The following is a 137,500-nucleotide window of genomic DNA, read 5'->3' as shown; positions in this document are numbered from 1 at the left end:
TGGTGATTTGAGATATCACCCCACTATGGCCATGTAAACAACTTGATCTACATAGGAAAAAACCCTGACTAAAAAAGTATTATGTATGTATGTATGTATGTATGTATGTATGTATGTATGTATGTAAGTTTTCACGGTTATATATGTGTGTACAGTTAATATCTCGGGTTTCTTCCCGTGTAATTGTAAACATATCCTTAAAAGGGTAGTAGCGACGTTTCGACGAAATCGCATTCGTCATCTTCTGGCTGAAGTTCTCAGTTTGGTGCTTATGGGCAAAAAAAACAAAACAAAAAAAAAAAGTTTGCCCATAAGCACCAAACCGAGAACTTCAGCCAGAAGAGGACGAATGCGATTTCGTCGAAACGTCGCTACTACCCTTTTAAGGATATGTTTACAATTACACGGGAAGAAACCCGAGATATTAACTGTACACACACACACACACACACACACACATATATATGAAGAAGATTCCCTTTAGGAAGGTATGGTTTAAAACAAATGAATTTTGCAGTGCGGCATCTTACTGTTTCATAAACAGGTTGAATCAGCTTCTCTTTCCTGCACCATTCCAGAAGATACATTTTGGGGGTAATTTGTGGGGGATACTCTCGTCTGAAGAGGAAAAAAGAAAAGAAAACAATAAATACTCACTCTAGGCCAGGGGCTGCAATCATCTTCAACAGTCCAATCTGTTACACCAACGTTTTTAAAATTGGGCAATTTTAAGAGGTGTGGACTTCAACTCCCAGAATTCTCAAGTCAGCAGCCTGGCTGGGGAACTCTGGGAGTTGAAGTCCACACATTTTGAAGTTGCCAAGTTCAGAAAACACTGTACTAGAGGACGGGAAGAAGCTTCTGCTAGTCCTGCTCTTCTGAGAGGTGAAAAAAAGTTGAAATGCGGAGATCAATGGTGGATTGCTCCCGGTTCGGTCCAGTTCTTGCGAACCAGTAGCAACGGTGGCAGGAGGTTCCGCCCACCCACCCAGATGTCATCATGAACGATCTGTGCATGCGCGCACTCCTGTTGCGAACCAGTAGCGGAGGTAAGTAGAACCCACCCCTGGAGAAGATGCTGATTTTCAGGAACAAAATCAGTGCTTTAGAATAAGGTACGTTTACTGGGCCTAAGCAGGAGGAGAGGGACGCGGTGGCTCAGTGGCTAATATGCTGAGCTTGTTGATCGAAAGGTCGGCAGTTCAGTGGTTCGAATCCTTAGTGGCGCGTAATGGGGTGAGCTCCCGTTCCTTGTCCCAGCTTCTGCCAACCTAGCAGTTCGAAAGCACGTAAAAAAAATGAAAGTAGAAAAATAGGGACCACCTTTAGTGGGAAGGTTACAGCGTTCCATGCACCTTTGGCATTTAGTCATGCTGGCCACATGATCACGGAGACGTCTTCGGACAGCGCTGGCTCTTCGGCTTTGAAACGGAGATGAGCACTGCCCTTTACAGCCGGAAATGGCTAACACACATGTGCGGAGGAACCTTTACCTTTTTAAGCAGAAGGAGAGCTTACATTCAGATTTGCAAGAGACTGTTATTACAGTCTATTAAGAAAATATAGTGCTAGTGTTCCTGTGAAATCTGTTTTTTGATTTGGTCCAACCCCGAAGGGCGGATTGAAAAAAATTAACCCAAGAAACGAATGATCAGAATGGATTATCCTAATCATAGGGAAGGGCAGTGGAATTACGGAGGTTAACCCAAAAGGTGCTTTTTCGAAACCAAGCAGGAAGTGATTGGCTTGTCCCAAAGGTGCTTTTTCAAAAGGCAACTGGACTTTGTTTTTCCTTGAGGAGGTTTCGCTTCTCATCCAAGAAGAAGAATTGAAGAAGCTTCTTGAATGAGAAGCAAAACCTCTTCAAGGAAAAAAAAAAAACCCAAGAAAATCCAGTTGCCTTTTGAAAAAGCACCTTTGGGATAAGCCAGGAGTCAACAACCCATGGCTCTGGAGTCGCATGTGGCTCTTTCATCCCTCTGCTGCGGCTCCCTGTCGCCGGTCGGCTCCATAATTGATAGAGCTTTAGGTTAGGACAGGTAGAAGAAAAAGGATGCCGTGCTAGGAGGAGACTCTATGGTGGGGGAACCGGATTTCCGGTTGATAGAGGAAAAAGGATGCCACTCTAGGAGGAGACTCTATGGTGGGGGAACCGGATTTCCGGTCGGCTTCAGAATTGAATGGGGGGGGGCTTCAGGTTAGGACCTGCAGAAGTTGTGAATGCTCCAACACTGGAAATTTTTAAGAAGATGTTGGATAACCATTTGTCTGAAGTGGTGTAGGGTTTCCTGCCTGGGCAGGGGGTTGGACTAGAAGACCTCCGAGGTCCCTTCCATCCTATCCTATCCCTTTGTGGCTCTTTGAGTGTTTAAGGTTGCCAACCCCTGGGACAAGCCAATCACTTCCTACTTGGTCCTTTAAACTGGAGATACTAAAGAACGCACCCAGGACTTTTCACGTAGTTTGGCTTGCAATTTTTGCAAGGATAAAAAGTGAATGCCAAGCATCTTTGCCCAGGATGGACTGAATGTGGCCCTAATGATCCTCAGTAGTCCATCTCAGTGTTTCTCAAGCTCACCAACTTTAAGAGGTGTAGAAGCATGCTACAGTAGTGCCTGTAGTTTGATGGCTAATAACACCACTTTTTTTTGGAGTTTCAAGATAATCCTATTCCACTGCTGGAATGGCCTGGGAATAGCCCAGACCTTAAAACCCAATTGGAAATCTATGGAGCCGACTAAAGAAATTTGTTAGTCAGAAGTGACCCAGCAATAAACCCCAGTTAATAGAAGCCGTCATTCAATCTTGGTTTCACATTAGAACAGCTGCAGAACTCAAAGACTTGGTTCACTCCATGGGAGATGTTGTAAGGCCGTCATTCATGCTAAAGGTTACCCAACTAAGTATTCACTAAAATGGTGATCATTTTTGTATATCTCGTTCCTTCTACGTGTTTCACTTTTCTTCTTTATACTGTAACTGCTATTCTAATAGCAAATCCTTCATAAAAGTTATTGCATGACATTCTTGATTAAAGTATCTTTCCATTGATACATAATTTTATGGTACTACTCCAAACAAAAGTGGTATTATTAGCTAGTTTTAAAAAAATACACTTTTCCCAAAAAAATTCCACAATTTTGGCCACTGTTGTAAGCTGGGGGTTTCTGGGAGTTGGAAGTCCACAGTTCTTAAAAGTTGCTGAACATGAGAAGCACTGATCTACATCAGAAAAGGTCATCTCAAATCTACTGACTTGCTAAAGTTCTTGGATCAACTGTTGATCCAGTCTTATGACTGCTTCTTAGGTTAATAATCAAACTATCAGAATAGAGCTGGAAGGACCGTCTTCAAAGGAAAAGCAAAGTCCAGTTGCCTTTTCAAAAAACATCTTTGGGACCTGGATGAATGAGAATCTCCCAACATATGGAAGGTAATGAAACATCACGGTGAAACTCAACCCTAGCTTTATGAGACTGTAAGGACCACTATTCAAGCAAGTCGGCAGTGTCAGCGTCTCAGAACTGACATAAAAAAAGGAGGAGAAGCCTGAACTTTTTGCCTGCTAAATCCCTTTGAAGATTCGGTCTCCTCGGAGATGGGGAGGGGGGAGACATTCCTGTGACCTGACGAAAAAGGAATCAGGAAAGTGACTTGGAAGATAGCCAATGAGAAGCAGAGAATTGGGGATTGGAAAGGGAGGGATTGGGGGGCAAAGGTCAGTACTGACCGCGAAAAGAGTCAGGATCAGATTGCTGTGCTCGAATAAAGGGAAAATTTCCTTAAAGATCGGCAGTTTGGAAGTTCATTTATTTTGAGATAGCATCGAAACCCGACAGGCAGTTTAGCAGAAATCTGGTTATTTTAGTATCCAGTATGTGCAGAGAAGAGCAACAAAGATGATTAGGGGTCTGAAACATATGAAGAACAGTTGCAGGAACTGGGTATGTCTAGTCTAGTGAAGAGAAGAACCAGGGGAGACATGATAGCAGTCTTCCAATATCTCAGGGGCTGCCACAAAGAAGAGGGAGTCAAGCTCTTCTCCAAAGCACCTGAGGGCAGGACAAGAAGCAATAGGTGCAAACTAATCAAGGAGAAAAGCAACTTAGAACTAAGGAGAAGAGATTGTAGAAAAAAATGCTTTTAAAAGGCTCTGACGATCCCAGCTGAGCAGGGCGATCATCAGAGGCATTTTTTTTTTTTACTTTAAAAGCAAAAGTACTTTAAAAGCATTTTTTCGGCTGAAGAGGTTGTAGAAAAAATGCTTTTAAAAGTTAAAAAAAAGCCTCTGATGATCACGCGGCTCAGCTGAGCATGGGGGCGCAGGGATTTTTGCTACTGGTTCTCCGAACCACCCGCTGCCATCGCTACCGGATCCGGTCCGAACCGGGAGCATTTCACCCCTGCCCAAGATCCTTTCCATGGTCATAATATATTCATATTATATTCAGTAACAGTATATTTCAACCTGACCTTTGCAATAGATTTTTATTATCAACATTTTACAAAGGCTGATTTTAAAATATCAGCGGTTTTCATTAGTTTTCCTTAATATGGGCAACTTTAGGATTCAACATTTCTCCATAAAATACGGGAGAAATGAACTTCGGAGCAAACTGTGCTGGCTTGAGCCTAATTTGACACTGCAAGACCACACTTGTGTTATTGTGTGAACGCAACTCAACGATATATTCCTCAGCAAAGTGCAATTAAAATCGTGGCTTAATGTGGTGCTTGAACACAGGCAATTGTGCCTTATCAAACCAAGATTAAACAGCCTATGGCTTAGTGTAACCCAGAAGCTCTCTCAATCTTTAGTATTTAAAAGAATCAGAGGATGCTAATTATCTCACTTACTTATCAAACCTAACTGCCATCTTGATGACATCTGTGTCTTCAGTGTGATCATCATTATTTGGGCTCTTGACTTGTAGCGAAACTTTTTTCTTCTCCAGTAAATCAGATGCTTCTTGGAAGAAACTACTCATATCGAAAACTTCACTAATGAAAAAAGAAAAAAAAAATCAATGAATGATGGCTTCTATTAACTGGGTTTTATTGCTGGGCCGCTTCTGACTCACAAGTTTCTTTAGTCAGCTCCATAGATTTTCAATTGGGTTAAGGTCTGGGCTATTCCCAGGCCATTCTAGCAGTGGAATAGGATTATCTGGAAACTCCCCCAAAAAAGTGGTGTTATTAGCCATCAAACCTCAAAAATTCACTTTTCCCAAAAGGTTTCCACAATTTTGGCCACTACTATACTTGGGAAGAGGTTTCCTTAAAGACTTACTTCTGAGCAGTGTTGAATAAAAATGTTGTTTTCACGTAGATTCAACGTCTTACAGTTAAGCTTTTCAGGTCTTTAGGGGTTTTCCGATAAAAAAAAAAACTAACATCAATTTTAATGTTAACATGTATGATTTTAATGTTTTAATGTTTGCCTTGTTGCTTTTACTTCGTTGTAAGCTGCCTCTTACAGCAAGATGGGCAGCATATACATTTAACAAATAAGCAAACAGAGCAAGTGGTATTCAAAAGAACTCTTGATAATTTTACGTTAGGTTTTGATATTACTTTGAATAGTATAAGATGAATAAAATAAGTAAGATTAAATTCCACCAGTGATATGAAGATTAGAATTATTTTAACAGAATAGTAGTAGATTTTCTTCCAGCAATGGCGGTTAGCGTGCTTTAAAACAAGATGTAAACAAAAGTGCCAAGTTTTTATATTAAAAACTTTTAATGAATATTTTAATACATTTGCATTTTTGCTGTACTTTACGTTTTTGGCTTTATCCAGGGACACTTTAATTAAAGTAAAAAGCCCTTACCAGATTTCCTGTAAAGACTGTGCAGCGTGAAGCTTCTTTCCTTGTGCGTTTTCTAATTGCTCCCTTAACATCTGGCACAAGCAATACTTTGTATTGGTATAATGATTATCGTATCTCACTGCCTAAGGGAAAACAAGATGAATAACAACGCTTTAACAATGGAGAAAGAAAAGTTTTAGAATAAGAAAGTTCAAATAGTTCAAATTTTGTCTCTAACTTTTTGTAAACGAAGAAGATATCCATATTCATTTTAGACCTCATTAACACAGCCTGGCCAGTCCTTCAAACCCAATTCTCATTCATTTCAAGAAAGGCGGATTTCCAACTCTTTTGAATTGCAGGAAATTTTAAAATACCGTATTTTTCAGAGTATAAGACGCTCTGGAGTATAAGACGCACCTTAGTTTTTGGGGAGGAAAATAAGAAGAAAAAATTCTGCCTCTGCCTACCAGCATCCATCGGTATTCATCTGGCTAGCATCCTGTCAGTGTGTGATAAAGTTGAGGACTGTTTGGAAACTGAAACAGTATTTGCTGGGTGAGCAACAAGGAGACAGCAAGGAGCCTGGGCGTGGCTTATCTCTGCAGCTCTGAGTCTGTGCTGAACTGTAAACTAGTCTGCTGCTCAAAACTGAAACTGAAACTCCTCTCCTCTGCTTGTGTTTTGCTTGAATTTACTACCACGTTGGAACACCTGCTCTTGATATTGTATATTTACTTCATGTGTTATATTATATATAAAGAGAAGTCATTGAATCCTGCTGAATCAGTTACTTGTGTGTGCTTTCTGGATGTGAGTCCTTGCAGCAAATAGAAAACAGCCAGATCAGCTTCAGCACATTATTGCAGCCTGATTCAGTACAAGCAGCTGATTGGAGGGTGGATCAGCTTCCCAGAATACCCCAATCAGCTGTTCCAGGCTGCAGGTATTGTCACAGACCATCGCTGCCTCTGTGCTTCACGTTTTTGGCTACATTCAGTGTATAAGACGCACCCAAATTTTCACCCTCTTGGGGGGGGGGGGGGAAGAGTACGTCTTATACTCCAAAAAATACAGTATGTGAGAAACCTGGCACTAAAGAAGTCATCTCTCCCTCGTATCAGAGATCGACACTGGATAAACTGTGTAGCTGACAGGTGGGGAACAATTACTCCATTAAGGACAGACTTCCCTTCAATACAATATCTATTTCTGATTAGATTTATATGCCACCTTTCCTTCAGGATCTCAAGGAGACTTACACAGAGCTTCTTCTCCTTTTTTCCCTACAACAGGGGATCTCCAAACCTGACAACTTTTAAGACTTGTGTCAGGCCTGGAAGCCATCTTTTTCGTTGGATCTTCAGACCTGCCACGTTTACTACTGTGGGAAACTGGGAGGGGGGATTGTATGGAGCAGGGGTGATATATATATCATAATAACATTCCTTTCTCAAGAGAGTCAAGGACATCTTGCTCTGCACCTGGAAGGCTGGAACTGGGAGGCATCCCCAGTTGAGATGGTGCTTGGATTGGACCATGTGATGGACATGTGGGTGTTGGGCAGGGACTTGAACTTTTCTTTGGGTGGGGAAAACTGGAAGCTTTCAGATTCGGGTTTTCCCAGATGTGCCAATATAACATCTCTAATAAAATGGAACTTTGAGGAACTTCAAGCCTTGGAGTCTTCTTTCGTTGGGGGTGTTACTTGGAACTCTGATGTTAACCCGAATCTGCATTAAACAATATACCAGCTCCCTGGATACCAGGGTGCTGTCCAGGGTCCTGAGCCCCGAACCCGGGCGGCGTGAAGATTCAGAGAAGATGGAGGAGGAAAAGATGACAACTTGTGGATTTAAAGACTTGAGGAACTCCTAGAATTCCTCAGCCCTACAGCAATAATCCTATAAAACAGGCTGGGCTGGCCCAAAGACATCAAAGGAGTTTCCATGGCTGAGGGCAGATGAGAACCTCCCAAGTGCCAGGCAAATACCTTAATGCCTAAACCACAATAGCTATCATATGGAAGTTTGACTTAACCACCGTGTTACTAATTTAACAGCTGCGGTGATTCCACATTCACAAATGTGGCAACAAAAGTCGTAAAATGGGCCAAAACTCACATAACAAATGTCTCGCTTAAAAACATACATTTTGGTCTCAGTTGTTGTCATTAAATACCGGTATAGGGCTGCAGGATCTGCAGTTATGAAACCCCCCAAAATGGGGGTCCATGGTTTCATGAGATTGCACACAAGACATAATTAAGGTTTTTGTTTTTCCTAAGAGACTGCTATCAAGGATGCATACGTATTTGATATATTCCTGCATGACGTCCTTCAGGGGCAAAAGTCCTTCCTTCCTGAAGACAGAGGGGTTCCACATGGCAGCCCGGGCCACCATTACGGAAGATGCCGAGGTTGCCTCCTGGAAGATCCGAAGGTCAGAATACGCTTTGACGAAATCATGAGATCCTCCACTGAAATAAGAAAAAGATGATATGCATTAGCAGCAGCACGAACATGGTGCAAATGGCAGGTTAGATGTTGTGTCTATGAAGAGTCTCAATTATCCAGATCACAGTTGTACCAAAAGAGGTTTTTATTTTGAAAAAGCAACCAGACTGGTTTTTATTTTTATTTTTTGAGGAAAAACAAGACTTTTCGCTTCCTATCCTGGAAGCTACATCAGGGATCGTATCGGGATGCTGTGGGAGATGGAAGGAGAGTTGAGATTAGTTGGTGAAGAGGTGGGATTCAGCCGGTTCGGATGAAACAGTAGTGGTGACTTGTGGGTGGGCTTGCCCACCCATCTGGACACAATCCCGTCCTATATCGCTGTTTTTTTGATGCCACAAGCATGTGCAGATGGCGCACGCGAGCGAACTGCCGTGTTGTTTGACACCGCAGGCTGTTGTGACCCAGGCCCAAGTAGTTCGTATTAAATACAAACAGTTAGAAAACAAACAGACTTTATTAGAACAGCTGAGAATTAACTCATTCTCAGCGTAGTCCAAAGTAAATTAAAGCAAATTCTTCAAAACACCATTCCACAGTTTATCACTGACCTTGGGATAATTAGGCAAACTGCCAAAGGCTTTTCTTGGCAAAAGTTCAGAAGCAGAAGATGCCAACAAGAAATGAATACAGTGAAACAAGAAGCAAATCTCTCAACGTCATTTTCAGAGGTCAGCGATAAACTAAAGACTGGTGTTTTGAGGACTTTACTTTCATTTAATTTAGAATACGCTGAGAATGAGTTAATTCTCAGCTGTTTTAATAAAATCTGTTTGTTTTTTGGAACTGTTTTGCATTTAATATCAACTACGCCGGCCTGGGTCACAACAAAATGTATATTATTAATAGAAATATATAAGTTGATTGAATGTAATATCTATGATTAATTCTACTAGTTTTATTCATATTAGAATGTGTGACACTCAGACGCCACACTGTTCATGCATTGATATGTTTGTAAAATAAAATAAAAAATAAAAAACTTGGGGGGGAAAAACAAGGGCTACCTATATAGCAGATGTCCGAAACTCTGCTTAACTGCAGAGGAAGCAACATTTATGTTCACAATGCGCTTTGTCGATCCGTGCAGCTTGTTTGCACCAAGATTGGATTTGCCTGCCTTAAGAGCGAATTTGTTCTACTTACTTGGCTATTACTGGGATAGAAACTGCCTCGGAGATGGCTTTGATCACGTCGCAGTGGACAGGGTGCTGAGGCCTCTCTTCTTTCTTCCTTCAAAAATGAAAAAGATCAGGGATTAGCAAGAAAGGGGAGTCAACTTTGAGCCGGTCGGAATCGAACTCCTGGCAGTGGGCAGAGTTAACCTGCAATACTGCATTCTAACCACTGCACCATCATGGATTTTTTTTTGCAGTACAGCCTGTTCTACCAATTCCAGCTCAAAGGGTTTTATGATGTAAGGACTCACAATATTTTTTTTTTCTTTTCAGATGTAGAATTATTTACCTTCCATGAACGGCAATTGCAGCAACTCCAGCCTGCTCTATCCTCTTTACCAATCTTAGCGTTTCTTCATCCTGAAAATGATTGGGAGGTGGGGGTGAAACATTCAACACTCACCCCAAGTTTGTTACTTAACTTTTCTGAAACTAAATGTGGATGAGGTTCCACACAATAAGTATGCACATTTTTTTTAGGGATAGGGTTGTTTTTTTTTTTAGACATGCGATATCTGAAATACTGTAATATATTCTTACCGATGACAAAATTCGGATTTTGCAGGTGACTGGCTTAGATACACCATTGATGAGCGTAGTCAGAATCTAAAGAACAGGAAACAACAGCAGTTTTTTAAGAACCAGAGATGCAGAATGATTGCTTGGAAAACGTAGGTGAATACTGCAAAAGATTATTTCTCCATTAGGAAGAGTCATCTCTCCACAAGTTCTCAACCAAGTAATAAACAAGCTAAATGACTCTTAAAATGATTTCCTATTGCGTTTTTCTCACAAACAAGGTCCACAATTCTACCTGCAAGCTGTATACAAATCTTTCTGGGCTCAGCCTGATCCTCCAGACAAACTCTGAATTAGGAACAGGGGAAGCTTGAATACGTTCCCATGTGCCATTAAGTGTTAAAGGTAAATATAAAGGTTCCCCTCGCATGTATGTGCTAGTCGTTCTTGACTCTAGGGGGCGGTGCTCATCTCCGTTTTAAAGCTGAAAAGCCAGCGCTGTCCGAAGACGTCTCCCTGGTCATGTGGCCAGCATGACTCAACGCCAAAGGCGCACAGAACACTGTCACCTTCCCACCAAAGGTGGTCCCTATTTTTGGCATTTTTTACGTGTTTTCCAACTGCTAGGTTGGGCAGAAGCTGGGACAAGTAACGGGAGCTCCCCCCCCTTATGCGGCACTAAAGATTTGAACCGCTGAACTGCCGACCTTTCGATCGACAAGCTCAGTATCTTAGCCACTGATAACAAAAAGCGAGCAAAAAAAAAATATCATTTAGTTGTGACACCTGTACACTTTTGACATAACTCCACTCAACATTCTCATGCCCTGCTACCTTTTGCAACCCCCTTCAGTTCCTCCAACCTCCACCTGCTTTTATTTTTTATAAATAACCACAGAAAATGATAAGCAGGGCACTCTGCATACTCACAGATTCTATTCTGTCCGGATCAGACAAGAGGGCTGCTCCCATTCCTCCCTGGGGAAAATACACACACAAAAAAGACCTTCGTTCATCATCTCGGCAGCTCAAAATATCTCAAGGAGGTTCTACAGGTAGTCCTCGACTTACAACCATTCATTAGGATTCAGCACAAAGTGTGAACTTAAGCTCCAACTGCTTCTTCACAGGAGTAAAATACAAACAGCCCAAAGTTGTCTTGCTTTAAAAAAATTATTGATACATTTTACATTAGTCTATTAGCTTTATTTTCTGTGTCTGGTGGAAAGTTTAGAATCATGCAGGGAGGCCTCCCACTGCTTTCCTACTTAGACACCGATCATATTACCAGATCATGCATTAACGTGAAAATACAAGGAAATGAATGGGAAGTAGTACAAGAGATGTCTACAAGAGATTCTCAGTCCTCCAGGTCATGGTTGTCCCAAAGGTGCTTTTTCAAGAGGCAACTGGACTTTGTTTTTTTTTTGAAGACACTTCGCTTCTCATCTCCCGTTTCCCTGAAAATAAGCTTTCCCCAAAAATATTTAAACGCATGCGCAGCCGATCCCCGCAGCCGGTCCCCCCCGAGGCAGAGCTGGAAATCAGGTAAGACAGCAAGAGGAGTCCCATCTTGCTCCACGCGCCCCAAAATAATAAGACCTCCCATAAATAAGGCCAAGCACTTATTTCAGGGTTCAAAAAAATATAAGACAGGGTCTTATTTTCGGGGAAATACGGTAAGAAGCTTCTTGGATGAGAAGCGAAACGTCTTCAAAGAAAAAACAAACAGTGTAAGATACGTTTCATAACTTCTCAATAACTCAGAAGTGAATCAGGAAGTCAACGGGACAGCAGGCACGTTTTTTTCTGGAGTAAGCTAGAATTTCACATCTTTTAGTGTGCAAAAAGGGATGCTTAGTTTGCATGTAACTGGTCAAAACAAGGAAGTGGTCAGCACTGTTAAACCAGCCAAATGTATCAGGATGGCTTCAACCAATCTTGGTCTAATGTTAGGTTCAAAAGCAAGAAATACTGAGGTCACTTCCTTAATATGACACAATCGAAACACAAAAACTCTGATTGAGATTCTGGCTTCCCGAGAGAAAAACAAGCAAGCAAACTTATTCATATGTCAGTCTAAAAGGAAAAAAAAAAACCAAATTGTTTTCCTGTTCTTGGACACAAGGTTTCTGTTAATGTACTTAGCTACTATGTCACAACACACAATTCTTTCAGTTAAGGACAAATGTATTTGTCGGCCGCCTTGAAAGAGGCGGTGGTGAGGCCTCTCCTCAAGAAGCCATCCCTGGACCCGGCTGTTTTGGCTAACTATCGTCCAGTCTCCAACCTTCGCTTTATTGCGAAGGTTGTTGAGAGTGTGGTGGCGCGACAGCTTCCCCAGTACCTGGATGAAGCTGTCTATCTGGATCCGCTCCAGTCCGGCTTCAGACCTGGGTACAGCACGGAAACGGCATTGGTCGCGTTGGTGGATGATCTCTGGAGAGCCCGGGATAGGGGTTCTTCCTCTATCCTGGTCCTATTAGACCTCTCAGCGGCTTTTGATACCATCGACCATGGTATCATGTTGCGCCGGCTGGAGGGACTGGGAGTGGGGGGCACCGTTTTGCGGTGGTTCTCCTCCTATCTCTCCGACCGGTTGCAATCCGTGTTGACAGGGGGGCAGCGGTCGACCCCAAGGCGCCTTGTTTGTGGGGTGCCACAAGGGTCGGTCCTCTCGCCCCTCCTGTTCAACATTTATGTGAAGCCGCTGGGTGAGATCATCCGTGGTTTTGGGGTGGAGTTCCATCAGTACGCTGATGATACTCAGCTGTACATTTCCACCCCAGACCATCCCAATGATGCCTTGGAAGTGATGTCCCAGTGCCTGGAGGCCGTGCGGGTCTGGATGGGGAGAAACAGGCTTCGACTCAACCCTTCCAAGACCGAGTGGCTGTGGCTGCCGGCGTCCCGGTATAGCCAGCTGACGCCATCGCTGGTTATTGGGGGCGAATCATTGGTCCCCACGGAGAGGGCCCGCAACTTGGGTGTCCTCCTGGATGCGCGGCTGTCTTTAGAAGGGCATATGACAGCCGTGGCCAGGGGGGCTTTTTGTCAGGTTCGCCTGATACGCCAGTTGCGCCCCTTTCTGGACCGGGACTCCCTACGCACGGTCACTCAAGCACTCGTCACTTCTCGTCTGGACTATTGTAACGCTCTCTACATGGGGCTCCCCTTGGGGTACACCCGGAGGCTCCAACTGGTGCAGAATGCGGCTGCGCGGGGGATTATGGGAGCGACGGGGCGCTCCCATGTGACTCCTCTCCTGCGCGAGCTGCATTGGCTTCCGGTGGACTTCCGGGTGCGCTTCAAGGTGTTGGTGATCACCTTTAAAGCGCTCCATGGCTTAGGGCCAGGGTACTTACGGGACCGCCTTCTGCCACCAATAGCCTCCCACCGGACGGTTCGCTCCCACAGAGGGCCTCCTCAGGGTGCCGTCGGCCAGACAATGCCGGCTGACGACCCCCAGGAGGAGAGCCTTCTCTGTGGTGGCACCTACCCTATGGAACAATCTACCCCCAGAGATACGAGTGATCTCCGACCTTCGGATTTTTCGTCGGGCCCTAAAACCTTATTTTTTCCAGTTAGCCGGTCTGTCTTGATTTTAGGGTTAGTTTTAAAATTTTAATATTGATTTTAAATTGACAAGTTTTAAATTATTGGCCAAATTTATAAATTATTTTAACTTTATTTTTTAACTGTGATGTTTTGTATAGATGTTTTTATCTTGGCTGTTCACCGCCCTGAGTCCGAAAGGAGAAGGGCGGTATAGAAATTTGAATAAAGTAAAGTAAAGTAAAGTATTTGCAGCCTGCAAATTCCTGTGTGGGGGTCATTTCAAAGGCTTGATGTTGTGGCCGGCCAGCGGAGCTGGCAGCAGAATCGGACAGTGAGGAGGTTGGGGAGGAACATGGGCCAGTCCTGGAGTCTGGGGAAGGCTCTGATGAGGGGTCTGCGTCAGAGGCAGAGAGAGGGCCAGGGCCATATGCCAGTTATCAGCTGCCTTCAGAGTCGGAATTCAGGAGGCAGAGGAACAGCTGGAGCCTGTTCCCAGTGTGCGCATGCGCAGAGTTGCGAGATGAAAGGAACAGCTAAAGAACAAGGGTCGACTTGGGAGTAAGGCTACAGGTGGACAATGAATGGCCCTCCCAGAGGGAATAAAAGAGGAGCGAAAGGTGATTGGATTTTGCAGGAGAGAATTTAGTTCACTTAATTGGTTCGTGACTCTCTGAGACATCTTGCCAAGTTTTGAAGATATCAGATTGGCAGCTCCCCAAGCCAGATAAGGTCTGTGACTGTAAATTCTCCCTTGAAAGACTTTGCTGGATGTGATTGAGAGGAATTCACAGTAACTTAATAAAAAGGGGTTTTTGTCGGGACACGGAATCTGTTTCATGCTCTTGAGAAGCCTAGGTCAGAACACTTGAAAGAAAAAGGTGTTTCATACTTTTAGGGCCTTCGATTAAATGAATAAGAAAGATGACAAAATTCAAATGATGATCCAAGTTATGCAGACATTCATAAAATCGGAGGCATCTATCAATATGATTCAAAAAGAACTGCCGATGGGCAAAAATCATACCTTTGTGGAATATTCTTTGGGGCATCCCATGTTGACATCAATGCCAGCAACATCATCCTCTCTGAAAACGACAAGGCAAAAAGACAATCACAAATGCATAAGGAGATTTTAACATTTAGACACACCCAAACACTATTAAGCAATTCATTTTCAAAGCAACTTACAAGTGGCTGAAACAATGGGATGCAAAGCAATTGTTTTAGTCCATCATCATTTATTCTTGAAAATTTGCTTCAGTTTGTTTATTTTCGCATTGTCTTAGTTTATGTGGTTGCTTATCTCAAGTTCATTGTCAGAAGGATCAAAATTTCTCTTTGTCCAAACCAGATACAGCTCATGTACTAGCAGTTTCCGAATCAGTTTCCAATTGCTGATTTTATAAGTCACAAGAAGCCATACATAAATTGCATCTTCACCATAGAGAACACAACTCTGTTTTAAATTACCGTTAGTTATCTCTTACTGTGCATTTTTTGATTCTGTGCATTTATCTTAAAACTTTAGGAAAATAATTTTCAGACTTACTGTAAGATTTAATTTGCTTTTATTGAAGAAACAGCAACAAGCAGTTTCTAAATGGTTCTGCTAATTAACTCAAGAAAGTAATACTTTGCATAAATAAACAGCAGCCTTAGGCTATCACCAGTCCTAGTTACCCATAATTTCCTTGCTAAAAGAATACATTTGTGGGTGTTACTCTGTTTCCCCGAAAATAAGACCCAACCGGAAAATAAGTCCTAGCATGATTTTTCAGGATGCTCGTAATATAAGCCCTACCCCTCAAAATAAGCCCGTTAAGATTGACAGCCAGATGGATGCATTTAGTACCGTATTTCCCCCAAAATAAGACCTTACCAGAAAATAAGCCCTAGTATATATTTTGGAGCAAAAATTAATATAAGACCTAGTCTTATTTTCGGGGAAACACGGTATTAGTTAAATCAATGTTATCTTTTCATCCAACAGGAACTCAAGGCAGACAATGTAAGTACGGTCCTTTCCCTTCTCATCTTAGCCACCAAACAATTTTATGAGGTTTGTACAGCATAATGGACCCAAAGATACCCCATGGCTGAGGGAAACCTTTAACCTGGGTCTCTCTAGCTCTAATCCAATGCTCTACACTAGAGTTGTCCAACCTTGGCAACTTTTAAGACTTGAGTCTGGCTGGGGAATTCTGGGAGTTGAAGTCCACAAGTCTTAAAGTTGCCAAGGCTGGACATCCCTGCTCTAAATACTATGCCAAACTAATACTGTCAAGTTTTAATCCTGAGATATGCAAAATGTAAAAGAAATAAACATTATACAAATGGAAATGTGGATTGGAACTGCAACCCGGGCAGATTTAACTGGTAAAGGTATATGCCAAATAAAATTAAGTCTATACTAGATCCCACTTTAACTTTCTTTGCGTCTTTGTTTATTGTCATTTTTGTGGTTTTAGAGCACGGGTGTCTAACTCGATTTCATTGAGGGCCGCATCAGGGTTGTGTTTGACCTCAGGTGGCCGGGGTGAGTGTGGCCAGTTTGACATCACTCCTGTCAGGGGGCGCCTGTGGAGGCCTGAGTGCTCTGCGAGCGAAAACGGGCTCCCGAGCTCCATTTTCAGCTGAGACAGCCTCCTGAAGCCCTCTGCCAATGAAAACAGAACTCGGTGGGGGAGCATGTGTGCCCCCAGCTCCTTTTTCACTGGCAGAAGGCTGCAGGAAGCTGTGGCAGCTGAAAACGCAGTCTGGGAGGGCCGCACATGGACCTCCCGAGCTCCAGTTTCGCTGGCAGAGGCACCGCGGGCCGGTCCTTCACTGTTTCCAGAGCAGCCCCACGGGCCAGATCTAAGAACCCCACAGGCCAGATCCAGACCCCGGGCCTTGAGTTTGACACTCCTGTTTTAGAGGAAGGAGCTGATGTAGTTTTGTTAGCATTGCTATAATTGGTTTTAACCTCCCTGGGGATGTTTTCACTTTTGTTTATATAACATATAAGCTGATGAGAATTGTTTGAACCAGCAGTGAAATCCTCTGAAGTCTGTTACCGGTTCTGTGAGACTGCTACCTAGCACGCGCTTTGCGCGAATATGCACACCTGGGCCATGCCCACGCAGAGCTAAAAAAGGAACATTTTGAAGCCTTCCAAGTTGCAAAGGTACCATATTTTTTGGAGTATAAAATACACTTTCCCTCTCCCCCTAAAAGAGGCTGAAAATTTGGGTGCGTCTTATACTCTGAATGTAGCTTTTTCGAAGCTTTTTTTCAGCCCTAATGAGGCGCTAGCGAGTGATCTTCCGTGTTTTGCCAGCTCCGACTCTCAGCTGTGAAGCTTTTTTTCAGCCCTAACGAGGCACTAGCGAGTGAAGCGATCTTCTGAGCTTTGCCTGCTTTTCTCATTGCTTCTCTCTCCAAAGATCAGCTGTGCTTTAGAAGCTGTTTTTGATCCCCAAGCAGGGGATAAAAATCAAGTGTGTGCTCGCTCAAAACCAACAAACTAATGTGCTGAAGCTGACCAGACTAAGGACACTAGCCAGATGAATACCTGGTAGGCAGATTCCCCCCCGCCCCATTTTCCTTCCCAAAAACTAAGATGCATCTTATACTCCAAAAAATACGGTAAGTAGAATAGCGAGGGGGGGGGGAAATCTGCTGTGTCATGCGATTTAGATTAGCTAGAAAGCAAGAAATCTGACAATTCTAGCTAATATAAATCGCGTGTCACAGCTGATCGTCACCCAGCTGATCATCAGAAATACCGGTTGGCCTGAACTGGTAGCACTTTTTACTACCGGTTCGGGAGAACCGGTCCGAATCTTTAGCATTTCACCCCTGGTTTGAACTTAACATCGAAGAAGTACAATACATAAGTAGCATGCATGTAAATATATTCTGACAGATACATACACAAGTTTGGCTACCGCCAAGGCTCTCTCAGCATCAGCTGTGCCCTGAACAACAGTGAGGGAAAAAAAACCACACAAGATTACTTTTCTAGAAAGATTATTCTAGCTCATTCTTCAGTTCAAGAGCTCCCCAAAATGCTTACATATACATTAAAAAAATATAGGTAGTCCTCATTTAAAAACCCTAAATAGGGACAGGCAACTCTGTCATTAAGCAAAGCAGTCATTAAATGGGAAATCACATGACCACAACTGCACTTTATGGCTGGAAAGAGAAAAGACTACTGTCATGCATAAGAATTTTAGTCAAATAAAATTCAATACTAAATCGGCACCAGATAAGGGTTAACAGAATTCAGGAGGGTTTGGACTTAGACCATTTGTGGGAACATAACGATTCTAGACTGATGACTCACTTAACTCCGCTCTCCAGCTCGGCCTGCTCTTCTCAAACCACTACTTAGGTACACACCTTCAGCTTTTGTTGGCCAACTTTCCCGCCCTTTGAAAGGCTCACGTGCCTGCTTCCTGTCTTGTACACACTGAAAGCAATGCAACTATGCTATAGTCCGTGGCTTGGAGCCACAGCCACGTTACACAAATAGCTTACTCTCTTGAAAACTCTTTCTCTCATTCCCTCTACTTTGTGAGAGGTGGGGGAAAGGTCAGGGAAACAAGAGATTACCTACAGAAATTTCTTTCTTTCTCTTTCTTTCTTTCTTTCTTTCTTTCTTTCTTTCTTTCTTTCTTTCTTTTTCTTTCTTTCTTTCTCTTCCTTCCTTCCTTCCTTTCCTCTCCCCACATGAGCAACCCGACTTTACGACATTTTAGTAGCAGTTGTTTTACTTTTAGCAGTTGGTTTTGCTTTTATAAATCATGCAGATTCATACCATTTGAAAGACAACACGGTCTTTTTCTCTTTCACACGTCCGGAACACCACTCTCTCATTGGGGGCAACAAAGTCCACAGTTCCGAGGATTTCTGTGAAGACACAGAAGAGAAAAAAAAAACTGTATTAAGGACTTAATTAACAGATTGTTAAATAATTAATAACACACCCATATTGCCATTCAAGATTTCACTTCCTAGATCATTACTACTGATTGCAGCCAGGCATTAAAACATGATATCCATGCTGTTTGCAATTTTATTAAATTTGCTGGCTAAGGCACTTTTACAGAAGCTCGGAATACTTCCAAAGCAAGGATCCTTTACATAAGTGTCAAAAACAATACATTTAATGATCTATAAATAAAGTTAAACATGCCAGCAATTTATAAGATGAGTCATAAGGAAGAACAACAGGTCAGTATTATTATATACATGTTTAGCTTAGTTTACAGCTGGAATGATTAATTATCTATACCATCATTTGATGAAAGGTTTATGGGTTACATATGCAAATATGTACCAACCAATTATTGCCATTTTTACTGGTGTTAATTTCAGTTTCACCAAAGACACTTTAATTTCTTTAACAAGCACGTTATCTAAAGAAAACAAACAGCATTAATCACTGTCTTAAACTACCAGTTAGGAAAAACAGAACTTTTTCATTTTATTTTTCACTCAGATATCAAATTAAATACTTGCCATTTACAACTCTTTTGCACTGAAGCATCTTTATGTCAATCAGCTCCTTAAAGAACAAGGCAGAGGTTACCAAAGAATTTTATCCCAACAGAAAAAAACAAAGCAAACAAAAACATTTTTTTAAAAAAGTAACCCCCTTTTTTCTTTAGTATAAAGAAAAAGGGAAAGACATCCAGGCTGTTTTCTTAGCAACAATGTCTAAGTGGCTTGTCACTGCCATCTTCTGAGATATTTCAAGACTAGTTTTCAGCTCTGGAAATTCCCTAGTAATCTCTCTTCCCAGTTAGTATTGGTCGACTCTGCCATTTGCCAAGACAGAACTAATTATGTAAATACTGAAGAAACTTTTACAATCAGAGTCCCAAACGCTTCAAATATGGCATCTAGCAACCTACTTGTGAACTCTGTTCAGAGTATTTCCCTCTATGAATTACTACATAGTGGTTAGTATACATTATGTATACTGCACGGCAGTGGTGAAATCCTCCCCGGATTGGCATCGTTTCGCTGCCCATGCATGCACAGTTCGCACCAAACACATGCTTTGTGCGGAAAAAGTTTGTGCAGAAAAACATCAGAAAAAACAATGGCTACCAACCTGCCTTCCATTGAGGACCTGTATACAGCACGAGTCAAAAAGAGGGCTGGGAAAATATCTACAGACCTCTCGCATCCTGGACATAAACTGTTTCAACTCCTACCCTCAAAAAGACGCTATAGAGCACTGCACACCAGAACAACTAGGCACAAGGACAGTTTTTTCCCAGATGCCATCACTCTGCTAAACAAATCACTCCCTCAACACTCTCAAACTATTCACTAAGTCTGCATTACTATTATTCTTCTCATCATTCCTATCACCCATCTCCTCCCTCTTATGACTGTATGACTGTAATTTTGTTGCTTGTATCCTTAAGATTTATATTGATATTGTTTCCTGATTGCTTATTTGTACTCTATGACTATCATTAAGTGTTGTACCTTATGATTCCTGACGAATGTATCTTTTCTTTTATGTACTCCGAGAGAGCAGATGCACCAAGACAAGTTCCTTGTGTGTCCAATCACACTTGGCCAATAAAAAAATTCTATTCTATTCTATTCTATTCTATTCTATTCTATTCTATTCTATTCTATTCTATTCTATTCTAAAAGGACGCTTAACAAGGTAAGTAGAACAGCGAGGGGAAGAACAGCTGTGCCACGCTATTTAGATTCACTAGAAAGCAGGATTTCCTGCTTTCTAGCGAATATAAATTGTGCAGCACAGCTGATCGTTGGAAATACTGGTTCGGACCAACCGGTAGCTTTTATCACAACCGGTTCGTGTGAACTGCTGTGAACCGGTAGGATTTCATTACTGCTGCACAAGTGAGAAAAAGGGCTGAGAAAATATATACAGAACTCTCACACCCTGGACATAAACTATTTCAACTTGTCCCCTCAAGATGCCGCTATAGGGCGTTGCATGCCAAAACAGCTAGACACAAATACAGGTTTTTCCTTCTGCTGAATACTCAGTTACCAGAGTACTGTCTTATATCTAAGTGTATATTTACCCATCTAGTATGGCTGTGTTACTATTATCCTTCTCATCTTTTCTACTACTTTCTCCTATTGGTATCCTATGATTATATTACTCTGTATGTATACCGAGAGTTTATACATCGGAGACAAATTTCTTGTTTTATCCAATCACACTTGGCCAATAAAGCCATCTAGTCTAGTCCTATTCTATTATCTCCTGAGAAAAATGTGAAAGAGATGAAAATGCCCGTGTCCCCTACCTCACAATATACAATATCGGCACCATAATCCAAAGCCAGTAGTCTCATCGGCAGGGTCCCAACCCGAACCATTGGCGCCAGTATTGTTTTATTTGTGAAACTGAGAGCTATGCGGTTCATTGGCATGATCTCTTTGGAATCAGCTGGAAGAAAGGAAACTGGGAGGAAAAATACATTCAAAAGTTAGAGTCCCACTGAATTGAAGTAGCATAAAAACCAGGGGTGAAATGTAAAATTTGTTACTGCCAGTTCTGTGGGCGTGGCTTGGTGGGGTGTGTGTGTAATGTGACTGGGTGGGTGGGGCCAACTTTTTTTTTTAACTTTTCAAAGCATTTTTTCTACAACGTCTTTGGCCAAAGAGGTTGCAGAAAAAAATGCTTTGAAAAGCTTCTGATGATCCCAGCAGAGCCGCGCGATCATCAGAGGCTTTTTCCCCCTACTTTTAAAAGCATTTTTTCGTCAGAAGAGGTTGTAGAAAAAATGCTTTTAAAAGTAAAAAAAAAAAAAAAAGCCTCTGATGATCGTGTGGCTCAGCTGGCCATGGTAGAGGGGCGCAGGGATTTTTGCTACCAGTTCTCCGAACCACCCGCCATTGCTACCGGATCGGGAGATCCAGTCCGAACCGGGAGCATTTCACCCCTGATAAAAACTGTCCAATCAGATTATTCTTTGCATAAATAAAACCCATCTGTTGCACTTATAACAACCATCAGAGTCAGATACAGCACCCAACCCTAGCTTAATTCATTTGTTCTATGTAGAACTTACGGTAACCAAGTTAAGATTTGATTCTGATAAAATGGCTGAATCCACACAAGTAGTTGATTTACAACCATTCGTTTAACAACTGTTCAAGGTTAACAATGGCGCAGAAAAAAGTGACTGATGACTTCTTTTTACACAACTGTGCAGCATCTGTGTGGTCACATGATCAAAATTCAGACACCAGGCAACCAGGGTGTATTCATGACAATTGCAGTGTCCCGTGGTCATGTGACTCCCCTTTTGCAACAAGTAAATGATGGAAGCCAGATTGACTGAACAGATTGACTGTGTTACTAACAACTGCAGTGATTCACTTAACAACCATGGCAAGAAAGGTCGTAAAATGGGGCAAAACTCAACTGTCTTCTTTAGCAACTGAAATTTTGGGCTGAATTGCAGTCACAAGTTGAGGATTACCTGTACATAGAAACCGAGTTGCAAATTTCAATTAATGGCTTGGTTTTACATACAAATCCACTATCCTAGGTAATACTACTGGATTCTGCCATGTCAATCCGGGTACTGAGATATAAGACAACCATTGTTGCTGTTGTTTTTAAAGACCTCCCATTCATTGCAATGAAACTGCAATGAAATTTATAAAACATGTTTCTAATTTTTTGTCATTGCCTAGATTGTTTCATCTGTCTTGATCACGTACCCTATTTTCTCCCCTAAAACGTTAGATGAAAGGGGGCATCATAGCCCCCTTTACTCAATATCCAAGCTCATTTAAGAATAACAGATTAAGAGAATTGGAAGGGCCTTGGAGGTCTTCTAGTCCAGCCCCCTGCTCAGACCCCATGCCATTCACTGAATTTACTATATTTTTATGCCACCTTTTTTATAAGTAACTCAAAATAATGAATCTATTGAACACCCCCACCTCCTCTTTTTCTCTGCTAAAATTTAAATAGAATAAAGCTGGAAGGTCCCTGGTCCCTTAGAGGTCATCTAGTCCAGCCCCCTGCTCAGACCCCATACATGCCATTCACTGAATTTACTATATTTTCATGCCACCTTTTTATATGTAACTCAAAATAAGGAACCTATTTAACACCCCCACCTCCTCTTTTTCCCTACTAGAATTAGAATTAGAATAAAGCTGGAAGGGGCCTTAGAGGTCTTCTAGTCCAGCCCCCTGCTGAGATCCTATACCATTCACTGAATTTACTATATTTTCATGCCACTTTTTTATATGTAACTCAAAATAACGAACCTATTTAAACACTCCCACCTCCTCTTTTTCCCTACTAGAATTAGAATAAAGCTGGAAGGGCCCCTTGGAGATCATCTAGTCCAGCCCCCTGCTCAAGCAGGAGAACCTATATACCTCAGACAACTGCCCTGGGTCGGAAGCGTTGCAGGGGCTTCTGCTGGGCCCAGCCTGTCCCGGGGGAGCTCCAGCCCTTCCCTCCGGCATGGGACGGCTCGGCTCGGAAGCGTCTCCCAGCTCAACTCACCAGGCGCCGGTTCCCATCGCTCGGGGACAGCCTTCATCCGCTGCCGCGCATGCGCCAGGCGACGAGATATGACGTCATTGCCCTGCGCTTTTTCCCCCCTCCTCCCCCCCCTCTCCAGATTCGAAACAGAGATAGGAAAGTGTAGAGATGCCCACGTGTAAACAAACGCCAAAGTTGAGGGTTTTTTTGTCGAATGAACATTGTACAGTTATGCTTACCTAAACGTTCAGTGTGTTATGGAATGAAAGACTGAAAAACATTCCTGGGTCAGCCAGATACAGTTTATTGCGCAGGTTCAGAGCCAGATTTGTACCTGAAATTCTGAACCCGGAAAGCTCTGATACAACTGCTTATATATGTTTCCAAGACAAAGGGTTTGGTGAGCACATGCATTTTTCCATATATGGTTAACATACACTTGTTATATGATAATTGACACTTCCTAATTACTAAACCATTATTGTCTAGTTTGTAAGATTATCTTTAGCTAGACAATCTTCCTCAGTTCTGTAATTACTAATACAGGAGATTTATTGCTGTCCTTAGGTAATAAGTAACTCTTTGTAACATACATGTCCTTGTGTCTTTGACAGTGAGGCCCCTTAGATGTTTTCCATATGGCTGTCCTTCCGTGACAGGTAGGCCTCATCAGAAGATATATTACCAATAATGGGATTTAGCTGTTTTTTTAATATAATCTCCAAACAAGCACATTTCTCCCTTATAATAATGTGAATAGAGAGGGTCCTTTAGTGTTCATGTAACTGACCTTGTATGATTCCTACTTTATTCACATTAAGTGGATCATTCTCACATCAATAAGATCGTGCCTCCGCGCTTGTCTCGCTGTTATAACGGTCACAGGGAATGTCCCACGTTTTAAATTTTTCAATTTTTTTAGGGTTACTAACCGAATTGATAAAATCCGGTTCGTGGAAAGAAATTTTTTGCTATTCCTATAAACCACCACCTCATATTTTGCCGGGCCAGTTCTGACAAGGCGCAGTTTTATTCCACCAAGCCGGCCTAGCCTAAATGGTTTTTAATTGGAATTTTAAATTTTATGGATTTGGGGGTTTTAAATTGGGAAGCCAATGATTTAATTCTTTTTTAATTATCTTAACTTTTGTATCTGTATGTTTTTTAATTTTGGCTGTTCACCGCCTTGAGTCCCCTCTGGGAGAAGGGCGGTATACAAATTAAATAAATAAATAAATAAATAAATAAATAAATAAATAAATAAATAAATAAATAAATAAATAAATAAATAAATAAATAAAATCGTATAAGTTAACTCATGCGTGGATAATAGCTCTCAGCTGATCTCTATGTTTACTGTAAATCTCAAGTCGTCCTCTTATGAACACCATCATAAAGCTTCTGAAAACCGTCATAAAAATTATGAAAACAATCCTAATAAATGCCCCAAAGTGAAACATTATCCTTTCATATAAAGAGAGGCTCCTCTACATTTTTATAGTCTATGGTTTTTAAGCGCCTCGCTTTAAAAAAAGCAACAGGAGGCGTGGGCGTCATTGACGTCATCGAAGGGCGCCCTCCACCGCCAGGCCATTAAAAACCGCGCCCGTTTTACACGTCATCCATTGGCGACCGTCGCGTGCTACCGCTCCATCATGGCGCTCTTGCTGTGGGGAATTCGTGGACCCGCGACGGCCGCCCGATTCCCCTCATGGCTGCCGCTGGCCGTGCGCGGCTGTCCGCAGCGCCAGGCCTCCGGAGCGTCCCCGCCCGACGACCGCGTGGTGCGGATCCCCCACGCTTGGAAGCTGAGGCTGGAGCGTCCGGCGTCCAAGCGGGAGCGAGGCGGGAGCCCCGAGACGGAGGGCAGAGCTTCCTTCGGGGAAAAGCTACTGCTGCGGACCCGGAGGCAGGAATTGAGCCAGGCGGCCCGGCACACGGTGGGCCGCCTGGATAGGCCGCGCTTGGTGTCGGACGGTTGGAAGCACCGCTTGTCCCAGGGGGATTATTTCCAGCTGGAGCGGACGCGGGAGGAGACTCCTCGGGAGCGGAGCGACGACGACGCCCCGTCCACCTTCCTCGAGCTGGGCGTGGAGCCTCGCGTGGCGGCCCCCTTGCAGGAGGTGCTGGGCATCTCGCGGCCCTCGCCGGTGCAACAGCGCGTCATCCCCGCCTTGCTGAAAGGGGGCCACGCTCTGTGCGGGGCTGAAACTGGCAGCGGCAAAACCTTGGCCTACCTGCTGCCTCTCTTCCAGCGGCTCTTGCAGGCTCCAAAGCTCCCTGAGGACGGCCTTTATGCGACCTCTCCGCGCTCTTTGGTGGTGGTGCCCTCTCGAGAACTGGCGGGGCAGGTGTGCAGGGTTGCTGCCCTCTTGGCTGATCCTTTGGACTTGCAGGTGAAGGAGATCGGCGGAGGCCGGGGCACGGCTGTGGTTCGGCGCAGGATCCGTGAGGGTTCCACTGACCTCCTGATCGCCACGCCAGGTGCTCTGAGCAAAGCCCTGAAGAGGAAGATGTTGTCTTTGGAGAAATTGCTCTTCTTGGTTTTGGATGAAGTGGATACTCTGCTGGATGCCTCGTTCATCGATCTGGTGAAAGATATAATTCAACATGCTTTTTTGAAGGATGTCGTCCAGCAAGCTTTTCTGGACCCAACTTTTAAAGACAGGGATGAGGTTTGGGATCCCAAAGCCCAGCTGGTGGCTATGGGCGCTACTCTTCCAAAGGGGCTAAGTCAGATGTTGAGTGAATCTGCCGATCTCTCCAACTTCACCGTATTGACTGGCTCGAGTTTGCACTGTCTTCAGCCTCACGTGAAGCAAAGATTCGTACGTTTGAAAGGTTGTAACAAAGCAGCAGAGCTGCTACAACTCCTCAAAGAGCGAGGTTCGTCTTCTGGAGCTGTTATTATTTTCTGCAACAGAGCCCGCACTGTTAACTGGCTGAGTTACATTTTAGAAGACCATGACATCAAACATTTACGCCTGCAGGGAGAAATAGCAGCAAATGAACGAGCGGGCATATTTAATGCCTTTCAGAGAGGCGAGGCTGACATTTTGTTGTGTACTGATATAGCTTCCCGTGGATTGGACACCATTCATGTAGAGCTCATCATTAACTACGACTTCCCTTTAACATTGCCAGATTACCTGCATCGGGTGGGGCGAATCGGTCGCATCGGCAGTAAATTCCTTGGGACTGCGGTCAGTTTTGTAACCCATAGGTGGGATGTAGATCTTGTTCGGAAAATAGAAACGGCAGCTCGCAAAAGAAGTCCACTCCCAGGACTAGATATAGTTGTTAAGGAGTCTTTGCGTAAAAAGAAGAAATTCTGAATTTGCCTGGAGGACCTAATTTAATGTTTGAAGCAGTTCCTAATATATTTCAGACATTTTGTGTATTTGATTTTGGACCACTCAATTCCTTAATAAAAGTGCGCTAATATATGGGTGCTGACATGGAACAGTCAGAAACTGCAGCTATCCTATAAAAACATGGAGCATGCTTTATTCACCAGATTTATTCAACATATTAACGTATGTTTTGTATTGTCCAAACTGACTTTTATATATTATTCTACAAATGGTAAAATCCAGCAGTTCAGGTACAAAATGGTCTGGTCCTCAGCCATGCCAAACCCCTTCCAGGTTCTGCCATTCCAGGTGCAATTTGATAGTTTCCTGGAAACCAGAAGCAGTTCAGTGCATACTAGTTATTCCATTCTGAATTCAGAAAATTGTATACAGCTAGTCCTCGACTTACAACAGTTTGTTTACTGATCATTAAAAGTTACAACGGCACTAAAAAAAGTTGACATGACCATTTTCCACACTTATGACCGTTGTGGCAATCCCATGGTTACGTGATTGAAATTCAGATGCTTGGCAATTGACTCATATTTATGACGGTTGCAGAATCCCGGGGTCATGTGATTGCTTTTTGAAACATTCTGACAAGCAAAGTCAATGGGGAAACCCCATTCACTTAATAACCATCTTACTAACTTAACTCCAGTGAGTCATTTAACTGGCAAGAAAGGTCATAAAGCGGGGTAAAACTCATTTAACAAATGTCTCACTTAGCAACAGAAACTATGGCCTCAATTGTCATAAGTCGGGGACTACTTGTATATCTTTAATTTTGTTTGGACTATTATAGTCCAATGGATCATATACTCATTGCTCATATGGGCAGGTTTCTGGTTTGAGGTTTCTACAGACCTTATCACATTATAGGTTGGTGATGCCAGTCAGTGGCTTAATGCTTGTGGAACAGCAAAGCTGCTGCAGTAAATGTAATGGAGTTGTATGTCCCACCATTTTATGGTATTCGAGTTCTTCCAAAACCAAACCTCTTCCCAAATTCCTACAATCATTGTTTGTGTCTTTATCATGCCTGCTATAAACCACTCTATTGACTCATATCAGGGTTTGGTTTTTTTTACTTTTTTACTATCGGGTGTTTTTTTTTAGCATCTACTTTTTTAGATCTATTTTTGCTGCTGAACCTCACCAGGAGGCTTGATCCATAGCAGTTTTGCTTTCAGTGCCAGAACACAAATGTTAACAAGGGAAAGAAGTGCCTCTGAGCTTGTCTAGAGAGCTTTGAGTAGGTGATGTGGACATTTGCAGCTATCCAGCTTACCTTGAAGAGTACAGAGGCAGACACGGCAGCACCATGAGCAGTAATATCCAAGGTCTCTTTAAGTGCAGAGGTCTTCAAACTTGGCAGCTTTAAGACTTGTTGACTTCATGTGATCTACATCAAAGCAGCTGCTATTTCCAATCAGAACAGACAACTTGCCACGGGACGATTTAATTATTCAAAATAACTAAAAAATTATTTTAATTTTTGTCCTTCACATTTCATTTCATTCCAATTAACTGGGAAAATGGTTCGGAAAGGATAAAAGAGCAATGCATATGTCTGATATCCAGGCATAGTGGTACTTTCTCACAGTGTAATTAGCAAGCATATTTACTCCACCCATAGCAATCAGAAATGGCCAAGTTCTTGCATCTTTTTTATTCAGATGCCACAACCTGTAGCAAATCTGAACTGCACCATCTGACTTAAAGGGATGAATGCAGTGGTGAAATCCACATTTTTTTACTACCGGTTCTATGGGCATGGCTTGGTGGGCGTGGCAGGGGAAGGATACTGCAAAATCCCCATCCCTCCCCACTCCTGTGGGAAGGATATTGCAAAATCTCCATTCCCACCCCACTCGGGCCAGCCAGAGGTGGTATTTGCCTGTTCTCCAAACTGCTCAAAATTTCTGCTACCGGTTCTCCAGAAGCTGTCAGAACCTGCTGGATTTCACCCCTGGATGAATGGTGTAACCTGAAATCTCAGTTGAAAGTCAGCTGGTTGCTGGGGTTGTATTTAAAACTCGGCTTGTGAGTATGCTTGCAAACTTAGTTTCTTGCAGAGCATACTGTGCAAATATAGACACTCTGCTTGGTTGCTATTAAAGATACAGAAATAAAACCAGAAAGAGCAATACTTGAGAAATTTCAAAGACGTATCCTGCAGGGTTTGGGGGATTTTTCACCACTATATTCTTCTGTTCCTTGGCTTTCTGGCTCCTGTCCAGTCACTATTGGTATCAAGGTGATGGCTACTTAACAAGTAATCTTAACGGAGTCTGTCCTGTATGGGGTTAAAAAGACTTTTTTTGAAGCAGCAACGAAAGTTTGGTTTTAAGAAAACCTCTACATTCATAAAATAAAATAAAATAAAACTAAAGAGCATTTTTAATACTGACTGGGATTAACCCTAACTCTCTACATTCTACCATTTTACCAATTAGACACAAGAACTCCATGTTGTTTCGGATCACAAAGGTAACAATACTACAAAAAAAATACACCCTTGATTCCTTTCTAATCTAGCACAAGGTCAAGTCTTTTTTAGGTCAAGCTGTACTCCTTGTGATTTACACAGATCATAAATCAAGGAAACAATATATCAGAGGTTCACTTCATTCTTGGTCAAGCATTGTAGGAGGAGAACTATGCTTGTTTGTTGTAGTCTGGTAACCCCTTTTCCTGCTACCAAAATTTATTAAAACAGGAGCCACAGTTCACTTCAAGCTAAGGCATCTGATTTTTTTTTTGTTGTTGTTGTTATTGAACCTTACTTTCCAACCAAGATTTATGTCGTGTTGACATTTGTGCTGCAATTTTAAGTTTCTAGGAACCGAAGGGTTGTTGTTACCTACAACCACTTGGGATTCAGCAAGACTGGTTGTAGATTTGGAGTATCACATGATACGTTGCAGTGGTGAAATCCAATTTTTTTTACTACCAGTTCTATGGGCGTGGCTTGATGGGCATGGCAGGGGAAGGATACTGCAAAATCTCCATTCCCACTCCACTCCTGGGGAAGGATATTGCAAAATTTCCATTCCCACCCCACTCCAGGGGGAAGGATATTGCACAGTCTCCATTCCCACCACACTTTGGGGCCAGCCAGAGATGGTATTTGCCGGTTCTCCGAACTGCTCAAAATTTCTGCTACCGGTTCTCCAGAACCTGCTGGATTTCACCCCTGATAGGTTGCTATGCAATCCATCAATCTTCATAGCTTAGCACAGTTCTCAACCTGTGGTCTGTGGACCCCGGGGAGTGGGGGGGGCTGCAATGTCATCACGGGGTCCACGAAGAAATGTTATGATTTAAATCTTGAATTAAGTCTTAAGAGCCTGTGGCCACAAAAGATATTTAAAGGGGGTTGTGTGATAAAAGATTGAGAACCACTGGCTTAGCATACAAATATATGTATACTATATTTCAACTTCCTTATTCTAAACGTTTCTAAATGCAGTTTATTTTACACCTGCCTGAGCAGGTTAGAAATTCTTTTTCCAGGTAGTCCTCGACTTTACAGCCATTTGTTTAGGAACCATTCAAAGTTACAGCAGTGCTGAAAAAGTACATCAGACACTTATGACTGTCGCAATATCTCTCTGGTCACGTAACTCATTTGCGATTTCTCAGCTGGCTTCTGACAAGCGCAGTCAATGGGGAAGCCAGCAGAAAAGGTCAGAAGTCACAGTCTCATGATGTCTCACTTAACAACATGGTGATTCACTTAATACTCATGGGGGGGGGGAAAGGGCATAAAATCGAGTGGGGTCATGCAATGCCTTGCTTAAGGATTTCATCCCTTAACGACGAATGTTATCATTCCTATTATGGTCTTACTTGAGGGGCTGTCACAGAGAAGACAGGATCTACCTATCCTCCAAAGCACTTGAGTGCAGGACAAGAAGTAATCGGTGGAAATTCATTAAAGAGAGATCCAGCCTGAAACTAAGGAGAAATTTCCTGATAATGAGGGCAATTAATGGAACAGCTTTCCTCCAGAAGTTGTGGGTTTTTAATCACTGGAGGCTTTTAAGAAGAGATTGGACAGCCATTTGTCTGAGAATGTACAGGATTTCTTGCCATGGACTAGAAGACTTTCAAGGCCCCTTCCAACCGTATTCTTAATTCTATGGTCATAAAATTAAGGACTGCCTGTACCTTGATTTTCACAATGCTGACCCAGTTACAGTTTGCCGAGGGAGGAGGCAACTCTGCCATTGACTGGACTTGTGTAACATAAAACACAATTTACAAGCCATCATGGCTGGATTCACTTAGCATGATAAGCCAACAATAAACAAGCCACATTATGACTTGGACTGCCATGTGAATCGAACCAATATCTCAGCTGGACCAGACCATAGTAAGCGTTGCCGACAAGCAGAATAGTAACTGTTTAGCAGCTGAGAAACGGGACGTTTTTAATGCAATGTGCTCCAATTTGCAAAGATAGACGAGATGCACACGGTTCTTTTCCCATCACAGTAAAAGTAATCAGTAATGCTTTACTTAACATCTTACATCAGTAGTGCGATACAAGAACAATGGATTCTCACTGGCTTCTAAACTAAGGGTTTCAACAATACACAATTAGTAACTTTGACAACCAAACAAAACCATATCCGGACACAAACATTAACCAACGCTGCAGTGTTCAGCTTTGAACAGAAAAATACATCTTGACTTCTTCAATGTTTCAAAGATAATACTATAATAACCGCAGTTCTAAATCTGGCCAAACTGAAGTGTCTGTGTTATGTATAAAAGCACACTCTCTCATCTGTCTTTATGCTGTTCTAGATGGAACTTGCAACCAAGTGTGGTAAACTGCATTTGAGGCTCAGTTTTAAACTTCAGTTTTCCCAGATGGAATTTCCTTTACACACAGATGGTGTTTGGCCACATGTGGACAACCCACAGTTTAAATGCTGGGGGTGGGGGGGAAAGAACATGTCTCCATTCCAAGCTGTTGGATCCAGTCTGAAGGCTTGTATGATCTAGTGGTGAAAAAAAGGAAATTCAGAGTTCATGATTCATCATGGATTGCTGTGGTCCATCTTGCTCGGCACCTGAGCAACTACAGCTCATCTACGTTCTTCCAGAGAAGGTCTTCTCGTAGACTTCCAGCGATGTGCCAAGCATTCTTCCCCAAAAGATGACAGACCAGTGGTGGGTTGCCCCCGGTATGGACCGGTTCGCAAGAACTGGTAGTAAAATCGGCGGGAGGCCCCGCCCACTGCCCTGGATGTCGTCATCAGTGATCTGCGCATGCGGAGAAGCAAGGTGCGCGAGCGATCCTGTTGCGAACCGGTGGTAAAGGTAAGTAGAACCCACCCCTGCGACAGACCCAGGATCTAAACCAGTCTTGGGATTCAAATTTTTTTACTACCGGTTCTGTGGGTGTGGCTTGATGGGCATTGCGTAGCTTGGTGGATGTGGCTTGGTGGGCATGGCAGGGGAAAGATACTGCAAAATCCCCATTCCCTTCCCACTCCTGGAGGAAGGATACTGCAAAATCCCCATTCCCTCCCCACTCCTGGGGGAAGGATACTGCAAAATCCCCATTCCCTCCCCACCCCACTAACCCGCTTTCCAGCTCCGTTTTCCTGTGCAGGGCAACAAAAGAATATCCAGCCAATTAGCTGGGACTCAGGAGGCAGTGAATAGATGGGGGTGGGGCCAGCCAGAGGTGGTATTTGCCGGTTCTCCAAACTACTCAAACTTTCTGCTACAGGTTCGTTAGAACCGGCTGAATACCACCTCTGATCTAAACCATGTTATTTCATTGACTATGACAGTTAATCAAAATGAAATAACCCAATTAGTACCATCGCTTCTCATCATGTCTTCCTTCCTATCCAAGTCGGGATGTTCCCGCAGATACGTGAATCTCAGCTCTATGATATCTCTACAAAGGCATTATTTGATGGAGGATTCTGGGAGTTATCCATGCATCCGGAAGCAGCTCAAGGTAGCAGCTGCCCCGATTTTGAAGGGCTACTAGGTAAACCACTTTCAGGGCATGGAGGGACTGCATTTGGTGTGGAAACCCTCAAATTGTGTCCTTTGTGCTGCATAGTTTGACAGTTCTCCAGCAGTTCCTAATTTCAGAGTATCCGGCAGTGCTTCGTTCATTAGGGGTGTTTCTCCATATTTTGTTTACATTCCAATGAACTTCGGGGAGGGATGGCTAGTTGCAAATTAGAAAGCAGTGGTCTTTCTTTCATACACAAAAAAACAACGCATTATAATATACTTTTTCTGTTTAAGACAGCTTGGAATTTGCACCGTTCCTGAACGTACAATGCTCTTTACATTTTTAGTTCTCTGGGTTGCAATGAAATTCTCGAAAATATTCAGACCAAGACAGGGTGGTGGCTGAAATAGATTTCAGACAGTCAGCAAAAAGCAAAGTGCCATGGTCCCTCTTGTTCTTTCCATGACTGCAGAATAAATTAACACATATCAATAATGAAAAGTGCAAAATCAATTTTTCCAAAGCAAGATAAAGCTTCGCAACCTTGCACGATTTGATGCACAGAGGGTTTTACTTCGGTGCAAACTTTCTGAAAAGTAGTGGCACACACAAAAGCACCAACCGTCACCCTAAAAAAAAAAAAAACCGAGATGCTTTCTGTGAGCTGAAGGGTTCTAGGGCTTGGTAGCAGCCACCTTAAGAGAGCTTGCTGTGCTGGGGGTCTCCTTTTCACTGCCTTTTTCAGTAGCAGGCAGCAGGTAGAAATTAGTACCTTCCAGAACATTGGAACTTTCCCTTCAGGCAATATGAGAAGCAGCTCGTTATCCTTTCTAAGCCACGAATGGACTAGGGCTGAAAAAGTCAGAGTGGTGACAACGAAGAATGGGTAGCATAACCATGGTGAACAAGACGGATGGGTAATATTGTCATGATGGCCATGACGGATGAGTACTATAACCATGGTGACCATAACAGATGGGTAATATCATCATGGTGGCCATGACAGGTAATATAACCATAGTGAGCATGATGGATGGGTAATATCACCATGGTGAATATCAGAGATGAGTAATATAACCGTGGTGTGCATGATGGATGGATAATATCACCATGGTGAATATCAGGAATGGGTAATATAACCATGGTGAGCATGAGAGATGGGTAATATAACCATGGTGAGCATGAGAGATGGGTAATATAACCATGGTGAGCATGAGAGATGGGTAATATAACCATGGTGAGCATGAGAGATGGGTAATATAACCGTGGTGAGCATGAGAGATGGGTAATATAACCGTGGTGAGCATGAGAGATGGGTAATATAACCGTGGTGAGCATGAGAGATGGGTAATATAACCGTGGTGAGCATGAGAGATGCGTAATATAACCGTGGTGAGCATGAGAGATGGGTAATATAACCGTGGTGAGCATGAGAGATGGGTAATATAACCATGGTGAGCATGAGAGATGGGTAATATAACCATGGTGAGCATGAGAAATGGGTAATATAACCATGGTGAGCATGAGAGATGGGTAATATAACCGTGGTGAGCATGAGAGATGGGTAATATAACCGTGGTGAGCATGAGAGATGGGTAATATAACCGTGGTGAGCATGAGAGATGCGTAATATAACCGTGGTGAGCATGAGGGATGGGTAATATAACCGTGGTGAGCATGAGGGATGGGTAATATAACCGTGGTGAGCATGAGAGATGGGTAATATAACCATGGTGAGCATGAGAGATGGGTAATATAACCATGGTGAGCATGAGAGATGGGTAATATAACCATGGTGAGCATGAGAAATGGGTAATATAACCATGGTGAGCATGAGAGATGGGTAATATAACCGTGGTGAGCATGAGAGATGGGTAATATAACCGTGGTGAGCATGAGAGATGGGTAATATAACCGTGGTGAGCATGAGAGATGCGTAATATAACCGTGGTGAGCATGAGGGATGGGTAATATAACCGTGGTGAGCATGAGGGATGGGTAATATAACCGTGGTGAGCATGAGAGATGGGTAATATAACCGTGGTGAGCATGAGAGATGGGTAATATAACTGTGGTGAGCATGAGAGATGGGTAATATAACCGTGGTGAGCATGAGAGATGCGTAATATAACCGTGGTGAGCATGAGGGATGGGTAATATAACCGTGGTGAGCATGAGGGATGGGTAATATAACCGTGGTGAGCATGAGAGATGGGTAATATAACCGTGGTGAGCATGAGAGATGGGTAATATAACTGTGGTGAGCATGAGAGATGGGTAATATAACCGTGGTGAGCATGAGAGATGGGTAATATAACCTTGGTGAGCATGAGAGATGGGTAATATAACCATGGTGAGCATGAGAGATGGGTAATATAACCTTGGTGAGCATGAGAGATGGGTAATATAACCATGGTGAGCATGAGAGATGGGTAATATAACCTTGGTGAGCATGAGAGATGGGTAATATAACCTTGGTGAGCATGAGAGATGGGTAATATAACCATGGTGAGCATGAGAGATGGGTAATATAACCTTGGTGAGCATGAGAGATGGGTAATATAACCATGGTGAGCATGAGAGATGGGTAATATAACCATGGTGAGCATGAGAGATGGGTAATATAACCTTGGTGAGCATGAGAGATGGGTAATATAACCATGGTGAGCATGAGAGATGGGTAATATAACCATGGTGAGCATGAGAGATGGGTAATATAACCTTGGTGAGCATGAGAGATGGGTAATATAACCATGGTGAGCATGAGAGATGGGTAATATAACCTTGGTGAGCATGAGAGATGGGTAATATAACCTTGGTGAGCATGAGAGATGGGTAATATAACCATGGTGAGCATGAGAGATGGGTAATATAACCTTGGTGAGCATGAGAGATGGGTAATATAACCATGGTGAGCATGAGAGATGGGTAATATAACCATGGTGAGCATGAGAGATGGGTAATATAACCTTGGTGAGCATGAGAGATGGGTAATATAACCTTGGTGAGCATGAGAGATGGGTAATATAACCATGGTGAGCATGAGCGATGGCTAATATAATCGTGGTGAGCATGAGAGATGGGTAATATAACCTTGGTGAGCATGAGAGATGGGTAATATAACCTTGGTGAGCATGAGAGATGGGTAATATAACCATGGTGAGCATGAGAGATGGGTAATATAACCTTGGTGAGCATGAGAGATGGGTAATATAACCATGGTGAGCATGAGAGATGGGTAATATAACCATGGTGAGCATGAGAGATGGGTAATATAACCTTGGTGAGCATGAGAGATGGGTAATATAACCATGGTGAGCATGAGAGATGGGTAATATAACCATGGTGAGCATGAGAGATGGGTAATATAACCTTGGTGAGCATGAGAGATGGGTAATATAACCATGGTGAGCATGAGAGATGGGTAATATAACCTTGGTGAGCATGAGAGATGGGTAATATAACCTTGGTGAGCATGAGAGATGGGTAATATAACCATGGTGAGCATGAGAGATGGGTAATATAACCTTGGTGAGCATGAGAGATGGGTAATATAACCATGGTGAGCATGAGAGATGGGTAATATAACCATGGTGAGCATGAGAGATGGGTAATATAACCTTGGTGAGCATGAGAGATGGGTAATATAACCTTGGTGAGCATGAGAGATGGGTAATATAACCATGGTGAGCATGAGCGATGGCTAATATAATCGTGGTGTGCATGGTGGATAGGTAATATCACCATGGTGAATATCAGGGATGGGTAATATAACCATGGTGAGCATGAGAGATGGGTAATTTAATAATTATGTACCTGACTCATGAATAATATCACCATGGTAAATATGATGGATGGGTAATATCACCCTGAGGAACATGATGAATGGCCTGCTCAGGCCAGCTTTCCCAAGATAAACCCATTTCTGATCACTTTTGCATGGCCACCCGTTTGCTTTTCTTCCCGTACTACTTTGAGCTTCGGCTTCCCTTTCACACGTTGGTTGTGGAGTGAGTGGTGGAAAAATTCTCCATGCGAACTCTCACCAGCTTGTCCGCAGGGGCCGGCTGAAGGAGGAACTTGCAAGTGAAGACTTGACGGCAGGCGTTGCGGAAATTCTCCGAGAGGAAAGCGTAGATGATGGGGTTGATGCAGGAGTTCCCGTAGGCCAAGCAATGGGAGATGATGCGGAAGGTGAAGGAGATATTGTTCAGGGGGAACTGCCCAAACTCGGCCCACATTGTGATGATGTGGTGTGGGAGCCAGGAGATCAGGAAGACGGCAACAACCAGCAGGACAGTTTGCGCCGTCTGCAAGGAAAGAAATTTTGGAGAGACAAACTGTGAAAACTGCAACTCGCACATCATCATTTTTTTTTTTTTACAAAGGTGGCATATGCCAGTGGTGGCAAACCTTTTTGGCACCGAGTGCCCAAACCGGAATATGCATGCATCTGCGCGCGCCAGAGTGCCAGAACCTTGAACCAGCTGGCCAGCACATACACACTGGTTTTTTGGCCATTTTTGGGGCCATTTTCAGGTTGTTTTCTGGGCCATTTTCAGGTCATTTTTCGGGCTGTTTTGAGGCCCTTTTTGGGCAGTTTCCAGGCTGTTTTTGGCCCCCCAAAAAACCTGGCCTGTTTTTTTTTTTTTGTCGTTTTTTGAGGTGTTTTCAGTCCATTTTGGGATCTTTTTGGGGACATTTTCCAGCCATTTTAGGGGACATTTTTAGGCTGTTTTGGGGCCTATTTTCTGGCCATTTTCTGAGCTGTTTTCTGCCCATTTTTCAGCCATTTTCAGGCCGTTTTTCAGAAACCAGAAGAGCAGCTGGTGATGGTGCATGTGCCCACAGAGAGGGCTCTGCGTGCCACCTCTGGCACGGGTGCCATAGGTTCGCCATCATGGGCATATGCCAAGCTTTGTTTAACTATATCTCAAGCGATGGGCAACAGTCGGATTGCCAACATTCAACTGTTTCCAACCTGACAGCCATCAAAAGGTTTTTTTTTTTAAAAAAAGTAATTCTTAAACTGGGCTCGTAACAGATTGACAGCAAACATAATTTTATTTTTGCTACAGAGAGTTGGGAGATTAATATCGCAAGTGATCTCATCCGTCAAATGAGCTTGAACATTTTCATTTTGGAAAAAAACCCACCACTGTTTTCTTGTTTCTTGTTTAATTGTTCTGCTGTTTTAATTGTATTCCTGGCAGTGCTTACAGTCCTGACGTGAAGCCATCAAGAAATCTCAGTCTGTCGTTCTCCCTCCCTCCCTTCTCTCACACACACATATACACAGAGAAAGATAAATTTAAGTGTTGTGCAGTAGTTATGGTGTTGGATTAGAATTGGGGAGAGTTCAGTTTTAATTCCCCCTCAACCAAACAATTTCACTGGGTGATTTTGGGCCAATCGCTCCCTAGCAAATCAACCTATTTTATTACATTGTAAGGAAAAATAGGACAGGACATTGAGTACCACTGGCTTGAAGCCCTGAATGAATGAGGGATAGGATAAAAATCTTTAAAAGTTACGGAACAGTCGCTTACTAAGATTGGATTCATAGAACATGCTTAAGCAGGTTGATTTCACATCTAGCAGACAGATTCTCACAGTGTGATAAACTCAATTAGTGATAACTTGAGTTAGGGTTTTTTTACACTTCTGTCTGTGAATCCAATCTGTTCATCTTACTGTTTAATGCAATATCTCTCACCTTCCCCAGCAACGTTCAGATGTGTGGACAGCATGCCGACTGGAAATTCTAGGAACTGAAATCCACATATCTTAAAGTTGCTGAGTATTTTTTATTTATTTTTATATGCCGCCCTTCTCCGGAGACTCAGGGAGGCTTACAATGTGTTAAGCAATAGCCTTCATCCTTTTGTATATTTTATACAAAGTCAGTTTATTGCCCCCACAAACTGGGTCCTCATTTTACCCATCTTAGAAAGGATGGAAGGCTGAGTTGACCTTGAGCCTGGTGAGAATTGAACTCGCAGTAATTGCAGGCAGCTGGATGTTAAATGCTGCCTCAGTAGGAGGCATTAGCCTCCTACGCCACTCAGGCTCCTGAGTATTGTAGGAAGTTAGCACCCACCCCTCTCCTAGAAGAATGAAATATTTTAGGAAATAATAAAAAGGCAGAATATTATATTTCCCTGGATGAGAAATGGAGAAACATGTTTTAAAGACAAAGCAGCTTCCTGCCTCCCCCCACCTTTGTCAATGAGCCATTAAGGCCTCAGCCAAGCTCACTCATTCCCTCCACCTTTGTCAATGGACCATCATCTGCAACACAATGAACCCATCTAGCAACAGAACTCACCTCATGGCACCTGGGAAGATTACATCAGCCAGCAAGGCTAGCTAAGACCTCCACCCCCTGGGAGTCTGACAACCAATCAGGATACTCTTTTGGGGCCCCAAGAAGTTCAAAGCTCAGAGAGGGCATAAAACAAAGGCACGCTCAGCATCTCGGCCCTTTTTCTGCTCAGGAACTCAAACCATGTGATCCTGTCCACCATTAAACCATCTTTCCAAGCCGTCTCCATGTTTCCAGTGTCTTTTTCCCCACTTGGAACTGAACCCAGATGGATATTTTCTTCCAACAGTTTCACAAACACTTGTTTAATGTATTCCATGATTCCCCCAAATGGGCCTGTTTATTAAACAGAACTCTAAAGTTTTAAGGACCTTGGAGAGTTCACATCCTCTTCCCTTCTATAGTTGATGACTTTCTGTTGACTTTTAAAGAGTGCTTGACCTTCTACAACAGGGGTCTCCAACCTTGGCAACTTTAAGCCTGGTGGAAGGATAGAAGGCTGTGTCAACCTTGAGCTGGTGAGATTTGAACTGCTGAACTGCAGCTAGCGGTCAGCTGAAGTAGCCTGCAGTACTGCACTCTAACCACTGCGCCACCTCGGCTCTTAATGCGAAGTTTGAAAATATGACACCTCTTTGGCACTGGTGGACATCTGCGGTTAGTAGGTTTTTTAGGATTTGGAGACTGTAGTAGACTCAAACCAAGGTGAAGCACCCGAAATATTTTATTGAATAAACATTAAGAGAGTTAACGAGAAAAAGATAGACCAACCCACATCTCTTCAACTTGCCAGGAGCTCCAAAGAAATGGTAGTGAATGAAACACCCTGAGTTGTCTGGCTGTTGTGCAGCACCTTTTCTTCCATGGCTCTTTAGAACAGCAGTCACCAACTGGTGGTCCACAAGAAAATGTTGGTGGTCCACAGAAACATTATTTGCATTTTTTATATTGCATGAAATCAGGGGTCCTCAACCTACGATCCCTGGATCAGATATGTGCAATGAACATTTGTGTTGCTGCTGAGAGTCTCCCCCTTCGGGGTCTTTTTGTGTGGGTCGGAGGGAGGCAGAAATTCTGATTTCGGGTCTGCTTCAGCCTCCTGGTGTGGGGCTTTGGGCGAAGGCTGGAGGGAAGTACCGCTGGTGGCAAAGAGCCAGAGGGCCTCGTTCCAGTGGGACTGCATCATGGCCTGGAACTGGCTGACCATCTCAGCCTGCTGAACCTCAAGGTACCTGGCCTTGCACTCCCGCAGGTCTTCCCTCTGCTTGGAAAGCCTACGCTTCTAGTCTTTAGTGAAATGCTTCTGCTGAGCCTCCTTCTAGGTCAGATCCAATTTGAACTGAGCCAGCTGTTTTGCCAACTCTTTCTCGTGGTGGCTGCTTAGCTCCAACAACTGCTTCCTTTTGGGGCCCTAAGGAGCTCAGGCAGGCAGGCGAGGAGTAGCGAGTAGAGGCTGGCAAGGCGCCCCTCAATGTGAGTGAGTTTAACCACGCCCACCCAGTCACATGACCACCTTACCACGCCCACCCAGCCGGTCATTAGGCAGATCATATTAGTGGTCTGCGGGATTTAAAATTATGAATTTAGTGGTCCCTGAGGTCCGAAAGATTGGTGACCCCTGCTTCAGAACACTCTAAAGAGCACTATCAATACATTCAGAAGGAACCGACTATGTTCACACAACACCGTGCAAAGTTAGTTGAACCCAATTGCGGTTTATTTAAGTAACCCTACTGTCTGGCTTGACTTGACACACTGAAGCAGGATCTCATCCCACCCAACCCCCGCCCCACCATTTGCGTCTGCGTCGTACGTTAGACGAAAATGTGGTGAGCTCATTTGCGGTTCACGCACGTGCTACACACATCTTAGCCCTTGACAAATTTGGAGAGGGGAAAAAATTGAACATCCCTGTTCAATAGAAAGCTATTATCTGCACTGTCCTTTTAACACTACTTACTTTCTGGGAGCTGACAATTATGGTCAGGTCTGGATTTGATTCATCACCCAAACTTTACCGCAGAGGTACCAGCCCTACATTAGCACTTCCAGGACTAAAGTGCTATTGAAAATACTCTAATTACACAGCTCTTGGTTACGTCCAGAAAGCAAAGTATTTTGTCCTGAATGCATTCAGTGGTTGGCTGGAGGGGGGGGGCGGGAGGAGAAGGGGGGGTGGAAGAAAACCCAGAACCTCTGAGTCATTTGTTGAATAGCTTTCAGTGGTTCTGCCTTGAGATTTGTTTTGGTAACTCTGACTAAATAATTGCCACGCAAATGGCAAAGAGGAAGGGTGGGAGGTGATGGAGGAAAGAGACCTTCTGGCAGAGAAATTCCAGAGAAAGCGATCAGAATCAGACACAGCCACATCTTGGGGCAGATTGCAGTGTAACCTTGGCCAACAGACAAACCAAACGAACTGATGTTCGTTGCGATTACTCCTCAAATTACAACCGTTCATCCAGGCCACTTGGCCGCTATTTCAACCAGGGGTGAAATGCTCCTGGTTCGGACCGGATCACCCGATCCGGTAGTGATGGCGGTGGGTGGTTTGAAGAACCGGTAGCAAAAATCCCTGCCCCCACCCCCATGTTCAGCTGAGTCGCATGATCATCAGAGGCTTTTTTTTTTTTAAACGTTTGAAAGCATTTTTTCTACAACCTCTTCCGAGGTTTTCGGAAGCATTTCTGAAAAAATGCTTTTAAAAGTAAAAAAAAAAAAAAAAGCCTCTGATGATCGTGCGGCTCAGATGGGATCTTCAGAGGCTTTTCAAAGCATTTTTTTCTGCAACCCCTTGGCCGAAAAGGATGTAAAAAAAAATGCTTTGAAAAGCTTCTGAAGATCCCAGCTGAGTCGCATGATCATCAGAGGCTTTTTTTTAAAAAAAAAACGTTTGAAAGCATTTTTTCTACAACCTCTTCCGAGGTTTTCGGAAGCATTTCCGAAAAAATGCTTTTAAAAGTAAAAAAAAAAGAAAAAAGCCTCTGATGATCGTGCGGCTCAGCTGGGATCTTCAGAGGCTTTTCAAAGCATTTTTTTCTGCAACCCCTTGGCCGAAAAGGATGTAAAAAAAATGCTTTGAAAAGTGTCTGACGATCCCAGCTGAGTTGCCTGATCGACAGAGAGGCTTTTCAAAGCATTTTTTAAAAAACCTCTCTGACAATCCCAGCTGAGTTGCCTGATCGGCAGAGGCTTTTCAAAGCATTAGAAAAAATGCTTTGAAAAGTTAAAAAAAAAAAAAGGTGGCCATGCTCACCCAGTCACATTACCCACCCTCCCACCAAGCCACGCCCACAGAACCGGTAGTAACACATTTTACATTTCACCCCTGATTTCAACCTTTTAGACCTGCCTGTAAAAGACCCTTCTGTTGCTAAAATCTTTAAATAAAACGGCCAGCCAGAATATGCAATACTAGACTAAACGGGCAAAAATGATCTGATGTTTTTTAAATCCCTTCCTTATTTGTAAATCCCTGGAGTCTGATCTGGAATTCGTATGTCACAATCCTGCCCCGGCAGATGATAGCATTGTCCAAGGAGGCCATCTGTTTATGATGAGTAAGCGCTCGGTAATAAAGCTAACAAGCCCAGGTTTCTGTCTTCAGCCTCTGCAAATGATGAATTTAGACCTTTGGAAAGAAAAGATGGATTCCTTCTCTGCAACTTGATATTTGGGAAGGCGAGAAGATGCAAAAGGGAAAAGAGCAGGGGTGGGCTTCAAAAATTTTAGCAAGGGGTTCTCTGTCCGGTTGCTGGGTGGGCATGGCCATGGTGGGTGTGGCCTAGTCTGCCTCCTGCACCATCGCTGGGGGGGGGGCGCTTTTCCCTCCCCGGGCTCCGGAGGCTTTCCTCAAGCCTCCGGGAGGGCGAAATCAGCCTCCCCAGGCTCCAGAGGCCCTCTGGAGCCCGGAAACATAAGGTGACCAATCGTCCCCCTTTAGGGAGGACAGTCCTTCTTTTGTAAGTTCTGTCCTCTCTTGAAAAGTGTCCTCCTACATGTCCTCCTTTTCGATATTTGAAGACTAATCTGTAAATCTCCGTATTCGATTGATGCCGATCCGATCCGTTGCGTGCGATATGACGTATTTGTATTTGACATGACGTTTCGTCAAGGCTCGGTACAGTGCGGGGAGACGCGATAATGAGACGCATGTGCTCCGCACAGGAGTATTGTTTTGAGAGAGAGCGCCGCGTGCAAGAGTGCGCCACACGCAAGTGGCTTTGTTTACTTCTTATGAAACACGACACGGCACACACGCACGCGTTAGATTCACTTCTTTCTCAGTGAATATTTTTTTTTCTTCAATTTATTTGTGTCCTCCTCCTCATTGTAGAAAAGTTGGTCACCTTAGAAACGGCCCCGTTTCCGGCCTTCCCAAACTTCCAGGTGGCCCATTTCTGGCCTTCCCTGAGCCTCCACGTGCGTCCTGCACTTATCTGCATCCAAAATGGGCCGCGTGGGGACTCCTGGGAGGGGCGGGGCAGGGTGGGAGGGGCCAGCCAGGAGTGGGATTTGGGGGTTCTCCGAATTGCACAGAATCTTAGCTAGAGGCCCTCTGTTCTGTCCTCAACCACACGCACACACACCAACAGACGTTCAAGAGTTAAAGACCAAACCAGCCGGCAAAATCCTTTTCCTTAAGATAACGGAACTTGGCAACAACCTAGTGGCTGCCTGCCAAGAGTTTATTATTTACGAAGAGGAGAGATAACTTCTCCCCACTTCTGATACAGCAAAAGAAACAGCTCAATAATTACGGAGTTAATCAAGTCCAGAGATATCTAGCTAAGTCTTATAGCAAAAGTCAGGCAATGCAGAATAGCGTGGAAGCTTTCAGCTTTGTTTGTCACAAGGTTTGACTGGCCACCACACTCCCTTTTATATCCTGTGGGGTGTGGTCCAGTGACTCAGCCTAATCTCGGGCACGCCTTTTCTTCTGTTGCACGCGCTTATCTCTGCGACGCTGGCGTGGATCCAGCCAAGACTCATTACCCTCATCACTGTCCATCTGTGGCTGTGTGGACGTGCTTGGCCCCGGCCCTATATCTTGCCCTTTGGCAGACACCGAAGGCATTGCCAGAGAGGAGGGTCCTGGAGAGGGAGGCCTTGCCAACTCCTCTTCTTCACTCTCAGAGTCCTCTCCTGCCGATGACACAGGCTCATGTAACGGAGCCACAACACCCTCATGAACTTCTGCAAACCCCCAGCAGCCCACCCCTGGAAAAGAGCTTTTGGGAAAAAAGATTCACCCCACCCCCTCTTTGCACTGTTGTCCCCAACCTGATCTACTCTCTGTATCAGCCCTTCCTGCCCGAGTGATCTCAACCAAAGAAGATGGAGAGCCTTTACTACTCAACAGACCCACTCCTGTTCCTGCATGAACCAATATTGTCATGTTGCTTTTCCCCCACAATACCTCTCGATCCTAGCCTGTGGGTAAAAACAACACTGGGAACGAGGCCGCTGGTGTAAAAACAACCTAGCCAGGTTTGAAAGCTGTCGGTTCAAATAGTAGCTCTGCACACCTCTGGCCTCGCGCTGCGGCAATTAGAATAAAACATTTCTTGCCAAATTCACCAGCCAATATTTTTTTCCCCCAGCCAATTAGCAGAGAGCACTGTTGTTTTTCTGTTTTACACGCAGGCACATAATTCTCACTGGCTTCTTAATTTTTAGGCGGCATGAGTGAGAAAAGAAGGAGACCGTAATGTGAAGGTCTCTGATGGTTTACTATAAGAGATGGCAACTGCTTCTCCCCACAGACGAGAGTGATTTCAACTGAATTCAGAACAGAAGGAAGATGTTGTGTATCTTGTCCCCTAAATCCATCTTCAGGGAAATTAAGTGACATGCTTGTGGGCTCCTTGGGACTCTCTGAGATTGGTTGCTTTCTTGCCGACATTTTATTACCCAACTAGGTAACATCATCAGTGCTAGAAGGGAGAGTGGTGTGCTGTCTGTTTATACACAAGTGGCTTGCCTTGTCAGTTTTGGTGGTATGTTTTTGTTGGTTCCTTGATTAGGCTGTTGTTTACTATTTGGCTGTTTGTCTACCAATGAACTAATAACTCAGGCTTCAAATCCCAGCATCCCTCAGCTAGCATAATTTTATGGGTAAGGGGTTTTAAACTGGGGAAAGCCATTAGGGATTTAATTTTGTTTTAAATGTATTTTAATGTTTATATTGTATGTTTTTTAATCTTGGCTCTTCACCGCCCCGAGTCCTTCGGGAGAGGGGGCGGTATAAAAATTTTAAAAATAAAATAAATAAATAATGAACCAATATTAACATTTCTTTTTTTAATCTACAAATCGTGGTTAGCTTATTAGTTTACATGTGACACTTTTTGATTCTGGTTGTTTCCAAGCATGCTGGATTTACAATATCCATCACTTACTACCAGTTCGCATCACTTACTACATTACTACCGGTTCGCAGTAGCAGCTGCGCCAGGAAGCTCTGCCCACCCGCCCGGACCAGAGGTGGGTTTCAGCAGGTTCTGACCAGTTCTGGAGAACCGGTAGTGAAAATTTTGAGTAGTTCGAAGAACTGGTAGTAAAAATTCTGACTGGCCCCGCCCCCATCTATTCTCTGCCTCCCGAGTCCCAGCTGATCGGGAGGAAATGGGGATTTTGCAATAACCTTCCCCTGGATTGGGGAAGGAATGGAGATTTTACAGTATCCTTCCCCTGCCACGCCCACCAAGCCACGCCCATAGAACCGGTAGTAAAAAATTTTGAAACACACCACTGGCCCGGGGGTCATCAAATATGATCGGTGCATGTGCAGAAGTGGTGTCCGTGCGAGCGAACCGTTAGCAAAGGTAAGTGAAACCCACCCCTGCTGTGAGGTGAGGAGAGATGGATACCATAGTCCAGGGGTGGGCAACTGTGGCCCTTTTACAACCTGTGGACTTCAACTCCCAGAATTCCTGAGCCAGCCAAGCTTGGCTGGCTGGCTCAGGAATTCTGGGAGTTGAAGTCCACAGGTTGTAAAAGGGCCACAGTTGCCCACCCCTGCCATAGTCCAATACAGGACAGGGCAGTTTGTCTACATGGCTAAGAAAAACTGTGAGGAACACTTCCACGTTTATCTGTGGGTATATTTATCGTTACCAGGTATACAGTTACAGGATTTTACCAGGCATCTCCAGACTTCAACCTAGACTAGAGGATATATTTGAAAATGTGAACATGTTGAAGTTCCTCCACAAAGTAATTTCTGCGTCCCACAGAAATTGCTTTTTCAAAAAGCAACGGGGGCTTCTTTTTCCTTGAAGATGTTTCTCTTTTCATCCAAGAAGCTTCTTCAGTTCTGATTGAAGGGTGAAGGATGGAAGGATTTATATACCTTGCAGTCTCTGGTCGTTAGCACTCTTTCTGAGAGACGTTGAGGCCGCTTGGAGGTTTTATCTGTGCCCTCAGGGTCACCTGAATAGTGCAAATGGGTGTGGAACTTTCTTGGGACTGCTGAAAGGATTCTGTTGTAAGAAGGTTCCACACCCATTTGCACTATTCAGGTGACCCTGAGGACACAGATAAACCGCCAAGTGGCCCAGTGGTGAAATGTAAAATTTAAAAGAAATTTAAAGGTTAAATTTGGTTAAATCTGGTTGTTAGCACTCTTTCTGAGAGACGTTGAGGCCACTTGGAGGTTTATTTGTGCCCTCAGGGTCACCTGAATAGTGCAAGTGGGTGTGGAACCTTCTTACAACACAATCCTTTCAGCAGTCCCAAGAAAGTTCCACACCCATTTGCACTATTCAGGTCACCGGTTCTGTGGGCGTGGCTTGGTGGGGGGGTAATGTGACTGGGTGGGCGTGGCCAAGTGTTTTTTAACTTTTAAAAGCATTTTTTCTACAAAAGGCTGAAGAGGTTGTAGAAAAAAAAATGCTTTTAAAAGGCTGTGACGATCCCAGCTGAGTTGCCTGATCGTCAGAGGCTTTTTTTTTCTTTTAAAAGCATATTTTCTGCCGAAGAGGTTGTTAAAAAAATGCTTTTAAAAGCCTCTGATGATCACGCAACTCAGCTGGGATCGCCAGAGGTTTTTTAAGACATGTTTTTTTTCCTCTTTGGCCGAAGAGGTTATAGAAAAAATGCTTTTAAAAGGCTCTGACGATCCCGCGTGATCATCAGAGGCTTTTTAAAAAAACTTTTAAAAGCATTTTTTGGGTCGAAGAGGTTGTAGAAAAAATGCTTTTAAAAGTTAAAAAAAAAACCCTCTGATGATCGCGTGGCTCAGCTGGGCATGGGGGAGGGGGTGCAGGGATTTGTGCTACTGGTTCTCCAAACCACCCGCTGCCGGATCGGGCGATCCGGTCTAAACTGGGAGCATTTCACCCCTGAAGTGGCCTCAACGACTCTCAGAAAGAGTGCTAACAACCAGATCAGTGATGGGTTCCTCCCGGTTCCACCGAGCCAGTAGCAGTGACGATATGACGTCACCGAACCGGTTCTGCACCCCCCATGTTATTCTTACCTTTTATTTGGCCCCACCCCCAATCTATTGCTGCCTCCTGAGTCCCAGCTGATGGCTAGAGGGAAAAAAACTGTTTAAACTCTTGCCGTGGGGTTTCAAAGGGCCACCCTATAGCTGATCAGTATTAAAAGAAAACAAATGAGTAGATCAGTGCCTGCAAAAATAAATGGGTAGACCGGTGCCTGCAAAAAATAAATGGGTAGACCGGTGCCTGCAAAAAATAAATGGGTAGATTGGTACAGCTCTGCAAGCAGTTAAAAGCCTGGTAGACCAGTACCGCTGCTAAATCCTAAATAATTGTCACCTGACCATCAAGCCACGCCCACAAAATAAGCCACGCCCACAAAACTGGTAATTAAAAAAATTAGAACCCACCCCTGGACCAGATGACTGCAAGGAATATAAATTCTTTCATTCTCCACCATTCAATCAGAACTGAAGAAGCTTCTTAGATGAGAAGTTCACATTGTTTTATTTTTGTTGTTAGCCGCCCAGAGTCCCCAGAGCAGAGTGGATTTGATTTAAATCGAGTTGATTTAAATCACAATTTAAATCATGATTTAAATCACTAGTAAAAAGGCTTGATTTAAATCAACTCGATTTAAATCATAATTTTTAAAGAGCACCTGTCATCTCTGCTACTCCTTTGGCCCACTGTTGACTCACCGATAGTCCCAGTGTTGCAGAATATACAGCCTCACGCTACATAACTAAGCTCCATTTCATGCTGAATAAACTAAATTATTTATGTATCTTAAATAGAAAACTATCTTACGATAGATTTTTACCCCAAAAGTTTTTTATTAGAATAAATTCGATAAAAATAAAAAAAAATCGATTTAAATAAAAAAAAACTGATTTTTTTGATTTTTTTAAAAAAATCATTGATTTTTATCCACCCTGCTGAGGAGTTGGGCGGCATAAAAATGCGACTAATAAATAAATAAATAAATAAGTGAAACATCTTCAAGGAAAAACAAAGTCCAGATGCCTTTTGAAAAATCACCTTTGGGACAACCATGACTTGGAGGACTAAGAATCTCCACAGACAAATAACTACTACAGTGAACCAGTCTAGTAGCAATTATATCTGTTATAGTTAAATGTACAAACCCTGCATTATGTCCCATTTATATCCATCAATATATAATTATCGTATTGCTGAGCATAATATTATAGGAGGAGGAACTCAACAGCTAATGGCCAGAATTTTTCCAGGGGGGGAAAAAATGCTTTTGATGGAAAACCGATTTGCTGTCTAATACATATACAAGAGCAAATTATTTTAAATGACATCAGTCATCAAATTGCAGGAGTGTCTGAGTTTCCTGTTTTTCTTTTTTAAAAGTAGGCCTGGAGGCCAAAGGAATCCAGACAGAGTGGAAGAATGAGGCCTCCTTGGAATTATCACCTGCCTCAGTCTTTTTGAGGGATGTTTTGGACTCTCAATAGTTTTGTTCTTGATGAGGAACAGACTCAATGATGCTGTTACTGTGCACTCAGATCATCCTTTTGCAGATGAGATACAAGTAGTCCTTAACTTTATAAAATAACAGAGTTGGAAGGGACCTTGTAGGTCATCTAGTCCAACCCCCCACCCAAGCAGGAGACCCTACACCATTTCTGACAGAGATGGCAGTCCATCTTGAAAGCCTCCAGTGATGGAGCTCCCACAACTTCTGAAGGCAACTTCTGTTCCATGGGTTGATTGCTCTCACTGTCAGAAAATTCCTCCTTATTTTCAGGTTGAATCTCTCCTTGATCAGGAGGCTGGACTAGAGGACCTCTGAGGTTCCTTCCGACTCTGTCATTCTATTCTATTTTTTTTCCTCATACTAAAAACTCTCCTTATTCAGTTTCCATCCATTATTCCTTGACTGGCCTTCAGGTACCTTGGAAAACAGCTTGACTCCCTCCTCTCTGTGGCAGCCCCTCAAATATTGGAAGACTGCTATCCTGGTCCTTCTCTTCACTAGACTAGCCAGGCCAGTTCCTGCAACTGTTCATTGTATGTTTTAGCCTCCAGTCCCCTAATCATCCTGGTTGCTCGTCTCTGCACTCTTTCTAGAGTCTCCACATCTTTTTTATAGTGTGGTGACCAAAACTGGACGCAGTATTCCTAAGTGTGGTCTTACTGAGGCTTTATAGAGTGGTATTAGTTACTTACAACCATTTGACTGTTACAACGGATGAGAAAAACGTGGCCTTTTTCATTCCTATGGCCATTGCCGCATCCCCACAGTTAGATGATCAAAATTCAGATGCTTGATAACTGGCTCATATTTATGAAGGTTGCAGGAGATGAAGAAATAGTCAAGAAGATTGTGCAGAAATGGATAGACTGACATTGAAAATGAAACAGAAAGAGGACGTGGAATATTATCAAGCATGGAATTTATTTTACCAATGGTTGGAAAAGAGGGGTGGAGTGAGTTTAAGAATGTAAATTTGTATTGTTAAGCAAATTAAATACCCAGACAACACAATGTTTATTAAGCACTAAAAATGTATTTAATAGAAAATCAATAAAAGAAAATAAAAAAGAAAATGGAGCAAAATTCACTTAGCAAAAAAAGACATTTTGGGCTCAATAGTGGTCGTAAGTCGAGGACTACATATATCATTGGGCCAAAGACACCAATGTCTTCTGATGCTGAGGGCTGAAAGTGTCCTCACTTGCACAGACCTTCCCTTTATGGAACAGAAGCTCAGTAGGCAAACTCATCGCGAATCTGAACATCTGGACCAGGGATGGGTTCTAAAATATTTTAGTACCGGTTCTGTGGGTGTGGCTTATTTTGTGGACGTGGCTTGGTCATGTGACGGTGGGAGTGGCTTGATGGTCATGTGACTGGGTAGGTGTGGCCAACTCAATGTCACTCACTTCAAGGGGTCCCTCACCTGGCCCCTCCCTTCCCAACCATTCCTTGTCACACACAGCCTCAACGTATCTACAGTTCTGTAAAAATGTTGTTCACCTTTTTTCAACTTTATTATCTACATACTATAGATGTACTTTCATGGACCACTGAAAGGAGGAAATGGCTCACATGCTTTGCCCAAGAGTGTGATAGGCAACAGGCTTTTAAGGGGCTGCCAGAAAGAATGTATAGGCAATGTATTTTCCAAAGCACCAGAAGGCAAAACAAGAAGCAATGGATGGAAACTGAATAAAGAGAGAAGTTAATTTTTCTCTTAAAACTAAGGAGAAACTTCCTGACAGTGAGAACCAATATAGGTGCAGAAATATTTCAGTCATAATTTCACATATAAAACAGCCATTCGTGCATATTGTTCAAAACAGTAATTAGTATTATGGCTGAAGTTTGACAGCAAGCCTAAAAGTCAAAGATTACAAGAGTGCTTCTTTCTCTGTATGTATACAAAACATCACATACCAGGAATAACATATTAAGATGGAATTATGCAACCTGATGTACAAAATAAACACACACATATTTATGCTCTGGACTATAGACATTGAATGCATGTAAATCCCTGAAAAATATGTGGTAGCCCTGGGCAAAAGAAAGGCAATAAAATAATTCTAGGTGTAGGGACAGTGTAAAATATTAACACATGATAAATAATGGAACAATTAAAAATAATAGCACAGAGGGGTTTTTTTTTCTCTCTCTCTCCTTTCCTTCCTCTTTCTTTCTCTCTCTTTCTCTCTCTTTCTCTGTCTTTTTGGGGGGAGGGTGTTTGTGGCTATGACAGCTACTTTCAAAATTGTTACTGGATATTTCCTGTTACATGAAACCGCTAAAAGGCTTTTGCAGTCATTTAATGCAACAAAATTACTATTTTTTTAATAGTAAAAGTAAACTGACATATGAAGCTACTTCTAAATAACTATGTAAGAGAGGAATAAATCTTTTTCTGAAAATTACTGACGCAAATACACAAAATTAGAGCTGTAATGTGTGGTAATATTATTTATAATAGAATTTTGGTGGAGGAAAGAGAGTAGCAAGGAGATGGACACATTGAGAACTACATGAAAGGAACACGAAAGTTACAAAGTCACGGTATATGACTTGGGTAGCTATATAAATTTGTTTAATAAATACAATGGGAAAGGTCTTTGGGGATTCCAGAATTTACATGGCACTAATTGGATTTTTGATCTCCCTTTTATTTTGAGACATAATAGACTAGTTTTACACTATAACTAAATTACACAAGAGAATGTAGTATATATATCAAAAATAATTCAGTAACAATTTAATCTGATACATTGGGTTAAGTGATGCAGGGCTTGATCTAATTTCAGGCAAGTTCAAGCCTCTGTTAAGAGATACCTGCATTCTCTCTCTCCCCCCCCCTTCCTTTTCTTTTTCTTTCTCTTTCTTTCTTTGTCTCTTTCTTCTCTCTCTCTCTCTCTCTCTCTCTCTCTCTCTCTCTCTCTCTTTCTTTCTTTCTTTCTTTCTTTCTTTCTTTCTTTCTTTCTTTCTCCCTTTCTTTGAAGAACCCCAGAAAGTCTTTGGTACGAGGAAGAAAAGCCAGATGTTTTGAAACTCAAAACATGCCCATTGATCATCTGGCATTCTTAGAGCTCCACTATTGATTAGTTTAGCCTGAGCAAGGATAGCTAGCAGCCAATTACAATAAGCTCTCAACTCAAGCTCAGTGCACCTGGGGATCCCCAAACAGTGAGGATGAAATGTGAGTAAAAGGGTTTACCCTTCCCTCCCTCCCACTCTCTCTCTCTCTCTCTCTCTCTCTCTTTTTTTTTCTTTCTCCCTCCCTTTCTCCTTTCTCCCTTCCTGTGAAGAATCCCAGAAGGTCTTTGGTAGGAGGAAGAAAAGCTTGTAGCTTAGCCTGAGCAAGGATAGCTAGTGCAGGCACTTACAATAAGCTCTCAACTCAAGGTTAGGGCACCTGGGGATCCCCAAACAGTGAGGAAAAACGTTTTGTAGCTTAGCCTGAGCAAGGATAGCTAGTACAGGACTTACAATAAGCTCTCAACTCAAGGTCAATGCACCTGGGCATCTCCCTAAACAGTGAGGATTTCTTTGTTTCTTTCTCCCTTGAAGCCCCTCCCCCCCTGCAGCCCATTTTTGCTTCCAGGGGGCTGCAGGGAGTCTTGCTAGGCACCCCCCTCATGCCCCATTTTGGCCTTAGCAAGCCTCCCTGCAGCCCCTGGGAGCCAAAATGGGGCCTGCGGGGGAGGGGGACTCCTGTAAGGGGCGGGGAAGGTAAGGTCGTGAGCCTGGTGGGGCTGGCGCAGCATGCTTCGGAGGGGCGGGGTAGCATGATTTACCTATAGGGGTGAAATGCTGCCGATTCAGACCGGATCTCCCAATCTGGTAGCGATGGCGGCCGGTGGTTCGGAGAACCAGTAGCAAAAATCCCTGTGCCCCCCCACCCCCCCCCCATGCCCAGCTGAGACGCAGGATCATCAGAAGCTTTTTTTTTTTTACTTTTAAAAGCATTTTCTCTACAACCTCTTCTGACAAAAAAAAATGCTTTTAAAAGTAAAAAAAAAAGCCTCTGATGATCACGCAGCTCAGCTGAGATCGTCAGAGGCTTTTCAAAGCATTTTTTTTCTGCAACCTCTTGGCCGAAGAGGTGGTAAAAAAAATGCTTTGAAAAGTCTCTGACGATCCCAGCTGAGTTGCCTGATCGGCGGAGGCTTTTCAAAGCATTAGAAAAAATGCTTTGAAAAGTTAAAAAAAAAAAGTCGGCCACACCCACCCAGTCACATTACACCCCCCCCACCAAGCCACGCCCACAGAACCGGTAGTAACAAATTTTACATTTCATCCCTGGTCCTCACCTTAGAACTACATTTGAGACCAGAATCTTCATTGCTAAGCAAGGCAGTTATTAAGTGGTTCACATCTGATTTTATGACTTTTTTTTGCCAAGGTTGGTAAGTGACTCATGTTTGTGACTGTGGGGATGGTGAGACAGTCATGAGTGAAGAACCAGCTCGTGATCCTGCTGCGAACTGGTAGTAAAGGTAAGTGGAACCCACCCCTGTGGGAAGGGTATGCATGTTTAAAAAGTTAAGATAGAGATCATAAACATTCAAGCAAAGCCCTGTATCTTTTTTTTTTTTATATTCTTACAAGCGTGATGCGTATTGAAGGATGCTCTCAGTCCTTAAAATGGTTAATCCGAAGCAGCCAACAAATAAGCCCTCCAGCCAACTCCTTGCAATTTTAAAAATAAAAAAATAATAATTTGGAACTTTACTATTATTTATAACTGTATGTTTATCTTCCTTGTGTCAGTATTTCAAATTAACGTTGGGTTTACTTGTAATATTTGGTGAATAAAGGATGATAAACTGATTAAAAACCTTGTTTGAAAACACACCTGGGCTAAGAACTTTGATTAAACAAAGTCATCTTGTTAATTGGCTGCAAAACAGCAAAACAACAGTTCACAGAAATTTTAAATATGCACAGCATGAAAACCCTTAGCCTTAAATGCCTGTGAGAAGACAAACCGTTGACTCGCTTACAGGGAAAAAAAAATATTGCTAGTTATCACCCTCCATGAGTTTCTTACATGAAAATTCAGTTGATTGCACAATAAAGGTTCTACCGGGATTATGTACCGTTTTTTTCGGAGTATAAAATGCACCTTAGTTTTTGGGAAGGAAAATAAGAAAAAAGCTGATTGGTGGGTGGATTGGCGTCCCGGAATACCCCCAATCAGTTGTTTCCAGAGGTGAATTTTAGCAACAGGTTCCTTGGTTGTGAGCTCTGTGCCTTGCTTTTTTTTCTGCCTCTGAAAGCCTCCGAAACAGAGCTTCAGAAAAAAAGGCTTTTTTTCTGAAGCTTCTTTCGGAGGCTTTTTTTCTGAAGCTTTGTTTCAGAGGCTTTTTTCCTGAAGGACTATCTGTACTCTGTTCAATCTCCTTTCTTTGGTATTGGTATGTAGATTAACCTCTTCCGATCTGTTGGTTATTGTGTCATTCTCCAGATTTGTTAACATAGATTGGTTAGAACCTTTACTGATTCTTCTTTCAGAAGCTTCTTTTAGCCTCCGAAGTCTCCATTTGCGAGGCTGGGCAGGACTACATTCAGAGTATAACACGCACCCAGATTTTCATCCCAGGGATGAAAGTAAGCAGGTTCTGAGAGGTTCTGGAGAACCAGTAGTGTAAATTTTGAGTAGGTCAGAGAACCAGCAAATACTACCTCTGAATGGGGATTTCGCAGTATCCTTCCCCTGGAGTGGGGTGGGAATGGGGATTTTGCAGTATCCTTCCCCTGGAGTGGGATGGGAATGGAGATTTTGCAGTATCCTTCCCCTGCCACACCCACCAAGCCACACCATGCCCACCAAGCAGGGGTGAAATGTAAAATTTGTTACTACCAGTTCTGTGGGCATGGCTTGGTGGTGGGGGGGTTGTAATGTGACTGGGTGGGAGTGGCCAACTTTTTTTTTTTTTAACTTTTCAAAGCATTTTTTCTAATGCTTTGAAAAGCCTCCGCCGATCAGGCAACTCAGCTGGGATCATCAGAGACTTTTCAAAGCATTTTTTTTACCATCTCTTCAGCCAAGAGGTTGCAGAAAAAAATGCTTTGAAAAGCCTCTGACGATCCCAGTTGAGCCGCGCGATCATCAGAGGCTTTTTTTTTTTTTTTACTTTTAAAAGCATTTTTTCGTCGGAAGAGGTTGTAGAAAAAATGCTTTTAAAAGTAGTAAAAAAAAAGCCTCTGATGATCGTGCGGCTCAGCTGGGCATGTGGGGGGGGGCAGGGATTTTTGCTACTGGTTCTCTGAACCACCCGCCGCCATTGCTACCAGATCGGGCGATCCGGTCCGAACCGGGAGCATTTCACCCCTGCCACCAAGCCATGCCCACAGAACCGGTAGTAAAAAAAATTGATTTCTACCAGTGACCCTTCCTCTTCCTACTTTCCCCACAACAACAATCCTGTGAGGTGGGTTGGGTTGAGAGAGAGGGGACTGGCCCTAAGTCACCCAGCTGGCTTTCATGGTTTAAGGCAGGACTTTTTTTTTTAATTTGATTTATATGCCGCCCTTCTCCGGAGACTCAGGGCGGCTTACAATGAGCTAAGCAATAGCCTTAATTCTTTTTGTATATTTATACAAAGTCAGCTTATTGCCCCCACAAACTGGGTCCTCAATTTACCTACCTTAGAAAGGATGGAAGGCTGAGTCAACCTTGAGCCTTGGCGAGATTCGAACCTGCAGTAATTGCAGGCAGCTGTTCTTAATAACAGGGTGCTTTAGACCACTGTACTACCAAGGCACTTATGGTCTCCTGCATTCTAGTCTGGTGCTTTAACCACTAAATCAAAAGGGTTCAACCAGGGTTCTGTTCTCTTATCTGCTTACATATAAGAGACAGAATCTTGCCAGACTAAACGCTTACTACTCTCACCTTAATGAATATATCCTAGGAAGTGGCTCTTTGAATCTTTCTGTCTCCTAATCATTTCTGGGCTGGTCTGTTTCTTGTCCTCCCGCCCCTCCCTTTCTAGAATATGCTCCCTCCTTTCTGGGAAACTGCCACCTCATTGTTGTCCTTCACACCAGGTCCCCCTCCCTCCCTCCCATAGGCATCATCTCTCATAGAAACAGACGTACCACATTTTGATTAGTTTTTGTGAAACACAAAGTATCTCCCCTGATCTACAATGCTTGGTAATTGCTGCTTGGGATTTACCTTTCTCTTTGATCTCTCTGACTTCCTGGAAATATTCTTCACTTTTTTATGAAGGTGATATAAAACCTACGAAAGAGAAAGAATGAAAGAAAATGTTGCCTTATTTCAGAAAGTAATTGTTTTTTCCCCCAGCCCATTCCTGGAGTTTGCAGGAGAATAATGAATAGAATAGAATTCTTTATTGGCCAAGTGTGATGGGACACACAAGGAATTTGTCTTTGGTGCAGATGCTCTCAGTGTACATAAAAAGAAAAGATACATTCGTCAGGAATCATAAGGTACAGCACTTAAGGATAGTCATAGGGTACAAATAAGCAATCGAATCATATTAGGAAACAGTCAATATAAATCGTAAGGATACCAGCGACAAGGTTACAGTCATGCAGTCATAAGTGGGAGGAGATGGACGATAGGAACGATGAGAAGATTAATAGTAATGCAGACTTAGTGAATAGTTTGACAGTGTTGAGGGAATTATTCGTTTAGCAGAGTGATGGCGTTCAGGAAAAAACTGTTCTTGTGTCTAGTTGTTCTGGTGTGCAGTGCTCTATAGCATCATTTTGAGGGTAGGAGTTGAAACAATTTACGTCCAAGATGTGAGGGGTCTGTAGATATTTTCGCAGCCCTCGTTTTGACTCGTGCAGTATACAGGTCCTCAGTGGAAGGCAGGTTGGTAGCAACTGTTTTTTCTGCAGTTCTAATTATCCTCTGAAGTCTGTGTCTGTCTTGTTGGGTTGCAGAACCAAACCAGACAGTTATAGAGGTGCAGATGACAGACTCAATAATCTTCCTCCTAATTTGATCAAGCTTCAGATGAGATCACTGTGTAACCCCTTTGCTTTTTTAAAATTTTTTATAGCCTCTCAGATATTTTTAAGAATCTGCACTACATATTAGCTATCTTATATACTACTAAAACTCTCCAGTCTGTTTGTCTGTCTGTAACCTTCAAGTGGGCAAAACGGAACATCGTAGGGCAACCATTTTTAAAATCAAGGTAGCTCAAATGGACTAATATAGGAGAGGAACAGTGGTGAGATTCAGCCGCTTCCCTCCGGATCGCGCGAACCGGTAGTGGCGACTGCAGGAGGCTCTGCCCACCTGCCCGGACATAATGCGCCACCTCTGCGCATGTGCTCAGATTTGCGAACCGGTAGGGAAGGTAAGTGAATCCCACCTCTGGAGAGGAAGTGGCAGAACCTGAGGATGGAGTTTAAAGAGGGATCAACCTAGAATCTCTACATAGCCACAAGTGAACTAACTCCAACCCCACCTTGAATTCTGTTGACCCTTCTCTAGTTCATAGCAGGTTGGTTAAGAATATTCATGTGCATAGGCATAGGTAGCAATAAATTAATTTAATTGGACCTTCACACGTGGAGCTGATCCTTCGTGCCTGATATTGGCTTAAAGAATGTGTCCAAAATCCAAGGCCCAGCGATGAAATCCAAATTTTTTTACTGCCGGTTCTGTGGGCGTGGCTTGGTGGGTGTGGTGTGGCTTGGTGGGCGTGGCAGGGGAAAGATATTGCAAAATGTCCATTTTCTTGGCAAGTTTTTTCGGAAGTGGTTGGCCATCATCCTAGGGCTGAGAGAAAGTGACTGGCCCATGGTCTCCTGATTTCTAGCCTGGTGCCTTATCCACTACAGCAAACTACATAGTATACCAAATGCTTAATTAACTGGAAAAGCTAGTTTTTCGGGGGAAGGGAAGGGAAGGGAAGGGAAGAGAAGAGGGGAGGGGAGGGAAGAGGGAAGGGAAGGGAAGGGAAGAGAGAAGAGAAGAAAAGAGAAGAAAAGAGAAGAAAAGAGAAGAAAAGAAGATGGAAGAAAAGAGGGAAGGGAAGGGAAGAGAGAAGAGAAGATGGAAGAGAAGGGAAGAGAAGCTGGAAGGGAAGAGAAGAGAGAAGAGGGGAGGGGAGGGAAGCGGGAAGGGAATAGAAGAGAAGAGAAGATGGAAGAAAAGAGGGAAGGGAAGAAGGAAAGGAGAAGAGAAGAGAAGAGAAGAGGAGAGGAGAGGAGAGGAGAGGAGAGGAGAGGAGAGGAGAGGAGAAGAGGAGAAGATGGAAGAGAAGAGAAGAGAAGAGAAGATGGAAGGGAAGGGAAGGGAAGAGAAGAGAAGAGAGAAGAGGGGAAGGAAGAGGGAAGAGAGAAGAGAAGAGAAGCTGGAAGGGAAGGGAAGAGAAGAGAGAAGAGGGGAGGGAAGTGGAAGGAGAAGAGAAGAGAAGAGAAGAGAAGAGAAGAGAAGAGAAGAGAAGAGAAGAGAAGAGAAGAGAAGAGAAGCTGGACAAATACAACCACTAAATCTTGGACCACGTTAGTTCAACATTTTGTGTAAATCCCTCTAACAAGCTGATGGCCCTCACCTTAGATCACTGTTCAGCTTCAGGATGATACATCTGTCAAGAGCCACTAATCTTAATGGAATCATTTTATCTCCTGTTTGAAAGGCATCCTATTTCTCTGACTCAGGGTTGACATAACATTGTGCTAATTAACCTGCATCTGTTTTGTTTATGCAAAGGGGATTCTTTTCCCTACCTCCATTTGCAAAAGAGGCCTCTGTAGTGAAGGCTGCCCTTGGAGGGAAAAAAAAACCCAAACCTCTCTATTACTTCAAACTGCTCTAGATCACCTTTCCAAATTGAGTTTGTCAGGGCTCGTTCAAAATCATGGAAGTTTTAAAAAGTACAGGTTTTGGTATGTAAGTGAGAAAAAGACAAGCTACCTTCTCCTCCTCTCCCCACTGCTCCTCAGGGCTGATCTGCTCAACCTTCAACCTGCTGTTTACATTTGAGGAAGCACAGGGAAAATAGATATTAACTGCCTTCGTGCCATTAATACCATTTAGGCCCAAATGATCCGTTGCTGAGAAGCCCGGGCAGCAAAGAGAGATCTTCCCTGGATTTGACTCTTGCAGGTCACAAGAGGGCTACTTAACTATTCTAGAAGATCATCCAAGAAGCAGCTTGGGGTAGTGCTGGATTAGAAGCAGGGGTGAAATGCTCCCGGTTCGGACCGAATCGCCTGATCCGGTAGCGATGGCAGCGAGTGGTTCGGAGAACCGGTAGCAAAAATCCCTGCCCCCCCCACATGCCCAGCTGAGCCGCGCGATCATCAAAGGCTTTTTTTTTTAACTTTTAAAAGGATTTTTTCTATAACCTCTTCGGCCGAAAAAATGCTTTTAAAAGTAAAAAAAAAAAAAAAAAGCCTCTGAAGATCGCGCAGCTCAGCTGGGATCGTCAGAGGCTTTTAAAAGCATTTTTTCTACAACCTCTTCAGCCGAAAATGTTGTAGGGGGAAAAAAATGCTTTTAAAAGCCTCTGACGATCCCAGCTGAGTTGCCTGATCATCAGAGGCTTTTAAAAGCATTTTTTTTCTGCAACCTCTTCAGCCGAAGAGGTTGTAGAAAAAAATGCTTTTAAAAGTTAAAAAAAAAAAAAAGTTGGCCACGCCCACCCAGTCACATTACCCACCCACCCACCAAGCCACGCCTACAGAACCGGTAGTAACAAATTTTACATTTCACCACTGATTAGAAGGTAGGAGGTGATTTTGGGTCAGTGAGTCCTTCTTTCTTGGCCCTAGGCAGAAGAAGACAATAGCCAAACCAGCTTGGTCTAAGGGTCTGTTGGAAGAAATGTCCAATTCCAAGTGGGGAGAAAGACACTGGAAATATGGAGGCCGCTTGGAAAGATGGTTTTTAATGGTGGACAGGACCACGTCAGAGATGGGTTTCAGCAGGTTCTGACCAGTTCTGGAGAACCGGTAGCGGAAATTTTGAGTAGTTCAGAGAACCGGTAAATACCACCTCTGATTGGCCCCGCCCCCATCTATTCTCTGCCTCCAGAGTCCCAGCTGATCGGGAGGAAATGGGGATTTTGCAGTAACCTTCCTCTGGAGTGGGGTGGGAATGGAGATTTTACAGTATCCTTCCCCTGCCACACCCCCCAAGCCATGCCCATCAAGCCACACCCACAGAACCGGTAATAAAATATTTTGAATCTCACCACTGGACCACGTGGTTTGAGGTCCGGGGGTGGGGGAAAGGGAAGAGATGCTGAGAGTGCCCCGGTTTTATGCCCTCCGTTGGGCTTTTGAATTTGAGCTTGTATCCTGATAGGTTGTCAGACTCCCATGGAGCAACTCTGTAGGATGTCCCGAGTCCTAGGCTTGGTTGAGCCTTGCTGGGTGATGATGTAATGAAAGGGCTTTGGGCAATTCCTACTATGGCTCGGCCGGAAGGAGGTAAATCTTTGTTATGTAGAATAGACTGGCCCAGGCCTTAATGGCCCATTGACAAAGGTGGTGGGGACTGAGTTTCTGCCTCCCTTTTAGGGGAAATATTCTGCCCTTTTAATATTTCCTAAAACTTCTCATTTTCCTAGGAGTGGGGTGGGTGCTAACTTCCTACAGGTCAAGGCCTTGGTCGTACAGTGGTCTAAGGCACCCTGTTATTAAGCCGGTTATTAAGACCAGCTACCTGCAATTACTGCAGGTTCGAATCTCGCCAAGGCTCAAGGTTGACTCAGCCTTCCATCCTTTCTAAGGTAGGTAAATTGAGGACCCAGTTTGTGGGGGCAATAAGCTGACTTTATAAATATACAAAAGTATGAAGCCTATTGCTGAGCACATTGTAAGCCGCCCTGAGTCTCCGGAGAAGGGCGGCATATAAATCAAATTAAAAAAAAAAAAAAAAGGCACCAAGCTAGGAACCAGGAGACTACAAATTTATAAATTCCAGTCCTGCCTTGACCATGAAAGCTGGTTAGTTGACTTGGGCCAATCACCAGGGGAAAGCCATAAAAACTTGGTGATTTTGGATCTCTCTCTCCCTCTCCCTCTCCCTCTCCCACCCCCCTCTCTCCAACGGATCTCACAGGGTTGTTGTGGGGGAAATAGGAGGACAAAGGAATATTAGATATGTTCATTGCCTTGAGTTCTTTATAAAAATAACGGTGGTAGGATATAAATTAAATAAACAAACAAACCAGTGAATAAAAATCATCTCCAAAATCTTGCCAAGAGAACTGCGGGGACTTATCAAAGACTCTGGGAGCCTATTTTTGTATTTAAATTAAGTGGTGGCTCAGTGGCTAAGACACTGAGCTTGTCACTCAAAAGGTCAGCAGTTCAGTGGTTTGAATCCCTAGTGCCGTGTAACGGGGTGAGCTCCCGTGACTTGTCCCAGCTTCTGCCAACCTAGCAGTTCGAAAGCACGTCAAAAATGCAAGTAGAAAAATAAAAATAGGGACCACCTTTGGTGGGAAGGTAACAGCGTTCCGTGCACCTTTGGCGTTGAGTCATGCTGGCCACATGACCACAGAGACGTCTTCAGACAGCGCTGGCTCTTCGGCTTTGAAACAGAGATGAGCACCGCCCCCTAGAGTCAGGAACAATTAGCACATATGTGCAAGGAGAACCTTTACCTTTTTAATTCTAAAAACCAGAAAGGCCAAACCTTTAAAAGATGTTCAAATTCTGAAAGGTTCCTGGCTCCAAGAATCCTAAAATCTTGCACGAGTGTCCTTTTTTACCCAACTACTGTACTTGGTGCGTGACATTTCTCAACACGTCACGCTAAATTCTTAAGAGGTTTGTGCTTTCATGGGCTGCCCGTAACAACAAAGGGTTGATCTGCAGGATGGACTTTCTCTCGGATAAATGAGGACCACGGATCATTTTCTGTGCGCTGTAATTCCAGACTGTCTCACCCACGCTCAATTTACGTGGAAGGCTATCTCCACCCAACTGTTATGTGTTTTTTTGTTTTTTTTTACACAAGGTCACTGGTGGAATGGAAAAAGGATGGAGTTTTTTTTTTTTTAAAGTGAAATGGTAGACTTGTGAAAGGATACTGCTGCTTTCTCCTTCCAGACATAACATCAGACCAAAGTGGAGGGGAAAAAATGGAAATCTGGAAGAGTTTTTTTAAAAAAAAAAAAGAAAAAGAAAAAAGCCAGCTTTATTTCCAACCAATTTACATATCAAAGACAAATGGTGTAAGGTTTTGGTGCAAGGATACTGTAAAAAAAAAAAAAAAAAAAGATGCTAGCCTTAGTAGATTTGGATTAACCTCTCAAGACCAGGCGTGGGCTTCAAAAATTTTAGGAAGGGTTCTCTGCCCGATTGCTGAGGGGGGGGCACGTGGCCATGGTGGGTGTGGCCTAGTTGGCCTCCTGCACTACAGTGGGGGGACGGACACTTTTGCCCTCCCCGGGCTCTGGAGGCTTTGCTCGAGCCCCCGAGAGGGCAAAAACAGCCTCCCCAGGCTCCGGAGGCCCTCTGGAGGCTGGAAACTTCCCGAACTTCCAGTAGGCCCTTTTTTCGCCTTCCCCGAGCCTCCGTGTGTGCCCTGCAATTACCTACATCCAGAACAGGCTGTGTGGGGACTCCTGGGAGGGAAGGGGTGGGGTGGGCGGGGCCAGTCAGGAGTGGGATTTGTGGGTTCTCTGAACGGCACAGAATCTTAGCTAGAGGTTCTCGCGAACCCCTGAGAACCCCCAGCAGCCCCACCCCTGCTCAAGACTCTACTTAAGAGTCCTAGCATTTTAGCTAAGCACGGTGTATGGAGCTGATTCATCTGGTTAGCTTATTTTTCAGTATGTTTTCGGAACCCCAACAAGGGGTTGGGTAATCAAGATTAAAACCATGATTGTGTTCTGAGAACTCGGCAAGATTCTTAGGGCTCCATGAATGGAGTGGAATCTAGGCAGAGATAGAAATGAGGGGTATCCTGAATTATTTCCTACTTGTTAGTTTTAAAGGACTTGGAACAATGTTTCTCAACCTTGGCTGAACGTCAGCACTTAGGATTCCACAGCTAGAATGCAAAGTCCTTCACTTTCCTACAATGCCATTCATTTTTTGTTTGCCTTCTTTTAATAACTACGTCAGGGGTCTGCAACCTTAAGCACTCAAAGAGCCATTTGGACCCATTTCCCACAGAAAAGAAAACACCGGGAGCCACAAAACCCTTCCCCTACCTGACTATTTCTTGAGCAGCCAAAAAACTAGTATATGTAGTTGAATTAAACGTTCTGTTTTCTTCTGAAACTTTTCTTTTCTTGGATTTATCCATGGTTGGCCTATCGGGGGTCGAAAAGCTCAATAAATTGCGTGCTGGTGGGTGTCACACATTGGCGGTTGTGACGTATATTTTGAGTGACAGGGAGCCGCAGCAGAGTGGTGAAAGAGCCACATGCGGCTCCAGAGCCACAGGTTGCTGACCCCTGAACTAGGCAAAAAAAAAAAACCAGAGAGAGGTTCCATTCTACAGAAATAGCAGCTTGTAGCTCCATTTTTAATAAAATGTTTTTAAAAATTGATAAATAGGTGCATTTATATACCTGTCAAATAAACTATATTTTTCAGCTTCATGAACCAAACTTTTTTTTTTTGATAAGCAACTTTATAAACATATTTATATCTGTGAAAGCTATTGCATAAATGACTGGTTTCCCCAAATTTTATTTTTTTTTTCCTAAATGTTGATTTATCATTGGTGGAAAAGATTTACGTCTTTACAACTGATTTTAAAATGCATATGTCATGGCTTAAATATCAGGTCTTGCTTTTCAGCCTTCTTATTTTTCAGTGCTCCCCTATTTTATTTATTTATTTATTTGATTTGATTTCTATACCGCCCTACTCCCGAAGGACTCAGGGCGGTGCACAGCCAAACAATAAAACACATACATACAAAATTTAAAAGTAGAATTAAAATCAAATTAAATAATTTTGGCCAAGACAAATTAAAACCCCAAACTATTTAAAACCAAATTTTAAAATTGAATACATAAAATACTAAAAGATATTTAAAAATTAAAAATCTTTTATAAAAGAGGGAGAAAGTTAGGCCACGCCCGCCTGGTGAAATAATAAGGTCTTCAGCTCGCGGCGGAAGGTGCGCAGATCCGGGATCCTCCGTATCTCTGGGGGGAGCTCGTTCCAGATAGTAGGTGCCCCCACAGAGAAGGCTCTGCCCCTAGGGGCCGCCAGTCAGCATTGTTTGGCCGACGGCACCCGGAGGAGCCCCTCTCTATGGGAGCGTACCGGCCGGTGGGAGGCTATTGGTGGTAGCAGGCGGTCCCATAAATAACCAGTTCCTGAGCCATGGAGCGCTTTTGCCCTATCTGGATAGGGCAAAAACCCAGGCAAATATTAGTAGAGAGGAAAGAGAAAACCTTTGTCTTTGTACCATATGGAATGTAATGGAATGAGGCTAGGGCTAGGGCTAGGGCAGGGGTTGGCAATCTTAAACACTCAAAGAGCCACAAAGGTCCTAACCGGAAGTCCCCCATTCAATTCTGGAGCCGACTGGAAGTCCAGTTCCCCCACCATAGAGTCTCCTCCTAGCACGGTGTCCTTTTCCCTCTACCTGTCCTAACCGAAAGTCGTATCAATTGTGGAGCCGACCTGCGACAGGGAGCCGCAGCAGAGGGGTGAAAGAGCCACATGCGGCTCCAGAGCCGCAGGTTGCGACCCCTGGGCTAGGACAAGGACAAGGACAAGGACAAGGACGACAAGGACAAGGACAAGGACAAGGACAGAATAGAATATTTGGCCAAGTGTGATTGGACACAAAGAATGGAATGGAATAGAATAGAATTCTTTATTGGTCAAGTGTGATTGGACACAAGGAATTTGTCTTTGGTGCATATGCTCTCAGTGTACATAAAAGAAAAGATACATTCGTCAAGAATCATAAGGTACAACACTTAATGATAGTCATAGGGTACAAATAAGCAATCAAATCATACTAGGAAACAATATAAATTGTAAGGATACAAGCAATAAAGTTACAGTCATGCAGTAGTAAGTGGGAGGAGATGGGTGATAGGAACGATGAGAAGTTTAATAGTAATAGTAATGCAGACTTAGTGAATAGTTTGACAGTGTTGAGGGAATTATTTGTTTAGCAGAGTGATGGCATTCGGGGAAAAACTGTCCTTGTGTCTGTGCAGTGTGCAGTGCTCTATAGCGTCGTTTTGAGGGTAGGAGTTGAAACAATTTATGTCCAGGATGCGAGGGGTCTGGAAATATTTTCCCAGCCCTCTTCTTGACTCGTGCAGTATACAGGTCCTCAATGGAAGGCAGGTTGGTAGCCATTATTTTTTCTGCAGTTCTAATTATCCTCTGAAGTCTCTGTCTGTCTTGTTGGGTTGCAGAACCAAACCAGACAGTTATAGAGGTGCAGATGACAGACTCAATAATTCAATATCTTTAAGTAATGCCCCATATGGAGAACTTGTTTTTATTTATTTCCCTTAAAAACCTCAATCCTTTCTTAAAAAGATATTCCCAAACTTCAGCATAGACAACACTGCCTCTTGAAATAGTGCCCATTGTTGTATTTAAAGGAATTAGAAAACCAGAAAGACAAAATATTTAAAAAATGTCCAGATCCTGAAAGATTCTTGAGAGCTTGTCCAAGAATCCTAAAAAAATTTGCATGAGTTCTCCATCCCTGTCCTTCTTTTTACCCAAGTACTGTGGTGTGAAATTTCTCAACATTTTATACTAAATTCTAAGCAGTTGGTGGCCCCCAAGTCAAGTGACTTGAAAAGCGATTTAGGTGACTACGTGAAATTAATTTAGATGTGTGCCTGAGTGAGTCGGGGTTTTGGCAAGATTTAAGAATCCAATTTAAGATGAATTAACCTCTTTTCGATGGTTCTCTTGCAAGAACCATCCTTTAGTCCTGTTAAGTATTCAGGTAGTCCTCGAACTTACAACAGTTCATTTAATGACCGATGAAAAAAGCGATTTATGAACATTTTTTCACACTTATGACCGTTGCAGCATATCCAGAGTCCAGGGGTGAAATGCTCCCGGTTCGGACCGGATCGCTGGATCCGGTAGCGATGGAGGCGGGTGGTTCGGAGAACCGGTAGCAAAAATCCCTGCCCCCTGCCCCTCCCCCCATTGCCCAGCTGAGCCGCGCAATCATCAATTTTTTTTATTTTTAAAAGCATTTTTTCTACAACCACTTTGCCCGAAAAAATGCTTTTAAAAGTTAAAAAAAAAGGGGCCTCTGATGATCCCACAGCTCAGCTGGGATCATCAGAGGCTTTTAAAAGCATTTTTTCTACAACCTCTTCGGCCGAAGAGGTTGTAGAAAAAATGTTTTTAAAAGGAAAAAAAGCCTCTGCTGATCAGGCAACTCAGCTGGGATCGTCAGAGGCTTTTAAAAGCATTTTTTCTACAACCTCTTCAGCCGAAGAGGTTGTAGAAAAAATGGTTTTAAAAGTAAAAAAAAAAGTTGGCCACGCCCACTCAGTCATATTACCTCCCCACCAAGCCACGCCCACAGAACCGGTAGTAACAAATTTGACATTTCACCACTGCCACAGTCATATGATCAGAATTTGGATGCGTGGTAACTGGTTCATATTTGTGACGATTGCAGTGTCTCGGGGTCATGTGATCCGCTTTTGCGACCCTCTGACAAGCAAAATCAATGGGGAAGCCAGATTCACTTAACAACCGTGTCACTGACTTAACAACTGCAGTGGTTCACTTAACAACGATGGCAAGAAAGGTTGTAAAACAGGGCAAAATCCACTTAACAAATGTCTCACTTAGCAACAGAAACGTTCGGCGCCATTGTGGTCGTAAGTTGAGGACTACCACTATTATAGGAATAAGGCCGACATTAGCAGCGTCAGTGGTCTTTGCAATATGCAACTTTTTTTTGCACTGTTATTGTAAACAGCAGTTGAGCCTTTATCTTCAGGAGCTCGTAATTATTTAAGAGTGCCTTTGTTTCATTCTGTCGGCAGTGTTTTATCTTTGCAAAAAAAAAAAAAAAATTAGTAAACTGTTAGGAGGAGAAAACGTGTATCCTGTCCTCTAACAAAATTTAGATTAACCTTTTGAAAAACAAGAGTTTTACCGCACTAACTGTAACCAAGCAATGAATGTACTTAACCATTAAATCTGGGAGACTAAAGTACTTATGTCAATTAATTAAAAGAAAATGCATCTATTAACGATAGCGTTTATTATCTCCCTCGCTGGCGGGCTCACTCAAAGCAGTGACGCAGAAGGAACCCATTTGAATTCCTAAGTTACTACTGCGGTTGGAAGGGAATTGGAAGTTTATCGTATTTAATTTATGGTAAACCCTCTGCTAAAGAAGTCCCAACACAGGATTCGTAGAGTCCATGTGACAACCCCCCCCCAATCCCTTTCCTTCAGGTACAGAGCTAACCCAGGTCTGGGAAGGTAAAGAGGGAGGGAAGTGATGTCATATATGCCACGATGTCATCAAGCTAATGACACAAAGGATGACCTTATGGAAACACATAATTTACACTATCGATGTAATGTTTTCACGAGGCATGTGGCATCACTGCCGCTGGTACCAAATCAGGAGTGTCGGTGTTACAGTCTTGAGCATTGGCGAATTAAGCTGATTTATTTCTGTCTCAGTGGCAACCTGCTTCAAACTTAATTTATTTTTTTCTTTTGGTTGGGGCGAGGGAGGTGGTGAGATTTTTCCGGCTTAGTTTCCCATTGGAGAGATCCTTCCCTTCCCTTCCCTTCCTTCCCTTCCCTTCCCTTCCCTTCCCTTCCTCCTCCTTCTACTTCTTCCTTCCTTCTCATTCTCATTTCCCTCCCTCCCTCCCTCCCTCCCTCCTTCCTTCCTTCCTTCCTTCCTTTCTCCCTCCTTCCCTCCCTCCCTTCCTTCTCCTTCTCCTTCTCATTCTTATCTCCCTCTGTCCAGTGATGGGATTCAGCCAGTTCGCACCACTTCGGGAGAACCGGTTGTTAACTTTCTGAGCAGTTTGGCAAACTGGCTGTTGGAAGAAATCATTAGGGCAGAGAACCGGTTGTTAATTACTTGAATCCCACTACTGCCTCCCTCTCTCCCTCCCTCCTTCCTTCCTTCCTTCCTTCCTTCCTTCCTTCCTTCCTTCCTTCCTTCCTTCCTTCCTCCCTCCCTCCCTCCCTCCCTCCCTCCCTCCCTTCCTTCTCATTCTCATCTCCCTCCCTCCCTCCCTCTTCCTTCCTTTCTGCCTCCCTCCCTCCTTCCCTTCCTTCTCATTCTCATCTCCCTCCCTCCTTCCCTCCCTTCTCATTCTCATTCTCATTCTCCCTCCCTCCCTCCCTCCTTCCTTCCTCCGTCCCTCCCTCCCTCCCTCCCTTGTTTCTTCCTCCCTCCCTTCCTTCCTCCCCTTTAGCTCATGAACAACAGGTTCCATAAATGGAATACTAGTTTGATGACTTTGCAGGTTTCCCTGCCCCTATAACCCAGATAAACCCAAACAGTTAAAATTGATAGGAATTTAAGACCTAAAAGGTAACCTAAAAGATAAAAGGGGATACCAGGCCCTTCCTGGAGAAAACGGGCAGGAGAGGAAACTTTTGCCCTCGTTAAAAGTGTGCTGTGTTATATTCAGAGATTTGACTCTTTGAATACACTTTGGAAATGGGCTTTACAGTTTGATGCTAGTGAAATTGATTTATAAGCTAATTAGGTACAGGCTTAAGGAGAAGATTGATAGAACAGGGTATTACTTACTAGATTTACATTCTACCTTTCATCAAGAGGAAAGGACAATGGCAAGAGCCACAGTGGTGCAGTGGTTAGAGTGGAATATTGCAGACTACGTCTGCTGACTGCCAGCTGCCTGCAATTTGGCAATTCGAATCTCACCAGGCTCAAGGTTGACTCAGCCTTCCGTCCTTCCGAGGTTGGTAAAATGAGGACCCAAATTGTTGGGGGCCATATGCTGACTCTGTGAACCGCTTAGAGGGGGCTGTAAAGCACTGTGAAGTGGCATATAAGTCTAAGTGCTACAGCTATATAGTCTACCCTGCAGATTTCCCCTAGTGTTAGGTAGGACTGAGGCAGGGAGAGAAGCTGGGGCCAAGCCATCAACTGCAAAAGGAATTAGAGACGACCTTGATAGGAAAGAACCATTAAGGAGAGAGTTGGAGAAACAATTCCGGAGGGTGAAGCAAAGGTAAGAAAGAAACTCAACAGAATCCCACCTCGATTCTGCTAGTTTCACTCGAAGAAGCTTTCAAGATTGATTCAGCTCTTCCACATTGGCCAGCTCAAAAAAATAGGCACGGTAGGGAGTCCAAGAATGCTAATTATTGTAATAGAACAGCGATTCTTGACCTCAACACCTTTAAATCCCAAAATCCCCCATGCCGGCTTGGGGGGATTCTGGGAGTTAAAAGTCCACCCATCTTAAGATTGCTGAGGTTGAGAAATAGTGCTCTATCTAAAAGTTGGGCTGGCTCCGTTAAGAATGGAGAATCATGACAAATGAGAAGTAGAGTAAATGTAGTATCTTCTCCTGGGAATTTTTCTTCTTCTAGCACAGGGGTCTCCAAACTTGGTAGCTTTAAGACTTGTGGACTTCAACTCCCAGAATTCTAAATAGCTGGCTGAGGAATTCTGAGAGTTGAAGTCCACAAGTCTTAGTGGACTTGGACACCCCTGTTCTAGCACTAACAAATTTCTTACGCTAGGAACTATCCCCTTTTCCTATGTTATCCATACCAGTAGACCATGGGTCCTCAAACTACGGCCCGCGGGCCACCGAAACCATTAATCCAGCCCGCATAGGACCACGAGGCTGCCCCATCCACATTGCCCCACCCACCCTTTGGCCGAGTGCAGGACTTACCCTCGCTAGGCCCACGGGCTGGAATTGAAAGGTAAGGCCAACAATTTTGGCCTGCAGAGATGTTCTGGGGGTGGGGGAGGTGAAAAATGGGGTGCACAGATGCCCAGGAGGCCAAAAAACGGGCAAAAACAGCCTGTTTTTCACCTCCCCTGCCTCCAGAAGATAGATAAAGAGAGATAGATGAACACAGAGAGAAAGAAAGAGAGGGAGAGGGAGAGGGAGAGAAAGAGAGAGAGAGAGAGAAACAGAGGGAGAGGGAGAGACAGAAAGAAAGAGAGGGAGAGTGAAAAAGAAAGAAGGAGATACAGAGAGTGAGAGAGAAAGAGAGGGAGAGACAGAAAGAGGGATAGACAGAGAGAGACAGAGACAGAGGGAGAGAGGGAGAGACAGAAAGAGAGAGAGAGAGAGACGGAGAGGGAGAGGGAAAGTTTGAGGACCCCTGCAAAAGACATTCGTGGTATCTCAGTCTGGGGAAGTACACCAGGGGAAACTCCCTCTCTCTTATCTTGCTTTTTTCTCTCAAGAACTAATTGGATCTGGGACAAGCAAACATCCGTATTAGCCTAAAACAATCCCTTTCCACAAATTAAATATTAACCTTGATCACTAGAAGAGGAAGAAAAAAATCAATTAGAGGGAAATAGAGTAAAATGAGAAGGATGGGTTTGCATTTCATCAAATGATAATCAGACAATCAAATAGCATTATCTCCATTATCTGCTTATCGTCTGATTGCAGATATGTTCAGATTTTCTTTCTCCGGTTTTCTAAATGTTTTTTAAAAATGTTCCTTGAACAAGACGATTCTGGATCTTAAAACTAAAAAAGGGTCTTTTTTAATCTTTTTTTTTTTTTTTTGCCTTACTCTGTTACTTCGGTGGATATACAGATGTGCCTAGAAGAAATCATAGTGGTGAAATTTGGCTTCTGGCAAGAAATTTAGGATAGGAAAGATGGTCCCTAGGTTGAATATAGATTTAAAAGCTGCCTAACTGTTCTACCCAGGTCAATGTAGACTTCTGAATTTGTCTAGTTTTTAGCACAAACTTAGCAGGATCATTGGAGTGGGTGGATGTGTCGCTCAGCAGTAGAAAACATTTTATATCATGTGGAAATTCCCAGATTCGGATGATTTGAAACCCCTAGACATTCACACAGTGCTGCATAGATGAATGGCTTGTGTTAATGGTTGGATTTGTAAAAAGTAAAGGTTCCCCTTGCACATATGTGCTAGTCGTTCCCGACTCTAGGGGGCGGTGCTCATCTCCGTTTCAAAGCCGAAGAGCCAGCGCTGTCCGAAGACGTCTCCGTGGTCATGTGGCCGGCATGACTCAACACCAAAGGCGCACGGAACGCTGTTACCTTCCCCCAGAAGTGGTCCCTATTTTTTCTACTTTCATTTTTTACGTGCTTTCGAACTGCTAGGTTGGCAGAAGCTGGGACAAGTAACGGGAGCTCACCCCATTACACGGCACTAGGGATTCGAACCGCTGAACTGCCGACCTTTCGATCGACAAGCTCAGCGTCTTAGCCGCTGATTTGTACTGGATTTGTACATCATACTATATACCCAAGTTTAATTTAAACAAAGTTTAAAATAAGCACTTTGGCTGGTTCACACACTACTAAGCTATAAGTTTACCATCTACAAGAGCTGAGGTGCACGAAATCGAAGCCTGATGTTATGAGTAAACTATCTGGTTTAGCTTCGAGTATGAGACCCACCTGAAAGAGATTGGAAGCTGGGATTGCTGTGTCAAATGACCAGAGGACTTAACTCATTCTTGCTTTCCTCTTAGTTCAAGTCATGTATAGACTCGTAGGGATAAATGAATGGCGAGAGAGTGTTTTATGGACATGCTTGGGAGAAGGATCATATATACCATCCATGCACTCAATCTTTGTCTAGCAAGCAAAGAAGTTCTGGGATTGAGCAGGGCTGCCTTAAACAGAGATCCTAGCTGTGCCAATTTGAAAATACCTATCTCCTACCTCCATCCCCCTCTTGCCCCATTGGTACCCACCTTGGTGTAACAGCACGTGATGAGCACCAGCGGTAGTAGATAACCCACCACGAAGATGGTCACCTTGTACATCTGCTTGGCTCCCGGATTGCCAGGCCAGTGTTCCCAGCAGAAAGAGCTGTTGGGTGCCTGCTGGTGCCCATTTAAAAGTTCCTGGTGCTCGGCCACGGGGATGGCAAAGAGGAGAGAGAGGAACCAGATGATGCCCACCCCAAGAGTGGCATTGCGCTTGCTTCGAATGCACAGGGAGCGCTTAGCATGGACCACAGCGATGTAGCGGTCCACCGACATGGCCACCAAGGTGAAGATGCTAACGAGCATGGTGGCCATGACGAGGTAGTGCACCCACTTACAGAAAAAGGCACCAAAGATCCACTCTGGCAAGGAGTAAATGGTGGCCTGGAATGGGACACAGAAGAGAAGGAAGGAGAAGTCCGCAATGCTCAAGTTGAGGATGAAGATGTTGGTGGCACTGCGGGATGGACGTCCACCTGGTGGGAGACGTCCAAGTACCACCAGCACCAGTGTGTTCCCCACCATGCCCAGTAGAAAGATCAGTCCAAACAGCACGGGGATAATTACTGTCTCTGGTCCACCTCCTGTCATGCTTGGCCAACAAGTAGAAGCATTGGCTTGCTTGAAAACCATATCAGTGGTGCAAAAGGTGACATTGGTTGCTACCTCCTCCATGGGGGCTCTTTTGAGGGGATGGCCCCACTTTGGGGGGATGTTTCCCGGGAAATAATGGATCTGTATGTTTTGCCTATAAGTTGTAGAAGTTCTTGATCAAAGCTTCTTCCCCTGCCTGGATGGAAATCTTGATGGGTTCTATATGCTTGGTCTGACTTCAAAGATCTTCTTCATGGTAATCAGTAAAAAGCATTTCATTCAAAAGTCCCAGCAGTTGATTGGGCATCTTGAAGACTTTGCTTTCCTTTGGTGGTTGCCAAGATCGTCAACTGGAGTCTCCGTTCATCAACCCTTGGAGATAAAGAGAGGGCTGCTGCTTCCAGCAATGCTGCCGAGAAAGCTAGTGAGTGAGCTGGACGGAGAGCAGCTGGCTCAGCTTTCCAGCTCCTCCTCTTTTCACTCTGTAGCTTGAGGGAGGGGAGAGGACTCTTACTAAGCAAACACAACACAAGGTATGAGTTTTCACACGAGATGCTTGAAAGTATTGTTTTCTCCCCGTGCTTCCCGGTCTCTGGTGCAAATCAAAACCAGAAGACACTGCTAAAACTTGGTTCTGCACTGCTATGTGCATCCTGCCCCAACCTGCTTGTTTAGTAGACTTCAAGGAAGGTGGGGTTGCCCAGATCCTGAAAGCCTTGTGATCCTGCAACTCAATTCACACATGAACCCAAATGTGGTTTAGATCGGGGGTCTCCAACCTTAACAACTTTAAGACCAGAATTGGGAGTTGAAGTCCACAAGTCTTAAAGTTGCCAAGGTTGGATGGAGACTCCTGGTTTAGATGACCTTGGCTTGGTGTGCAGTTACAATTCAACGGTCACTTTTTGGAAGGGGACAAGATGACCCTGAAGTCTGTGGGAGACTCAGCCCATCCTAGAGATGTGCTCCTCTAGGTTAAGACATATAAACTGAACATGCTCAAAAGCTCCTCTCGAGTCAGCTTGTTGTAAGGATTTGTTTGATGGCTTTATCAAACTGGTGGCCTCTAACGAGGAAGTTGATAGGGAGATGCTGTGGAAAAACAGTTCAACTAGCAGACGATAATTACTGCAGGGGACTAAAATCTGTCTTTTTCATTTAGTAGACAAGAAGTGTTTGCAAGCTGGCGATGGAATAATGACTGCTAGAGAAAGATGCCACCTTAAGGGAAAGCGTTATGTCTCAGCCTGCTTTGATCCTCAATAAAAGGTAAAGGTTCCCCTTGCACATATGTGCTAGTTGTTCCCAACTCTAGGGGGCAGTGCTCATCTCCGTTTCAAAGCCGAAGAGCCAGCACTGTCTGAAGACATCTCTATGGTCATGTGGCCGGCATGACTAAACGCCAAAGGTGCACGGAACGCTGTGACCTTCCCCCCAAAGGTGGTCTCTATTTTTCTACTTTCATTTTTTACGTGCTTTCGAACTGCTAGGTTGGCAGGAGCTGGGAGAAGTCACGGGAGCTCACCCTGTTACCCGGCACTGGGGATTCGAACCACTGAACTGCCGACACTTTTGATCAACAAGCTCAGTGTCTTAGCCACTGAGCCACCACGTCCCTGTTTGATCCTCAATATGTATCTGTTAATAAGCTGGCCTCGTACAAGCCTTCCATGTCACAAGAGTTCTACCTTTTCCTAAGGGAAACAGCTTTGGGAGAAAGTGACTTTTGAAAACCTCTCTTCAACCATGAAAGCAGAGAGTCTGAAATGATGTCAAGACTACTGGTAGCTTTTTCTCCTGACTGGGAACAACCACATGGGAACAACCAGTTAAGGCATCTAAGGCACTGAGGGAGAGTCAGACCTAACCCTCTTGTGCCTATGTAGCAAGTCCTACCTAATTCCACATTTGACCCCCTCCTGCCAACCAGGATGGTTACTCTCCAGCTGATTGGCTGCAGTCCCCAAGGCTCAGTGGCTAAGACACTGAGCTTGTCGATCAGAAAGGTCGGCAGTTCAAGGGTTCGAATCCCTAGTACAGGTCCCCTGTGTGAGCAGGGGGTTGGATTAGATGACCTCCAAGGTCCCTTCCAACTCTGTTACTGTTAAACACCCAAGGCTGTATACTAGATCAGTGGGAACAGAGCAGTGGTGAAATCTAAAATTTGTTACTGCCGGTTCTGTGGGTGTGGCTTGGTGGGGCGGGGTAATGTGACGGTGGGCGTGGCCAATTTTTTTTTTAACTTTTAAAAGCATTTTTTCTACAACCTCTTCGGCGAATGGGTTGTTAAAAAATGCTTTCAAAAGGCTCTCACGATCCCAGCTGAGTTGCCTGATCAGCAGAGGCTTTTTTTTTACTTTTAAATGCCTCTGATGATCAGGCAACTCAGCTTGGATCGTCAGAGGCATTTAAAAGAAAAAAAGGGTTTTTTTCTTTTAAAAGCCTTTGACGATCCCAGCTGAGCCGCACGATCATCAGAGGCTTTTTTTTTTTTTTACTTTTAAAAGCATTTTTTTGGCTGAAGAGGTTGTAGAAAAAATGCTTTTAAAAGTAAAAAAAAAGCCTCTGATGATTGTGTGGCTCAGCTGGGCATGGGGGGGCAGGCAGGGATTTTTGCTACCGGTTCTCCGAACCACCCACCTCCATCACTACCGGATCGGGCGATCTGGTCCGAACCGGGAGCATTTCACCCCTGGAACAGAGGCTGTTGAGATCAGGAAGTCTTGTAAATACTTCCTGGGATGGTTGGGAGAACAGGCCCAACAGAGACTCCACTTCCTCAGTTCCACGGTGTGATATGCCGGCCTGACAGCCGAGGATAGAAAAACATTACAGAGTGGGATGAGCCCAGCACAAAACATTGTGTGTTGTCCCCTGATACCACTAGATGAGATTCCTAGGGCTCGCTGCCTTAGAAGAGTGAGGAAAATCCTCAGGGAAAAACTCACACCCTGGTCATCTGAAAGGAGATATAGAAGCATAAGCAGCTGCACAAACAGGCTGAAGAACAGTTTTTATCCGTGAGCTGTCAGACTCCTGAATGGAAAATAACTTTACAACAACATAGTATGATGGACTTGCGGGGCCGGTGCAATGTGCAATAAGTTCATACGATGCAATAGGATTGTGTGTTTGTTAGTCGGATTCACTGGGTTACGGATTTTTCTTTTACTGTCTTTCACTGTGAGTTGTATTGGGTTGGGGAGAATTGCACGAAGGGTGCACAAATTTCTTGCCAGAAGCCAATCTCATTGTACACATGTTGTACTCTGACAATAAAGATTTGAATTTGAATGAATTTCTGGGACGATGGAAGATGTCAGCAATGAGCCCACTTCCTTAAAGGTGCCCCTTGACTTGATTAGCATAATAATGGTTTGCCAAATCCAATGGCCAAGTATGCAGGGAGTGATTAAAGTATTTTATGCGAATTCCGATGTCTGAAAGGATTATTTCTTGAGTTTCTTTTCCCTTATATGTGGCAAAACATAAGCTACCCTGGAGCAGATCAAGAGTTCGTTTTTAATTTCCATCACTCCGCAAAACTCAGAAGCGAATGTTTTCTTTTGATTCTCTCCCTGAACGATTCCTTCTGATACAAGAAACAACACTAAAACGATAGTCATTTTTTCTGCCAGCTCGTTGATAGCAGAAGCATTGCAGACTAATTTCATGGACGAGGTAGCATCTAACAGTTCAAACCTACACATGCATCTGCTTGGAAGCGAGATTTTTGGAGGATTAATCCCAAGTGGTTTGGCTCAAGGAGTCAGCCTTCCTTCTCCATCTTCAGTGTTTTTTGATTTGGAACCGGGGCAGAAGGCTAATAGACGAAGTTTGGAAGAAAGGCTTTTGAGACATGTTGCTTTGCATTATATTCGGTCCTGTCAAAAAGAAAAGAAATGGAAGAGTATTATAAGGAAAAACAAAACGGCGAATGGATTGTAAGGGGGTTGTTAGGTCATTGTCTTCCTATCTACTAGAGAAGGATGCTTCGGTACAGATTTTGAGCAGGCACCAAATCAAAGAAATCCAGAGATGGTGCAGGGATGTCCATGAGGAGAGGGTCAAAAAGTCAAGGTGGAAGTTCTGACTAGAAGATGAATGGAATGGAATGGAATAGGAATAGGAATAGAATAGTTGGAAGCAGTGGTGAAATCCACATTTTTTTACTACCGGTTCTGTGGGCGTGGCTTGGTGGGCGTGGCATGGTGTGACTTGGTGGGCGTGGCAGGGGACGGATACTGCAAAATTCCCATTCCCTCCCCATTCCTGGGGGAAGGATATTGCAAAATCTCCATTCCCACCCCACTCTGGGGCCAGCCCACTCTGGGGCCAGCATTTGCCGGTTCTTCGAACTACTCAAAATTTCCGCCACCGGTTCTCCGAACTACTCAAAATTTCTACTACTGGTTCTCCAGAACCTGCTGGATTTCACCCCTGGTTGGAAGGGACTTTGGAGGTCTTCTAGTCTAACCACCTGCTCAGGCAGGAAACCCTATACCATTTCAACAAATGGTTGTCCAATCTCTTCTTTAAAACTTCCAGTGTTTGGAGCATTCACAACTTCTGGAGGCAAGTTGTTCCACTGATTAAGTTGCTTCTCTCCTTGATTAGTTTCCACCCATTGCTTCTTGTCTTGCCTTCAGGTGCTTTGGAGAATAGCTTGACTCCCTCTTCTTTGGGGCAGCCCCTGAGATATTAGAACACTGTTATCATATCACCCCTAGTCCTTCTTTCCATTAAACTAGGCATACCCGAATCAAAGCTTCATCTCTCTCTCTCTCTCTCTCTCTTTTACTCAACATACACTAAAAATTAACAGTTCTTTGATCCTATAGTTCTGGCCACCATCTTGACTATTTGATGCACACACACAAATCCAGTAGACACCCTTGGCTCGTGTTACTATTGGACCTGCGATTATTACAACCTGCATGAGCCGTTCTTGGGCATCTAAATAAATATATTGGCAGTTATTTATTTATTATATTTATTTAGATACAAGTGAAGTCTGCAAGCCAGATTGTAGAGCTGGGTGATCAGGATACCAACCAGCTAGTAAGAAAAAAAACCCATACTCCATCATTCTTATTCTTCTTTTCATTTTCATTTTATTCTTTTTATTTGATTCCTTCTTTTGCAAACTTTGTCTTTCTCCATCTTTTTCAACACTTCCCACTTGTATACTTTTGGTTTGAATGTCAAAGAGAGGGAACGTTCTCTTCCACCTTCCACCTTCAGCCTTCAAGCTTGGAGTAAAAATAATTAAAGACTGTGCCACAAAAATCACAATGCATGAAATACAAATGAGGGCAAACTATCTGACAACCAAATCCAGAAGTCATTTGAATGTTTCACAGCAGCAAGAGAAAGATGCTTGTTCCAAGTCCGTAACATGGCAAACAATCTTTATTGAGGGAGCACCAGCGCTTTTATAAACCTGTTCAGGCTTCAAGCTCAGGATCAAAAGCATTATGTTTTAGAATCAGTTGGTGCAGTCTAAGGACATCACCATGACATTATCAGCAACCATAACAAAGCAACCAGATCTTAGTAGAAAAAATTGAGATATTCACTAGATGACAAAAAAAGGACATGAACTTTCTGTATTTCTTGGTGGCCTTCTAGTGGCTTTCTTTCTTTCTTTCTTTCTTTCTTTCTTTCTTTCTTTCTTTCTTTCTTTCTTTCTTTCTTTCTTCCTTCCTTCCTTCCTTCCTTTCTTTCTTTCTTTCTTTCTTCCTTCCTTCCTTCCTTCTTTCCTTCCTTCCTTCCTTCTTGCTTCGTTCCCTTCCCTTTCTTTTCCTTCCTTCCTTCTTCCTTCCTTCCTCCTTCCCTTCCTTCCTTCTTTCCATCTTCCTTCCTTCCTTCCTTTCTCTTCCTGTTCCTTTCTTTTCCTTCCTTCCTTCCTTCTTCCTTCCTCCTTTCCTTCCTTCTTTCCTTCTTCCTTCCTTCCTTCCTTTCTCTTCCTGTTCCTTTCTTTTCCTTCCTTCCTTCCTTCTTCCTTCCTCCTTTCCTTCCTTCCTTCCTTCCCTTCCCTTTCTTTTGCTTCCTTCCTTCCTCCTTTCCTTTCCTTCCTTCCTTCCTCCCTCCCTCCCTCCCTCCCTTCCCTTCCCTTTCTTTTCCTTCCTTCCTTCTTCCTTCCTTCCTCCTTTCCTTCCTTCTTTCCTTCTTCCTTCCTTCCTTCCTTTCTCTTCCTGTTCCTTTCTTTTCCTTCCTTCCTTCCTTCCTTCCTTCCTTCCCTTCCCTTTCTTTTGCTTCCTTCCTTCCTCCTTTCCTTTCCTTCCTTCCTTCCTCCCTCCCTCCCTCCCCTTCCCTTTCTTTTCCTTCCTTCCTTCTTCCTTCCTTCCTCCTTTCCTTCCTTCCTTCCTTCTTTCCTTCTTTCCATCACTTCCCTTCCCTTCCTGTTCCTGTTCCTTATGTCCTTCCTTCCTTCCCTTCTATTTATCTTAATGCTAGCACAGTATTCCCATGGCAGACATACACTCCTGTAGAGTTTTACAAGCAAACAATTTGTAATATTAGCTTCTGATGGGGAAACATGTATTGATGTTGATCTTTGACAGGAGCTGATCTATCCCTAAATTTGGACTGGATTCTAAGGTTGCATTCTCTCTCCCCCACCCTCTCTCTCTCATCTATCTATATCAATCGATCGATCGATCGATGATCTATCTATCACTATCTAGTTATTCTATCCAGAACAATTTATTACAAATCGTACTCTTAGCTCTCTTGTGGATCTTTAGCAGAAAAATTATCTCCATCTTCTCCTTAAAAAATCAATCAGGAAATCAGAGCAGGAGAAATCTGGAAAAAAGTACATACATGAACTCACATATGTGAATTCATATGTATATCAACAATACAACAGCAGAGACATTGAAATCTGTCATATAAAAAAAAGAGGAAAATGGTAGATTCCTATCTTGATAGTGCTTGATATTTTTCTTTGCATTTATTCATTGAGGTAGCGTATTGCATGGGAATAACTTTTGTATTTTGTACAGCAACTGGTAGCTTATAACCATGAAATAATATACATTTTATCTCCCTGGATGATTTTGTGGAGATGGCTAAAGAACAGCACAGAAAAATCTTTCCAGTATCTCTACCATTAGTCTTGATTATTGGGATATCTTTGCTTTGTTCCAATGATCATTTAATCATTTTATCTTGCATTTCATTCTAGTTGGCTTTCTACTCCTCCACCAGAAGATGGAGTTCTTGCAGTAGATCAACAGAATATAAACGGGAAGTAATTTTAAGCTGCAGGTGCTTGAGTCACCCAGCAATTGACACAATATTCAGGGCAGACAAAACAAATCTTCCTGCTGTTTTGCACTGAAGAGATTGTTATTTGTATGGTTCAGTCGTAATCCTGAACCATGTTAACTTTCGGAAGAGATCCTTGAAAAGGGATATAATTGTCCTCTTAATTCCACCTCACACATTTGTCTTTTTTTTCCTATACTATCTTTGAATAAAGCTTTCTGTGTAATTTATATATATATAAAAAACAAAGCTCCTTAACATTAACCACCTGAAGGTTAAGAGAATGAAGTCCAAATTTTGTCAAGGATCTCACACATCTCTTTGGCTTCTCGGACAGACTATCAAGACAGGTTTTTTTGGCTGGGTCAACCTACCGTTCCAAAACAGATGTCAATTAGGGAGTTACACCACTACTATAAGAGTCTTTTAGGTTATTATTTATATCCCTGAGTGCCAAGTGCTTGCGTTTCAACAAAGCTTTTCTTCTCCTCTCTGAATTTGATTATGGGCAAAGTAACATTGGGCTTTCTCAAAAACCTGTTAAAATCATGCATAAAACCACTTCACAGGGCCTGAGTGGAAAAACAACAGTATATATTTGTTGAGGCAATGAGGAAATGGTCAAGTGGATACTCCTGGAAGAAGATCAACTTTCAGAAGACTCAATAAAAAGATATAAACTGTGGAGAGGAGAGGAGAGGAGTGTTGTGGCCTTCCAGCTGCCAGCAGAGCTAGCAGCAGACTCGGACAAAATTAAGGAGGTTGGGGAGGAACTTGGGCCAGCTCTGGAGTCTGGGGAAGTCTCTGATGGATGCTCTGCATCGGACACAGAGATAGAGCCAGGGCCATCTGACATTTCCCAGCCACTAAGGCTACATAGTGCTATATGCTGCACTGGCTCCCGGTAGTCTTCCGGGTGCGCTTCAAGGTTTTGGTCACCACCTTTAGAGCGCTCCATGGTTTAGGACCGGGTTATTTACGGGACCGCTTACTACCACAAACAGCCTCCTACCGGCCGGTATGCTCTCATAGAGAGGGGCTCCTCCGGGTGCCGTCAGCCAAACAATGTCGACTGGCAGCCCCCAGGGGGAGGGCCTTCTCTGTGGGGGCACCCACTATCTGGAACGAGCTCCCCCCGGAGATACGGAGGATCCCGGATCTGCACACTTTCCGCCGTGTTCTTAAGACCCTCCTATTCCAGCAAGCCGGCCTGGCCTGATTTTCTCCCCTGTTTTAAAATTCTTTTAAATCGAAATTTTAATCTGTTTTAGATTAGTGGGATTTTTAATTGTCTCGGGCTAAATTATTTAATCTGGTTTTAATTATGTTTCTAACTTTTGTATCTCTGTATTTTATTTTGTGCCTCTTCACCACCCTGAGTCCTTCGGGAGTAGGGCAGTCTATAAATTTAATAAAATGAAAAAATGAAAAATGAAATGAAAAGTATCAACCATCAGCACCAGTCAATGATATTTGTGATACATTTTTAAATGTTCGGTTGACTGAGTTTCATATTTAATGAATAAAAGAAACAACAACAATAACAATATCCGATTATGGCTTTTTTAAGTAGCGAAGATCTTTGCCCAGCCTTCACCAGAGATTTTGCAAAAACCCCATAGATTTTTTTTCCCCCTCTCCAAGGTTCCTTTATTTCTTTGCAACCAATGGCAGATGACAAATGCGAGGAACACTTTAGCTTTAAAAATAACCCCGGCTTGCTGTCATCCACGTTGTTCTTGTGCAAAGGTTTATTTTGAAAGCATCCGTGAATCATGTGTGGGGGAAAAGGGCACAAATCTTTTTACTTCCCAAATAGGAGAGGAATTTGACACGTTAAGAACCCGGTTTGCCGGTGGCTCTTTTCCCAGTCTTATCAAACTTTTCTTAGCGAAACCTGACAAGCGAGGTTTGAAATCAAACAGCAGCCGCAAAGAGCAGCCTGGGATTTGCAGCCTGACTGCAAGTTCAGAGGACGTGGAAACAAAAGACTTGCCGCTGATTTTGAAACTGAATATTCAGTACTTCCCTCTCCTGCTGCTGCTGCTCTTCCATGTGGCATCTTTCTTTTGAGCTTGGCGGTTCAAACCTTTCTGCGCCAGCAGTGACTTGAGAAGGACATCTAACATCTGCTGCAATCTCATTAAGTTAAAATGTGCTTCCTTTTGTACCGCTGCTAACTAGTCTACTATGCCTTACGTTGTTATTAAGCTCGGAGCAGGGGTGTGCATAGGGAGATGTGTCTGAAAAGATCAAGATGGCAATCACAGACACGCAACCGTTCTTTTCTCATAGGTTTTTGCTTGTTGTTGTTGTTCAGTTGCTAAGTTGTGTCTGACTCTTTGCAACCTCCTGGACCATACCACACCAGCCGTCCCTGCCATCCTCCACTGTCTCCCAGAGTGTGTTCAAATTCATTGTGTCAATGACACTATCTAACCATCTCCTCTGCTGCCGTCCTCTTTCTCCTTTCGCCTTCCATCTTTCCCAGCATGAAGGTCCTCTCCAAGGAGCCCTCCTCTTCTCATGTGGTGGCCAAAGTGTTTGAGCTTCAGCTTCAGGATCTCTCCTTCCAAAGGACAGGCAGGGTTGATTTTCTTTAGAATCGACTGAATTGATCTCCTTGCAGTCCAAGGGACTTTCAAGAATCTTCTCCGGCAGCCAGGGGTGGGCTGCTGGGGGTTCGCAGGGGTTCAGGAAAACCTCTAGCTAAGATTCTGTGCAGTTCGGAGAACCCCCAAATCCCACTCCTGGCTGGCCCCGCCCACCCCGCCCTTCCTAGGAGTCCCCACGCGGCCCGTTACGGATTCAGGTAAGGGCAGGCTATGCGCGGAGCAGAGGTGGGTTTCAACAGGTTCTGACCAGTTCTGGAGAACTGGTACCGGAAATTTTGAGTAGTTCGGAGAACTGGTAAATACCACCTCTGACTGGCCCTGCCCCCATCTATTTTCTGCCTCCCGAGTCCCAGCTGATTGGGAGGAAATGGGGATTCTGCAGTAACCTTCCCCTGGAGTGGGGTGGGAATGGAGATTTTACAGTATCCTTTCCCTGCCATGCCCACCAAGCCATGAGACGCCCAACAAGCCACATCCATAGAACCGGTAGTAAAAATATTGAAACCCACCACTGGCACAGAGGCTCAGGAAGGGCAAAAAACAGGCCTACTGGAAGTTCGGGTAGGGCCTCCGGAACCTAGGGAGGGCGTTTTCGCCCTCCAGGAGGCTCGAGAAAAGCCTCTGGAGCCCGGGGAGGACAAAAATGCCCCCCCACCATGGTGCAGGAGGCCGACTAGGCCACGCCCACCATGGCCACGCCCACCCAGCAACTGGGCAGAGAATCCCTTGCTAAAATTTTTGAAGCTCACCCCTGCCAGCACCACAATTTGAAAGCATCAATTCTTCGGCGCTCAGCCTTCCTTATGGTCCAACTTTCACAGCCATACATGACTACTGGGAAACCCATAGCTATACAGACCTTTGTCAGCAAGGTGATGCTTTTAAATATTCTGTCTAGGTTTTAAATATTCTGTCTAGGTTTGCCATAGGTTTCCTTCAAAATAATTTTATTTGATTCAAAAGATTAAAATCCACAATCCAAAAGAGAAAAAAAAATTGAATCGAGACAAAACAGAACTAAACAAAAACATTGGAAAAAAATGTGAATCAGCACAAAAACGTATGTTATCTCCCCTAAGTCAACACTGACAAATCTATTTGTGACAATAATATCTTCTTTTGGAAAAAATAATGTTTTCGTATTGAAAAAATCTCCATAAAAATATTTTTTTTGTAAAAAAAAAAAAAGCATCTTTATTGGGTTTCCTGGGGTGAGGAAGAGGGTTAAAAAGTAAATATTATGGAACATAGAACATAGAATAATAGAGTTGGAAGGGACCTCAGAGGTCTTCTAGTCCAACTTCCTGTTTCAGCAGGAGATCCAGTGGTGGGTTGCTACCGGTTTGCCCCGAACCTGTAGTGGTGGTGGCAGGAGGCTCCGCCCACCTGCCTAGACGTCTCTGCGCATGCACAGAAGCATTGCGTGCCAGCACCCACATGCCCACGAGCGAACCGGTAGCGGCCAAAACTGAAACCCGCTGAGGAGATCCTGTACAAATGATTCCAACTGTGCAATGTTACTCAACCTTGGGCACTTGAAGATATGTGGACTTCAACTCCCAGAATTCCCCAGTCAGCCATTCACTAGATGACAGCAATGCTGGCTGAGGAGTTCTGGAAGTTGAAGTCTACACATCTTCAGCTAACATTCTACCCCAACATTTGCCCAAAGTTGCATCAATTCTCGATAGGAAATGAATGGAAAAAACAAAGAAAGGACAGTGTCGTGAGCCATACATCAATTAACAAAGGCTAAGGAACACTCCAATGTTTTTGCAAAGAAACCAAACATCCAGGCTGCATAAACAGAGGGATAGAATCAAGATCATGTGAAGTGTTAATACCACTTTATCATGCCTTGGTAAGGCCACACTTGGAATCCTGCATTCAGTTTTGGTCGCCACGATGTAAAAAAGATGTGGAGACTCTAGAAAGAGTGTAGAGAAGAGCAAAAAAGATGATGAGGGGACTGGAGGCTAAAACATATGAAGAACGGTTGCAGGAATTGCGTATGTCTAGTTTAATGAAGAGAAGGACTATGGGAGACATGATAGCAGTCTTCCAATATCTCAGGGGCTGCCACAAAGAAGAGGGAGTCAAGCTATTCTCCAAAGCACCTGAGGGCAGGACAAGAAGCAATGAATGGAAAGTAATCAAGGAGAGAAGCAATTTAGAACTAAGGAGAAATTTCCTGACAGTTAGAACAATCCATCAGTGGAACAACTTGCCTCCAGAAGTTGTGAATGTTCCAACACTGGAAGTTTTTAAGAAGAAATTGGATAACCATTTGTCTGAAGTGGTGTAGGGTTTCCTGCCTAAGCAGGGGGTTGGACTAGAAGACCTCCAAGGTCCCTTCCAACTCTATTATTCTATTCTATTCTATTCTATTCTATTCTATTCTATTCTATTCTATTCTATTCTATTCTATTCTATTCTAGGCCATAAAGACTTGCTTTTCTTTTGACAGCTTGTTTCTGCTTTGTTATTATTCCTTTTCCATGGAATTCAGAGATTGAAAAAAAAATCCTTTTTAAAAACAGTGGTTTCCAGCAGCGGAAAATGCGCCTATCCTTGTTTCAATATTGCAAAACCGAGTCTGTTACGCACATTAGTGCGTACATTAAAGAATACAGTTTATACTTTCTTCTTTGGGAAAAGCATTTGAGTCGGATTGAGATACAATGACATGTTGGCTTAATCTTTGGCCTCTGCTTCTTAATAAACAATCCTGTATCCAGTCTGCAGAAGAGGAAAAAAATGGAAATAGAAATTCAAATGCTTCTGGCATAACAAAGCTGGGGAGAGCAGTTTCTTTCTGTATTTGCTATCCTACGTTAGGATATCACTGAATCACTGAATTTTGTTCTCTTAAACCAATTACTACATGCTTGCTACATTGACTTTGACAGCTGAACAATGGACATACAGTAGGTTCCCCAGACACTTATTATTAACAAAATGTTTCCTCAACATTGGAAAGGCAAGTATAATGATTTCCACTATAATTCATATATCCAGTGGATTGGAGACCTGATGTTATTTGTGCCCTATGAATGAGTTGTTTGTAGACCAAGATTATATACGGACAATTACATTGAAGTAAAGTAAACTGTTTTATTGAAACAGTTACATTAAACATTCATACATATACACTTATATATGTGTAAGAACCCCCATGTATACAATTTATTTTCTTATAATTGCATCACTCTTTTTCTTGTTTTTGTTTTTCTTCATTCTCTGTCTCTCTCTGTGTCTCTCTCATCTATCTATCAAAACAAAGAAACTATTAATGCAATTAGATGACAGACCAACCTACATGCTATCTCAGTCTGTCTCTGTCTCTGTCTGTCTGTCTGTCTGTCTGTCTGTCTGTCTCTTCCTCCTTCCCCCCTCTCTCTATCTCTTTAACTCTCTATAAGAGCCATAGTGGTGCAGTGGTTAGAAGACAGTATTGCAGACTAATTCTGCCCACTGCCATGAGTTCGATCCTGATGGAACTCATGGCAAGGTTGACTCAGGGTTGACCTGGGGCTCAAAGTTGACTCAGCCTTCCATCCTTCTGAGGTCAGTAAAATGAGGACCCAGATTGTTGGGGGCAGTAGGCTGACTCTGTAAACCGCTTAGAGAGAGGGCTGTAAAGCACTGTGATGAGGTATATAAGTCTAAGTGCTATTGCTATGGCTCTCTCTCTCGCTTCCTCTCTCTAAATCATCAGTCAAAATAAGCAAACTATTAATGCAACTAGACAAGAGACAGATACATTCCGTCTTTCTGTCTTTCTGTCTTTCTGTCTTTCTGTCTGTCTATCAGTCCGCCCGCCCATCCATCCATCCATCCATCCATCCATCCATCCATCTCCCAAGCTTTCTTTTGGAGAAAAGTCCACACATCTGCAAACTTAGATATGCATTGGACCCTCCATTTCTTAAACCAGCTAATGACTGGCCATCATTAACATTTTGAACCCATTAAGATTTTTGAAAGGATTTTAGTTTTGGGGTTTTTTTTAGAAAATAATTTAAAGCAGAAATCAATGCCCATATTTCTTGCTTAAAGGCCTCCAGTGATGGGAAAACATTGTCTCTTCATCTCTGCTTTTTATGAGTTGGGGGCAGTGACATTTTGCTGTGAGAGGGGGAATGTACTTCAGAGGGCAGACATTACATGCATTTAAATTGCCACTTTTTGCTGTGGAGTTCACAGAACTATCAATCAGTTTCCCTGCTTGGTACAGTTGATGAGAAAAAGATAACAATTTACACCAGGATTTGATTTCTCCCCTGCTCATCATTTCTTTGTTTTGTTCTTGTTGTTATTTTTTTTTAAGCTTTGTACACTGTACAAATCCAGCCTGAAAGTTTTTACCTGACCTGGTTGAACATATTGTACAAGTTTTTTTTTCCTTTCTCTTTTCCACTGTGGTTAAGAATATAAGTATATCCAAGCTTGGTTTATGCAAAACCCATATCCATAATGTGCTTTGTTTAGCTTTTTCTTTAATTCAAAACACCAATAAACATTGGTGAACCCATGGCTAACCGGGAGTTATAGTTTCAGGATTGGCCATTGTAGCTGGTATAGCAAATCCAGTTTAAAAAGAGGCACGATTTAGCACAGCCATGGGATTGACAATCCATATAATTCCAAAGTTTAGGAAAAGCACAGAAGTCAAACGGAAAAGATTGCAGGACCTTGGACAGATCACAAAGTGCTGGTGATTTTCTCAAATGAAATCCCTGCTCCAAAACGACCCATTATTATCAAACTTCCATAATCTGGCCTCCATCCAAGCAAGCGAGGATAGCAATAGCAATAGCACTTAGATTTATATACTGCTTTACAGTGCTTTACAGCCCTCTCAGCGATTTACACAGTCAGCATCTTGCCCCCAACAATTTGGGTCCTCATTTTTACCCACCTTGGAAGGATGGAAGGCTGAGTCAATCTTGAGCCTGGTGGGATTCGAACTGCTAAATTTGCAGGCAGCTGGCAGTCAGCAGAAGTAGCCTGCAATACTGCACTCTAACCGCTGCACCACCATGGATAAACTTCCTGTTGTGGTTTTGCTATCTAGGAATGATGAAAGTGGTAACCTAACAACATCTGGAAGGTACCAGATTAGAGAAGATTGCTTTTCCCTCCCAGTTGTTCAGTAATTTTATGGAGTCCACCTTCTACATCTTCCTCCAACTACGGAATAGAGATGCCAAAATATGGAACAAAATTACAAACTAAATGATTATGGAGAATCATCTATAATTAAAAACTAGAGACTCAAGGTGGACTCAAGAGAGTAAATGATTTTCCAAATGAGGAGAGTGTGTCTGATCCTTTCCTTCATTACTTCCTGTGTACTAATTGCTTAAGGAATAGAATACTAAGCATTTTTAATGTGCCCTGTTTAAGAAATGCTTCAAAAAAGTGCTATTAAAAACAGAGACACACTGCACCTAAAAATACAAATAGTGATAGGAAAAGAGGGAGACCATATCTTTCAGATGCTCTTTTAAGAATTGCAATCCTCTGCATTCTCTTCCCACACAGTAGTTTGAGGGTCTTTGTGGGTCATTCCTAGTTGCTCCCATTCAAATCTGGGGAGTGTGCTGCCAAAGAACCAGCTTTGGCAGCAAAATCAGGTGTTTGTCGGCAGGGAGGAAAAAAAACACCACCTCATTGCTCAGTGAGCCATTTTCTGGGGATTTCATGAAATGCAACAAAATAAAGGAAGTAGGTTTAGAATAGCAAATTTCGGTCACAAATTGGATTCTCTCATGTAAGCCCTTTTACAGTTTGCACCCAAAAAAAAAATCCATAAAATTACATTTATGTTCCATTTTTCCTGTAGGATTACACTTATCCTTGTTTTTGGCTTAGTAAGGAATGCTAAGTTATAATTACTGGTCCAAAGTTACCCACCGAGTTCATAGTTGAATGGGGGCTTCAACTATATCTTTCTCATCCTAGATTAACCCTTTGAACCTGGTATCACCCTTCTTCTTCTCCTTCTTCTTCTTCTTCTCCTTCTCCTTCTCCTTCTCTTCTCTTCTCTTCTCCTTCTCCTTCTCCTTCTCTTCTCCTCCTTCTCCTTCTCCTTCTCCAAAAATGAATAGTCAATGGACATCCAACTCTTGTATAAAGGTGTGCTTGAGTTGAAAGTGACTCCAGGTTATAGCCCCCGGGGTTTTCTAATCGTCTCCCACCCAATCAAAAATCTGATACATTCACAGCTTTGGAGCTATATGAAGACACCCTCTGATTTCTCCTTTATTCAGCAAGTAAGAATGAAAAACAAGCAGGTGATGAGTGCAGAATGAGCTCTAAACTGTTCTTAATGTGAAAGAGAAATCAAAGCCATGTCACTAAACTCCTACAAATAACAATGGACTTCTGCAGTGTCATCACATGGTCTTCCAGAAAGCTAACCAAGATGGCACTAACCACACCCCAGGGGGAAGGATGTTCCAGAGCAGCGGTCACCAACTGGTGGTCCGTAGACTACTGGTGGTCTGCTAGAAAATGTTGGTGGTCCACAGAAAAATTATTTGCATTTGTTATATTGCAGTAAATCAGGGGTCCTCAAACTACGGTCCCTGGGACAGATACACTCAATGAACATTTGTGTTGCAGCAGAGAGTCTCCCCCTTCGGGGTCTTTTTATGTGGGTTGGAGGGGGCAGAAATTCCAACTTGGGGTCTCCTTCAGCCTCCTAGTACAGGGCTTTGGGCAAAGGCTGGAGGGAAGTGCCGCTGATGGCAAAGAGCCGGAGGGCCTTGTTCCAGTGGGACTGCATCATGGCCTGGAACTGGCTGACCATCTCAGCACGCTGAGCCTCCAGGTGCCGGTACCTGGCCTTGCACTCCCGCAGGTCTTCCCTCTGCTTAGAAAACCTATGCTCGTAGTCCTCAGTGAGGTGCTTCTGCTGAGCCTCCTTCTCGGCCAGATCCAATTTGAACTGAGCCAGCTGTTTTGCCAACTCTTTCTCATAGTGGCTACTTAACTCCAACAACTGCTTCCTGTTGGGGCCCTAAGGAGCCCGGGTGCGCAGGCGAGGAGTGGCTGGGAGGGGAGGGGTGAGTAGAGGCTGGCGAGGTGCCCCTTGACATGAGTGACATCGAGTTGGCCATGCCCACCCAGTCACATGACCGCCTATCCACGCCCACCCAGCAGGTCATTAGGCAGATCGTATTAGTGGTCCGCGGGATTTAAAATTATGAAGTTAGTGATCCCTGAGGTCCGAAAGGTTGGTGACCCCTTTTCCAGAGGGAGGGAGCCACAGCAGAAAAGGCACACTGCCCGAGTCCCGCCTGATGGAGATGGGCAATTATCTTCATGGAAGGTAACCTGTCTGATCCCAATCGGAGGCATGAGAAGGAGCACCTGTCTCTGAGGAGTATATGAAATAGTAAGCAGGATTAACTTCCTTGCTTGTTAGCCAAGAAAATCAGTGAAAGAACATTAGTGCTAAGCCCTAAACAGCTGCTGACAACAAAAGACAGATTTATTTAACCTCCTTATTGAAAGGAATAAGGAATTAACCTACAAAAATTTACCTCTCAATTCATTGGGGGGGGGATTTTCTTAATCCTCTTACTAACCACCCATTGGCTACCCATTTTGCTGAATAAAAAGAAACAATATGTGAGCTTTCTTGCTTGTAATAGTTTGCAAGTGACTACATTTTTCTTTCTTAGGTTCCAAGAAACCCATTAAAGACAGGGGTTGAATATTTCCTCCAAGACTTGCTCTGGGTAATAGGTATATGGTCTGTTGTGTGGATGTTTAGGTGGTTTGGGTGTGGGGAATTTGTGGTGGGTGGGTGGGGGGTGTTTGGGGATTGTTATGTGTGTTGGACCTGGTCTTTGGGTGTTAAAGTTTAGTTTAGTTTAGTTTAGTTTATTTGATTTGTATACCGCCCTACTCCCGAAGGACTCAGGGCGGTGAACAGCCAAACAATAAAATATATAGATACAAAAAATTTAAAAAACCAGATAAAATCGAATTAAACCATTTTGGCCCAGACAAATTAAAACACCCCAATAATTTAAAACAGATTAAAATTTACATATTAAAAAGAGGGAAAAGATTAGGCCAGGCCAGCTTGATGAAATAAAAAAGTCTTAAGCGCGCGACGGAAGGTGCGCAGATCCAGGATCCTCCGTATCTCCGGGGGGAACTCATTCCAGGCAGTAGGTGCCCCCACAGAGAAGGCTCTCCCCCTGGGGGCCGCCAGTCGACATTGTTTGGCTGACGGCACCCGGAGGAGTCCCTCTCTATGAGAGCGTACTGGCCGGTGGGAGGCTATTGGTGGTAGTAGGCGATCCCGTAGGTAACCAGGTCCTAAGCCACGGAGCACTCTAAAGGTGGTAACCAAAACCTTGAAGCACACCCGGAAGACCACCGGGAGCCGGTGTTACATGGGAGTGCCACGTTGCTCCCATTACCACCCGCGCGGCCGCACTCTGCGCCAGTTGAAAGTGAATTTCTTTGTATGGGTATACTGTGTATACACATACAATGACAATAAAGTTGTTGTTGTTGTTATTATTATTATAATTATTATTATTATTATTATTATTATTATTATAATTATTATTATATATGAGAATAAGATAGTATATCGTAAGTATTTCACATTCACTTCCTCCATCTTTCAACCCTTACCTGCCTAACATCTTTTTTGTATCTAGCCAGGTGACTAAAAGGCATGGGAAGACCCCCTGAAGCAGTCTTCAAGATGAACTTTGATGGAGTGAAGAAAAATCTTCAGATTTCTCTTATTTCCAGCTGCCCTTAAGGAATAATAATAATAATACTGGATTACCCCAGTGAGTGGAGTCCTCGGTGCTCTCTGAGCTTGGTTGCTTTCTTGCAGACATTTCATTACCTGACTAGGTAAGATCATTAGTACTAGAAGGGTGTGGGGTTCCTCTCTGTTTATATCTCCCCTTGAGGTGCACTCGGAGGCTCCAACTGGCGCAGAGTGCGGCGCGTGGGTGGTTATGGGAGCGACGTGGAGTTCCCATGTAACACCTCTCCTGCGCGAGCTGCACTGGCTCCCGGTGGTCTTCCGGGTGCGCTTCAAGGTTTTGGTTATCACCTTTAGAGCGCTCCATGGCTTAGGACCTGGCTATCTACGGGACCACCTGCTATCACCAATAGCCTCCCACCAGCCAGTACGTTCCCATAGAGAGGGGCTCCTCCGGGTGCCGTCGGCCAAACAATGTTGACTGGCGGCCCCTAGGGGGAGAGCCTTCTCTGTGGGGGCACCTACTGCCTGGAATGAGTTCCCCCTGGAGATACGGCGGATCCCGGATCTGCGCACCTTCCATCGCGCGCTTAAGACTTTTTTATTTCATCAAGCTGGCCTGGCCTAAATCCTCTCCCCTTTTTAAATGTAAATTTTAATTTGTTTTTAAATTATGGGGTATTTTAAATTCAGCCAAATTATTTAATTCGTTTTTATTCTATTTTAAATTTTGGTATTTATGTGTTTTATCCTCTGGCTATTCACCGCCCTGAGTCCTTCAGGAGTAGGGCGGTATAGAAATTTAAATAAACAATAAATAAATATCAGGGGTGGGTTCTACTTACCTTTACTACCAGTTTGCATCATGCCTGTGCGCGCAGATCAACTTTGATGACGTCCGGGTCAGTGGGCGGAGCCTCCCACCGGTTTTACTACCAGTTCTTGTGAACCAGTCAAAACCAGGAGCAACCCACCACTGGTTTACATACAAGTGGATTACCCTATCAGTGTGGGTGGGAGTGGTCTTGGTGATTAGGCTGTGGTTTACTGTTCGATTCTTGCCTAAGTTGGTAGTTTCTTGATTGGCACGTTCTTTACAGCTTGGTTGTGGGTCAAGTGTTAATCTTGGTGTTAATCAATGGTAATTATCTGGGTGTTAACTGCTGGCGATGAGGTATTTTGGTCTCTTTGTTTCCTTTTGGTCTTTTCGGTTATCTCTTTTGAATGGTATGTAGATGTTGTTTATCTCTATGTGCCTGTTGATGGCCAATTTGTCTGAATGTGTGCCTTCCAGGAATTCTCTAGCATTTTTGGACTTAGATTAGTCTAGGGCCGTGATAGTGAACCTATGGCACGTGTGCCAGAGGTGGCACACAGAGCCCTCTCTCTGGACACGTGAGCCATCGCCCCAGTTCAGCTCTGCTGCGCATGCGCACACGCCTCCCACCAACCAGCTAGTCTTCAGATCTTCAGGTCTCTGCCATACATGCATGGGGCATGGGGCATGTGCAGGGGGCCGCATGTAGGTGCGGGGGGTGCATGCGCATGTGCAGGGGCAGGGCATGTGCATGCACATGTGGGAGGGCTGGGGCATATGTGGGGGGCCACGTGCATGTGAAGGGGGAGGGGTGCATGTGGGGGCATGCATGCAGGGGGCACAGGTGCAGGGGCCACACACGCATTGCATTTTGGGGGTTCAGGCACACACACGGGCATTCGTCATGTGCGTGCTTTGGGCACTCGGTCCAGAAAAGGTTAGCCATTACTGGTCTAGGATAATGAACCGAGGTGGCGCAGTGGTTAGAGTGCAGTACTGCAGCTACTTCAGCTGACTGCTAGTTCAGGAGATCAGCGGATCAAATCTCACCAGCTCAGGGTTGACTCAGCCTTCCATCCTTCCGAGGTGGGTAAAATGAGGACCCAGATTGTTGGGGGGCAATATGCTATTTAGTATGCTGTCTTTGGTGTAAGCCGCCCAGAGTCCTTGGAGAGCGGGCGGCATAGAAATATGACTAATAAAATAAATAAATAAATAATCCAATGCTCCTAGATGTCTCAGTGCCATGATCATTCATCAAAGTCTGGTCCATCTGATCAAGATATGCTGTTCCACAAATGTTCTTTGCTCACAGAATTTTATCAGGAAAAACATGTTCAGGACTTCACTATCCCTTCATAATTTGTAACAGCTTGTTCATGCATACTTTGCAGATTTCTTCCCTTACATAACCTTTTAACCCTTTATTTTCTCACAGTTAATTTATTCTATAAGCCAAGCTCATGAAATGTTAATGCTTTATCAACATTAGGACTGATATGCCTTAGATCGCAGAAGATAGCCAGATATAAAAGTAACTATAATCTCTTGGCCACTGAATTAATTCCTTTAGAAAAGCAGAATTCAGTTCTGTAGTTCTTTTTTTTAAAAAAAACAATCACAAAAGAAATATTTAACACAACAAGAAAAGGCTAAGGTAGAAAGTCTAAACAAATATTTATCCATTATTACCTTTAATAGGTTCAGGTTTTTTTCCCCATTTCAAGATCTTTGTGACGCCATATGAGAAATATCTGAAAAATGTCAAGAGGTAGCTGTGAAAACCAGGCCTTAAAATAGCAGAGTGATCTAAGCTAGAAAAACAACAAATAGTCTTTTGGTGCCTTAAAGGCTAAGAAATAAATTAGTGCCAAAAGAAGTGAAGGGAAGGACCAGGGGACACATGATAGCAGTCTTCCAATATTTGAGGGGCTGCCACAGAGAGGAGAGGGTGAAGCTATTCTCCAAAGCACCCGAAGGCCAGACAAGGAATAATGTATGAAAACTGATCAAGGAGAGATTCAACCGGGAAATAAGGAGGAACTTTCTGACAGTGAGAACAATCAACCAATGGAACAAAAGTTGCCTTCAGAAGTTGTGGGAGCTTCATCACTGGAGGCTTTCAAGAAGAAACTGGACTGCCATTTTCCAGAAATGGTGTAGAGTCTCTTGCTTAGGTGGAGGTGGGGGTTGGACTAGATGACCTATAAGGTCCCTTCCAACTCTGTTAATCTGTTAAAGTCATCCAGGTCATGGTTGTTCCATCGGTGCTTTTCCAAAAGGCAACTGGACTTCCTTGGATTTTTTCCTTAAAAACATTTCGCTTCTCATCCATGAACTGAATAAGCTTCTTGGATGAGAAGCGAAACTTTTTCAAGGGGGGAAAAAAAAACCCCAAGAAAGTCCAGTTGCCTTTTGAGAAAGCACCTTTGTGTCATTTTTTTAGCCTTTTGTGCAAATTGAAGCAGGAAGCATTGACTTAGTGGCGATAAGTAGAATTTGTCTTTGGTGCATTAGCTTTTGGGAAGCTTTAACTTTTCCCCCCCAGGATTGTCAGAGTAGGAATGGAAGGATGAAGTCTCCTTGACTGGCTTTGTGTCTCCTTACCCTGCCAATACTCAGTGGGCTAATTCTTCTTCTTGTGCCATATCCATCATCGGACGTTGGCGATCCTGTTGGCAATCCTATTTTTATCAGCAGCCGCACGAAAAAGTGCTGTTAAGTTTTGTCCAAACTAGTCCCTTAGATTTTGAAGCCACAATGTTCTTCTTCTGCCTGGACTTCTTTTGCCTTCAATCTTTCCTTGGAGGATTAAGTGAAGGATGCCGTATTTTTCTGGGTGTCGCATCACATGTCCAAAATATTCTTACTTTCGCTTTTTAATGGTTTTGATGATTTCTCTTGGCTTTCCCAAGCGGCTTATCACCTCCTCGTTTCTGATTTTGTCAACCCAGCTTATACGTAACAGCCGCCTGTCAATCAACATTTCAAATGCTTCTAGTCTCTTCAAGTGGTTTTCTGTCAGAGACCAACTCTCCACTCCGTAGAGCAGGAGAGAAAAGATGTAACATCTGATAGTAGGCTAATAAGAAGGAAAAAATTGCTTTTGTTTTTAAAAAAAAAGGGAGGGGGAATTGAATTGCAGATTCCTCCATCTGCCCTAGCCTGCCCTTTGCTATCTTACGACTTCTCCTTTTTCTGGTGAGCTGAAATGTGAGGAAAAGATAGTAGACCAATTGGGGAACTCCCTCGTAATCACGGTCCCATCATCTGTCCTCATGATGAGAACACGCTGATCCTTCAGAAAACGCATGCATTCAGCTTGCGTTATGCGTCAGGGTGACAGTGACTATTGCAGTTTGGTAAGATTCAAAACCTGAGCTTTTTCCCCTTCTTACAAATACGGGAAAGGAAAAAAAAAATTTGCATTTTGTGGGGTGGTGGTACCAATATATTAATCCTTGGGAGGATCTGGAGTTTGGCCACTATTGAGAAATACCGGAGAGAAAAGAGAAGGCTATATGAGCCACATCCTAAATTTCCATACTGTAGCTGTATATATAAATATAGCTATATATATATATATACTCATATATATAAACAAATTAAGCACAGAGTCAAAACAATGATTCCATTCTGAAAGAAGATCTCTGTTTTGTGTGATGGAAAATAGAAGTAGTCAGAAAGTAGATCAGGTTAGACGTCTGGATAACATACCGAAAGCATTAGGGATCTGCGTTTTGATTATATAGACACGTTTAAAGGGTAGGGTAGGGTTTCAGAAACGGGGGCAGCATTTCCCATTCAGTGATCTGTGCTGTGAAGAGCAAACAGGATCTTCTAAAGGTAGGGTCCATGCTTTATTATTAATCTTGTATTGATGTCTCTGCCTTGGAGAACTTGATGACTGGTCTGCAGGTCGTCGTTTTAGAATTTCATTGTAGAGAGGATCCAAATCTAATAGAATAAAACTGTCAGCGCTTCGACGCTGGCATAGAGAGCAGAGGAGAGAGAGAGATAAGCTCTGAACTTTTGCCTGCTAAATCCCTTTGAAGTCGGGTTGTGGAAATGAGGGGGGGAGACATTCCTGGGAAATGACGAGGCAAGAAGTCTGAAGAATGACTTGGAAGATAGCCAATGAGAAGCAGAGATTTGGGGATCGGAAAGGGAGGGATTGGGGGGCAAAAGGTCAGTCTTGGCCGCATCGAGTCATGATCCGGTGGCTGTGCTCAATTAAAGAAAAGATTTCCTTAAAGATTGTCAGTTTGGAAATTCATTTATTTTGAGATAGCATCGAAGTCTGACAAAAGCACTATCAAAAGTAAGGCAAATGATTTCCGGGTCAGAACTGAGGAGAAGGAAACCTGTCTCTTTAGAAAACTCCTCAATCTTTGACATCCATTTTTCAGCATGGGAAATATCTAGAAGATTGAATAATAGGCTTGGGAGGAACCTTGGAGGTCTTCTAGTCCAACCTACTGCTAGACCAGGAGACCCTGTACCATTCCAGACAGAGGGCTGGCCAATGTCTTCTTAAAAACCTCCAGGGATGGACCATCCATAACTTCTGGAGGCAAGAGTTTCATTGACTAATTTATTTATTTATTTATTTATTTATTTATTTATTTATTTATTTATTTATTTATTTATTCAATTCAATTCAATTCAATTCAATTCAATTTTATTTATTGATTAGCCCTTTGGGCCATATCAAGTGCAGAATTACAAAGACAAATCATTACAAAGGTTTGGTAAAACAAATTAAGTAAGTTTGGAATAACTCGCAATTAAAATACAATTAGAATAAAATACGATCTAAAATAAAATCGGGATAAAATACAATAATTTAAAATACCATTTAAATATAATTAAATTTATATTATAATGTCGCCCCTGCATCTACCCAATCAGTGTTAACTGCTATTAAAATTACATTGTTAGATCAAGTGATCATTCTTACAATCTACCGCATCTTGCTGCACCAACTTTGTCCTCCTTCCCATCAACTTTACCACTATTTATTTATTTATTTGTTTGTTTGTTTATTTATTTATTTATTTATTTATTATTTAAATTTGTATACCGCCCTTCTCCCGAAGGACTCAGGGCGGTGAACAGCCAAAATTAAAATACATACAATATAAAATTTAAAAATAATTTAAAAACAGAATTAAATCGAATTGGCTTCCCAAAAGTTAAAACCCATTACCCTTAAAATAACCCATTAAAATTTTAAGCCAGCCCAGCTTGCTGAAATAGGAAGGTCTTCAAAGCTCGACGATAGGTCTGGAGGTCCGGGATCAGTCGTATTCCTGGGGGTAGTTCGTTCCAGAGGGCGGGTGCCCCCACAGAGAAGGCTCTCCCCCTGGGGGTCGTCAGTCGACATTGCTTGGCCGACAGCACCCTGAGGAGGCCCTCTCTGTGGGAGCGAATTGGCCGGTGGGAGGTTATCGGTGGCAGAAGGTGGTCTCGTAAATAACCGGGCCCTAAGCCATGGAGCACTTTAAAGGTGAGAACCAATACCTTGAAGCGCACCCGGAAGACCACCGGAAGCCAGTGCAGCTCGCGCAGGCAAGGTGTCACATGGGAGCTCCATGTCGCCCCCATAATTACCCGCGCGGCCGCATTCTGGACCAGCTGGAGCTTCCGAGTGCTCCTCAAGGGGAGCCCCATGTAGAGATTGTTCTCACTGTCAGGAAATTTCTCCTTAGTTCTAGGTTGGTCTCTCTTTAATGATATTTCACCCATTACTTCTTGCCCTGCCTTCAGGTATTTGGAGAATAAGTTGACTTCCTTTTCTCTTTGGCGACCTCTCAAGTATTGGAAGGCTGCTATTGTGTCTCTCTCCCACTAGCCCTTCTCTTCATTAGACTAAACAAATCTAGGTCTCTCAATCATTCATTATATGATTTAGCCTCTTTTTTTTATTATTATTTTGGAAGGGCTTTTTTTATTTGTTTGGATTTTGGAAGAGAAGGTGGCTTATCCAAGTCCCCAAACCTCATCTCTCTATTCCTTAGGGTAGGGATAGGGGAGTCAAAATGGTGGCCCGTGGGCTGGATGTGTCCCGCATAGGCCACGCCCACCCCAGCTCCGTGAATGGGGAAAAAAATGTCACGAAACGTCATGTGACGGCAACATGACGCCGCGAGTTTGACATTCGTGCCTTAGGCAGAGCAGATGATAATTCTGATTTCATATTCTAGGACAGGAAATGGAAGTCAGGCTTAAAGGCAAAGATGCTTGAAGGAACAACCCGGAAGAACTTCGTTCACGATTGACAACATATAGCTGGATGTTTCCAGTTTCTAGCACAGTGTAGGATTTAGAATAGATTAGATAAGATTAGCAGAGTTGGAAGGGACCTTATAGGTCATCTAGTCCAGCCCCCCATTTAAGCAGATGACCTTCCACCATTTCTGACAAATGGCAGTCCAATCTTTTCTAGAAACAGATGGAAACTTTTGTCATAAGCATCTCCAACAATTCCCTATTAAGGATAGTCTTATTGTTTTCTGGTGACCTATAACCCTGATGAATTATAGGCCTGTTTTGCCTTTTAAGGAAGTTTCTTTAAATTCCACAAACATTTATGTTATAACGCGTTATGTTAAAATTATTACAAGAATCCTGTGTGCATTTGATGCTTCAGATTGACATCGCTAGTATAGCTCCTTTTGAATTTTCCAGGTTTTCCATTAACAGAAACTGAGCAGAGATGGAAAAATATCTCCAATCTATGCCTTTTTTCCACAGTTGTATGCACCTTTACTTAATCTTCCTTTTCCCCCAAAAATGTTATACGTACACAAAATAATATTTAATCTAAAAAAAAAAAACCTTAACCAAAATTAATAAAAGAGACCACCTGATTCTAAAAATACAAACTCAAAAGGAAAAAAAATATTATATTTTATACTTATCAATAGCCCCTGGTTTACCAATAAATCGCTCCTCTACTACAGTCAGTTCCACATGTTATTGTAAAATATCACAAACACCTCTGCAATAGTAACACATATTGCTGCATCCTTTGATTAGTAGAAAACAAGTGCTTTTCCCCGAAATAAATCACGTATCCCAAATAGATGCCTAAGTAAGTGTGACATTTGCAGCCTTTGTAAAAAGCACAACAGAGAGTTGTGCAAAGGGTGTTGTGACTCTTACTAAACAAACACATTTACCACAGTGCAGTTTTACGTGAGCAAATATCCACAGTATTTCAACCAGAGGTGGGTTTCAGCAGGTTCTGACCAGTTCTGGAGAACCGCTAGCAGAAATTTTGAGTAGTTCGGAGAACCGGTAGTAAAAATTCTGACTGGCCCCGCCCCCATCTATTCTCTGCCTCCCAATTCCCAACTGATTGGGAGGAAATGAAGATTTTGCAGTAACTTTCCCCTGGATTGGGGTGGAAATGGAGATTTTAGAGTATCGTTCCCCTGGAGTGGGGAGGTAATGGACATTTTACAGTATCCTTCCCCTGCCACACCCACCAAACCATGCCACGCCCACCAAGCCACACCCACAGAACCGGTAGTAAAAAAATTTGAAACCCACCACTGATTTCAACTGACATTTATGCCATTTCCCTATATATTTCCCTCTTTAAATGTGTAAAAGATGTGCATGGATCTCATTCACACAGTTATTTTTATGCAGGTCTCAACTTCCACTCTCCCCATCTTTGCTACGTTAACAATAAAATCTTCTGTTCCGAAATTCATTTCAGATGAATGTTGTGTAATGCGCTTTCAAGGAACTGTAGCAGCTTTCTCCTGTCTGATGCCCTTCAGCTGTTTGTTGACATTTCTGGGAAGTGTAATGATCTCAAACACGACTGGAGGACAGATTGAAGACAGATGAGGGAGGATCTGTTGGGATTTAAAATCCCGTAGAAGAAATGCAGTCAGGAAAATCCTCTAGAACAGGGGTGTCAAACTTGATTTCATTGAAGGACACATCATGGTTGTGTTTGACCTCGGAGGGCCATGGGCGTGGCCATGATAGGCATGACATGGGACTTGTGACGGAGGCAATGTGGTGGCCAAGTGCTAAGGCAGGATTTCCCTGAAACCCACCTTACTCTCATTATAATCTCCTTCCTTCCACCCTCCTCCCTCCCTCCTTCCATTCCTCCCTCCCTTCCTTCCTCCCTCCCTCCCTTCCTTCTTTCCTCCCTCCCTCCCTCCCTCCCTCCCTCCCTTCCTTCCTCCCTCCCTTCATTCCTTCCTCCCTCCTTCCCTCCCTCCCTTCCTTCCTCCCTCCCTCTCTCCCTCCATTCCTTCCTCCCTCCCTCCTTTTCTCCCTCCTTTCCTCCCTCCCTTCCTTCCTCCCTCCTTTCCTCCCTCCCTTCCTTCCTTCCTCCCTCCCTCCCTTCTTTCCTCCCTTCCTTCCTTCCTCCCTCCCGCCCTCCCTTCTTTCCTTCCTTTCTTCCTTCCTCCCTCCATTCCTCCCTCCCTCCCTCCCTTCCTTCCTCTCTCCTTCCCTCCCTCCCTCCCTCCCTTCCTTCCTTCTTTCTTTCCTTCCATCTTTATTCTCCTTTCTCCTTCCTTCCCCTCTTTCCTTATTTTTCCTTCCTTGCCGTCTTCCCATCTTCCCTTCTTTTTCTTTGTCTTTCCTCCTTCCCTTTCTCCTTTCCTGCCTCTTCTTGCATGCTCCTGTAGGAAGTTACCATCCACCCCTCTCCTAGAAAAACGAAATATTCTAGAAAAATATTCTTGGAAAGCGGCCCCCATGACTTTGCCCCAGAAAGACAAAAGACATCTTATCTACAACACAAAAGACCTTCAGGTCCAGGATGATGGGATTAAGACATGGCCCTCAGGACATGATAGGATTACCACATGGCACCTGGGAAGATTACATCACCCAGCAAGGCTCAACCAAGCTTGGGACTCAAAAACACAGCCTACAGAGTTGCCCCTGCATGGCCCCATGGGAGTCTGACAACCAATCAGAATACAAGCTCAAATTCAAAAGTCCAGAGAGGGCATAAAACCCAGGCACTCTCAGCATCTCCCCCCCCCTCTTTTAAAACCCATTAAAAACCATCTTTCTAAGCTGTCTCCATCAGTGGTGGGTTTCAAATTTTTTTAGTACCGGTTCTGTGGGTGTGGCTTGGTGGGTATGGCATGGCTTGGTGGGCGTGACGGGGAGGATACTGTAAAATCTCCATTCCCACCCCACTCCAGGGGAAAGATACTGTAAAATCTCCATTCCCCCACTACTCCAGGGGAAGGTTACTGCAAAATCCCCATTTCCTCCCAATCAGCTGGGACTCGGGAGGCAGAGAATAGATGGGGGCGGGGCCAGTCAGAATTTTTACTACCGGTTCTCCGAACTACTCAAAATTTCCGCTACCGGTTCTCCAGAACTCGTCAGAACCTGCTGAAACCCCACCTCTTGTCTCCATGTTTCCAGTGTCTTTTTCCCCGTTTGGAACTGAACCCAGATGGACATTTCTTCCAACACTCAAAAATGCAAGAGGGGAAACATTTCTCCTTTTGTTTTGTTTTTAGTTTGTTTTGATAGCCCTCTGCCAGCAAAAACAGAGCGCAGAGGGGCCGCGTGCACTCCCCCTCCCGCGACCCCCATTTTAGCTGGCAGAGGCATCGCGGGTCAGTGCTTTGTTGTTTCTAGTCCGGCCCCACGGGCCTGATCTAAGCATCCCGTGGGCCTTGAGTTTGACAACTTGCTCTAGAAGAAATGATTAAGATACATTTTTGTCTGCCCAATCACCTCACCTAAACTCTGAAACAATCTTCCGAGGAAATCCATATTTAATGGCACAGCAAAATGATTTAAACACACCCAAACGCCCCCGCATTTCCTTTTATAGATTTTAGTCGTGCTGCATAATCTGTTTTTCTTAACTATTTTTGTTGCTTGTACATTTGCATTGCTTCTTTTCTTCCGTTACATTTAGCTAGCACTGTAGGACGTTAGCCCTTAAGGCAGGGGTGCTATTCAACAGGTTCCGACAGGTTCTGGAGAACCGGTAGCAGAAATTTTGAGTAGTTTAGAGAACCGGTAGCGGAAATTTTGAGTAGTTCGGTGTGCTGGCAAATGCCACCTCTGGCTGGCCCCAGAGTGGAGTGGGAATGGAGATTTTGCAATATCCTTTCCCCAGGAGTGTGGAGGGAATGGGGATTTTGCAGTATCCTTCCCCTAGAGCGGGGTGGGAATGGAGATTTTGCAGCATCCTTCCCCTGCCATGCCCACCAAGCCACACCCACCAAGCCACGCCACACCCACCAAGCCACACTCACAGAACCAATAGTTAAAAAAATTAGATTTCACCACTGCCTTAAGGGTTCTAAGATGGTTTCAGATTCTTACTTTTCCAAAAAAAAAAATTCTTAATCTAGCTTTCTACAAATACATATCCTCTGAATCCATTAAAGAAATCCTCCCATTTTTGGCTCCTCTACTACAATCAGTTCCACATGTTATTGTAAAATAATCACAAACACCTCTGCAATAGTAACGCATATTGCTGCATCCTTTGATTAATAGAAAACAGGTACCTTTCCCCAAAATAAACCACCTCTGCCAAATAGATGACTAAGTAATGTGGCATTTGCAGCCTTTGTAAAAAAGCACAACAGAGAGTTGTGCAAAGGGTGTTGTGACTCTTATTAGACAAACACATTTATCACAGTGCAGCTTTTCGTGAGCCAGTATTTCAATGGATATTTACACCGTTACATTTAACTAGCACTGCAGGATGTTGTTAGCCCTTAAGGGCTGTAAGCTGGTTTCAGTTTCTTACTTTTGCATTTTTTCCCCTTAATCTAGCTTTCTACAAATAAATATCCTCTGAATCCATTGAAGAAATCCTCCCATTTTTGGCTCCCCAGTGGAATTCACTCCAGCTAGGAAAAGTCTGGTTTGCCTCCAAAAATCAAATTATCACAAGGGCCTTGTGAACTTTCAGTTACAGGTAGTCCTCGACTTATGACCCACAACTGAGCCCCAAATTTATGTTGCTAAGCAAAACAGTTGTTAACTGAGTTTTGCTCCATTTAAGACCTTTCTTGCCACAGTTAAGTGAATCACTGAAATTGTTAAGTTAGTAATATGGTTGTTAAGTGAGTCTAGCTTCCCCGTTGACTTTGCTCATCAGAAAGTCGCAAAAGCAAATCACATGACTCCGGGAACACTGCAACCGTCATAAATATGAACCAGTTGCAAAGCCTCCGAAATTTTGATCACGTGACCGAGGGGAGAGGCTGCGACGGTTGTTAAGTGTGAAAAAAATGGTCGCATTTTTTTTCCAGTGATGTCGTAACTTTGAGAAGTCACTAAACGAGCTGTTGTAAGTCAAGGACAACCTGTGGGTGGATTTGGATGCCCAAAATGCTCAGCAATAAATAGCGTGGTTGGGAATTTCTGAAACGGAGAGCTTCATATGATGAAAGAAAACTTGTCTTTGATACTGTAGACGGAGGAAAGTTTGGCTTTCTTTTTCTTTTTTAAGATGAAAGAACATTTTTTTGGTCAGCAAATGCTTTTTTTAGCCCTGATCTTTATACGCACATGTGTGGGTGCGTGGGTGGGTGGGTTTGGAAAAAAAAAATATATATATATATATATAAAATCTCCCATGCTCGACCAATCCTGGCTTTGATTGTATGAAAATTAAAGTGTCTTTCCTTGACATTTTGATGTGGGTCTGGTGTTAATTTGGTTTGTATGTTGTAAATATTAGTGCTGCCCAGAGTAAAATCTGGCCTTTAGTAAGAAAAATCTATTCTGGCAAAGTTTCGGGAAGATGTGAGTGTGCATTTTCTTTGTGGGAGAGATTCCCAGAGGTTTTTATGCAATGTTATATGGGATATGAGCTCTCTGTGTTCAAAAGCCTGAGAGAAACGTATATTGTTTATTTTTTAAAAAAAGCATCACCAGAGTGTTCCCATTAAGTCTTCTCTTTTTTCTTCCCTTGTCAGCAGCCGGCTGATTGAGTAAAGATTTTCAGAGATCGACTGCTTCTTTTCGCTGGGTTTAAAAAACCCCTTTGCCTGAAAAGTCTCCTCGAACTTGGAAGGAAACGGTGTTCATTTTTTATCCAAGGGGGGGAAAAATATATATATATATATATATATTGCAAGCATCTCATTTAGCTTGTGGACTTCCTTTGGATCCAGTGATGGTGATGCTTCTGTGGCTACTCTTTTTGTTTGTGGACATTTTGGGATCCGGAGCTACTGATGAATCCTTGAGAACTGAAGTTCTTGAACTCATGGAGGCATCTCGGCTAATCGATGGGTATGTGGATTTCCTTTCTTGCAGACATAGAATAGCAAAGCCACGATTTGACCAGAATCATATTCTGATAAGGTGGCACTGTGGCTCAGTGGTTAAGGCGCTGGGCTCATCAACTGGAAAGCTGGCAGTCCAGGTTCGAGACCCAAGTGCCACACACGATGGGGTGAGCTCCTGTTCCTTGCCCCAGCTCCTGCTCGCCTGGCAGTTCAAAAGCATGCAAATGCGAGTAGATTAATAGATATCACTCCAGTGGGAAGGTAACCATGCTCCATGATGTCATGCTAGCCACAAGGCCACGGAAATGTCTTCAAACAGCCGTTGGCTCAATGGCCTTGAAACAGAGATGAGCACAGTGCCTTATGATTGGCATATTCTGATAACTTTCTATTTGTTTTCTCTCTTTGCGTCTTTGTGCACGGAACACTGTTACCTTCCCACCAAAAGTGGTCCCTATTTTTCTACTTGCATTTTTTACCTGCTTTCGAACTGCTAGGTTGGCAGAAGCTGGGACAAGTAACGGGAGCTCACCCCGTTATGCGGTGCTAGGGATTCAAACTGCTGAACTGCTGACCTTTCGATCGACAAGCTCAGCGTCTTAGCCATCGCGTCCTTTACGCGTCCCTTCAATGTTTAGGAAGAGGAAAATGTCCAGCTTGCAGCCCTTTCAAGGAACCATTTCTTGTAGTAGATTAAATTTTCATGTGCCAAAAAAATAAAAATAAAGAAATAGCTCATCAATCCAAGATCAGCCTTTAGGGAAGATGACAATCCCTTGTCTTGTCTTTCAGACACAACGATCTGCCCTTGAAATTAAGATGGTTTCACCAAAACAAGCTAAGCACAATTGACTTGAAGAAACTCAGCAATACCAACACCAACATTGAGAAGCTTCAGGCTGGCCATGTTGGGGTGCAGGTAAGTGCTACCTGAGTTTCAAGCTAAGCTGGAGGCTAAGAAGTAGATACATGCCAGAATGGAGTGTTGGTAGAAATATCCATCTGGTTCAGTTCCAAGCCAGGAGAAAGATACTGGAAACATGGAGGCTGATTGGAAAGAGGGTTTAATGGTGAAGCAGAACCACCAAGCATATGTGATTCTGGGTAGCAGACCACATGGAGTTGAGAGTGAGGGATTTTTATACCTTCTCTTGGGCTTTGAACTTGAATTTCCTGTTCCTGCGCAAGGACATATATTCTATTGGCTGTTGTCAAACTCCCATAGGGCCGTGTAGGGATCATGCTAGTTTGGTTGACATTTGCTGGATGATGCAATGTCCCCAGGTGATTTGTGCCATGTGGTGAGCTACGCGGCTAGATGGGTTAATCCTATTATGTCCTGGAGGGTCATGTCTTAATCCCATCACCCTGGAGCTGGAGGTCTTTTGTCTTGTAGATAGGCTGGCCCAGTCTTTCTTAATGGGCACCAAATATCTGCTGGGGCCAGGGAGCTGCTTTCTGTCTTTAAAACCTGTTTCTTCTTTTACCACCCAGGGAAATATAATATTCTGCCTTTTTAATATTTCTCCAAATATTTCATTCTTCATTCTTCTAGCAGAGGGGTGGGTGCTAACTTTCTACATCAGCATTGGTGAAAAAAAACTTGGTGCAAAGAAGCGAAGCGTTGAATTGATAACAGCAGTTGCTATCTTTATTTTACTGGTTTATTCGATTTTTTAAAATCCTGCCTTTATTACTTTTATAAATAACTCAAGGTGGGCAAACGTAGTTTATACTCATTCCTCCTCCTATGTTCTAAATCTTCCCAGTTTTGGTCAGTCTACGTTCTCTGCAGTGCACAGGACAAAGACGCTGTGCGTTTGACACTAGAACAAATTGATGTGGTCAAACGGATGTGTGAAGACTACAAAGAACTGGAACTGCTGACATCTCCGGAGGGTAAATTTTGTTTCCTTTGCTCAATGAAAGAAACGTTAGGCAGGAACACGAGAGATAAGAAACGTGCATTCTTTTCCCGTTTTCATGAAAAACAACGTAGTTGACCTAACAGCATAAGAATGCAATTGTCTGTAAACTCAAGAATATTTAGCAAACTCATTCTTCTACAATCCCTTTAGTTAATCGTTAAAACGGAGCTATTTACAGGGGGGTGGGAAAGTATCAGTAGGCTCTGAGGAACATCAGAAGAAAACTTTAGAACAAGGACAGGCAGTACTTGCTTAAAAACCTCTCAGTAGGTGGGAGGATGGAACATCTGCAGCGGAAAATTATAGCATACAATTTTTCATTTGGAGGAGATTAACTTTATCTCCTTAATTTTAAAGGTGTTAAGCTTGGCAAAGATCTGCAACCCAAGGCTGGAGATACATCTAAGGCAGGGATCCTCAAACTTGGCAGCTTTTAAGACTTGTGGACTTCAACTCCCAGAATTCTCCAGCCAGCATAGCTGGAGAATGGAGAATTCTGGGAGTTGAAGTCCACAAGTCTTACTTTTATTTTTACTTTTATTTGATTTATATACCGCCCTACTCCCGAAGGACTCAGGGCGGTGAACAGCCAACAATAAAATACATACATACAAAATTTAAAAAGCAGAGATAAAATCAAATTAAATAGTTTGGCCCAGACAAATTTAAAACCCAATCAATTTAAAGTCTTAAAGCTGCCAAGTTTGAGGATCCCTGCCTTAGATGTATCTCCAACCTTGGGTTGCAGATCTTTGCCAAGCTTAACACCTTAGCGACAGAAATTTTGGGCTCAATGGTGGTCGTACGTCAAAGACTGCCTGTAAAACAGCCTCTAAACCAGGAGTGTCCAACGTCGGCAGCTTTAAGAGTTGTGGACTTCAGCTCCCAGAATTCCCCGGTTGGCTGGCTAAGGAATTCTGGGAATTGAAGTCCACGAGTCTTAAATGTTGTCAAAGTTGGCCACACCTGCTCTAAACAATAGGCTTCCTCTGATGATCTGTCTTTTAAAGTAGAATGCTCTCTTTCTGTTTCGACTCCAGGCATTGAGAATCTTAGCCACGATAAGATAGGATGCTTGATCGGCATTGAAGGTGGTCACTCCATGGACAGCAGTCTGGCCACCTTGAGGATGTTCTATGACCTGGGTGTCCGGTACATGACTTTGACGCATATGTGCAACACTCCCTGGTAATCCACAGAGAAGAATGTTTTTTTTTCAGAGATGGATTGTTATGATAGTCGCCACTGTTGCTTTAAATCAGAGGTGTCAAACTCGATTTCATTGAGGGCTGCATCAGGGCAGTGGTGGGATTCAAATAATTTAACATCCGGTTCTCTGCCCTAATGATCGGCTGGGTGGGTGTGGCCATTGTGGGGTGTGGCCACGGGGTATGAGAGGCAGCACTCGGCCTCTTGCACCCCCCCTGGGAGCAAAATTGAGACGCGTGGGGGGCGCTGGCCGCCCACGCCCTGTTTTGGGCCTAATAGGCCTCACTGCAGCCTCCTGGGAGCAAAAATGGGGTGACTTCTGGAAGGGGCAGGAAGGGGAAGGGTGGGGCCAGCCAGCAATTTAACAACCGGTTCTGCCGAAGTGTTGCGAACCGGTTGAATCCCACCACTGCATCTGGGTTGTGTTTGACCTCGGGGGCCAGGATGGGCGTGGCCAGTTTGATGTCACTTGTGTTGGGGGGCACCTGTGGTGGCCTGAGTGCTTTGCCAGCAAAAATGGGCTCCTGAGCTCTGTTTTCAGCCGCGACAGCCTCCTGCCACCTTCTCCCAGTAAAAACAGAGCTCAGGGGGCCCCCCGAGCTCCATTTTCACTGGCAGAAGGTGGCAGGTCATCACAGCCAAAAACAGAGCCTGCAAGGGCCACGTGTGGCCCTCCTGAGCTCCATTTTCACTGGCAGAGATGGGCCAGATCTAAGCACCCCACAAGCTGGATCTAGCCCACGGGCCGTGAGTTTGACACCCCTGCTTTAAATAATATGGTTTAAGAAAACGAATTGCAGGCAGTCCCTGACTTAAAACCATTTGTTTCGTGATCATTTGACGTTACAACAGCATTAAAAATGTCATGCGTGGCCAGTTCTCACACTTAACGAACGTCATAACATCCTCACAATCACACACGATCTAAATTTGGGCATTTGGCAACCAGCATGTATTAACAATGATGGCAGCATCCTCAGGGTCCCTTGATCATGATCGGTGGCCTTCCCAGTTGGCTTTCGACAAGTAAAAAATGTGAGGGAAAAAAATGTGAAAAATAAAACACATCAATAACGGGGGAAGTTGGATTCTTTTAATGATTCGGTGATTCACTTAACAACTCCAGTGGTTTGTGGGGGGGGGGAAAAGCCATAAAATCAGGTGCAATCATATTTTAGATAATTTAAATGGATGAAGTCTGGAGTTTATTGAAGGAAGGATTACATAAAAATATGATTAATAAATATATTATGACTGTTTTACTTGTACTGTATATTTAAGAATACTGTTAGAATTCCTGTATACTGTTAAATGTTCCTGAATATTGTTAAAATTTCTGAGGACTGTTAAAATTCAGAGGTGAAGAAGCTTCTTGGATGAGAAGCGAAATGTCTTCAAAGAAAAACCAGAAACTCCTGTTGCCTCTTGAGAAAGCACTTTTGGGACAACCAGGACTTGGATGAGAATCTCCATAGATATGTTAAAATTCCTATTTAAACATTGAAATATTTTCATGACACTTTTACAACCTTTGATTTGAATGCCTTTCAACCTTTCACCTTTCATTTGAATTTTTTGTTTATTTTTAGGGCAGAAACTTCAACGAAAGGCAAAAATAATTTCTATCCTGCTGTTAAAGGCTTGACTCCTTTTGGCATCGTAAGAGAAAGTTTTAAGTGTAACTTAGCAAGTGACTTGAATTCAGTGGTGGAATTCAATTTTTTTTTACTACCGGTTCTGTGGGCGTGGCTTGGTGGGCGTGGCTTGGTGGGCATGGCAGGGGAAGGATACTGCAAAATCTCCATTCCCACCCCACTCCTGGGGGAAGGATATAGCAAAATCTGCATTCCCACCCCACTCTGGGGCCAGCCAGAGATGGTATTTGCCGGTTCTCCAAACTACTCAAAATTTCCGCTACCGGTTCTCCAGAACCTGTCAGAACCTGCTGAATAGCACCCCTGCTTGAGTTGATATTGTCCCTCTGATGTTCTCTTACATAAGGGAGATCTGGGAATTAATCTACAAGGGTGTCTTGATGAGAATCCACCATAATCAGTATTTAATTATGATGAAGATCCTGGTGGTATATGCCATCAAGTTGTTGACACTTAGAGAGTACATAAATAGATCTTCTCCATGAAGATCTCCCCTTAATCTGGTCTTCAAGGCTTCCAACAGTGCATCTATCACCACATTACTGCCAATTGTCCTCTTCTCCTCTTTCCTTCCATCTATGCCAGCATCAAAGCCTTCTCCAGAGAGCTAGGTCTTGGCATAATATGTCTGAAGTAGGCCTTGTCTTCTTCACATAGTGTGAGCCTGGTCATTTATGTCTCAAGTGAGAATTCTCAGTTCATTTGTTTGATGGTCCATTGGTTGGCTGGGAAATTCTGGGAGTTGAAGTCCACAGGTCTTTAAAGTTGCCAAGGTTGGACACTCCTGCTTTGAAGAATTCTTCGTATTAACTGAAAGTCTCCTTGGAGGGATTGTACATCCTGAAAGGCAAGTTATAGATAATTTTAATTGAGAAATAAATACATTCTTGAGGCATTGGTTGCATAGTTACCTGGAATTAATAAGAATGCCCATTCCATTCTGTTTATATCTAGGAAACGTTTTTATTCTTCTCGCTAACCAAAAGAGATCCAAAATATCTCATTAATATGAAGCAGTCCCTTTCCTCAGGCTTATAATTTATTTCATTGTTACTTGAAGAAACATTAAGCCCAATCTTCTATTGAGTTGAGTTCAAGATAAATTCTTCCTTTTCTCTGGCATCTTTCTTCTTCCATTCTTTTTACCGATTGTTCTTCTTCCAATTTCTTCCACATCCCTTAGCAACCTTCATCCTAACTCGGTCTTCCCCACCCTTCTAGCCTCCAGAAATACTTGATTCCTTCGGCATTTCTTCTTGTAGAAGATCTGCACATGGGTGGGCAGGACATGCCAATCTTGACCATCTTGATTGGACATGCTGAATAGCTTTAGACTTTCTTCCCAACAAGAAAATGGAAGACTTGAATTGGAGATGTGTTGGTTGGAAGAAAACTTTGAACAGCACTCGAGAAATGAATGTTGTATTGTGATTTTGGGGAGGATGGTCAAGATCCCAGCTTTAGACGAGAGAGTGTTTCTGTGTCACTGTACCACAATATCTACTGTATTTTCTCCAGGAAGTGGTGAAGGAGATGAATCGCCTCGGGATGATGGTAGACCTATCTCACACCTCTTATGAGACAGCAAAAGACGTTCTTAGGGTCTCCAGAGCCCCTGTCATTTTCAGCCATTCTTCTGCCTACTCTGTCTGCCACCACCACAGGAATGTTCAAGATGACATTCTCCTAAAGCTTGTGAGTCTTGTTTTCCAGATCATCATGCACGAAAGGAAGGTCTCCCTCAGCCAGAGACCCTTTAAAGTCCTGGATTTCCATTATTCCCGGTCACCTAAATTGCACGTTGTCAAACAAAACATTGGGTTACAACCACTTGGTCTTTCTAATTTCAGATAATGCCCAAGGTTGATGTAAGATCAAAAGGCATTCCTAGAACGATGGCTGATGGAAGACATCATGATGACACCACGATGCCGTCATGATGGCAGGGGTCTCCAAACTTGCTTCATTTCATAAAATCCCCATAATTGAAGTCCCCATCATTCACAAGTCTTAAAGTTGCCAACTTTGGACACCCTTGTGGTAGAGAGAAGTGGTTTGCTTTGCAACATACTACTTCTCTGATGAGTTGGGGGCAGGCCTTTGATAGGCATCAAGAGAGGCTTCCATGGTACAAGAATGGTTGTGGGCTCTATGTAGCCTAATGCTGGTTTGATGTTTTGCAGTGATCCCATTCCAGATATCTTCCCTTGACATGGACCTACTTTTATTTTCCCCTAGCAAGTTTCCTGAAAAGTGACCCAGCTATTTTAAAAGAGTTTCCAGACAGTTGCTATCTTTGTACCCTATGTACACCAAAACAATTTTGGGGAATCCAATCTAAAGCATTGCACAGCCCTCGGAACTGGATATTTGACTTATTTAATCTTTCCCTTGTTTTATAGAAAGAGAACCATGGAATTATAATGGTGACGTTCCCTGTGAAGTTTTTGGCTTGTGGAAATAAGACAGTTAACATTTCAACTGTTGCAGGTTTGCAAACATTGTGCTGTTCCTATATACAGGTAGTCCTTGACTTACAACCATTCATTTAGCAACTGTTCCAAATTACAAGGGTTACTGAAAAAAGTGACTTACAACCAGCCCATGTACCTAAGACCATTGCAGCATCTCCAAAGTTATGTGACCAAAATTTGGGCACTTAGCAATTGATATTGATATTTATGATGATGTCAGCATCCCCAAGTCATGTGATCCCCATTTGCAACCTTCCCAGCTGGTTTCTGACAAGTAAAATCAATGGGGAAACTTGGATAAAGCATTGTCAGATGCAAAAACTCAGGACCATTTGTGTAGGTTGCAACAGAAATGATTTATTGAAGCCTATACACAAGAATCTAAAAGGGACATGGTGGCTCAGTGGCTAAGGTGCTGAGCTTGTTGATCGAAAGGTTGGCAGTTCAGCGGTTCGAATCCCTAGTGCCGCGTAACGGGGTGAGCGCCCTTTACTTGTCCCAGTTTCTGCCAACCTAGCAGTTCGAAAGCACGTCAAAAATGCAAGTAGAAAAATAGGGACCACCTTTGGTGGGAAGATAACAGCGTTCCGTGTGCCTTTGGCGTTGAGTCATGCCGGCCACATGACCACGGAGACGTCTTCGGACAGCGCTGGCTCTTCGGCTTTGAAATGGAGATGAGCACCGCCCCCTAGAGTCGGGAATGATTAGCACGTATGTGCGAGGGGAACCTTTACCTTTTACCTATACACAAGAATCAAGTACACTAATGGTCAGCACTAAATTGGCACTAGATTAAGGCCAATGAATTCATGGGATTGGACTGGGGTTTCTGTGGCAACATAAGGAGTCTAAACTGATGACATGTTTTACTCCGCCCTCCAACTCTGCCTGTTCCTCTTCCAGAAGCATTTCTCCTTTATCCATGCTGTGTTCTGATGCTGTCTCATCTTCTCCATTTTTTGTTGAAAAAAAAAAATCCAGATCACTTCGACCACATAAAGAAAATTGCAGGTTCATTTTCAATAGGAATTGGCGGTGACTATGATGGAGAATCTCGGTTAGTAAGTGAATTACAGTATTGTTTGGTGGTGCGCAAAAACATTTCCCTTTCAAATTATTATACATTGACATGTAATTCATATTCAATCATTTGGGAAGTGTTTTGAACTCAAACCAAAACCCTTCGGATTTATCCTAACCTTATCAAAAATCATTTAGATAAACCATTCTATAACAAAAAATTATATTAAAAATTCTATGTGATTCTATAAAAAAAAATCACAAGGTACAACTGGATAAAATTATTGGAATTGCCCAGCTTCTTTTTTAAAAAATATATTCTTAGAATGCTTACGAGTCTCTCATGAGCAGGCATTTTACTAGAAGCAAAAGCTGACAATTAATTTTCTTACTTCCTAATCTGGCTGTGGTTTTGCTAAGAAACAGACATTTAGTTTGTGCCACTCGTGTCTTGACTGACAGATTTCCTACGGGACTGGAAGATGTTTCAAAATATCCAAACTTAATTGAAGAACTGCTGAGGAGAGGCTGGACCAAGGAAGAACTTCGTGGGGTTCTGAGGGAGAACTTACTTCGTGTTTTCAAAGAAGTAGAAAATGTAAGAGCTTCTCATTCTATGACATTTGATTCTTAGCTTTGCTCTTTAGCAATATTAATTCCTGATGGCAGACACTTCTATAGATCTTGGAGCCCACAGTGACAATCCTAAATTGTCGATCGACATCATAAAATACTACTTCTCTTGGTTCAAGGATGGCAACGAGCTTGGCGTGAGCCTAGAGTGACCCCAAACAGCGAGATGGGTGGTACACAAATAGCAATAGCAATAGCACTTAGACTTATATACCGCTTCACAGGGCTTTACAGCCCTCTCTAAGCGGTTTACAGTCTTCCTCTTGCCCCCAACAATCTGGGTCCTCATTTTACCCACCTCGGAAGGATGGAAGGCCGAGTCAACCTTGAGCCTGATGAGAATCGAACTGGTGGCAGTTGGCAGTCAGCAGAAATAGCCTGAAGCACTGCATTCTTAACCACTGCACTACCCCATCTCTTAAATATAGATAGGATGGATGAATGGATGGATGGATGGATGGATAGATAGATAGATAGATAGATAGATAGATAGATAGATAGATAGATAGATAGATAGGCAGGCAGGCAGGCAGGCAGGCAGGCAGGCAGGCAGGCAGGCAGGCAAACAGACATAGAGAGATAGATAGCAATAGCAATAGCACTTATATACTGCTTCACAGTGCTTTACAGCCCTCACTAAGCGGGTTACAGAGTCAGCCACTTGCCCCCAACAATCTGGGTCCTCACTTCACCCACCTCGGAAGGATGGAAGGCTGAGTCAACCTTGAGCCTGGTGAGATTCGATCTACCAAACTGCTGGCACCCGGTGATCAGCAGAAGTAGCCTGCAGGACTGCACTCTGACCACTGCGCCACCGAGGCTCTTTGTAATAAATATGATTTCAGATGTTTGTATTTCGTGCAAAGGGATTTGGCCCTAACTCTGAACTTCCCTAGGTAAAGGAGAGCTCGCGCGAGAAGGCAAGTGAAGTTGAAATCCCACCTGGACAGGTGGATCAAAGCTGTCGCCTAGAGCTGAGGCCTCCAGCTTCATCCAGGAACAATTCCTGCAGACTGATTCGCCTGGGGCTATTCGAAAGCCTCGTCTTCGCTCTAGGAATGTACCTGACGCTACCCTGATCTTGATTCTGGCAACGGCGCCAAAGACTGCTTCTTCCAAAGTTAAGATAGATACGAAGAACAGCAACACTACTTATCGCCACTAAGTCTGGGACCGTCAATGCTTCCTGCTTCAATTTGCACAAAAGTGACCCAAAGGTGCTTTCTCAAAAGGCAACTGGACTTTCTTGGGTTGTTTTTTTTTCCCCTTGAAAAAGTTTCGCTTCTCATCCAAGAAGCTTATTCAGTTCATGGATGAGAAGCGAAAGGAAGTCCAGTTGCCTTTTGGAAAAGCACCGATGGGACAACCATGACCTGGATGACTTTAACAGATTAACAGAGTTTGGAAAGGACCTTAAAAGTAGGTCATCTAGTCCAACCCCCCACCTAAGCAGGAGACCCTGCACCATCTCTGACAAATGGCAATCCAGTCTGTTCTTGAAACTCTCCAGGGATGAAGCTCCCACAACTTCCGAAGGCAACTTCTGTTCCATGGGTTGATTGTCAGAAAGTTCCTCCTTATTTCCAGGTTGAATCTCTCCTTGTTCAGGTTCCATCCATTATTCCTTGTCTGGCCTTCAGGTGCTTTGGAAAATAGGTTGACCCCCTTCCTCTCTGTGGCAGACCCTCAAATATTGGAAGACTGCTATCCTGTCTCCCCTGGTCCTTCTCTTCACTAGGCTAGCCATGCCCAGTTCCTGCAACCGTTCTTCATATGTTTTAGTCTCCCCTAATCATCCTGGTTGATTCTCAGATTCTGACTGAGAATCTCCATAGACATTCGCTAAAAGGATGAGAAGATTTTGGGGTACCAAAGGAAGACCTGCTTTAACAGATTCTTATTTGCCATTCACACCACCTGGGTACATGCATAGTTACAGGCTCAGCTCAGAATGAAATCCAGTCACATTCAATAACTAAACAGCACATTCCGGTGATGTTTAATTCCTGTTAAATTCTGTGGGACTTCCTCTAAGTTCTTTCTTCAAGTAAACACGAATGGGTTAGTACTGTTTTTTTTTTTAATTTGATTTATATGCCGCCCTTCTCCGGAGACTCAGGGCGGCTTACAGTGCGTTAAGCAATAGCCTTCATACTTTTGTATATTTATACAAAGTCAGCTTATTGCCCCCACAGTCTGGGTCCTCAATTTACCTACCTTAGAAAGGATGGAAGGCTGAGTCAACCTTGAGCCTGGCGAGATTCGATCTTACTTTAATTGCAGACAGCTGGTGTTAAATTACAGTGCTTCTGTCTGTTGAGCTATCCAGGCTTATTTCTTATTCCTTTGGTTAATCCATGTGATGGCATAGGGATCTCCCCATGAAAGATGGTGCTGTGAAAAAATTTACAAGTAGTCCTTGACTTACAACAGTTTGTTTAGTTCAAAGTTACGATAGCCCTGGAAAAAGTGATTCATGACCATTTCCCCCGCAACCGTTACAGCATCCCCATGGTCACGTGATCAAAATGCTCGGCTACTGACTCACATTTATGACAGTTGCAGTGTCCTGGGGTCATGATTTGCGACCGTCCTGACAAGCAAAGTCAACGGGGAAGCCAGATTGACTTAACCACCATGTTACTAACTTAACAACTGCAGTGATTCACTTAACAACTATGTCAAGAAAAATCGTAGAATGGGGCAAACCTCACTTAACAATTGCCTCGCTTAACAACTGAAAATTTCGGTGCCATTGTGGTCGTAAGGACTTCCTGTATTGTAGATATGTGAAATGAAGTACAGCAGTGGCCAAAATTGTGGAGACCTTTTGGGAAAAGTGTATTTTTGAGGTTTGATGGCTAAAAACACCACTTTTTTGTGGGGAGTTTCAAGATAATCCTATTCCACTGCTGGAACGGCCTGAGAATAGCCCAGACCTTTACCCAATTGAAAATCTATGGAGCTGACTAAAGAAACTTGTGAGTCAGAAGTGGCCCAGCAATAAAACCCAGTTAATAGAAGCAATCCTTCAATCTTGGTTTCACATTATAACAGCTGCAGAACTCAAAGACTTGATTCACTCCATGGGAAGACGTTGTAAGGCTGTAATTCATGCTAAAGGTTACCCAACGAAGTATTAACTGAGATGGTGATCATTTTTGTATATCTCATTTTTTCTATGGTGATAATTCTTGTGTATCTCGTTTTTTCTACGTGTTTCCCTTTTCTTCTTTATACTGGAACTGCTATTCTAATAGTAAATCCTTCATAAAAGTTATTGCATTACATTCTTGATTAAATTATCTTTCCACTGATGTATAATTTTATGGTACTATTCCCCCCCCCCAAAAGTAGTGTTATTAGCTAGTTTTAGAAAATACACTTTTCGCAAAAGGTTTCCACAATTTTGGCCACTACTGTATGTTGGAATCCTGAAAATGGAGGAAGACAGATTACAATACTGAGCAACTCCCCATTCGCAGTTCCTAAACTAGGTGTCCTCCAGATCAGGTTTAACACTGAGGTTGTCTGAAGACCTCAAGAATCTGTCCGAGATATTTTTAAGTGCAGTTTTTGTGAATCAGATGATCAATAGGCCAACATTTGGAGATTGCTTGGATGGAAAACCCAGGATAAATTCTTTCTAGTCTTTCTTATCTCTTATTTATAGTTTAATGTTCTATCAGTTTTAGAAAGACCATGCTTTAACAGTTTGCTATTAGCTGCTTTATGCAATCTTAGCAGGTATTAAATGCTAACCCTAACCCCTAACCTCTAACCCTAACCCTAAGTGTATTGCAACCTTATGTGTCCAATAAATAAATGTCAACTGAGAACTGGATTAAAAAGTAACGTTTAGGAGAATTTGATTTTATTTGATTTGATTTTCTGAATAGTTTTTATCCCAGAGCTATAATTTATTTATTTATTTATTTATTGGTTCAATTTATATGCCGCCCTTCTCCGGAGACTCAGGGCGGCTTACAATGCGTTAAGCAATAGCCTTCATACTTTTGTATATATCTGCTTAGTAGGGCTTTTGGCCTCCCCTAAGCGGTGTTCTTTTTTATACAAAGTCAGCTTATTGCCCCCACAATCCGGGTCCTCATTTTACCTACCTCGGAAAGATGGAAGGCTGAGTCAACCTTGAGCCTGGTGAGATTTGAACTCGCAGTAATTGCAGGCAGCTGGCAATAATTGCACTCAACAATGAACTAAAGGGCCACCATCAGTGAGCTGTTGGAAAGCATTACTTGGTCTGTTGTGTGGATGTTTGGGTGGTTTAGGGGTGGGGAATTGTGGTGATGGGGAGTGTGTTTGGGGATTGGACCTGGTCTTTGGTGTTAAGTGAATTTTGTTGTATGGGTATACTGTGTATACACGTACAATGACAATAAAGTTATTATTATTATTATTTGATTTAAGGGAAGGAATACAGGAACAGGTAAACTGAACGCAGGATGGGAGTGGGCCCTATGAAACGAGACCTTTTGCCTGACAATGCAAATAAGGAACAATTCAGGTTTCCTAAACCGACAGTAGTACTGTGCTAAATCCTGGGGAAGATATCATTTTTCTAGAGCTCATTCAGGCTGCTTAACTAGGACAAATTATTTTATCTACTCGCATTTGCATGCTTTCAAACTGCAAGGTGGGCAGGAGCTGGAGCAAGGAACGGGAGCTCATCCCATCGCACGATGCTCCGATCTCAAACCTCAGCTGACCAGCTCGGCATCTTTAACCGCTGAGCCATCGCACCCCCCCATAAGATATATGCCAACACAATGAGGGGGTTTGGAGGGGGTTATTTTGGCCAATCTGCAGTTGGCAATAAGCAAATATTTAGTTTGTTTAAAATGGGTCTCAACTGTTGGTTGTCTGCCGAGCGTACCAATAGCTTTAAGGATGATTTTGCAGGATCTTTCCCATTCTCAATTTATTTTAATAGATAAATATATTTTGTAACTTTTTCCAGTTCTTTTGTTTGTTGTCCCCAGATACTGCCACAACTACAAAGTTGCTCTTTTCGGATATTTTTATACTTGGTGAGTTGTTGCGTTCTACGCAACGATCTGTTTGTATACAGGAATCCCAGGAAATGTTAACATCGTTTTCCACAGATTTATTTTAGAAACGTACCATATTCAGGAAATGATAGTTTGAGCACGAATGCCACTAGATCATAGTGGCTATCCTGTCACGTCATTGTTTATAATCAGCCTGAATTAATGTTACATCTCCTAATGACATAATCCTGGTTTCATCCTCTTTTACCAAAACAAAAGCAAAAAAAAATAAAAATAAAAATCGGCCTTTGGTGCTAATGAATCCTTGATTTCATCACATTGCTTTGCATTGCTTTTTCTTACGCTGCAAACATTAACCCATCTGTTTCCTTCCTTATAGCTATTTTCAATTCCTGGTCTTGCCCACTTTGTTTTCAATATACCGACCACACTATGCTTTACTTCTCCAATTCTTTACAAGTTTTTCAATCTGTCCATTTTCATGCTCCTGTTTTAGCTTTTTTTTTTTCTTTGCAAACATCAGTGATCATTACCTCTTTGTTTGCCTTGATGTAATTATTTAAGCCGTATTTTTCTTCTGACTTGCAGTAAACCACAATCTCTGATTTTTCATGCTTTTCGATTAGAAATAGAATAACAGAGTTGGAAGGGACCTTGGAGGTCTTCTAGTCCAACCCCCTGCTTAGGCAGGAAACTCTACACCACTTCAGACAAATGGTTATCCAACATCTTCTTAAAAATTTCCAGTGTTGGAGCATTCACAACTTCTTCAGACAAGTTGTTCCACTGATTAATTGTTCTAACTGTCAGGAAATTTCTCCTTAGTTCTAAGTTGCTCCTCTCTTTGATCAGTTTCCACCCATTGCTTCTTGTTCTACCCTCAGATGCTTTGGAGAATAGCTTGAGTCCCTCTTCTTTGTGGCAGCCCCTGAGATATTGGAACACTGCTATCATGTTTCCCCTAGTCCTTCTTTCCATTAAACTAGGCATACCCAGTTCCTGCAACCATTCTGCATATGTTTTAGTTTCCAATCCCCTAATCATCTTGGTTGCTCTTCTCTGCACTCTTTCTAGAGTCTCAACATCTTTTTTACATCGTGGCGACCAAAACTGGATGCCGTATTCCAAGTGTGGCCTTATCAAGGCATTATAAAGTGGTATTAACCCTTCACGTGATCTTGATTCTATCTCTCTGTTTATGCAGCCTAGAACTGTGTTGGCTTTTTTGGCAGCTGCTCCACACACGGCTGGCTCATATTTAAGTGATTGTCCATTAGGACTCCAAGTTCCCTCTCAAATTTACTACTATTGAGCCAGATACCACCTATCCTGTACCTGTGCATTTGGTTTTTCTTCCCTAAATGTAGAACCTTACTTTTTCAAACACAGGTAGATGTTTAAATGGAGCTTTGTGCATAAGTGCGAGTGCCCACTGCTTGTAGAAGAGGAGCTGCATGAGTGGGCTTGCCCCCTGCTTCTGCGGCATGGTTCCGAATGGGCTGCAGCCCACTAGCAGGCTGTGGTGTTGGGGACCCCTGCTCTAGGCTGATTCCTCTTTTGACTCCACTCCCAGGTTCTGCTATTCCATTTCCTGCAGGCAGGGGCCAATGGAATGGACAGAAGTGTAATATATGTCAAGAAAAGAAAGAGTTGTGGTGGCATAGTGTTAGAATGCAGTATTGCAGGCTAATTCTTCTGACTGCCAGTTCATTTCTCACCAGCTCAAGGTTGACTCAGCCTTGCATCCTTCCGAGGTTGGGAAAATGAGGACCCAGGTTGTTAGGGGCAATAGGCTGATTCTGTAAACTGTTTAGAGAGGGCTGTAAAGCACTGTGAAGTGGTATATAAGTCTAAGTGCTATTTCTATCTACCTACCTACCTACCTACCTACCTACCTATCTAATTATCTATCTATCTTATCCATCTATCATATCTATCTAATCTAACCTATTTTATCTATCTATCTATTATATCTATCTATCATATCTATCTATAGCTATCTAGCTATATCTATCTATCTATCATCTATCAATCATCTATCATATCAATCATCTATCTATCTAATCTAATCTATTTATCTATCTATCATCTATCATATCTATCATTATCATATCTATCTATCTATCTAATCTATCATCATATCTATCATATCTATCAATCATCTATCATATCTATCTAATCTAATCTATCTTATCTAACTATCTATCATCTATCATATCTATCATCTATCATATCTATATCTATCTATCTATCTATCTATCTATCTATCTAATCTAATCTAATCTAATCTAATCTAATCTAATCTAATCTAATCTAATCTAATCTAATCTATCTTATCTAACTCTAGCTATCTATCATCTATCATATCCAGTGGTGGGATTCAAGTAATTTAACAACTGGTTCTCTGCCCTATTGATTTCTTCCAACAACCAGTTCACCAAACTGCTCAGAAAGTTAACAACCGGTTCTCCCGAAGTGGTGCGAACTGGATGAAACCTACCACTGATCATATCTATCTATCTAATCTATTTTATCTAATTCCATCTATCATCTATCATATCTATCTATCATCTATGTTATTATCTCTATCTGCTATAATCTATCTATGAACTGTGAGATAGGTAACAAATAAATTTGATAAATAAATAAAATCATCTGTCTGTCCGTCCGTCCGTCCGTCCGTCCATCTACTATCTATCCATCTTCTGTCTATCCATCCACTCATCAACTCTCCACCATCATCACCCCTACATGACATGTCTTGCTATCTGTTGTTTCTGACTGCTGATGCTTAACAGTTACTTATTCCAGTGGAGATTACTCCGATACCTGGATCTTGCAAAGCGCTTTGAGATCTCCTTAGATCAGGCTGCATCCAGACTAGGCTAAGTGCCAAAAGATTTTTTTGGATTTAAGTAGCTGTGAACGGTTAAGGCTGTTCACCTGAGTATTAATCAATGCTCAGCAACTCACTAATCTAGAGACAACGTGGTGCAAGTAGGAGAATCGGAGCCAGCTTCACTTTTCTTGGTTAATGTTTAGAAATAGGAACACCGCAGGTGTGAAAATGCCCCTAGTCGGGACTTAGTGTAAAGTAGTAGAAACTTTTGCAAAAAGTCACATGTACAAGACACATCTTTTGCTGATGCAGTCCAGCAGGGCTGAAAAAACAACATAATGATTAATTGATTTAATTAGTCTAAAAGTCATATTTTGGATGGTAGTGCCCTCTTGTGGTTTTTGCTAAAGAATCGTTCTTGTTCTGTTCTGCTCTGCTCTGCTCTGCTCTACTCTTATTCTACTCCAGGGGTCTCCAACCTTGGCAACTTTACGACTTATGGACTTCAACTCCCAGAATTCCTCAGCCAGCTGAGAGTTGAAGTCCACAAGTCATAAAGTTGCCAAGGTTGGAGACCCCTGTATCTACTCTTATTCTACTCTGCTTTATTCTATTCTATTGTCCAGAACTCTTCCAGATGTAATGTTTATTGTACAGCAGCACTGCTGTTTTTATGCAATTTTTCAAAGGACGCAGATAGGTATGTATGTATGTATGTATAAAAATGCAAAAAAATTAAATCTCGGGTGTTTTCCCGTGTCGTTATAAATAAGTTGGTTAAAATATTTAAAATCCTGGTTAAAATCCCAGTTTAAAATCTTCTAAAAATCCTTACAGAGCACTCTGCAAGGTCCTTTAAAACCTCAGCTAAAATCCTACCAGTGACTTTAAAAGTTTTTCTTAAAGCAACGTTTCGACAGGCTCACAACCCTGTCATCTTCAGGCTCTGTTTCATGTAGAAGCTATGGGTTCTCTGTTGCGGGGCCGGAGCTGTCGCTTATCTATATTTGCTGCTGCTGACGTATGCTGGCTAGCCTGCAACTCTGTGTTCCAATTGGAGGACAACAGTTTTTCTTCCTGCTTCCTCCTCCTAGCTGCTTGGCTTCGTGTTACAGGCCCAGTTTTCTCAGATTCTCTATTATTATCTGTCTGCTGTAGAGGGGAAAGGATTCTGGTAGGCATCACAGCACCCTTGATTCTTTATATATATATAAAGATAGTTTCGCTTGATAGTTTCGCTTGTCATTGACCGAATAAATACCAGTAGCCCACAACTAAAGACTCCAATGGAGCCCAACCTTTCTGCTGCTAAGGAAGAGCTGTTGTCACTTTCCCCCTATTTTACAACCTTCCTTGCCACGGTTGTTAAATGAATCACTGCAGTTGTTAAGTTTAGCCACATGGTGGTTAAGTGAATCTGGCTTCGCCGTTGGTTTTCCTTGTCAGGAGGTCACAAAAAGTGATCCCATAACTCTGGGACACTGCAATTGTCAGAAATACGAATCAGTTGCCAAGCTCCCAAATTTTGATCATGTGACTATGAAGATGCTGCAAAGGTTGTAAGTTGAAAAACGGTCATAAATCGACTTTTTTCAGTGCCATTGTAACTTCAAATAGTTACTAAATGAATGATTGTAAGTGGAGGGGTATCTGTATTGTTTGTTTATTATTATATTGTGTGATGTCTCAATGTATCTTTGCCTATTGCAGATTCTCCAAACTACCAAATGTTGTAGTTGTTAGTTGTGAAGTCGTGTCCGACCCATTGCGACCCCATGGACAATGTTCCTCCAGGCCTTCCTGTCCTCTATCATCCCCTGGAGTCCATTTAAGTTCACGCCGACTGCTTCAGTGACTCCATCCAGCCACCTCGTTCTTTGCTGTCCCCTTCTTCTTTTGCCCTCAGTCTTCCCCAGCATTAGGCTCTTCTCCAGTGAGTCCTTCCTTTTCATTAGGTGGCCAAAGTATTTGAGTTTCATCTTCAGGATCTGGCCTTCTAAAGAGCAGTCCAGGTTGATCTCCTCTAGGACTGACCGCTTTGATCGCCTTGCAATCGTGGGTCTCAAATTTTTTTACTACGGGTTCTGTGGGTGTGGCTTGGTGGGCGTGGCAGGGGAAGGATACTGCAAAATCCCCATTTCCTCCCAATCAGCTGGGACTCGGGAGGCAGAGAAGAGATGGGGGCGGGGCCAGTCAAAATTTTTACTACCAGTTCTCCAAACTATTCAAAATTTCCGCTACCGGTTCTCCAGAACTGGTCAGAACCCGCTGAAACCCACCTCTGTATCCTACTCATTAGATGGCCAAAGTATTTGAGTTTCATGTAGTATGTTTCAAACTTGAAGTACTCCTGACTGATTTTATTTGAAAGAGCCTAAGCTGCTAGGAGGAAATTGCCCATTAAGTATGTAGGGAGAAAAAAAGAATCAAGCTAGAGATTTTGCGGGTGTTATGAAATTGACTAGCGGCGATAATGAAATTGATTAAACCAAGTTCCAAATTCCAATATTTGAGGGACTGCTACAAAGAAGAGAGGCTCAACCTATTTTCCAAAGCACCAGAAGACAGGACAAGAAAACAGTGGATAGTAACTAATCAGGTAGAGGACGGGTGTCAAACTCGCCGTGTCATGTTGCCATCACATGATGTTTTGCGGTGTTTTCCCCCTTCACGGAGCTGGGGTGGCCGTGGCCTGCGTGTGACGTATCTGGCCCATGGGCCGCCAGTTTGACACCCCTGAGGTAGAGAAACACCCTTGAACTAAGGAGAAATTTCCTGACAATGAGAACAATTGACCAATAGAACCGCTTGCCTTCAGAAGTTATAGGTGCTTCATCACTGGAGGCTTTTAAGAAGAGATTGGAGAGCCATTTGTCTGGAATGCTATAGGGCAGTGATGGCTAACTTTTTTCCATCGTGTGCCAGGAGCTGAGGGGTCGCGCGCCTGCGTGCCCACACCCATAATTCTCTGTGCCCTGCCCCCACACATGTGTACACGACCCCCCACCCCCCCCCAGTCCTGGGACATGATGGCACTGTAGTATCATTTTTTTGCTGTTCCCAGCCTCCAGAGCCTTTCTAGGAGTCTGGGGAGGGCGAAAACGGCCTCCCCCACCCCAGAGGCCCTCCAGAGTCCGAAAACAGCCCGTTTGCAAACTTCCGGTTCCACGGGTGGGTGGGGAAGGCCGTTTAAGCCCTCCCCAGACTCCTAGAAAGGCTCAGGAAGTTGGGGGGAGAGAAAAACGGGCCTCCCCGCGCCTCCCCCAAGATCCTCCAGAGGCAGGAAACAGCCTGTTTCCCTACTTCTGGTGGGTCCAGAAGGCCTAAAAATCAGCTGGCGTGCACCAGAGCTGAGCTCGCGTGCCCACCAATATGGCTACACGTATCATAGGTTTGCCATCACAGCTATAGGGTCTCCTGCTTCAACAGGGGCCTGGACTAGGAGACCCCATATCATTCTGGACAAATGGCTCTCCAGTCTCTTCTCAAAAGCCTCCAGTGATGGAGCATCCACAACTCCATTGCACTGGTTAATTGTTCTCTCTGCCAGGAATTTTTTTCCTTAATTCCAGGTTGCTTCTCTCCTTGATTAGTTTCCATCCATTGTTTCTTGTCTTACCTTCTAGTGCTTTGGAAAATAGGTTGACCCCCACCCCCTCTTCTTTGTGGCAGCCCCTCAAATACTGGAGTACTGCCATCATGTAAGCCCTAGTCCTTCTTTTCTCTAGATTAAAAGGTAAAGGTTTCCCCTCACACATATGTGCTAGTCGTTTTCAACTCTAGGGGGCAGTGCTCATCTCCGTTTCAAAGCCAAAGAGCCAGCGCTGTCCAAAGACGTCTACGTGGTCATGTGGCCAGCATGACTCAACACCAAAGGCGCACAGAACGCTGTTACCTTCCCACCAAAGGTGGTCCCTATTTTTCTACTTGCATTTTTAACTGCTAGGTTGGCAGAAGCTGAGACAAGTAACAGGAGCTCACCCCGTAACGCGGCACTAGGGATTCGAACCGCTGAACTGCCGACCTTTCGATCGACAAGCTCAGCGTCTTAGCCACTGAGCCACCTCTAGATTAGACATACCCAATTCCTGCAAGTCTTCTTCATATGGTTTAGCCTTAATCGTGATGCTGCCATAGCTTTTTCTATTTATCTCAGCTCCTTCCCAGCATAATAATAACAGAGAGGCAGAAGGTTCATGATGGAAGTGCCTTTAACCCCCTCCCCAGAGCCTATACTGAAGCTGGGAGGCGAAGATTGAGTCTTGCTCAATATTTTCTGAGAAGGTTCCTCTTTTGGGTGATAATAGGGGAGTTGCTACATTGCAAAGCCTGTTTCTGCATTGAGCTATGACTTCTTTTCTTGAGGAAAGTGGTTTTTTTAAGAGGGACCTTCAGCTGAATCGCTGGGAAAAAGCAAGTTCTTCTTTTCTTCACTCCGCCTTAGAAAGAAGGAACTCCCTACATGTTGTTCAATCAAAGCTTGTGGGGTTACGTCAGCTCTTCCTTTTCTGTGTTGGCTGCCTCTGTCTCCAAATTCAAAGCCAAGCATGGTTTCAACTTTTCCACAGTTTAGGACAGGGGTGGGTTCTAAATCGTTTTAGTACCGGTTCTGTGGGCGTGGCTTATTTTGTGGGTGTGGCTTGGAGGTCATGTGACTAGGTGGGCATGGCTAGCTGGTCAGAGTCATTTCTGGAAGGTCCTCGCACTTACGACCCGACTCATTTGTTTGCTTTTAACACTGATCAGCTGTAGGGCGGCCCTTTGAAGTCCCGCGGCAAGAGTTTAAACAGTTTTTTACCCTCTAGCCATCAGCTGGGACTCAGGAGGCAGCAATAGATTGCGAGTAGGACCAAATAAAAGGTAAGAATAACGTGGGGGTGGAGAACCGATTCAGTGACGTCATACCATCACCGCTACCGGCTCGGCCGAACCGGACCAAACCGGGAGGAACCCACCACTGGTTTAGGAGCAGATTACCTGAAAGAGCATTTTCTTCCATAAGTATGTATCAGACCTAAAGATCATTCTAATGAAGTCTTTTTCCGGGTTGGCCCACTAAAGGAGATAGGGCCGTGATGGCGAACCTATGGCACGCGTGCCACAAGTGGCACGCAGAGCCATCTCTGCGGACACGCAAGCCGTTGCCCTAGGTCAGGGGTCTGCAACCTTAAATACTCAAAGAGCCATTTGGACCTGTTTCCCACAGAAAAGAAAACACCGGGATGGGCGTGGCCAACTCGCTGTCACTCACTTCCACCAGTCACATGACTCCCCCCTAGACACGCCTACCAATTAGCTGGTCATTAGGGCAGAGAACGAGTTGTTAAAAAACACCGGGAACCACAAAATCCTTTTGACATATTTCTCTCTCCCCCCTCCCTCCCTCCCCCACTCTCTTCCTCTCTCTCTCTGTATCTCTCTATGTCTCTCTCTCTCTCTCCCTCTCTCTGTATCTCTCTGTCTCTGCCCTGGCCGCTTCTCCATCCCCTTACCGTTGCTCTTACCTTCTCAGGCCAGGCGAGGAGTGACTGGGAGGGGAGGATGAGGGGCGGAGCCAGCCAGTGGTGGGATCACCTGACAGGGAGCCACAGCAGAGGGCCCAAAGAGCCGCATGCAGCTCTGGAGCCGCAGGTTGCTGACCCCTGGTGTAGTGGTTAAGGCATCATGCAGGAGACTGGGAGTTCTAATCCTGCCTTGGGCATGAACCTCGCTGGGTGACCTTGGGCCAGGCATTTTCTCTCAGCCCTAGAAAGAAAGCAATGGCAAACCACTTCTGAAAAACCTTGCCAAGAAAACTGCCGGGACTTGCTCAGACAATCTCTGAGAATTAGACACAACTGAATGGAAGAATTTTGTTTCCCAGAATTCCTTTCCCATACTTGATGGGCACCCACGCACTTTTGGGGTGTCCCTAAAGCAAGGTATCTTCTAGCTTTCTTTCCTAACTTAAATCTTGCTTGTAGGGGCCAAGAATTTAGGGGTTCAGAAGCAGTATATTTTGAACTGGATGGGCCAATGACCTTATTCCAAAAGGCTTTTCTTTCTTTTTTTTTCCCCAACTTGCATATTTGATTGCAAGTTTGAAAAACAAAACAAAGAAAAACACGAAACAAAACCAAGTAACCACACAGATTTTTTTTAAAACAAAAAACACAGTTGAGAAATAAACATAAAATGGTTAAGAATCAATATTAACAAAAGGGGGAAAAAAAACCTACAGCCTAAACGTATCTGTCACAAGTGCTAAACCAACGATGAAAAAAAATCAGATGTACACAAAAATAAACTTCTGTGGTTGTCAAAGACAATGAAATACAGTCCAGCAGGAAACACGTTACATCATTTTATGGTGAGCAGCAACAATTACCTTCCTGAAGAGAAGAGTCGGTGGCATTTCAGCAAATTTAATTGTGTGAACCCAGAAAACTCGGGGTAATTGAATTTACGAGGGCCAGGCAAACCCTGCCAAAATCTTAAGGCATTACTCACATTCAGAGTCCCTGCACAGTCTGTCTTGGCTACTTAGAAGATGAGGAAGGGAAATTGTGTTCAGTTTCCTTTTTCATTTCTTAATGAAAAAGAACCCCAAGCTTCTGCTCTTGAAAGAGCCTATGAGCAACTGAACAAAACAAGCCTGCATTGTTTGCTCAGTTCGGCTAAGCCCTCCATGCTGTTCCCAGTAATGACATTGATTAGAAGCACTGGGCTGCATCCCAGAAGAAGGGAATAAGAGCCAAGACCCCCCCATACGTCCCCATTCCAATCTGTCCCAAACTTTTTTTTTTTTGCCTCAAAGTATTAAGAAACTTTAAAAAAACAGAGCTATCACCCTGCCAACAAAAATGCGTATAGTCAAGGCGATGGTTTTCCCAGTTGCAATGGATGGCTGTGAAAGTTGGACCATAAGGAAGGCTGAGCGCCAAAGAATGGAGGCCTTTGAACTCTGGTGCTGGAGAAGACTTCTGCGAGTCCCTTGGACTGCAAGGCGATCCAACCGGTCAGTCCTAGAGGAGATCAACCCTGACTGCTCTTTAGAAGGTCAGATCCTGAAGAGGACACTCAAATGCTTTGGTCACCTAATGAGAAGGAAGGACTCCCTGGAGAAGAGCCTAATGCTGGGAACAATTGAGGGCAAAAGAAGAAGGGGACGGCAGAGAACGAGGTGGCTGGATGGAGTCACCGAAGCAGTCGACGTGAGCTTAAATGGACTCCAGAGGATGGTAGAGGACAGGAAGGCCTGGAGGAACGTTGTCCATGGGGTCGCGATGGGTCAGACACAACTTTGCAACTAACAACAACAACAAATTAAGAAATACTTTCGTTCAAGTTGAGTTCTAATCTATACGATGAGTGCGTTGATGCAGGATTTGGGGCATTATGATGGCTTGCCGGGGTGAGGGGTGGGGTGTGTGTAACTGCTCAGAGGTTAAAGATGCTGAACTTGTCAGCTGGAAAGCTGCCAGCCCAAGTTAAAGACTCGAGCTCCATGCAATGGGGCGAGCTCCTGCTCCTTACTTCATCTGCCCACCTCGCAGTTCGAAAGCATGCAAATGCGAGTAGATCAATAGGTACCACTTCGGTGAGGAAGGTAACGGGATTCTGTGAGCCTCGGCATATTAACATGCTGGCTACATGACTATGGAAGCATCTTCAGACAACACTGTCTCCGTCTGCTAAGAAACAGAGATGAGCATCACCCCCTAGAATTGTACATGAGTGGACATGGGAAATCTTTACCTTTACCCATTGGATTTTTCTGGAATTGTTTTCCCTCCATTTCCCATTTCAAAGCCAAAGAGCCAGCGCTGTCCGAAGACATCTCCGTGGTCATGTGGCCAGTATGACTCAATGCCAAAGGTGCACGGAACGCTGTTACCTTCCTATCAAAGGTGGTCCCTATTTTTTCTACTTGCATTTTTTGCGTGCTTTCGAATTGCTAGGTTGGCAGAAGCTGGAACTCACCCCGTTACGCGGCACTAGGGATTCGAACAGCTGAACTGCAGACCTTTCAATCGACAAGCTCAGCATCTTAGCCACTGAGCCACCGCATCCCTACTATTATAATACTTAGTACTATTTATTAAGATTTATGGATGTGGGAAGAGAATAAGCCCATCTCTAGGAGTCTGCAGGGCTATAATTTCCATCAGAAATAATTGTGATAAGACGGGCAGGCAGCTATAGCCACCTTACCACCTCTGGATTTTAACTCCCAGAATTCATGGCTGTCTCAGGAATTCTGGGAATTGAAGTCCACGGGTCATAAAGTGGTTATAGTTGCCTGCTTCTGTGACAAAGACCAGAAAAGAAGAATAGATCAAGGGGGAAAGAAACCAGAAGGAGGCAGAAGCCAGCACCAAACGTAAATCAAGAGAGGTTCCCGTCAAAAGCAGGTTAAAAATAATTCTATTGACTTGCACATTTGATCTAATTTAGGCTATAATTCAAAATTAGCCTTAAGCAGGAGCCGGAAATGAATCTTTTAGTCACGCATCTGGAAAAAAAAGGAAGCCATTATATGCAGGAAGCCCTTGCCAATTCTTTTGTGGAGAAGGAAAGGTAAAATTAGATTGAGATCAAATGTAATCAAATGCTCAGCTTTTGATTGTGCTTTTTTTTTAAAGGGGTTGTTCTCAAAAAGCGTGAGAAATTCCTGCATGTCAGATAGGATCAGGTTTCCCCATATTCATTTTCTTTTAAAGAGCATATCCCTTCCCAATTCAAATATATACAGGGAGTCCTCGCAATCATTTGTTTAGTGATGTTCTAAGTTATAACCAGGGACGCGGTGGCTCAGTGGCTAAGATGCTGAGCTTGTCGATCGAAAGGTCGGCAGTTCAGCGGTTCGAATCCCTAACGCCGCGTAATGGGGTGAGCTCCCGCTTCTTTTTTTTTTTTTTTATTGAAAAAGTTTTCAAATACAAATTTTTCCCCCTTTTTCCCCCCCCTCCCCCCCTCCCTAACCCCCCCTCCCCACCCTTCCCCCCCTGTGACTTCTTCGTAACAAAAAAAAACCCTAATTCATAACAGATTACTTACTCCCTCCTCAAAATACTGACCTTTACTTACTAAAAGTATTATAAATCCCCCTTTATCCATACATTTCAGAGAAGAAGAAGAGAAAAAAACAAAAAAAAACAAACACATTATACTATAACTATTATAAAATAACTTCTAATTTAGCATAATAGTGTTTTATATCTATACATTATTGCAACAATTCAAAACCACCTTCCACTTTAAAACTATACGATAAGTCCTACTTTAATAACATTTCAAAGCGGGCTCCCCATAAAATCTAATTTAACATTTATTCCACTCTATCCATTTCCTCCACTCCCCTAAATGTATCACTTAAAAATCCCTTTTCTTAAACTAATCAGTCTGTAGCTAGCTTATTCACCCACTGTCTTACAAATTTACCATACACAACAATTCTTGATATCTTTAATTCACTGCCCACACTACTTAGAAATATATATATATATATATTCCATTATATCTAAATAAAAAAAGAAAAGACAATAACTTTAAATTTATAGTCCATATAATATCTTCTTGAAGTCTTTCCACTGGATTGTTAAAACCAACATCCATAATAGGGTAACATAGCTTGCTGATGCAACAGTTTATTCAAGATCTCCAATCATATCTGCCCCCATCAGTAGTAAACATCTTCTTATATATATAAAAGTAAAAACAACCACCCGAGTGACATTATAATTATATTCCATATAATAATAATTGTGGGTTTCATCAGGATTATTAATTTCCATCATCGTATTGGGTAACAACCCGATCTTCTGCATGTCCCAATGTGATTCTCTTGCCTTATAATTCAAAATAATTATAATATATTTATCAACACAAAAAGAAGTTTCAAAGTAGATAATTCAAAACCATCAATTTGAGGCTCTTTCCATATCCCAAAATTACGGCAATGCAGAGATCTGCCACTATCCTCAGGATGATATTGACCAATATATCGCCTCCTCTATGTTTTCACATAATCATTCATATTTTAAAATCACTGGCTTCACTGTTGCTTGGGTTAGAAATTTCTATTTTTGTACAACCTATTTCTTTTTTTGTTTTCTTTTTGTGGGTTTGACTTCCATCCTAATTTTTTGTGTCTCGCGTTTCTTTTTTATCCCTTGTATATCCTCTAATTGGTTTCCATGCTTGTCCTTGCCTTGATAAGTCATCACATTAAAATCAGATGGCACTTCTCTCAAATTTGTAGATAATCCAGCTGGGGTATCCGATAAATCCAAAGGCAATTTATCTGGTACAGTCTCTGTCTTTAGTTCCAGCTCCTTCTGCTTATCCTGTATTATATCTGAAGACGTTAAATTCATTTTCAACCTGTTTTGATAAAATTCTTCCGCTCTTTCAACAGTATTTAACTGGTATCTTTCTCCTTGATATCTCAATATAATACCAACTGGGACGTCCCACCGGAATTGAATATTTCTCCTTTTTAACTCAGACACCAGAAAGCCAAATTTCTTCCTTTCCATTAATATCTTAGGTGGGAGTTCCTTGTAAATCCAAATCTTTCTTCCATACAATTGCAAATTAGAATTGAAGGAATTTTGCACAATTTTATTCCTAATTTCTTTATCTGAAAAATAGATTACCACATCTCTAGGCAATTGCCTTTGCTTGGCAGTCCAGGAGTTTATTCGATAAGCTCTGTCAATCCTACAAAACACTTCCTCAGGTTGAATCTTTAAAATCCCAGCTAGAAATTCAGAAGATATTTTCCTTAAGTCATCTCTGTTATTTTCCTGCAAACCTCTAAGTCTTATTGCATATTCTGTGAAATTATACTGTATCTTTAGAACCTCTTTTTCAATCCTCTGTTGCAGATTTTCTACATTACCAGACTTTTGGTCAGCATCCATTTTAAATTTTTCTTCTGAACTATAATCCTGAATATTTAACAAATCATTTTCAATTTTTTGAATTCTATTGTCCAATTTGTCTTGAATTTCATCCATTTTTGACTCTAGTAAATTAGTATTTGTATCCAACCGAATCATGAATTCTGACACTTTTAAAATTTTTTGCTGCAAAAAGTCAAACTTGGATTTCACCAATTCCTTAGTTTCCTGCTTAAATTTTTCAAGTTGCTGATTCACAATCTCATCCCTTCTTTCAATCTCCTCTAAGAGAAATTCTATTATATTAAAATCAGGTTTCTGGGACTGAAGAGTTAAAACTTGTTCCTTTAAATTCTTAGTGGGGGAATCCCCCCCACCTATTTGTTTGTCTGACTTCACAAGCCTCAGTGCCATGTTTCCACCTAAGCAGGCTTTGTTAGAAGAAAAAAAAAAAAACAAGACAAAAGACTTCCAGCCAGCAACAATCAGGCCTCCAGGGGAAAAAGAGAAAAACAAAAACAGGAGCGGAGTTTTGTCTACAAATGTAGCCAGTGGTATTTATTCCGCTACATTGTAATAATAAAAAACGGAAGAACTTTCCCTCTCAAACTCTTCTCCAGCCGCGGCAGACGCCATTTTAAAAAAAAACTTTTTTCCTCTTTCTCTTCCTCTATTCTCTTAAGTAATTTTTAAAAGATAAGTAAAATACTTGCGCTTCAGTATTACAGGTCCAGCTCACATTTTCTTTGAGTAATCTGTCAAATTCGCAGGCTTGCTTTTGACGCCTGGCTCTGCATTAGCAGAGGTCTCCCAAAGCCCGGAGCAGCGGCTGGGGATATGGGGCATCTCATCCGCTCCATCCCAAAAGTAAAAGAAAAACTTTTGGGACTCTGCAGAGAGTTCTACCCACCCCTGCCGGCTCTATCTCCGTTTCCTCATGGGAACGGAGTTTTTTCGAGCCGCCGTTCCGTTGTGAAGGCGGCTCTGACAGGCTGTGGAAGCTGACGATCCCAAAGGAACGTCTGGCGGCGGCCAGCAGCAAACAGGAAGTCGTGAGCTCCCGCTTCTTGTCCCAGCTTCTGCCAACCTAGCAGTTCAAAAGCTCGTAAAAAATGCAAGTAGAAAAATAGAGACCACCTTTGGTGGGAAGATAACAACGTTCCGTGCACCTTTGGCGTTGAGTCATGCTGGCCACATGACCATGGAGACGTCTTCGGACAGCGCTGGCTCTTCGGCTTTGAAATGGAGATGAGCACCGCCCCCTAGAGTCGGGAACGACTAGCACATATGTGTGAGGGGAATCTTTACCTTTAAGTTATAACCACACAGAAAAAAAGTGAGTTATGACAGTTTTTCACACTTATGACCATTGTATTATCTCCAAGATCATGTGAGCAAAATTCAGATGCTTGGCAACTAGTTCACATTTATGACAGTTGCAGTGTCCCAGGGTCATGTGATCTCTTTTTGCGACCTCCTGACAGGCAAAGTCAAGGGGGAAGCTAGATTCGCTTAACAACCGGGCTACTAACTTAATATCTGCAGCGATTCACTTAATAACTGTGGCGAGAAAAGTTGTAAAATGAGGGCAAAACTCACTTAGCAACTGTCTGGCTTAGCAACAGAAATATTGGCCTCAAATGTTGTCATAAATCGAGGACTACTTGCATAGGAATGGAACTACAGTGTGTTACATATCAGTTACAAAGAGAAACAGAGAAATTAGCATCAGATTTCATCACTTTCAACCAAATTTGATGGAAAGTTCGTCAGTTTCAAATTTTGTGACTTTTAAGGAGAAGATGAGAGTCCTTACAGCAGATGAAGATTTTTTGAGAATCTGTGCCATTCATTATTCCTGTGCACAAATAAAGCCCCAATATTTTTATTTTCATTTTTGCATTTAAGGAAACCAGCGGGATGGAAGAAGACAGAGTAAGAAAAAGTTACCTGCTTTCTGTTTTTATTATGTTTTATTTGAGGAAGAATAAGTAAAGGACTTGAAAAGTCCTTTATGGCATATGTATTGTCTTGGTTTTCCGATTAATTTCTAGAAATTTGAATGTTTCTAAACAGCCTCTTGCATTCCATGTTCTTAACTCTTTTCTGAAATTCTCCGTTTTCCTTTTCCATCCATTTCTTCAGCTCCAGGTCTTCCTTTATTTACATTCAATTTGCTGGCCTGTGATTGCACTTGTAAAACACATTAAACTTCGCAACTTCAAGCTTTGTTTACCAAAAATATCCCAAATGTTATTGCATTTCCACCGTGTAATCTCATCCCCTGGGTTTGCCCAACAAAAAGGACCGCAGTGAAACAACACAAGGTTAAAAATTACTCATGTTTGGCCTGTTGTCAAACACACCCTTGCTTGTGTCTTACCTGAATTGTCTAGTTATGTGTTAACTCGGTCGGTTAAATCATCCTCATTTATTCTCACATCTCTTCCAGGCAAGGCAAAATGATAAGCAATGCTGCAAGCCAAATTAAAACATTTAATATGCATTACTATTATATGCAAAGCAAACAACTGTGACCTGCTTCCTGAATTATCCTTCCAAAATCTTAGCTGTTATGCACAAATGAGTTGCTTTCTTGCAGATGTTTCAGTTCTAAATTTTTTTACTACCGGTTCTGTGGGCGTGGCTTATTTTGTGGGCATGGCTTGATAGTCATGTGACAATTCTTTAGAATTTAGCATAGGTACTGGTCTACCAGGCTTTTAACTGCTTGCAGAGCTGTACCGGTCTACCCATTTATTTTTGCAGGCACCGGTCTACCCATTTATTTTTGCAGGCACTGATCTACTCATGTATTTTTGCAGGCATTGATCTACTCATGTATTTTTGTAGGCATTGATCTACTCATGTATTTTTGCAGGCACTGGTCTACCCATTTATTTTTGCAGGCACCGGTTTTGCAGGCACCAGTCTACCCATTTATTTTTGCAGGCACCGATCTACTCATGTATTTTTGCAGGCACTGATCTACTCAGGTATTTTTTCAGGCACTGGTCTACCCATTTATTTTTGCAGGCATCGGTCTACCCATTTATTTTTGCAGGCACCGGTCTACCCATTTATTTTTGCAGGCACTGATCTACTCATGTATTTTTGCAGGTACTGATCTACTCATGTATTTTTGCAGGCACTGGTCTACCCATTTATTTTTGCAAGCACTGGTCTACCCATTTATTTTTGCAGGCACCGGTCTACACATGTATTTTTGCAGGCACTGATCTACTCAAGTATTTTTGCAGGCACTGGTCTACCCATTTATTTTTGCAAGCACCGGTCTACTCATTTGTTTTCTTTTAACACTGATCAGCTGTAGGGTGGCCCTTTGAAGCCCTGTGGCAAGAGTTTAAACAGTTTTTTTTCCCTCTAGCTATCAGCTGGGACTCAGGAGGCAGCAATAGATTGGGGGTGGGGCCAAATAAAAAGTAAGAATAATGCGGGGGTGGGGCGGGGTGGGGGGGCAGAACCGGTTCAGTGACGTCATATCGTCACCGCTACCGGTTCGGCAGAACCGGGCCGAACCGGGAGGAACCCACCACTGAGATGTTTCATTACCCAAAATAGGTAGTGAACAAAAGCAATTACAGGTAGCTCTCAACTTGCGACCACAACCGAGCCCAAAATTTATGTTGCTAAGTGAGAAATTTGTGGTGAGTCTTGCCCCATTTTTACGACGTTTCTTGCCACGTTTGTTGAGTCACTGCAGTTGTTCAATTAGTAACACGTCCGTTAAGTAAATCTGGCTTCCCCGTTGACTTTGGTTGACGGAAGGTTGCAAAAGTTGCCATCTGTCAGAAATGGCGTAGTAGGGTCTCCTGCTAGGGTGGGGGGTTGGACTAGATGACCTACAAGGTCCCTTCCAACTTTGTTAATCTGTATCTAACATGGATGAGCGTAAAACCCTTTTGCATTCCTCCCCCCTGTCCAATTCAGCCCAGAGGAAATTATGTCTTGGTTTACAGATTATACTATATCATGGTTTATTTGGTAAACCACATTGGGCTGCTTTTGTAAATGCATAAACCATGACTTGCCACGATTCTGCTCACCTAGCCTGCTGAGCCAAAACCACTAACCACGTTAAGCCTCCATGCAGTGTGTGAACCCATCTGTGTTTGGTTTGACAAACCACAGGTAAGGCTGCCCATTGTGCGACTCCAGCCTAAAGTTAGCAAACAGAGCTCTCAGTCGGAAAAATATTTACCTAGCAGTCAGCATGAAGGCATGGAAATGTCTAAATAAAGAGGACGATGTTGTTACTATAGCGGAATTATTGGCAGCTCAACAGTAGCCTAGTTCACACTCTGGAGTAAGTCAGGGCACGCTGAATAAACCCCAATCAGTTTGATTCATAACAACATCCCAAACATGGCTGAGATCACACTGTACAATAAGCCATGATGTGAAGAAACCCCAATCAGTTGCATTCACAGAACATCTCAAACATAGCATTCACATTTTAGAATAAGCCATGATGTGCTGCAGAAACCCCTATCAGTTGCATTCACACAACATCTGAAACATGGCTGAATTCACACTTAGCTACGATGTGCTGAATAAACCCCAATTAATTGCATTCACACATCTCAAACACAAGAAGCTGAGTTGACATAAAAATTGTGGATGCAAAATTATAAAATGACAATGTCAAAGCATATAAGGAAAATTTGTATAAGATGTTTTACAGGTGGCATTTACCCCTGACGAGAATAGCCAGAATGTTTAAGAACAAATCTGAAAAGTGTTGGAAATGTCATCAGATACCGAGCTCATATTACCATATGTGATAATGTGTAGAAGCTAAAAGATGCTGTGTAGAAGCTAAAAGATACTGGACTAAAATCCACACATGGTTGGAAAAAATGACAAAAAAACACACAGACCTTAAACCAGAGATTTTTTTATTAGGAATTATACCAGAAACATACAATAGAGAATTGAGATATTTGATTGTGAATGTATTGACAGCGGCTAGAATTGTGTTTGCTAAAAACTGGAAAAATGAGAAAATGCCAATGCAAGATGAAGTTATTAAGAAAATCATGGAATGTGCTAAAATGAGTAAATTGATATTTGAAATTAGAGAACAAGAAGATAAACAATATTATAAGCTATGGGGTTTATTTTACCAATGGCTAGATAATAAAACATGGAACTGAAATATGAAATATAAAATGAATGTTAGAATATAATATGTGAAAATAATTTCCTTTGGAATGATGATGCCATTGTGAAATAAATGACAAATGAGAATAATGATATAAAGATACATATCAGGCTGATAATATGAGAAATTAGATAATTAGTAAAATATGATTTTTTTTTTTTTATTTATATGCCGCCCTTCTCCGGAGACTCAGGGCGGCTTACAATGCGTTAAGCAATAGCCTTCATTCTTTTATGGGGAAGAAGCACAAGGGATTTGTAACCGACCCGCACACTGCTTGAAATTGTAATGGATGAAGGATGTTTTATGTTTCGTTTGTTTTTTTAAAAAAAATTGCAAAAAAAAAAAAAAGCTGAGTTGACAGTTTGGAGTAAGCCATGGTGGGCTGAATAAATCCCAATCAGTTGCATCAGTTGCATTCACACAATATTTCAAAACACAGCATTCACACTCTGGAATAAGCCATGGTGGGCTGAATAAATCCCAATCAGTTGCATTCACACATCATCTCAAAACACAGCATTCACACTCTGGAAGAAGCCATGGTGGGCTGAATAAACACCAGTCAGTTGCATTCCCACAACACCTCAAACACAAGAAGCTGAGGTGGACACTTTGGAGTAAGCCATGGTGGGCTGAATAAACCCGTGTCAGTTGCATTCCCACAACAACACCGCAAAGAACGAGCCAGAGTTGTCTTTGAGGCAAGGGGCGTGCAACTCCCCATCCTGGGCTCGTCGAGCTAG

General features: G+C 43.1%; 4 protein-coding genes across 7 annotated transcripts in view; 2 read left to right on the top strand and 2 right to left on the bottom strand.

Moving 5' to 3' along the window:
- Positions 1-23,176, bottom strand: part of DUS2 (dihydrouridine synthase 2) — a 63,401-nt gene extending 40,225 nt beyond the window's left edge. For 2 of the 4 annotated variants that reach the window (XM_060681575.2, XM_087877122.1), the window contains exons 1-14: positions 23,107-23,167; positions 20,879-21,036; positions 19,092-19,137; positions 18,388-18,479; positions 17,499-17,542; positions 14,608-14,668; positions 10,956-11,003; positions 10,047-10,112; positions 9,796-9,866; positions 9,475-9,561; positions 8,123-8,291; positions 5,834-5,955; positions 4,858-5,001; positions 531-618 (exon numbers count right to left, since the gene is read on the bottom strand). In XM_060681575.2, coding sequence (XP_060537558.1) covers positions 531-618; positions 4,858-5,001; positions 5,834-5,955; positions 8,123-8,291; positions 9,475-9,561; positions 9,796-9,866; positions 10,047-10,112; positions 10,956-11,003; positions 14,608-14,668; positions 17,499-17,542; positions 18,388-18,479; positions 19,092-19,137; positions 20,879-21,036; positions 23,107-23,143 — 1,233 coding nt within the window. In that variant the 5' untranslated portion in view covers positions 23,144-23,167. Of the gene's footprint in view, positions 1-530; positions 619-4,857; positions 5,002-5,833; positions 5,956-8,122; positions 8,292-9,474; positions 9,562-9,795; positions 9,867-10,046; positions 10,113-10,955; positions 11,004-14,607; positions 14,669-17,498; positions 17,543-18,387; positions 18,480-19,091; positions 19,138-20,878; positions 21,037-22,976 lie in introns of all 4 variants that reach the window. The other 2 variants (XM_060681574.2, XM_060681573.2) reach the window with 2 other exon arrangements.
- Positions 23,177-24,299: 1,123 nt separating this feature from the next.
- Positions 24,300-27,508, top strand: DDX28 (DEAD-box helicase 28). The gene has a single exon (XM_034425436.3). It carries the CDS (start codon positions 24,741-24,743, stop codon positions 26,418-26,420), a length of 1,680 nt encoding a protein of 559 aa, XP_034281327.1. The 5' UTR covers positions 24,300-24,740; the 3' UTR covers positions 26,421-27,508.
- An 8,557-nt stretch (positions 27,509-36,065) lies between these two features.
- Positions 36,066-72,257, bottom strand: LOC117670319 (galanin receptor type 1-like). The gene is made up of 3 exons (XM_060695075.2): positions 71,568-72,257; positions 55,896-55,961; positions 36,066-36,743 (listed from the first exon to the last, which is right to left on the bottom strand). Exons 1-3 carry the CDS (start codon positions 72,255-72,257, stop codon positions 36,426-36,428), a joined length of 1,074 nt encoding a protein of 357 aa, XP_060551058.1. The 3' UTR covers positions 36,066-36,425.
- Positions 50,208-116,669, top strand: LOC117670363 (dipeptidase 2-like). The gene is made up of 13 exons (XM_087877310.1): positions 50,208-51,908; positions 53,115-53,208; positions 90,757-90,961; positions 103,584-103,899; positions 104,688-104,814; positions 105,665-105,794; positions 106,864-107,011; positions 108,622-108,691; positions 110,206-110,382; positions 111,090-111,177; positions 112,143-112,218; positions 112,644-112,779; positions 113,711-116,669. Exons 4-13 carry the CDS (start codon positions 103,781-103,783, stop codon positions 113,891-113,893), a joined length of 1,254 nt encoding a protein of 417 aa, XP_087733436.1. The 5' UTR covers positions 50,208-51,908; positions 53,115-53,208; positions 90,757-90,961; positions 103,584-103,780; the 3' UTR covers positions 113,894-116,669.
- The last annotated feature ends 20,831 nt before the right edge of the window (positions 116,670-137,500 follow it).

Source organism: Pantherophis guttatus, chromosome 11 (genome assembly GCF_059756535.1).
Source record: "Pantherophis guttatus breed Tessera chromosome 11, ASM5975653v1, whole genome shotgun sequence".
Lineage (NCBI taxonomy): Eukaryota > Metazoa > Chordata > Lepidosauria > Squamata > Colubridae > Pantherophis > Pantherophis guttatus.
This window is presented reverse-complemented; position numbering and strand designations above follow the sequence as displayed.

Bases quoted from the DNA above. Each gene is read 5' to 3' on its own strand.
- LOC117670319 (XM_060695075.2), bottom strand. From the start codon at position 72,257: ATGGAGGAGGTAGCAACCAATGTCACCTTTTGCACCACTGATATGGTT. The intron at 55,962-71,567 runs GTGGGTACCAAT...TCTCTTTCGTAG, and splicing joins TCACGTGCTGTTACACCAAG to GTTTTATATCACCTTCATAA. The intron at 36,744-55,895 runs GTAAATCCCAAG...CTTTCCTTGCAG, and splicing joins CAGAGAGATCAAAGAGAAAG to ACGGCGCAAACTGTCCTGCT.
- DDX28 (XM_034425436.3), top strand. From the start codon at position 24,741: ATGGCGCTCTTGCTGTGGGGAATTCGTGGACCCGCGACGGCCGCCCGA.
- LOC117670363 (XM_087877310.1), top strand. From the start codon at position 103,781: ATGGTGATGCTTCTGTGGCTACTCTTTTTGTTTGTGGACATTTTGGGA. The intron at 103,900-104,687 runs GTATGTGGATTT...CTTGTCTTTCAG, and splicing joins GCATCTCGGCTAATCGATGG to ACACAACGATCTGCCCTTGA. The intron at 108,692-110,205 runs GTAAGAGAAAGT...TATTTTCTCCAG, and splicing joins GCTTGACTCCTTTTGGCATC to GAAGTGGTGAAGGAGATGAA.